General features: G+C 48.0%; 9 protein-coding genes and 1 pseudogene across 14 annotated transcripts in view; 4 read left to right on the top strand and 6 right to left on the bottom strand.

Moving 5' to 3' along the window:
• Window positions 1–88, bottom strand: part of LOC120672827 (protein root UVB sensitive 6-like) — a 4,754-nt gene extending 4,666 nt beyond the window's left edge. Inside the window, exon 1 of the mRNA XM_039953430.1 lies at window positions 1–88. This exon is cut by the window's left edge and continues 416 nt beyond it. The gene's annotated coding sequence lies outside the window, so the exon portion shown is untranslated.
• A 6,558-nt stretch (window positions 89–6,646) lies between these two features.
• LOC120676788 lies at window positions 6,647–11,312 on the bottom strand (annotated as a pseudogene).
• A 5,603-nt stretch (window positions 11,313–16,915) lies between these two features.
• LOC120673975 (CLP protease regulatory subunit CLPX1, mitochondrial-like) lies at window positions 16,916–22,453 on the top strand. 2 transcript variants are annotated; one of them, XM_039955034.1, is made up of 15 exons: window positions 16,916–17,664; window positions 18,772–18,833; window positions 19,023–19,123; window positions 19,259–19,338; window positions 19,693–19,743; window positions 19,881–19,955; window positions 20,021–20,098; window positions 20,261–20,317; window positions 20,660–20,730; window positions 20,813–20,912; window positions 21,021–21,125; window positions 21,355–21,417; window positions 21,502–21,624; window positions 21,695–21,850; window positions 22,046–22,453. In XM_039955034.1, the coding sequence occupies exons 1-15, from the start codon at window positions 17,008–17,010 to the stop codon at window positions 22,112–22,114; spliced, it is 1,848 nt and encodes a 615-aa protein (XP_039810968.1). In that variant the 5' UTR covers window positions 16,916–17,007; the 3' UTR covers window positions 22,115–22,453. The 2 variants fall into 2 exon arrangements, with proteins under 2 accessions (XP_039810968.1, XP_039810969.1); XM_039955035.1 differs by having other exon boundaries at window positions 17,591–17,671.
• Window positions 22,454–34,619: 12,166 nt separating this feature from the next.
• Window positions 34,620–39,146, top strand: LOC120673977 (keratin-associated protein 21-1-like). The gene is made up of 3 exons (XM_039955038.1): window positions 34,620–34,814; window positions 38,086–38,260; window positions 38,661–39,146. The coding sequence occupies exons 1-3, from the start codon at window positions 34,682–34,684 to the stop codon at window positions 38,755–38,757; spliced, it is 405 nt and encodes a 134-aa protein (XP_039810972.1). The 5' UTR covers window positions 34,620–34,681; the 3' UTR covers window positions 38,758–39,146.
• Window positions 39,147–40,158: 1,012 nt separating this feature from the next.
• LOC120673976 (KH domain-containing protein At1g09660/At1g09670-like) lies at window positions 40,159–44,835 on the bottom strand. The gene is made up of 7 exons (XM_039955036.1): window positions 44,231–44,835; window positions 43,596–43,681; window positions 42,748–42,893; window positions 42,111–42,227; window positions 41,913–42,029; window positions 40,870–41,013; window positions 40,159–40,785 (listed from the first exon to the last, which is right to left on the bottom strand). Exons 1-7 carry the CDS (start codon window positions 44,338–44,340, stop codon window positions 40,633–40,635), a joined length of 873 nt encoding a protein of 290 aa, XP_039810970.1. The 5' UTR covers window positions 44,341–44,835; the 3' UTR covers window positions 40,159–40,632.
• A 20,358-nt stretch (window positions 44,836–65,193) lies between these two features.
• On the bottom strand, window positions 65,194–68,820 carry LOC120674005 (MADS-box transcription factor 21-like). The gene is made up of 7 exons (XM_039955065.1): window positions 68,639–68,820; window positions 66,388–66,469; window positions 66,218–66,282; window positions 66,009–66,108; window positions 65,864–65,905; window positions 65,645–65,686; window positions 65,194–65,518 (listed from the first exon to the last, which is right to left on the bottom strand). Exons 1-7 carry the CDS (start codon window positions 68,818–68,820, stop codon window positions 65,237–65,239), a joined length of 795 nt encoding a protein of 264 aa, XP_039810999.1. The 3' UTR covers window positions 65,194–65,236.
• A 5,203-nt stretch (window positions 68,821–74,023) lies between these two features.
• Window positions 74,024–77,059, top strand: LOC120673466 (UPF0301 protein Cpar_0662-like). The gene is made up of 3 exons (XM_039954310.1): window positions 74,024–74,344; window positions 75,060–75,208; window positions 76,129–77,059. The coding sequence occupies exons 1-3, from the start codon at window positions 74,107–74,109 to the stop codon at window positions 76,804–76,806; spliced, it is 1,065 nt and encodes a 354-aa protein (XP_039810244.1). The 5' UTR covers window positions 74,024–74,106; the 3' UTR covers window positions 76,807–77,059.
• Window positions 77,060–78,213: 1,154 nt separating this feature from the next.
• On the bottom strand, window positions 78,214–79,073 carry LOC120671871 (ethylene-responsive transcription factor ERF020-like). Its single transcript, XM_039952132.1, has one exon. The coding sequence runs from the start codon at window positions 78,886–78,888 to the stop codon at window positions 78,319–78,321; it is 570 nt and encodes a 189-aa protein (XP_039808066.1). The 5' UTR covers window positions 78,889–79,073; the 3' UTR covers window positions 78,214–78,318.
• A 13,273-nt stretch (window positions 79,074–92,346) lies between these two features.
• LOC120673821 (abhydrolase domain-containing protein C22H12.03-like) lies at window positions 92,347–98,413 on the bottom strand. Of its 3 annotated transcripts, none has more exons than XM_039954839.1 (13): window positions 98,132–98,413; window positions 95,012–95,158; window positions 94,908–94,934; window positions 94,701–94,791; window positions 94,499–94,542; window positions 94,313–94,411; window positions 93,819–93,876; window positions 93,673–93,725; window positions 93,463–93,564; window positions 93,303–93,368; window positions 93,068–93,192; window positions 92,820–92,991; window positions 92,347–92,742 (listed from the first exon to the last, which is right to left on the bottom strand). In XM_039954839.1, the coding sequence occupies exons 1-13, from the start codon at window positions 98,162–98,164 to the stop codon at window positions 92,656–92,658; spliced, it is 1,104 nt and encodes a 367-aa protein (XP_039810773.1). In that variant the 5' UTR covers window positions 98,165–98,413; the 3' UTR covers window positions 92,347–92,655. The 3 variants fall into 3 exon arrangements, with proteins under 3 accessions (XP_039810773.1, XP_039810772.1, XP_039810771.1); XM_039954838.1 differs by having other exon boundaries at window positions 98,271–98,411; XM_039954837.1 differs by lacking the exon at window positions 98,132–98,413 and adding an exon at window positions 96,112–96,309.
• Window positions 98,414–105,730: 7,317 nt separating this feature from the next.
• Window positions 105,731–112,958, top strand: LOC120672656 (protein WVD2-like 7). 3 transcript variants are annotated; one of them, XM_039953180.1, is made up of 10 exons: window positions 105,731–106,113; window positions 109,063–109,186; window positions 109,357–110,055; window positions 110,303–110,797; window positions 111,019–111,080; window positions 111,346–111,441; window positions 111,543–111,630; window positions 112,152–112,241; window positions 112,365–112,456; window positions 112,578–112,958. In XM_039953180.1, the coding sequence occupies exons 2-10, from the start codon at window positions 109,115–109,117 to the stop codon at window positions 112,600–112,602; spliced, it is 1,719 nt and encodes a 572-aa protein (XP_039809114.1). In that variant the 5' UTR covers window positions 105,731–106,113; window positions 109,063–109,114; the 3' UTR covers window positions 112,603–112,958. The 3 variants fall into 3 exon arrangements, with proteins under 3 accessions (XP_039809114.1, XP_039809116.1, XP_039809115.1); XM_039953182.1 differs by lacking the exon at window positions 105,731–106,113 and adding an exon at window positions 107,042–107,280; XM_039953181.1 differs by lacking the exon at window positions 105,731–106,113 and adding an exon at window positions 107,331–107,552.
• The last annotated feature ends 28,496 nt before the right edge of the window (window positions 112,959–141,454 follow it).

Below are 141,454 nucleotides of genomic sequence, written 5' to 3'. Positions count from 1 at the left end.
AGGCGAGGTGGCTAGCAGTGGTTAGAGAGAGAGAGAGCCAGAGAGGCGAGGGTTATAAAAGGCTGGCGGGCGAAGCGAGCAACGCCAAGATGCAGAGAGGCGAGCCGCGACCGCGAGGGCTAGAGACTAGAGCGAATATTTATATAGTCGTAAAGTATATACGGAATCGATAATACGAGAGCTATAATTTCCCTCGTTTGGTGTCTACTACGTGCACCAAACAATGTACACGGTTTATTCCCATCTTTTATGACAGGTCAGTGAGGGCCCACCCGTCATCCGTAATCCAGCAGGAGGGTGGGGTGGTCCAGCTTGGCGTCGGGCACCAGACAGCAGGGTTTACATTTTCATTAATAAGCACTTTATCGGTCACCACCGGTAACGATAATCGATTGATAATCACTGATAAATCGTCAATACCAGCTGATAAGGACGTCCGAATTCAAAAAAAATTATCGATTATTTATCAATGATTATCGACAAAAACTGACGATAAATCAGTGATGTGTGCTGATAAACATGTTTTTCGGAGGAAAATAAGAAAACTAGATATTAATATTTTGCACTTAGGGTCCATACAAATATGAGTACATTAATTAAGCGGATACATGATACTCCATGCAAAGTTTCTTACATATCCATACAAATTAATAAAATAAGAGTTCATATAAATATGAGTACATTAATTAAGCGGATACATGATACTCCATGCAAAATTTCCTACATATCCATACAAATTCATGAAGTTTGAACACATTGCAATTTTTATTCTTCATCCTCTGCCTCATGGTGTTCATAATATTGTTCCTACATTTATTAGATGGAGTGAATATGAGAAGTGAACAAAAAATTGCGCACTTGGTAACCAAAAAGGTAAGATGAATAGGTTGTTGCGGTTGCGGTGGCAATCTTCCCCTATATGGTGGGGGGAGTTGCAGATGTGGTGCGTACTTTGGAGTAAATCTAGCTCGTCTACCGCTTCTCGTTTGTCGTTGTGAGGTGGGTGTACCATGATCTTGATCCTGTGTGGCATGGGTGAAATTTGTCTCCCCAGTAAACTGAAGGGGTGACACCTGACCACGACTCCCTCCAGCACCACCACTCCCTCTAACCCAACCACTCCCTCCAGCATCACCATCATCACTCCATCCAGTGTCGTCCTCATCATCGTCATCGCCGTCGAAGCCGCGGCCTCCATCATCACCGTTAGGCTCAGGTGTTGTGTCGTCGCTCCTAAATTCTTTCTCTTCACGATCTAGGAACATGTAATTTGTACCAAACCATGTTGCATTCCACTTCACTAATTCACCCCAATAGCTTTTTTCATCATATGGTGCAAAGAGTTGGAGTTGTATAACCAATTGCAGATCCTCTTTGGACTCTCAATACATGCTTTGTGATCTGGACACTCTCCAATGTCCTTGAGCATAAGATTAATACATGCTTTGTGATCTGTCACTATTTGGACAACATTCTCGGCGCTGACATCTTTGATGATTTTTTCGATGAGCTGCATTTATGTAAAAATCCATTAGCATGCTCCAAGTAATGGAATACAAAATTCGACCTTGCACAACTTTGACATACCTTGACAATAAAATTAGCATCCTGTGAGTGATCAATTACATCAAATGACTTCCAAAAGTACATTGCACCTTGACAATATTTTTTGACTAATTAATTGGAGGCTATTTTCATGGAGTGATACCATTCTAGGCCATGGAGAAGCTCTAGTTTTTTATAGAATTTTTTCCTTCACTTTTATAATTTTTTTTAAAATTTTGAATTTTGGACTGATTTTTTTTAACTCAACTGAAAACCGATTTCAATTGTGTCGGTAACGATAAAAATGACTGATAATCGTAAATATCGACTGATTTTTAAAACCCTGCCAGACAGACGAAACGCAACAGTTTCAACCTACCCGGTAAAGATGGCAGTGGATCGGGTTCGGGGCGGGTATCCGCGGGTTTCGGGTTTGCGGGTTTCGGGTTCGGGTTCTGATTTTCATCCGCGGATTTGCGGTTTCGGGTACCCAAAATATTTCGGGTTTGGGGCGGATTTCAAAATTGACCCGCGGAGCTCCATTGGAGGCCCGAAAAGATTCAGCCCAATAGAAGCCCACTTAAAACCCTAGATATATAATAACACACCTCTCAGTCCAACCCACCTCCCGCCCCCGTCCCCGCCCCCGCAGCCCGCAGACTCGCAGTCCTGCTCCCACACCGCGCCGCACGGGCGCTGGGTGCACGCCGCATCGCCGCCCAGCCGCCCCCCCGCGCCCCCGCCTCGTCAAGCCAGGTGCCCGCCCAGGGCCCAGCCGCCGCCGCACGGGCGCATCCGCACGGGCGCTGGGCGCACGCCACATCGCCGCCCTGCCGCACCCCGCCCCCCGCCTCGTCAAGCCAGGCGCCCGCCCAAGGCCCAGCCGCCGCCGCACGGGCGCATCGACGGATCCTCGGCGGCTCGACTCGGCGCCCCCGCGCAGGGACCTCGCCCCTCGGCGGCGCCTCGGCGGACGGCAGATCCTCAGCCGGCTCCTCAGCGGCTCGATGCGGCGCCCCCGCGCAGGGCCCCACCCGCCCGGCGGCCGCCCCACGCGGACGGTGGCCCGTGGCCGCACCGCGCAGGAGCAGGACCCCACCCGCCGCACGGACGGAGGCTGCGCTGCCGCGGCCGCAGTCAGGCGCGGAGGCCGGAGGAGCCCCGCACGCCGACCACCCTCCACTCGCGAGCCACGACCTCGGTCCCTCCTATTCGGGTTTCGGATTATCTGTCGGGTTTCGGGTATCCGCGAGTTTCGGTTTTGGGTATGAATTTGTACCCGAAACGGAGTTCGGGTCGGGTTCGGGTTTTAAGTTCGGGTTTCGGTTTTGGGTGCCCATACACTCCACCCGAACCGAACCCGACCCGTTGCCATCCTTACTACCCGGCTACCCGTCCCGATGGCTCGGGGGCAGGGTGGCTTCTATGTCCCACCTGTCATGGAGCGTGTCGCGGGAGGCAGAGAGGAAGCAAGTTGTGGGACGACGGGGCTGGTGGGCGAGCGGCAGGTGGACCGTGGTCCGTGGGTGGAAGTGGAAGCACGACGGGAGGCGGAGAGGGCGGCGGGTCGTCGGCTCGTCGCTGTCGGGCGGGGTCCATGGCCCATGGACCGTGATATTTTGGGGGCGCTTCGCTCTGCCAGGCCAAGGTAATTCAGCGCCCGTGGCTGCCTGCGGCCTGCCTCGGCGTTATGTACGAGGTGAGAACCACCAGTCCCACCTCTGGTGTGCCTGTGCTGCGCAGGTGAGCAGACACCCTCACCTAGTCACCTCACCTCGCGAACGCGGGTGCAGAGCCGAGCAAGCGGACGGTCGCGGGGCGGTCTAGGTGGCGGGCTGGCACGCAGCGCCGCTGTTTTCCCCGGGCGGGCAGGTGGCCTCGTGGCGGGGCGGGCGCTGCCGGCTCCCCGTCGCGACGCGCCCATGTGGCGCCGCTGCTGCCTCTTGTGGGCGCCAGAGTTCTTTTCCCCCTTCCCGTCCCGTCAGCACGCCGCCGTGGTGCGGGCTGGTCCGACGGCCGACGGCCGTCGTTCTCGGCCTCGCCCCGTCGTGGTTGGCAGTTGGGTGCTGCTCATCGGCCTCTCTCCCCGCGTGCCGCCCGTCCAAAGCTCGGCCGGCGCCGCGTGGCTTCCCATTCTCTGCCGCGTCGTGCTCGTGCTCGCCAGGTTGCTCGAGTCTCACTTGCCTTGTTCGAGCCTTGCACTGCATTGACCTAACGACACGCACGAGAAGTGGTCGATAATTAAGCAGGTGGAGTTTGGTGGTGGATTACTAGCTGTCCCTGCCGCCGTGGAACCAACTTTGGACGAATAAACTTGTGCTGCTTTGGACCTCGAATACCGTCTCGCGTATTTGGCTGGGGCTCACCTCTGTTGGTGTACCGCACGGTTTCGGCGCACGCAGAGCCGTGGAGGGATGGTCAAAGCCTCTCTCCCAGGTTCAACGGCTGGCACGTTTGGCGTGCCCCTCTCTGGCTCTCGCGGCTCGCACACTTTCTGCGGTGCTAACAACTTGCGGTCCACTTGATCGGGATGGAGGGTGAGCACCTTGTGTTGTCGTCCGTCACTTGTTTAGTGGCGTTTGTATCTGTCTTAATAGTCTCTACCTATTAAATTTTGTAATGATTGTATTATTTTTCTCTTAATAAAATACGTGCTCAATCACGTTTGCAAAAATGGAGGGTGAGCACAGAACACTACCTAATTCTGTTTGCTGTGGCCTGTGGCTGTGGGTGATGGCTGACGACACGTCACGTTGTACTCGAGCAATCAGAAGTTCAGAACAAAGCCCCTGTTCGTTTTCCGCGGAGAACCTCGCTCTCTTTTTTGTCCACCGTCTTGGACGGATCACAGAGGGGGAGACTGCTACCTCGTTGCACACCCAAGAAACCTGGAAAGAATACTCCTCGTTTTGGACTCGACCTACACTGGAAAATGCTTATTTTGCATTGATGAGAACTTCGATTAGGCATCTCGAACAAAAGAAAAAAGGGGGTCTCTGTTTCTTCCACCGCCACGCCCTCGCCCAATGCTCCTTGAGCTAAGCGATGAACGCGATGCCAAGGACAAACAAGAGCCTCCCTTCACTATGGTCATATCTTAGTTCCGCTCCTGTCATTTAAGCAACGCTCAGCGATTGACCCGAAACGCAATGTGAACACGCCCATCACCATCCATCCTGCCGTCAACCGAAGTGGTGTGGTAGTAATCATCAGTCGTGTCGACCGGAGAGCAACAGGAGGGATCGGAGTCCAACATGTCGCACACGAACCCTAGTTCTTTTCACTCCCAACAGAGCATGTAAGGGCACTACTACTCAAATTTTGACCAACGAATAGCATCTGCTCCAGCCCTAGTTACTCTACAACCATGGTCAATCGGATTCCGCGGGCGAATATATCGAAGCAAAAGTGGGAGTAAAAATCAAAGAAAGGAGTCGATGAAGCCAGCCGGCCCGGCCCGAAAACGGCATGGCCGGCGGGCGTGGCCGCCCGTATCTGAACGGAAACTCTGAAACAGTCGCGCAATCTCGCCGCGCCGCGTGCGTTCGTTCGCGCGAACTCGATCAACACCGAAGAACACACCTCCGCGTAAGCGCCCGTGTCGCACGCAGCGTTTGACACCTCGCGCCATTCCAGAGCCCACCGCGGCATCCCTCGTGCTGCTGCAGACGGAGGAAGACTTTCTTTTTTTTTTCTTGCAGGAACAGGAAATTATTAAGGACTCGGATGGGTATCAGCAGCAGAAGCAGTGAAGAGCACGGCATGGCCGCCCATCAGATTCCTGGAGTAGCTGACCGAACGCGGGCCAACAGGTGCACCGTGCACATTATCCTCGCATGGGCGAACGTGTAACACGGGCGAGCGCACGTATGTTAGGACGCGTTTGGGAAGGCTCCGCGCGGGGCCGGATGGTCTTAATATCGATATCTTTCTTTAATCTTTGGAAGGTCAAACCATTGAACCTATTTCTTTGACCTTGGGACTGATAGGATCGTAGGAAGGAGCAGGCGAGCTGTTTTTTTTTTCTTTTGGCTCCACCGGCTCCATCTGTTTGCCGCTGCAACGGCTTCCGGCACTCCCAACTGACGTGGCAGAAGCGCTCCACCGGCGCGCGCTTGATGCAGCTCCTGAAGAAGCTGCCAGCCGACCGCTGCGGTAGCCCTACAAAACGGGCTCTTAATCGTGACGCGCCCGTGCGGCATGGTGCGTTGGCCCATTCTCCCGAGTTCTAAATATTGGTGGTGAAGGACGCCGAGAGGATTTCGCAAGACGTCGAAGCTTTTCGCGTCAAAAAGACCCCGCGCACTGGAAACACAACACGGGAACTCTGATCTGTTCTATCGGGGGCTTCAGTTTTGAACCCCTTCCCCCTTTGGTCGAAAGATGCGTAGACGAGCCTCGAGTCCTCCATGGCATCGCTGCGCAATTGAGAAGAAAGAATCTCAATTCATTTTCCGCCAAGTGTAGGGAAGGTGCAAAGAATGAGGCCACGAGCAGCGCTGTCACAAAATATCCTCTCCTGCCCACACGCTCGTCGCTGTCGACCGAGGTGCTCCCGTGCTCCGCTAAAGTGGATAGATGATGCATTGATTAAGATTAGTACAGAATTTGGGGTCGAACAAAATTTAGTTCCATGAGAAAAAGGACAATAGGCAGCGTAGGCTTTGTTTTCCTGTAGTCTGCACGACGGGCCCTGGTGGACCAAGGCATGAAGCAAAAAAACACAAATGGGCCTTCAAGAAATTTCCTTCCTCACAAACCTAGCGTGTTTGGTCCGCATGTTCCCCCTAACCAAGATCAATCACACATTCGGCCTCCCTGGATATGTGCGCCTACCGCGCGTGTGCCATCCTCTTTCGTGCGCGCGCTCTTCCTCTCTATCTAAAAACATGGTCGCTCTCTAACCAAATTCATTGCGCATACATAGTAAAATGTTCGCAACACGCTATTGGACCCAGAGGATCGAGGTCCAGTCCTAGCGTCATGTGCGTGCACGTGGTGTAAAAAACACAAGCCGCTTAACAAAAAAAAATATAAAGAGAAAAAAATGAATATACCGGTCAGACATCATCTCAATCTAATTGATGGCTCAGCTAGCTCGGATATGCTTCTTGGTTCCTAGTACTACTTATTGCACAATTTTCCTTGTCATTTTTTAGTTGCTTCCGCAACTTACACCACCTAACTTCTAGGCCACATGGCCCAGCTAACAGAGTAATTTTATTTTTTTTTCTAACTTTGCCTAACGCTAGGTGGTCAATTTTCATTGCTACAAAAGCGTGGCAAGACTAACCTTAATAGCCTTATACATGAGTACAAGAAAACATAGAACCTTGGGAAAATATGATAAGAGGGAAGAGCTTGCACTATTACCAGAAACCGTGAGGCTAAGAGGTGTCATATGAGCCCATCCACTCAATGTCTTCGTCCTGATGTTAATGTATTTTTGTGAAAATTCTTGTGCCAAAGAAGGTGCAGTACTTTAAAAAAAAAAGTGTGCTTTTTTGTGGAAGTTTGCATAAAATAAATCGTGTTTTGTAATACTTACAAAAAATAGGTTAAGGACATACCCGCTCAGATTTATCATAGTATCTGACAGGGACTGTGACATATCTTTCCACACCGCTTTTGAGATCAAAAACTCTAAGCTGATACAAAAGAATAAGTGTTAGTATTTTTCTTCCTATTTTTCAGTTACAGATGCCAAACTTTGACTCACAAGTATTACTAATGTTTAGACAGAGTAATGGATCCAAAGGGATGTCCTATATTGGAATCCTCATTTTGGGCATACCTTGAATTGTTTCATGCAAGTTGATTTGTCCATCAAATAGTGCCAGCCAAGTGATAGAAGATAACCTTCCAGCTGCAAAAAAATGCATTTAGCCGAATTTGCATCAAATCTGAAATTATCTATCAAGATCATCTGGTTTTTGTTTTCACCTCAGGTAAGCTCATAGCATCCAGCCCATTTATCGAAACAATCACATTACCAGATGTAATCCCAAGTTCCTCAGCCACAGGGTTATAAACCTAATGACACACAAAAAAAAAAGGATTAGAATAGCATCAACAATGCATATACAGACTGAACAAAAACCTTACCTCATCTACAATGAAACCACCTTTGATGCCAAAGTCAGAGATATCCTCCTGAAGTTGGACGTTCAGCAGCGCTATTGATCTGATGTCAATACCAAGAATGGGAAGAGCAACCCGGCTGAAATAATTTGACTTCAGTCCTTGTACAATAAAAAATGTACTGCAAACATTTTTTTTCATGCCAAGCCAAAGGCTGGACCGCCTTACAAGACCATATCATTGTCTTAAATGGCACATTGACTAGATATGTTACGTTATTCTAAGATTCTAGCATTGTTTCAAGTCATGTCATTTTGAATACGGATTCAATTCTAATACAAATTGCTCCACATGTTAGATTTCATTACATGAAGGCACCAGCCCCAAGAGAACTTACATCTCAAAAAACACTTATTCTTACACTAAACTCAACATTTACCAGAAGTTAGCACATCATACTAGGTTCATACACCTAATTCTGAAACCTACCCAAGCTAGCATGAAAGGGATGGCAGCAAACCTGCCATCGAGTGCACACCAATTCTAGAAATCACTAAGCATAAAGAGATCAACTAAAATCTAACAAGAGGATAATAGATGGATGACATACTTGAAGCGCATAAACATGTCAATGCATTTTTCAATAATAGAAATTGATATTACAGCAGGATATGGGCTCGAATGTACTGCCATCCCTCTGAATCAAAGAAATACCACAGAATTAAATACCACAGAAATACAGCAGGACACCATTCCTCCATTGCCACCCTGCATCAAAGAAATACCACAGAATTAAATAATCATAACAACAATAAAATACAAGAATACAACAACAACATAGCTTTTTTTCCCAAGCAAGTTGGGGTAGGCTAGAGATGAAACCCAAAAGAAATAAGTTCAAGGTTCAGGCACATTAATAGCTAGTCTCCAAGCGCTCCTATCCAAAGCTATCTCTTTAGAGATATTCCAATCCTTAAGGTCTCTCTTAACCGACTCATCCCACATCAGTTTAGGTCTACCTCTACCTCTTTTTACATTATCGACCCGCTCAAGAACACCATTACGCACCGGCGCCTTAGGAGGCCTTCGTTGGACATGTCCAAACCATCTCAGCCGATGCTGGGTAAGTTTCTCCTCAATTGGTGCCACCCCGACCCTATCCAGAATAACTTCGTTGCGGACTCTATCCCTCCTTGTGTGCCCGCAAAACCACCGCAACATCCGCATCTCTGCTACACTCAGTTGCTGGACATGTCGCCTTTTGTAGGCCAACATTCAGCACCGTATAATATTGCCGGACGAATTGCTGTCCTATAGAATTTGCCTTTTAGCTTTTGTGGCACCCTCTTGTAACAATAAAATACAAGAATAAATATAATTATTACCTCAGGGATGGCAGAACTGAGAAACATGTAGTGGTCACGCCCTAAAAAACCTGATTCTTCTAACCATTTGATATTTCCACACCTAACCCTCAAGGATGCACCACCGTCTCTGGCAAGCACAAAAACCTCTTCACCATACTGTGGATGAAATCCAATAGATGGGAGCTCCAAGGTAAAGTCTAAATAGATATCTAATAGGGCAATATTATAACGATCATTGAGGTAGATAAGCTCTGCATCCAAGACAGTCTTCTTGCCCGGCAAGGTAACAGATAGCTGAAAAGATGGGTGTTGATCATATAGTTAAATTGCATGGCCACACACCTCGTTCAGAATCAAGGAAGAAAATAACAGTTGGCCATAAAAACACCACAAAACTAACAGGGACTCCAGATAGACAAATAAGAGCATGTGAGCTAATGATGTTGTAATGTGGCAAATGCAACAATACCTGATACTGTTGAAATATCACAATACGGCCATAAAAAAGAGTTTAAGAGCACGATAGGAGGTTATCATCATGATAAATGAGGTGCAAATAATTGCTTAAGGTAAAAGAAAAGGTAAAAAGAAAGATCCAGGCACCTTCAAACAGTAGCGCAACAATAAAATATTTGGATCGAAGCACACTTGCACAATGAAGGCCACACAAACAGATGTCACATGTCTTCATAGTATAAAATATCCAAGGAAAACATTTTGCCCAAAATGCAGCATGCTCTAGGTGTGGCTGGGCTACTTATAATAGGCACAACTGAATGGAAAACTACATACAGCCTCCGAGCACTGAAAGGAAAAGTTTGTACCTTGGATAAGGGATCACGTTTTCGACCACTTGTGCAGACAACTCCACAATAGGTCACAACGCCCAGAACCATCAGACAATTGTTTAATGATGATGCCACTACATTGTGGTTTCCTGCGTCCGTCTGAAAACACAGATATGATGATGTTATTATATTCAGATAGGAGGAACAGATTGGGTGAAGCTTGCAAAGGTTTTTATTTGATCATACCATCCATGATGTGGGACACAATGACAATGCTGCGTGCGGCACGCAGAACCACTGCCTTGTCTCTTGAGCTCTGTACGGCTTTGGTGGTTAATGGGTCCTTGGGCTTGCTCATGGTAATCAATGTCTGGAAAAAAAAAGACGTGTATGAAAACCTTATGGGTCCGTTCTATAATAATTATCTTTACCCAAATACAAATCCAAAGGCACACGCATCTGCATTACACCAATGATACTTCATACACATGCGCACAAGTTAGCAGAACCATTGATTTTCCTTGCTACCTTGCTTCAACCTGACATTGTGGGCGCCGGCACATGTACTCCGCACCACCAAAACCGTAAATCCCTAACCTAAATTCCTAACCCTAACCTCTAATAGCTGAAGTGACTGACCGATTTGCAAAACCTTAAACGATTGATGAGTAGCAATTAATATATATATATATATATATATTTATTTTTTTTGGCATCGCGAAATTCAGAAGGAAACCTTTATCGAGTATCTCGCTGATCCTCTCGCACTCTTTGTACCACTTTTGCATATCCTTATGCTTGCAAGTAGTCGGGCATGGCGGGTATCGAAGACGGGGTGCAGCAGCTGAGGCCCTGGAACCCTGACCTACTATTGCAGCCGACGCCTTTCCCGGCTGATTCTTCTGCACTGCTTCTGCTTCCTCTTGTTCTGTCGGACTCGGGGCAATCTGCCCCCTTTCTTCCATCTTCCTCTTCCCCGGCCTATGTTCTTCAGATCCATGAGGTCCATGATGAGCGGCATCTCCTTCGCTCCTCACGGATTCGGAAGCTGGGGATCCACGAGAAGCGCCCTCCCCTTCATTCGTTTCGGCTCCGGTGTCCGGAAGCAAGGAATCAGAGGTTCGGCTTCGAGACATGGTTCTGTACTCAGCAAACTTGCAACTCTTTTTTTTTTACGCGAGCGGCATTGGTGATTTGGCAGGAGGTTGGGGGCGGCCGGCGAGCAGGAAGTTGGAGGCGGCCGGGGCTCCACAGCGCCGGGCTCGAGGGGCGCCGCGTTTGTGCTGCTGTGCCGCGGCGGCGCGAGCGAGGAGGGGCAGGGGCGTCGGCGCCGTGGAGGAGAGGCAGGGGGGCGGAGGTCCGCGGCTGCCGCTTCCTCTACTATCTGGGCCTCGGCCCAAGAACAAATCCGTCGGGCCTTTTTGGCGCGAGTCGCAGCAGCGCCGCAGCAGGTGATCGGCTTTTCCGCGAGAGCGAGGATGAGGCCATCAGCTCCTGGCCTGCTGCTTGAGGCCGCGTTTAGTTCGCGAAAAGTTGGGTGAAAAGTCATTGCAGTACGTTTCGTTATTATTTGATAAATAATGTCTAATTATGAACTAATTAGGCTTAAAAGATTCATCTCGTACTAATCAGTTAGACTGTGTAATTAGTTATCTTTTTCAACTATATTTAGTGCTTCATGCATGCATCGAAAGATTCGATGTGACGGGTACTGTAGGAAAAAATTTGAGAACTAAACGGGGCCTGAGTTGTGTCGCTACGAACATGCTTGCGGGGTGTGGAAACCGTCTCTCCATGTGTCTTCGGACACTGCAATAGTACAAAATATTTATTCTAGTATTTTTTATCTATAGAAGAAATATTTGAACCATGTATGGCCATCAATATATTCTCTTATACATTGACGGTAATATTTCAAATCAGTACACCGATTTTCTAAACCATACATAGCATCAATACATTCTCTCAATTGTTTTCTGAACCTTTTATTTTGTACGGGCAATCACAGATAATTTCTAGTAGCATGGATTTTTTTTTTGTCATCGATGTGCAATCTAAATGTCTTTTGTGAGTTTAATTTGTATGACTTTCTCTTGCAATCCAAATATCTTTTGCTACGATATATGTATGTTCATGAAATGAACTCTTTTCCAAACAAGACATGATCGATCATTATGCAACAATGGGTACATCCAGTCATTTTGGCAATTCAAAGATCACATTCTCAAATTTTTAGTTAGATTATCACTTTACAATCTCAATCTTATCTAACAGCTCTGTTCTAAAATTACCAACAACTCTGCTATTTTACATCACTGTCTGAACAGCTGAACATCCTGACATGAAGAACTGCAGAATCATGAATGTCCTTCCCCTTGGAATCCTAAAGCACATGGAGAAGGATGGAGCGTTGGTGGTGGTGCATCAGTTGCGGCCACGCTGCATGGAGGGGCACTATCTACTGGATCGTGTACCTCCACGCGAAGCAGTCGGAAGGGAAGAATGGCGCGGACCAGAGAGAACTGCACTTGGCCATGGGCGGCGGTGCGGACAATGGAAACGAGCACTCAGCAACGAGCGGCAGCACGGCGCATGGAGGCTAGCAGTGGTGTGGCACAAGGAAGTTAGCAGCTGGCAGCAGCGCAGGCGCACTGTTGCTGGCGGCACTTAACTGCTCAGGGGCTGCGAGTTGTGGAAAGCATGGGCTATAGTTGGGCTGGACTAGCAGGCCATGAGTGCATGAATTATTGGCCAATGATGTCAGGTGTTCGATCTTCAGCCGACGGTAAAAATAGTGTGACTGCGTCGTGCAGTCGTTTCAGGTGAAGCCAGACGATCTTTTTCCAGGGAGGAGAGGCAGGGGCATGGGCGTGTGCGAGGGGAGGGAGGGGGCCAGGGGCGACTGGGGCTATCGGACCCACACATTGGTCTCCTAGATTGATCACAACACAACCAAAGCAAAAAATAATACTAAAACAACTACTTGCTTGGATGCAATGCAAGAGCAAGAACATGTGCTAATTGAATTGAAATATGCAGAAATGCCAATTTAAAAGATAGAGATGATCATACATTGCTCTTCTTCCTCCTTCGAGGAACACAGTGGTGGTCTCCGTGGTAATGACATAATGAATCGGTCAAACCAGAGACGACTTGATCAACTTCACAGGACCACAAACTAATTCGGTCAGAACATTTTCACTGGCATCGAATTAGTCAGTCTGCAATGTAGCCAACTGCAGAGGATCTCAATCCGTGGATGAGAGGGTGAGGAAACCTAACAGATGTGGAGCCGCTCTGCGGGTTTACGGTTGAGTTTATATCGATTTTCATATCCATAAATAAATTTCTCCATCTCGACAACTAATCTCTATCTCTTTTCTACAACTGAAAAATGAAGAAAGCGATCGTACATTGCCTGCATTACCACGCCCCCACGCCATTCACTCAATGTGGAGTTAAAATTAATTTACATGGGAAATCTGACGAAGAAAGTTACTATTGAAGTAAAAAAGTTTCATGTGGTATTTCAAACTAGTCATGATTCGTTCCTTATCTTATAATAAAAAGATCCTTACGTTCAATAATTGTTTTTTTTTGCAAAAAAGTTTCAGTTATTACATAATATATATGCATACACTCATATTTGGGCTAGACAGTGTTTTTTGAGCCCAGAGAAATGAAAAGCCCAGTCCATTCCCCACACATTCGTCCTCCCTGGAAAGCGCAATATGACCCAGGGATATCTGGATTTTGGCGGCTACTTCCTCCGTTCCAAATTGTAAGTTATTCTAAAAATTTTGGAGGGTCAAACCATTTCAAAGTTTGATCAAAATTATAGTGAGAAATATAAAGATTTATAACATCAAATAGGTATATTATAAAAATATAACTAATAAAGAATCTAATGATACTTAATTGGTATCGTAAATGTTATTATTTTGTTGTATAAATTTGGTCAAACTTAAAAAATTTTGACTCTCCAAAATTCTTAGAATGATTATAATTTGGAACGGAGGGATTACCACTCCTCTCTTCCCCTCTCTCTCTCTGCAAAACAAACAAACAAACAAAAACGGTCATGCATGTCAATTGTCATGTGGTCCCACCGCTATTGTGTTCCTCACTTCCTCTCAAGGCACTCTCTAACCAAATTCACTGCGCAGACGTAGCGTAGTAAAATGCTCGCAGCATGCGATTGGACCCAGAGGATCCAGATCCCGTCCTCACGTCACGTGCGTGCACGTGGTGTAAAAAACACACAAGCCGCTTGTAACAGAAAGGAAAAAGTCTAATTTTGACCCCTCAACTATTGGGTTTGTTCAACTTTAACCCCCAACTACAAAACCGGACACAATGCACACCCAAACTTTCAAAACCAGATCAATTTATACCCTGGGACTGATTTGGGTGGTATTGAGCTGACGTGGCGGTGGTTTTGACTGCGTTGACCATGACGTGGACAAAATTGGTCACGTGGACGCGCTACTTCCTTCTTCCCGACACCAGCGACGACCACGACGAGGGCGCGGTGTCGCAACTTCCTCCGCCGGCCCTAGCCGGAGCTCTCCTCGGCCTCGGCAGCGGCGGCGGTCGCAGCGCGCGCGAGCTCGGCACATCTCAGGCGGCGGCGACCGGGGGGCTCGACCGCGCAAGGAGGGCAGCGGCCCGCATGGGTATATCTACCACCGCACACGCGTCCCTCGGCTCAGCGCCCCTCCACCTCTCCCCTCCCCCCCCCCCCCCCCGCATTTCAGCCTCGGTGGCCACGGTCATGGCCTCTTCGGTGGCCGCCATGCCCCATGAGCCCGCGCAGTGAAGGGACCCCTCCCGCCCCACCCTGTCCAGGGGATTCTTCAACTCCTCATCCCGCCGCCGCAGCCCGCGTCCTCCTTCTCCTCCTCCTCCGCCCCGGATGCCGGTGCCAGTGCTTCCTCCTCCGCGAGCGAGCCCACGCCCAGGCGACGCCGCCAGATCCTCGAGCGCCCGCCCCCGCCGAGCAGCGCCAGGGAGGCCGAGCTCTCCGAGCTGGCGTCCGCCACGCACCCCATCGCCGCGCGCGCGGTCGTGTTCCGCGAGCCGTCCCCGGCGCCCTCCGACACCTCCTCGTCCTCCGCCGGCGCGCCCATTTAGCTCCCGCCGTTGGGGCCCATCATCGCTTGACGAGCCCGATCCACTCCTGCAGGGCACCGGCGGGGCGGCCTTTTCCGTCCGGAGCGGCCTTGCCCCCATCACCGCTTGACGTCCCGGTCTTCGCCTTTCTCGCCACGCCGCGCTGTGCGTGCCCCACCTGCGCCGTGCATGCATTCACGCGCGTCACGCCCGCGGCAGAGCGCGCCGCCGTCCGCCGATCCCAAAACAGGGGAGCTCTGGTGCCGACCAAATTCGCGAGGCACAGCCCATCGCGGGGAGCACCCCCACCACCACAGCGACCTCCCCAGCCCGTTGTCCCATCTCGCTGCGCGCCACCGCGTCCTCCCGCTGGCGAGCTGCGCCGCCCTCAGGCCATCGTCCGCCGTGCCGGTGAGCTTGTCCTTCCGCGCCTTCTCGTTTCGATTCGAGGCCATAAATGGAGTCTCCTAGGTCCCCCTGTCATGATGCTTCCGCTAACTTTTGGCGTTCTCAGCTTGGTCGCCGGGGATGCAGAGTGTCGCCGCCGCCGAGGACCCCGCGCTCGGCGAGGATGGCACGCGGGAGGCCGACCTCCGCGACCTGCTCCTCTTCCTCTACATCCAGTTCTACAAGGGGAAGTGGAAGGGGAGGAGGAGTAGACGCTCGTTCCCATCCCCGGCGCACTGCTCCTCCACGACAGCGGCGCCGCCGTCGCCGCAGCGCCGGGCAGCCGTGCGTGCACATGGTCACCGGATGAACTGTCGGCGGCGCGACGGCGGCGGCTGTGGCCTAGCTCCTTGCCCCCCGCGCGCATGGCCGCTTCACACAGGGTGACTGGCTTCTCGCCCGCGCGCACCGTGGCAGCCCCGGCCCGCACGCCCGCGCCACCGCCGTCGATGCGGAGGCTCTGTTCGGCTCCCTTTCTCTCTCTCTGAGTCTCTCTCCCCCTCACTATGGCACGTGGGCCTCGGGCCCCACCTAACGGCCACCTCAGCGCCACGTGTCCAAAACCGCCGCCACGTCATCGTGAAATCCCAAAAACCGGCCTGAGGGTATAAATTGACCGGTTTGTAGAGTTGAGGTACCTAAATTAGACGGTTTTGAAGTTGGGTGTCAAAATTAGACTTCTCGAAGAGTTGAGAGCTAAAAGTAGACTTTTTTCTAACAAAAATAAAAGAGAAAAATAAATATTCCGGTCAGACATCGTCTCTATTCAATGATGGCTCAGCTAGCTCGGATATACTCCTTGGTTCCTACTCCTACTCATTCCATCGGAAAGCGAAAACCAACCTCGCACTACTGCTTTAATTTCGACGTTGACACTTGCACATGAATGAAGATCAGAGGGTTAGTTAGCCATTAATCACACTCTCTCACTTCCGGTCCCAGATAGACTGCGTGGCACTCACCACTTTCCTTTTTCTGATCTTCTAATTCTTAGCCAGCTGAAAGAATCGAGCTGGCTTTTCCTTGCTTGTGGCGCCGGTAACTTGTCGGTTGCACGCCACATGCGCGCTAACATGATGAAAAGGACTCGGGCAAACAATGGGCGGCGGCATCGCGGGCGCTTCTGAAAGGAGACGTGAAGGCTCAAGCCACAGGTCCACAGCCGAGGGCATGTAAAGAGCATGGATCTTCTTCTTCCTACCGGCACGGCACCCGCGCACCCCGCCGGGGCGGGGGTGGGCGATCCCGGCGATAAAACGAGGGGGCGCATGCTCCCATCCCATCCCTGGCCGATAAGGCTCGTCCGCAGCTGGCCCCACGTGCCCCACATGGCAGCGGATCTTCTCCCGTGAGCCGGTGGCCCCACGCGTCGGCCTCCACGCCCCGCCCGCGACTCTCGCGCACCCCGACCCCGGCCGTTAACCGCTCCGGGCCGCAGGACGGTTAGCTCCGGAGCCGACGCGCCCGGATTCCTCCACGTCACCCCATCCGACGGCCGGAGATTCCCCAATCAAATCCCACTCTCCCACTTCCTCCGCCCGTATAAGAACGGGGAGGGAACCTTCACCCACTTCCCACTTCCTCCCCCCTATCTCCTCCATCCTCCACCTCCGTCCGCATCGCGCCCCCCTCCTCCCTCCCCCGGCTCCGCCCCCACGCACATCGCCATGTTCCGGACCTTCACGAAGCTCCGGGATGCAGCGGCGCCGCTCGCGGCGTCGGCGGTGCGGCGGTGCTCCGGCGGCAGCCGGATCCGGGCCGACGCCAATTGCCCGCGGTGCGACGCCCACATGTCGGTCCAATTCTCCCTCCAGCACCTCCCGGCGCCCCCGCCGGCCGCCGCGGGGGTCGTGGATGCCGCCCAGAGCCACAAACATGACGGGGCGGGCGTGTGCCCGGCGTGCCGAGCGGCGTTCCTGTTCCGCGCCCACCGGATCGACCCGCTGCGGGGCGCGTTCCTCGAGATCCCCGGAGGCATCGGGGGCGACGAAGAGGACGCGGATAAGGCAGGCTTCGCCGATCGGATCAAGAGGATGTTGTCGGAGCGCCCGCCGGATGAGTTCCCCCCGTTGCCGCAATCGCCCCCGATGCCGATGCCGCACTATCCGCGACGGAAACAGAACAGGAGGAGACAGAGGGAGGAAGGAGGTGGAGGTGGCGGCGGAGGTAACGGCGGGGACTCACCGTCGGGAGGGGAGGGTACGAGCGCCTCGCCTAAGAGGGAGTGGTGGGGTGGAGCCAGCCTGGGCGATGAGCTGCCGACGCCTCGGGAGATGTGCCGGAGGCTTGACGAGTTCGTCATCGGGCAGGCCAAGGCAAAAAAGGTGCCCCGTATGTTCCCAATTCTGCCTTCGTTTTTCACAATTCGTGCGAATTTCGGGTTAAAGTGACTTTGTGCTGTTGTGCCTCAAACAATGCTGTAGGCTTCTGTAGAGCTGTGGCTTAAGTCTGAGTTGGCAAATTCGGGATGTTAGGTGAGAATCAGTAGGGACTCCTGAAATTATGAAGAAAGAACTGAAGCAATGCAGAATTGCCCTCGCTTTAGCTTAAATGGCACGGCTTCTTTCTGTGTTTGCCACCTCAATGGATCTCGATGGGCTTCTAATATTTTATTAGTTTCTGGTTCTCGCGAAGATAGTACAGATGGTTGTTGCAGTCGAATGATAACTCACCATGGAGGGCATCACATTTCCTGCTTCGTTGGCTTTAAACTTGGGAATTATTTCATTGTCATGCAAATAGACCAGGGAATGTGCCTCTTTTGAACTCATGGAACTCACAGTGTGAACTAGATCTCTGATGGGGATCGCTGAATTGATGAACTAATGATGATTGAATTTTGCAAATGTGTCACTATCACAGTGTCACCCAACTCAACCACCACAGTTTCTTCATCCCATGCTAGTATCGGCATTGTGCCCTTTCTAGTTTTCGGTGTTAAAGTCACATAATAGCTTCACATTTTTGATTGATGGATTTTGGTGGGTGGTGGTTTGGTACTGATTGCAGGATTTCCTAAACTTGTTGTGTGAATTTAACATGAAGACTAGCTGGATTTATTGATACATTAATTGCTCGAAAATTATTATCAATGCAGCTGCGCAGAATAATGACCGAACTATGCAGTTGGATTGCATGACTTGTGTGTGAGAATTTCTGTGTATATATACATAAGTCGCGAACTAAATTAACAGGAGGTAGCAGTGTTTTACTTCTATTTGATTTGAAACAACCTAAACACGTCTGGTATGCTAGTGTAGTTGAAAGAATGTAATTGGTGATACATCTTGTTAAAAGCAGGGTTGCTGACTATGCATCCTTTTCACTCATGGAAAGGAGTTAAATGCATGAGTGTTCAGGCACCATGACCCTTTTCTAAGTGCAAAGTATAGTTTGTCTACATACTTATCACAAATACCTTTTCCTCGCAGGTGCTATCTGTAGCTGTATACAACCATTACAAGAGAATATATAATGCAAATGTACAGAAAGAGTTAGTCTCTGCTCTTTAACTTACCTGCTTTAGTTTTTTTTTAAACATCTCTACAATATCAGCGATAAGTTACTAAGCTTTATTACACATTTGTAATGTATGGCTCATGTGGTTGTATGTAAATGCAAGTTGCTAGTTGCTATGTCATGTCTTTTTTTCCTGACATGTATGTGTTGCTGTTGTATCCAGATCTGCTCCCAATTGTGAGTTTCCAGATGCTGCACATGATGATCAAAATATTGTAGAAATAGATAAAAGCAATGTACTCCTAATGGGCCCAACTGGCTCAGGTTAATATTCTTTTTTCTTAAAAGACAATCTTCCATACCTTCCATACCTCCAAGGACGCCTTGCACATGTGTAACTAGAGTTACTATATAAGTTGGAGCTGACAGTTAAATCTTTTTCATCTTATCTGCTGACAGGAAAAACATTGCTTGCAAAAACATTAGCACGTATTGTAAATGTGCCATTTGTTATAGCTGACGCGACATCATTAACACAGGCAAGTTCATTACTGTTTTAAGCACAATAGTCTTTAGAGTGGCTAGGAAAGTGCCCTGCTTAAATGCATTAAACTGATTTATGAATTCTCAATACATGTCATAGCTCATAGCTGCTAACTTTATTTGTGCTCTTTCACTATTTTGGATTTTTGTTCGATAAAAAAACTATTTTGGATTTCATTTTACACAATTCTTCAGTATCGTATTTATGGTTTCCATCTATTCTTTCTCGTTTATCATGTCCATCTGTTATGTACATGTGGAGATTCATGATTGCATTGAAGTCTATATGGAGTAGTTGTGAATGTGAGTTCAAATTTAGAACCAAAACTAAACTTTGATGCATTATGCAGGCTGGATATGTAGGGGAGGATGTAGAGTCGATACTGCAGAAGTTACTAGTGGTACGTGTGGCAGGACATTACATTCCTTTCCTTTGGTTGTTAAATCATTTTTTTTCTGTTTATGTAGATCCACAAATAGAGAAAATAAGAAAATCAGATTATTCCAGAATCCTGATGGCATTCTAAATTTTGTTCAGGCTGCTGAGTATAATGTTCAAGCTGCCCAGCAAGGGATAGTGTACATAGACGAAATAGATAAAATAACAAAGAAGGTACTGGTTCATTTTTTTTTACGTAGCTTATTTAACTTGAGGTTTATAACAGTACCATGTTTCAGGCTGAGAGCGCAAATGTCAGTAGAGATGTATCTGGAGAAGGTGTTCAACAAGCATTGTTGAAAATCCTAGAAGGAACTGTAAGTGAAGGCACATGTTACTGACCTTTTTATTTGATGGCTTCAGAATTAGGATCGGAGTTTATAACTATCATTGACTAACTTTGAACTGCCTGTCAAGTGTCAAGAGACTTCAGTAATGAACCCGTGTATGTTGAGTACTTATGTGTGTTTCTACTTCAGGTTGTCAGTATTCCTGAGAAAGGATCGCGCAAGAATTCTCGCAGTGAAAGCATACAGGTTTCATACTCTAGTACTCTACATAGTCCTTGATGAATACATTTGCTGTATATCATATGGTCGAATTTGGATTCAGTTGAATGAAAACAGTTCTTTAGATGGTTGTTTTCTGTCAAAAGGATACTGTATACATATTTAACTAAAGAAGTATTGATATTTCAAATGCATTTCCTGACAACCAAATAACAGCAACCCAGTGGCTGTGCTAAAAGTGTGTAAGGCATAAATATTCTGCATTTTGTTACTATTTGGATAGGTATCATGGACATCATAAATCCATCTTCGTTCTTAACTGTTTTCAGTATCACATGCCTGTAACAAAATCTCATGATAATGATGCAGATAGACACGACAGATATTCTTTTTATATGTGGTGGTGCTTTTGTAGACTTGGAAAAGACTATTTCTGAAAGGTATTGCAAATTTCATGTGTAGATTTGTTATTCCGAAGAATCTGCATACAGAAATTGAACCCTATCTTCTGACATGAATTAGGCGCCAAGATTCATCTATAGGGTTTGGGGCACCCATTCGTACAAATATGAGAAGTTCTGGAGCTAGCAGTCCAATGGTTACTTCGTCTTTGTTAGAATCTGTAAGAGTACTCTCATTTGTTCCAATCAATACCACAGAACAGTCTTTTGTGTCTCAAAAGTTGTTCCTCACATACTCGTTAACTGGATAATCCACTTTGCATTGACAGGTTGAGAGTGGTGACCTTGTGAGATATGGTCTAATTCCAGAGTTCATTGGTCGTTTGCCCATTCTAGTAAGTTTGGCAGCTCTCAATGAAGGTCAGCTCGTTCAGGTAGCTCCGGGAAATGCAGAATTTTCGCTACTTCTTTATTCAATGCTGTTGACGCTGTAGACATTTGTACTCAGATAAAAGTATAAGTAGCATGCTGCTGGTATTTGCATTGGTGCTGGCCTGTTATGATGACGATGATATCTAATTACTCCAGTAGAGGGCTCTTACATGATTGTCACAAATTCTCTTGCATGGTGAAGCTCATTAAAATGATTTTATCTGCTTTCAGGTTCTGACAGAACCGAAGAATTCACTTTCCAGACAATACAGGAAAATGTTTAACCTGAACAAAGTGAGGCCACCAAATCCTATCATCATAAGATATCTTCATGTATGGATCATTACTAATCTTGTATTGCGATTTTTGGTTCATCAGGTTAAGCTGCACTTAACTGATGGAGCACTGAGATTGATAGCTAAGAAGGCGATAGCTAAAAATACTGGGGCTCGTGGTTTAAGAGCCATCTTGGAAACCATTCTATTGGAGGCCATGTATGAGGTAGGACTCTTGACCCTTTCTGCAACACGATGCAATTTTTTATCCATAAATTCTATCTCCTTTTAAGCAGATCCCAGATGAGAAAACAGGAAACGAGCGAGTAGATGCGGTTGTGGTAGATGAGGAGGCAATTGGTTCTGTTGATAGGCAGGGCTGTGGGGCTAAAATTCTCCGAGGAGATGGTGCATTGGATCAGTACATAAGAACTAATGTGATGAATTTGCGGGTAGGTAGCTGTCAAGCAAGAAACAGTAATACTGTAAATTTTCTTCCTTACATGGCAGGTCAAAAGCATATAATTCCACTCATGTTCATCTTTGTTTTGCCGTGGTATTATGTTATATCCTTGTAGTGAAAAGTAGCACTGAAATGGAAAATAGACCTCTTCACTTGCTCTGATAACGTCTGTTTTCACGTGCAGGAAAGTAACGATGGTTTGGCCGGGGAGCTTGAGGAAGCGTACATGCTGTCGAGAATTGTTAGCTTGTAACTAAAAAAAAGGCGGGAGGAAGCGTACATGCTGAGTTCTGACCAACTTCGTACATCATGTAACATGTCTACCCAACCCAACACTCACACTAGCTCTGTCTTGCTCACCAAATCGCCTGTAATTTGATTCCACTCTTGAGGAGCAGATAGATCCAGAGCGCCATTTGTTGTAATCCATGTAAACAGGAGTTGCCGTTTGATTGAGCAACCGTCCTGCCAAGTAAATTGTTCCCCATTTTTTCCTGCTGCCCCGTTGGGGGCAGCCCAATTGTTGCTGGCAAAATTGTAAAGATCATCATTTTACTGATATGATAAAAAAAGGCGCATTTTCACAAGTAAATAGAAAATAATACCCAGTTCCTGGCCCTAGCAGCACAAGTTGCCTCTAGCGACGGCATCGCGGCTCCGGCGCACCGGAACAGCGGCGCAAAACGGCGGCCGGCCGGCGCGCCGCGGCGCCGCCGCCAGAACCCGATAACGATTGCAGGACTGGTAGTGGCGGAGGGAGGAGGATAAGGCAGCGGAGATTCGCGCGGGGAAGGGGCAGAGATTGGGAGGAGATACGGCAGGGGAGCCTTGTTTGATTTAGTGAAATTCCAATATGTTCATTAGAAAATGTGAGCATTTTGTGATTACTTATTACTAAGAGTTTTACCCATTTTATCAAGAGTGAAAAGGAAAAGAAATTTATTTTTGACCATCCAACTATTAACTCAGTTTAGTTTTGACCATTGAATTGCAAAGCTACACATCTTTGACCATCCAACTCTTAAAACCAATAATTTTAATGGACGCCTTTGCTGACATGAACGCCACGCGGTGATGAAGCCTACTTGCCAACCCCCCATCTCATCCCTCCTCTCTCTTACTTCTCTCTTCTCTCCTCCAGCAGCCGCCGGCCACCCCTGCACTGCACAGGCGTCCCACTGCGTCGGTCGCCCCCGTGCCTCCACGGCCTGCCCCTCCCCCACACCGGCCTCCCGTGTCCCGTCATCTTCAATCTCGAGCCCAGGACTTTGGTTGAGCTGCACAAACTGGAGGGCGTGCAATGGATATATAATTCACCAGGTGGAAATGGATCTGAAACCTCACCATGATCACACAGCTGTCTACGTTTGTATATATTTCTTTCGGCCAGTATGTTCGATCGAAAGGGTATTGTCCAACAAAATAGTAAGGTTATGTACTTTTGGCATATTGGTGATGCATTTATCCTGCGGAAAATATACTAGAAGATAGTAGTAAAGGATATCACGACGCCATTGAATGAAGTAGAAGGCGCCCAGTAGAACATCAGAATGGATGAGAAGTATAGCATTACATACTCCTGCTATCTCTGCTATTGATAGATTTCAGAGTCTTTCCTATTAATCTTGGTGCATTTCCTGCACCGAAAAAATGGTCACATCACCTCAAATTCCCCGACCATTGGCTCGACCGATCCGACGACTAGGAACTAGGAAGTAATTTTTACAAAAAAAATCCTTAAACTTTGGTGAAATCAACCCGCAGTCTATGGATGAAAATTTCGTGAAAGAGTCACCGGACTTTGTGAATGTCAATTTTACAAAAACCCCTTGAATTTTAATGAAATCGACATGCACTCTATAGATGGCAATTTTATGAAAAAATCCTGGACTTTGGTAAAAACCAACCCCTAATGTGTATCAATGACGGGTTGAATCGTCTCGCATATTTACACACTGTATATATCACAACATTGACATCTATTTTAATTGTCACATATATACTTTATAGACATATTTTAATAGTTTAACAACCCAAATCAATTTTGACAAGCCCGCAATAAAACTTTATAAGCACGAATATATACATCTTTAATGGGCATCTTTGGAGGCGCCAAAGACGCAGCATTTTTCTAGTCAATCTTCGTATTTGTATGACAGTTTGGGTTTGACATAGAAATACCTGCACTGCAAATTCCAGCAGCTACGCTCTTCGAGGCTCAGGCTCACGCAGGTGACCACTGGGCCCATTACTGGGCCTGTCGTCTCCCTTCCCCGGCTCCCGCCGTTGGTTTCGTGCGCCGAGGGCCTAGAAGCCCGGGACGCGCTGGTACTGCGACGAACTTTTATCATTTTTATATTTTTTAAAAATTAAAATTTCAAAAATATATGTCCATTTTGAAATATTTCAAAAATACCCCCGGTCGCCCCACATAGGGCGACAGGCCTTAAGTGAATTTTTTTTTTCAAATTCGCAATAAGGTCCCTGGAAATAAAAAAAACCTGTCGCCCGTTGGGGGGGCGACAGGGGCCTGTTGCCCAGCCCACGGGCGACCGCCGCTGGGCCCAGCCCACGGGCGCAGCAGGGGGCCTGTCGCCCCCCCCCCCCGCGGGCGACCGGGGGTACCCCCTATATAAGCTCAAGCCCTCCCCTTCTCTCCTCATTTGAGCCCGAAAATTCCACCAAAAATTCAGAAAAAAAGAGAGGAGTGAGGAGAAGGAAAGCGGCGAAGCCCTGCCGGATTCAGCACTTGTGATCTGCAGGTTAGTACATTTAGTTTAAATATTGTTATATTTAAGTACTACGTATTTTAATATGAGTAATTTGATTTAATTAGTGCTATAGTAGAACCATTTTAGTAGGAGTTCAATGATACTTTAGTTTGTAGTTACGTAGTAGTAAATTAGTTTAGAAAATTAGTAGAACCATTTATGCGGTATAGAATTTGAGTGTCATCACGTAGTTATGAATACTTATACGTTGTAATTGAATTTCATACTTAGTTTTTACGGATTATTGAATAAGGTAGTGAAGTAAAGAGTATAACTCGATAAGTATTATGTGATATACAGATATGTCGAGCAAGATGCAGTTTCAAGTATTTTATGGTGAATACAATGTTATGTATGGGCCAAATGGAGTAGATCTTTCTGCCTTTAAGCGCAAATCTAGCGGCATAGATAAACCTCTGGAAATGAGTTTTGGTTCCATATGTAAGTGGCTGCAGCGTGGGTTCCATGTTGATCCGTTGACACATGTGATCACTGTCCAGTCTCTTGTTAATTGGGAGGTAGAAAGTGAATTATGGGAATTAATGATGATACACAGCACTGATGACTGGCAGAAGTACATGCAAGCAGCTCTAGAGCGTGGGTGGCCTCTGGCCATTCTTGTTCAAATCCGGGAGAAGACACAAAATGAAATCCAACATTGTGCAGATCAAGGAACTCCGAGTATTCGAAGAGAGACCAATTATGTTGAGCAAGATGAGTCAGAAGAGACAGAGAACCAAAACATGGGACCACAGGGCCTTGCTGATGAGGGAGAGAGGATACATATCATTCTGGACGAGATGGAGGCAGAAGACCAAACCGCAATAGAGATGGAAGAATATGAGGACTCATCTGATGACGAGCAGTACTCATTGCCAAAAGAGTGGAAAGAGCATGGTTTTGGCAGTCATGTCGCAGAAGATGTACGAAATCAGGAGTGGGAGTACAGAGGGAATGAGGTAGTGCAAGGTGCAACATATCCAAACATTGAAGCCGTAAAAGATGTTGTGAGACTATGGGCAATCTCATTGAAACGAGAATTCAGAGTCGTAAAGTCTGGCAGTAAAGAATATGAGGTGAAGTGTGTGAATGCTGGATGTCCATGGCGAGTCCATGCATTCAAGGGAAAATGGAAGTCAAACTGGAAATGTTCCATTGTCACAGAGCACACTTGTTTGCTGTCAGAAGTTCTTCCCTCGCATCGCAATATATCATGCGACTTTGTTGCAAAGCAAATGTATGGGTTTATTATGGACAACCTAAATTATGAGCCAAAAATGATTGTTCGACACATTGAGAAGACTTACCAGTACACCATCAGTTATTTGAAGGCATGGCGGGCTAAACAAAAGGTGTTCGAGATGCGGTTCGGCACATACGAGGCATCATATGATAACCTACCTCGTATGTTATCCCAGGTTGCTGCTAGAAATCCTGGAAGCTTTTATGATACATACCTTTTACCAGCCGTGACTAGGGGACAAAGAATTATGTAAGGAGCCTTCTTTTGCATAGGTGCTTCTGTTAGAGCATATCAGTTTTGTCTTCCGGTGATCTGCATTGATGGCACATTTTTGACTGGAAGGTATAAAGGTCAGATACTCACCGCAATCGGTGTAGATTGCAACAACCAAATTGTTCCGCTCGCATTTGCATTTGTTGAGAATGAGAACATAGACAGTTGGTATTGGTTCCTTGAACGAGTGAAGAATCATGTTGTTGCTGCACGTCCAGATGTGTGCCTTATTAGTGATAGGCATGCAAGTATCCTGCAATCAATACTGAAATTGCAACGTGGAACTGCGACAACGCCTCCATTATGGCCTGATGTCCAAAACAGGTGGTGCATTAGGTATATGGGTGCAAATTTTTATGAACATTTCAAGAACAAGGATCTTAAGAACCTGTTTAAGAGATTGTGCACCCAAAATCAACAGAGAAAATTCAATGCATTATGGCAGATGCTTGATCAGTTGACTGCAGAGCTAGTGAAGGTAAGGGCATCAGGAGCAGGCACGAGTCAGACTGCAGAGGCTAGGGATTCAATTGAGAAGCCATTTTCACACTGGATTCGAGGTGCACCTAAGGAGAAATGGTCATTCCTTTATGATACCAACGGAATACGGTATGGTATTCAGACAACGAACCATGCAGAGTGTTTCAATATGGTTATGCGTTCTTGTCGTGCCTTTCCACTTGTGGGAATTGTTGAGTTCATCATGTATGGGTGCATGAAGTATTTCAGAGAGCGTTACACGGCTGCAAGCATAAACATCAGCAACCCCCAAATTCAGTTTTGCAAAAGAGTGACACAATATATGCAAGAGAAGATTGAAAAGGCCAAACTGCACTGCGTCATATCCACAGGTACAATGGAATATAGATTTGAGGTTCTATGTAAGGATAGAAGTGGTCGTGGTATCCGTAGAGATAGAGTGGTACAGGAGAGTTTGATTACAGTTGATGGCAAAGCATTCTGCTCCTGCATGAAGCCTAAGTTATTGCATATGCCATGCTCCCATCTCATTGCGGCATGTGCAGAGTCTGCGTTACAGCCAGGACTATTTGTTTCACCGTACTTCAGCAAGGAAGCAGCTGTATCCACATGGGGACATAAGGTATATGGGATTGGAATTGTGGGGCCTTTCACTTAGGATAATGAGAATAAGATGTTTATTCCTGATCCAGCCACTAAGAAAGGCAAAGGCCGCCGTCAGACACGTCGTATTCGGAATGGTATGGACGAGTCGGAAGCAAGCAAGGCACAAAAGCGTTGCAGCCAATGTGGATCATTGAGTCACAACTACAAGAAGTGTCCTCAGAATGCACTTCACGATGCTGCTGACGTCGGTCCTTCCGGAAATTCCAGAGATGGAGCACCTTCTACGTTCAGACGAGCATCGGCGAGAATTGCTCGTGGAAGGCATTCGGTGTCATGATCCACAATTGTATTTCATTATTTGTAATATGTAGTAATGAAATATGGCAGGTATGTAATGAAGTATTATTGTATTTATGTGTCCAGTTTGTATGAAATATATATTTACCTATGTGTTCTCATATAATTTTGAATGCAGGTATGGAGATGGACTCCTTGCTAGACCCAGTGATCGACTCGAGCCACAGGTCTTACTTTGCAGCTGTTGAGCACCGAGCCCTAGAGGTGCTACGTCCTTGTCCACCCGGCGAGGCGATCTCTATACACCACGATTGGTGTGACCGGTATGTAATGAAATATTATTGTTTATCACTTTTGTATTCGCCGGTATTCCTTTGTTTCGACATTTTTTGTTTTTTTGCAGGTTACGTGAGGCCGGCCTACTGACTCTGAGCCGTCTTGTCGAGGTTGGGCCTATTCAGCTCGACCGATCCCTCCTGACGGCGCTCGTTGACAGATGGAGGCCGGAGACACACACGTTCCACCTCCCGTGTGGGGAGATGACTCCTACGCTGCAGGACGTGGCCTACCTCCTCGGCCTCCCTATCGTCGGGGAGGCTGTAGGTCCGCGTGTGGTGGCGGCCTCGTGGAAGGATGAGCTGGAGGCCTGTTTTGCCCTGGTTGACCGCGTGGACGAATGTAGCAGCACCGTCCAAATTAAACCGGCTTAAATGCACTAACCATCATCTTAATACTTAATCAAGTTACTGTGCACTTAAAACGGTGTAACCTGACAGGCTGTCGGGTAAAATCCCGATTAAACTACTGTACTCCAGGATCACAATTGCACTTAGACCCGTACGAAGACGAGCACAGGTGTTACCAGCATACAGAAATCTTCAAATTAATTTACAACACCAGTTTTACATAAAAGTCTTAAATACAAACAACAGAATTCAAACGCACAGCGGAAGTTTAAAACTGAGTTCGAAATACAATACGATAGCTACGACGACGATAAAAGGTGAGCTCCACATCCTGCCCACCGATGTGACGCCAACCTGCCCAATCTTCACGGGGAAGACGGGGCCCACTCGACGGTCCAACCTGGAGGAAGTGGCTGTCCAATCCAGGACGCACAGATCTCCTCGAAGTCCGCAGGGACACAACCTGCTCAGAAGGGTTACAACAACAACCCTGAGTATACTAATACTCAGCAAGGCTTACCCGACTCTGGGTATACTTAGCCCATTACCTAGACATGCAAGGCTTTTTGGTTCTGGAGCTCTTTTGCTGAAAGGCTGCTAGAAGTGAATCCTTACTTTCAATATTTTAGCTCCGTTTAGTATCTCAAGTATTAACTAAGTTTGCCTAATCATCTAGAGCACACATGGTAGATTAGATTAAATCTTTAGAACAACAGGTAAAGCATTCCATCGCTACCTTTCAATACTTATTCCACTTCTTACTACGATGTGACGCAGTGACCAAGGTTCTCTTAACCGAGAGAGACGGCGAATCGATCCGATTTAACCTTGCAAGGTGGACCTAACTCACACGACACATGTAAGCCCCGCCGGGCCATGCGCGTCAACTGTTCCCACATTACCACGGCATCTGAACTACGCCTGCTAAAACCCAGGTGATGGGCCCCTCGCGGTGAACTCCCGGAGAACCCGGAGGCGGCATCCTATCCAACACCCGCCAACTCCCACGCCCAGCGTAGCATGGCGGAATTCAAATCACCGCTGTAATGTGGTACACAGCTTACCGGTTTCGACTACCTCCTACTTCCGGTATGTGGTTAGTACTGTTCAAACTCGGTCATCAGGGCCAACAACGGTACGGTCCTCAATCGACACAGGCGGGAGTCCATTTTCTCACATAAACCAACTCATTCCCGCCCGGTCTCCAATTACTTTTCCTCCACAACGTATTCCCAAGCCAAGCTAAGGGATCAAGATCCTAAACTCGCGAGTGACAGCAATCACTCGACTTCTACCGAAATCCTATTTAGCAAAGCATTTCTATCGACACCTGCATACTAGTATAGGCCCACGGTACCTAGGGAAACATGCATACTATGGTTCCATTCAACTCCTAGAACATAAATGCACAATATTTAAATAAACACTGAGTAATTTTAAATTATGGTTATGCTCCGGGGCTTGCCTTGCAGGTCAGCAGGGTTAGTGGTTTCTCCGGGAGCTTGATTAACGACTTCTCCTGGCTGCGGTTTTCCTGCGAAAGGCTCCTGGACCGGCCCGGCAACCAGCTTGTAGACGACGTCGGTTTCAGCGTCTACACGAATAAAATATGCCATGCATGAAACTCATGAAATGATGCAACGCAATGCAGTAAACATACAAGAAAGCATGGATAAAACACAGCCCTAACTATGGTTCAAAAGAGATGGTTCAGTGCTGAGACGGGTTCCTGGTTCAAATGTCTTTTAGCCTGAAGTGTTTCCTATCAAGCAAAAGTTACTAAACTCGCTTCGACAGATTTAAATACCACCCTAGAACAACATGGATCAACTTAACTAGGGATTTGTTTTGTTGCAAAACACATGCATGCATGAAAGAATTAAATACAACAATTATAAAGAAAAGAGCCTAGCTAGGATCAAATTAAAAGCAAGACTAACCTGCAGGTATGATCAAGCCACAAGGATTATCAGAATAACAATGATTTTGGTAAAGCATGCCACATAAAATCTCCAACATTTATCGACGATGGGAAGCATTTACTTTAACCCTAGCCAGTTAAACTAAACACAATTAAACTTACACAAAAGTGCACAGCACCCACACCTGAAATTTTTATAGAGGATTACACATACAAATATTAGGCCACTGCATAAATTTCATGATTTTTAGACAAACAAAACAACCGATAGCAAATAAACTAGTTTAAACACAAAACACAATTTAAGCAGGGGCAAAGGTGACATTTCACCTGCACAAATATTTTTCATCAGAAGACCTTGATTTTAGAAACCTAACAAACTTTAGTTTGTATTTTTAGGATTTTTTCTGCATTTTTCTACGATTTTTGGAAGATTTCTGCAGAAATCAACAAAAATAAATAAAACTACCCCTAATAACCTGACCCGTGGGCCCTACTTGGCGGTGGAACAGAGAGAGGGGGCGGCTCCCCTGCTCTGCTCCCGACCACGCGCGGCGGCGCGCCCGCGCGAGCGCGGCGGCCAAGGGCCGGCCGGCCGGCGGGGTAGCGCTAGCGGGGCAGGGCCCACGCGCAGGGGCCAGCACGCCCGCGGCCGGTGCAGGGGCGCGCGCGGGGCGGCCTAGGGCGGAGCCGGCGGCGGCATCAGCGCGGCGGCGGCAGCTCGCGGCGGCGTGGGGTGGCGGCACCATTCCAGCCGCGGCGGGGCAAGGCGGCCGCGGGGAGGGGCGGCGCGGCACTCCGGGAGGCCAAGCGGCCCAGGGGCGCACGGCGGCGCTGCGGGAGCCCGCGCGGAGGCGGCTCGCGACGGCACAGCGGCGGCGCTCGGCCATTCACGGCGGCGCGGCGGTGGTCCAACGCCGGCGGCCGCGGAATCGAGCGGGGATAGGGTTGGGAAGGGAGAGTGGAACGCGAGGAAGCTCACCGGCGACTCGATTTGAGCGGAAGGAGGCCGGAGAGGGGAGTTCGACGGCGAGGGCGAAGTTCGGCGGGCTCGGTGATGGCGGCCGGGGTTCCGGAGGTCGATTCGGCCGGGGAATGGCGAAATCGAACTTGTGGATGGATGGAGAAGGTGGAGGACGAGGTTACTCAGCTTGGGGCGCGAGGAAATCGAGCGGAGCGGCGAGGAACGGCCGGGGCGGTCGCCGGCGGCGGCTCAGGTCAGTGCTCGGCTCAGCTCGACCCACGCGCGAGGAAGGAGAAAGAAAGGGGAAAACGGACACGGCTTTGGGAGAGAGGATAAGGACGGGCACGCGAGCGCGGCGGGCGAGGTTCGCCGACGTCCGACGCGTGGCGACGCCAACGTCGATGGCCGACGGTGAACTGAGCAAAAACAGAGGAGTCACCGTTGACCGAGATTGAGTGGTTTTCAGCTAACTTTGACCATCCAAAACTCCAAATTTTACATTGGAATGTGAAATTTGGCCAAAATAGAAGTTGTAGAGAATGATAAGAGCTACAACTTTTGTTTTGGGCGAAAGTTGATTTGAAGCTCGGATCAGTGACAAAAACGAGATCGAACATCGCTAAGCAGATGTTTACTATGCGAACGCGATTAGCGCTAATGACGCAGTTGGAACACGATTAGCGATTAAACACGTGGTTAGCGAGTACGATTAACACAGGGTGTTACAACGAAGCAGGTCCGATCAACCCGCACCCGCGAGCAGCAGGTCCTTCGAAGACCTGGTTCCTACAGTTTACAGTACGTATTCATTGCATATATAAATTTAATTGTTACAATTCACATGTTCCATTGCCAGTTGAAACCATTAATCTTAATTGTTTATGCAGCCTGCCTTCTTGGCTGCGGATGCCGATGAGTACAGTGTGACCAGATCGCTGGAGGCGTATCTACTTTGGTTGTTTGGTTACATCATGTTCAACAACACTCATGGCAACTCGGTCGATAGAATTCTCCTTCCGTATGCACGGGAGATTGCGGATGGGGACGAGGACGTACCGCCCTACAGCTGGGGTGAGGCAGTACTTGCAGCCACTTACCGTGGACTCTGCGATGGGTGCATGAAGACACAGGAGAACGCTATCCTGTCAGGGTGCCCACTACTGCTATAGCTTTGGTCGTACAAGAGGCTAGCCGTTGGTCGCCCCTTGGTCAGCCACGAGCCTTACCACGGGGGCATGTACGGCGACGACGAGGACGAGAGGCCCACTATGGGAACTATCTGGATCTGGCGTCAGGTATGTTCGCAACAAACCTAATTTTGTTATTCATTGTTACATGATGTATTAGCGCACTTTTAATTTTACTTATTCGGAATGCAGAGGTCCTGGGCACATGCGCGGGTTAAACGCGCATATCCTGAGTTTGTTTCGGAGCTCGACATGCTGACGCCCGAGGACGTTGTCTGGGAGCCTTACAGCCCAGAGGCTGTGGCTACCCGTGCACCAGCAGGCCTGTCTTCGCACTGCTCCGCGAATGCGGGCCTGTGGCTTACTTCCGCCGTCCTGGTTTATGACATCGCGGTTGAGGCATATTGCCCCTGGAGAGTCAGGAGACAGTTTGGGCAGCGCCAGGAGTTTCCGGTGCCCACCGCGTTGGAGCGTGTCAGTCGCCAGGACCACAGGTAATTATGAATGAACTTGGCTCATACATTCGTGTCGAATCTAACGATTCTTCGTGGTCCACTTTGTAGGTTGTCAAGGAGTGGCTTGCCGTGCTCTGATGATTGGCTCACCAAGATCCAGCCGTGGGTGGACCAATGGGAACAGGCAGACGAGCACTTGGTCCATCCAACAGGACCACACACAGATAGCTCATTTAGGGCTTACCTCACCTGGTACTTACCCCGGACTCGGGCTCGTCTGGTTTTTGTTGACGTACCCGCAGCCACACCAGGCGAGGCCTCAGGATGGCTATGCCCGGCACCACGTGGAGGCACTAGCTGGCGCGGTGAGTCTCTTGATCATATTTGCATATATATATATAATCATATTCATAAGATAATTCATGTGTTTGTAACTTTACTGAATTGATGCAGCTTCGACTTTGCAACATGATGGAGACGGACTGCCCGACTTACCTGACGAGGGTACGTGCCGGATCCCCAATGACCCAGTTTGAGCAGACAGAGGCATGGTCGAGGCAGCGTGATCAGTTGCGTCAGGTAGCGCACAACTTCGGAAGCCGTGTGCAGTACGAAGACAGCCACGGGTCGTCTCAGGCCTCGTCGTCGTTCCCGTGTCCGTCGACCATGCACGGGCCGACGTCGCAGTTCTTCCCAAGTGCAGGTAACGTACATATCTCTTTAAAATTACATCAAGTGTTCCTACATATTTACTAATATCACATACAAGATACGATCCAGCTACTGCGTTCGGCCATACTGGAATGTTTAGAGGGACAGCACCAGTTGGCGGACCGTATCCAGGGATGGTACCGGGGCCACAGATACCGGCATACACAGGTTAATTTATGTTTCGTATTTCGGTTTCTACATGTCATTACGAAATATACGAGCGTACGCTAACATCCACATTTTTTGCGTAGGATTCTACCCCGATGCGGGCGCCAGACTTTCTTCTTCCTCCTTTCGACCAGATAACGAGACATTCACCTTAGACGACTTCGACAGCTTGAGTCCAGAAGAGCCTGCCGCGCAAGGTGACCCCGATGTCTTGGGCTATTCACTGCTAGGAGGAGCACCACTTGGGATCTCTCAGCAGCAGACACCGCAGCCCCTTGCGCGTCCTGAGCGACAGGTGAGGTCTCCGGATGTTCTCACCTACTCCGAGGGACATGTCCGTGCCCAGCAGAGGGCTAAGAGGGTCCGACGCCCTAGGGGTGGTTAGATGTATATGATGTTTATTTGTAATGAGATAGCTGTGGACCGTTTATTTGTATCCGATGTTTATGATTGTGGTAAGTTACTTGTCATTTGTTTCTATAGATATTATTGATGTGAACTTATTATGTTTGTGGGTTCCATAATACTCGTGAAATAAGGGAAGTTCTTGCGATTTTTTCCCGTGATTTAATGAAGGACAAGTTACGTGCGGTAGGAGTTAGCAGCCGAGATCTTGCCGACGATGATGACGAATACACGTTCGAATAACTCAAAATAGGTCCCTGGAAAAATAAAAGTCCCTGGAAAAAAAGGGGGCTCTGTCGAAAAAAGGGGGGACCTGTCGCCCCCCCCACGGGCGACAGGGGCCTGTCGCCCGAGGGGTGGGCGACAGGCCCCTGTCGCCCGTTGGGGGGGCGACAGGTCCCTTTTTTTTCTCCAGGGACTTCGTTGCAAATTGGAAGAAAAAAAATTACACTTTGGGCCTGTCGCCCTATGGGAGGGCGACCGGGGTATATTTTTGAAATATTTGAAAACGGACATATATTTTTGAAATTTTAATTTTTAAAAAATATAAAAATGAAAAAAAGTTCTACTGCGACTCCTCTCGAGAGGGCCGAGGGTGGGGGGCGTGCGCACCGAGCGAGAGGGCGAAGGAGCGAGGTGGGGACTGGGGAGAGATGCCTGGCGGCAGGAGGAGGGGCCCCCTGTGGAGCCTCCCGGTGGCGAGGTCGGATGCGCTCGGCAAGCTGGGCCCCGCCTTCGGCATCGGCGCCGGCTGCGGCGTGGGCGTCGGCTTCGGCCTCCTCGGAGGTGCGTGACCCTTCCTCCGACGTTTATTCCTCGTCCTGCTTCGTGTGTCGCCGCTATAGACGCGTTCACGCCTGACGGAGCACCGTACCAGTTACCAGTTACCAGGCCGGCGAACTGGATGCGCTTGAGGGAGGGTTTTAACTATGAACGGTCGAGCTAGGCACGTTTATCTCCCGCGGTTCGATTGTTTAATCCGAGACCATTATTTTTTGTTCGCTGTTAGGGGTTTAATCATTGTGAATTTGGAATTGTTGGGACATACTTACTCGATCATTTTTTCCCCCGTGCCGTCGGTGGATACGGATGGGGATTCAGGAGGTAGTCGTTGACAAACGGCGAACTCGTCGGGCTCACAGAGCGTCAAAATTCAAGCTTATTCTTTTTTATTAATGAATGAATTCCACAGTTATAGGTTCATATCATAGGATTAGGTGGCATGGTGGCCGCAATGGAAATCAAATCCCTGCTATTTTGCTGCATCTTTTTCTGTACATCATACTGAAGGGTGAAATCACGTAGGGTAGGACAGTTTGCAATTGATCATGGCTTCAGCAGTAGCAGCGTTCTTCAATCTGCTAGAAAGATTTAAATGCTATAATCCTTGTGTTTCCACGACTAGAGCTGCAGTGCAGCCCTGCCCCATGCTGCAGCCATGGCCATCTGTTATAGTGTCCTCTTCCATATATAGAAGTGGTAGGTTTCTCTGCTGACCACCTATGGTCACGTCTTCTACACTGGTTCTGGTGGTTATCCTCGATCACCAAACAAGAATCATCTGGCTTCTTGTGTGGAGCCTGCTGCCGCAGGTGCAGAGGCTTGTAGAAACAAGCAAGAGCCAATGGCATCTCTAGTGGCATGAAGAACAGAATAGATAGTCAGGTGCAGTGGACCTTAGGAAGTACATCGAGGAGAAAAAAAATAGGGGCTGTTCCGTCTGCTGGTGCAGATGGATACTGAACTGCTGTTTTGAGGATAAGGAACAACTGCCTCATTTCCTCCAATAATACAAAGCTAAAAAATAGGCCCCACAAAGCCCAGCTCCCATGAATTAAGAGATTTCCAGGAAGGGCAGGGCCCGAATTTCATTACCAAGCAGCAACAAAATTACAGAGTCTCCAAAGTATCCAACGTAGAGAACAAAAGAGAGTCTTTGAGAAATAAACCATTGGAGCTACCGCGCTCAGAGAGCAAACAAGTTTTTAAGCTACCGCGCTCATAGAGCAGAACAAGTTTCTAGAGACCGACACGGCCAAAAGGCACCGCCAAAAGAACTAGACTAAACACTTGCTAACTAGAGGGCTTCGCCGAGCCACACAGAACAACTGAAAGCCGCCTAGGGGTCTTCGTCATCGAAGTAGCACCAATCCTGCATCATCACCGTAAGCTTGTGCATGGAAGTGCAGCGCCGTCTTGAGAAGAGTTGCTGCACCACGTTCGAGCTCCTCCTTGCTCTGTCCTGCTTGTAGACCTGCCCAATAATTCAAAAAGGAGCTAGCTAAGCAAACAATCTCCGTTGGGGAGCTGATTAGTTTTTTTTCAAAGCAGCTATTATTCCGTGATTTCCAGATCGCCCAGCAAAAGGCTGCCAATCCGATCATATGGAATTGCTTCCTTTGTGGTAATAGAGTCGAAATCCAGAGCCAGAATTGCCCAAAAGAGGTAGGCCTATGATTAGCTCCGAGCACAAAGGCCACCAGGCTCCAAATATATTTCGCAGTATCACATTCAAAGAAAAGATGGTCAATCGATTCAGGTTTTGAGCAGAAAGTGCACATCATATTTCCTGACCAGTTCCTCTTTAGCAGGTTGTCTTTGGTGAGTATGGTGTTATGTTCAATCAGCCACAACCAAATCCCATGAATTAAGAGATAACATGATCATCTTGGGTTTTATAGTGTGTTTAGTTATGTATTTGCTGTTAGAATGGGGCAGCCGCAGCCTGTGTAGCTACCGTTTTATGTTACGAACTCAATTCCAGAGATTACTGGAGCTACGTGATAATCATAATTGATGTATATTCTGTTATTTTAAAGTCTCAACTCTTTTCCAGAGGTTACTGGAGCTACCTGATTATCATAATTGATGTCTGTACTCTGTGCTCTGTTTTTTTTTCCCCCAAACTGGGCCTTGCCCAAATTTCATTACCGCAAGAGCAACGAAATTACAGAGTTTCAGTATGGTTCCACTAAAGTAACTGACCAGCAAGATAAAAACAAAGTTCCAACGATAGAGAGTAATAAAGCATCCAGCTAGGAAGCGCTAAAGAGGACAAAAACGAAAATCGAAAAGAGAAGTTGCTAACTCTCCCCAAGGCCAGGCTGAACCGAAACAGGGACAAAACCCACAGCCAGAAAAGCATGATCCTTAAGCGAAGCAGTCTTATTCACGCCGCAGCATCAGTGCAGTAGGACCAAGCCGGTATCATCAGCACGTGCTTCTTTTGGGTGAAAGCTCAAAGCCGCCATCTTGAGCGCTGCACCGCCATCCTCCAGTACCTTGTCTTCCTCCGCTTGTAGTTCTGCCCAAAAGGAAATGAAAGAAGAAGCTAAGCAAATGATCTCAGTAGGAGATCTGATCATCTTTTTATCAAAGCAAATACTATTTCTCGTTTTCCAAATAGCCCAGCAAATTGCTGCAAGGCCTACAAAGTGAAACTTCCCCACCATGGGCATATAACGATTTGACCATTCCCAGAACTGCTGGAAGGAGCAGGGTCTACAGTCCGCGCCTATCACCAGCGCCACCAAACTCCAGACATAGCGGGCCATGGAGCAGTCGAAAAAGAGATGATTTACACTTTCAGGCTCCAAGCAAAATGTACATCTCGTATCCCCCTGCCATCTTCTCTTGGTCAGATTGTCTCTAGTGAGAATAGAACTGCTCTGGTTTTACATTGTGGTTTTGTTCACTGTGTACAATATCAGTAAGTTATTACTCAATTTTTCTGTGCATCTTCTTTGGTCTTTGCCCTTTTTCTATTGTGTGCACGATGTAGGTCTCCTTCAGAGGCTGAACTTCACATAGAATAGGTACCGTTTCCAAGAACACGTTGTGCACTCTGTGATTGGGAACAGCAGAACTCGTCTTAGTTTAGATGGCGTGATGGCTGATGTGACCGAATCTGCAATATCTTGTGTTGTTTCTCACTTTTTTTGAGCGGTTCCTTCTCACTTTTAGAACAGTGGAAGCCATGTTGGTTTGGATTGTCTGATGATTGATATAATTGAATCGCTTGATCTGTTCCTTCTCACTTTTACATTTCTCTGAACAGGTGCAGGGATTGGAGCTGGATTCCCTGGTTTACAATTGGGATTTGGAGCTGGTGCCGGATGTGGAATAGGAATAGGTTTTGGTTATGGTTTTGGAAAAGGCGTTGCATATGATGAAAGCGGGAGATATTCAAACATCAGGAGACCACTCCAGAACTCCAGAAGCCTTGCTTACGAGTAAGTGACAGATCTGATATTCTGCTCCATGCTAATGCCAAGCGACTGCATGTCCTGTTATTTTTTATATGCATTTTTCGGCACTGAAGTGGTTTTAAGTAAGTTAAAGATCAACATGGGTTGCCTATTTTTATTCGGGTTTGATGAATTTGTAGAATACTATCAATGGAGGACGTGTTATCAGGGGCGGAGCTATGTTCAGTGTTAGTCAACAAATTTCACCATGTAAATGAAAGGACAAGCAGCAAATTCATGGACAGTGCACCCCCCTCCATTCAGCTCTAGCTTCGCCCCTGCGTGTTATGCTTGTGCTTAGTGGATTTTTATTTCATGTATGCACCAGGAATTTACAACAGTCAGCACCCCTACTCTAACAAGAACCTGTCAAATATTTTTGCAGCGAGCAGTTTGACATCATGTTCGATGAACTGATGGAGAGCACCAGGAAGCTGATCAAAGCAACATCGAAGGAGATCGACAAGTGGAGGCGGATGTAGGGCAAGCAGCATACTACATAGGAACTGCATATATATTCAGAACCAAAAGTCCTCGGAGGCGCACCGCACGTGCCCCTGTGGGAACTGAACTGACCTTTTTTGCTCGCTCGCTGTTAGCAGCGAATATTTTCAGCGATTCATGAGATACGCTGCCCGATACTCTCGGCCTGTTTGATGCTCAGAACGGATTACTTTTTCAGCCATGTGCTGGGATGCGAACACCATGTGATGGCGACGGCCGCCTGGGATTTGAAATATCACCCACGACGTCGCCGTCGACGCCCTTGTGCGCTTCTGGAGAGCGCTATTTTTTGTATCGAAATATATCAAATATCTGGCCGGGCCTGTATTTTTTTTAATCTGCGCCCATGTGTTGACTGGAGCAGGCACTGGTTTTCCATCTTGTCATCTCGACCATGCTGTTACTTGTCTCTAATATAATCTTGCTGCCTTGCTGAAGGAGATCCTGGTTTCCCGGCGTCACTGTTCGAGACGGTCGCCGTTCCTCCACGGTGAAGGTCCAAGCGATTCCGACGTCAGGTGACAGCGAAGTGATGCTGGTGTTTGGAATTTGTAATCGATGCTTCCTGCTCCGTGGGAGAGGCTGCAATTGAATAGTGTCATGTTAACGCACGCGTCCTTTTCAGCTTGTCGCATAAGATGACGGGGCAATCTTCTTCTTCTTCCATGCTACTCGAGGTGAATAGACTGGGAGAGTTATCCTTGGAGTTGCAGTCCATTCGTCAGGCATCTGAAATTTCGTTCCCCGTTTGTCCCCTCCTCCCCTGCTGCTGCTCAAGCACTAAACCAACAAGCTCTCCATAAACCCCAAAAGGCATGTCGATTTCAATACCAGCACGATCGGAATCATCACCAGAGTGACCAGAGCACAGCTCTGCACCGGCCGAATCCGCAGCGAATTCGACAATATTTTGGCCTATGAAAGGAGCGGAAACTGAGGAGAATTTGCAAAATGAAACCAAAATGGGACCACAGGGCAAAGGTGGCAGGACAAGTAATCCAGCGAAAGATTCATGACGTTTTAGTTTTTACGCCGCAGCCGAGCTGCTGGCTGCTGCCCTGGCAAGATCTTGAAAACGCCCGTGCAAATGATTGAGAGGAGAGCGCCTTTCTGCAATTCTGCTGCACTGGCCGATGCCAGGTCGGCTCGGCGCCCCACTAGCAGGCCTCGTAGCCTTGGTCTGCCGGCGCTTTAATTGCCTCAAACTGCCACTGCACATGAGATCTTGGCCACAACCTGCCCATGGAACATGGAAACAAAAAGCTTGCGGCTAAGCAAATTGCCCATCACCATCATGAGAGAGAATAAAACATGGACGCTGCCCTGCCCATAGAGACGATTTACACGGGTTTAATTTCAGGTAGATGAGATGAACCATGTACAAGGCATAAAGACATCGACTATATGTGAATGCAAATAATCATTGTCTCAACTATGGCTGTCTGGTTGTCTTGTACTAGCACCACACAAACGCATCAGCACTTGACATATTACAACTACTTCTGGTACACCAACGAGACCTTATTATTGTCCGACACATTGAACCCCAGCTTCTAGAGTGACTGGCCAACCGGGCCTTGTTAACTTACCCAAACCAATAATGTTAATACTTAGGCAGTCAGGTGCACAAAGAATAAATAATAATAGAGTCAAACACAAGCCCACAGAGACCATTAGTCCAAGGACAGAGATGTTGTATGTCGATAAAGCGCATAGATCATATCAGGCATAGGCCAGCAGCACTGATGATCCCAGCATATGCATCACCAATCATCTCCAGCGGTGCAGCAGCAACTTGCAATGGGACATTGAACTATGATTGATTTTGGAGGGCGAAGCTTACGGAATCAGGATTACCGCCCTGTTTTCGCACGCTTCATCCCAGTGGAGTTGAAGGGGGACACACTAGGGCTGAGGTGTGGACTTGGGCTTTCCTCCCTCAGTGTGCCATTTAGAATTGCCAATTCCCTCAGCTGTTGCTTCTTGTAGTAGTCCATGGACTCGTCCTAACAACAGCTCCAGTTAGCTGACAGTACATATCAAAATTACTATATAGTAGAATGTTTGCAAAGAGGAATGAGGGTACATACAATTGGTTTCAGAAGATCCTCTAGGATGGACACAGCTTGATTCAGACGCCCATCAACAATATCTGCTGGAAACTCTGCTTCCACAAGCACATGCAGTGGTTCATTGAGGTGTTCATACCCAGGTTTATCCCTCAGCTTGTCTTCCTGTGAATGAAATCATATTTTTTTTCAGGACATTTGCATCAGGAGTGGGCATGTAAAGTAGAAGTATTAAAAAGTAATGAACCCAATAATTACTTTGGATCCGGTATTTCTTACACTGAGCCACAGATTAGATGTAACAAGAAAGCAATGATCACAATCTTAGCTGCCACAGAGACTTAAAAAAACTAAAAAAGAGTTCAAGGGTCCTTGAAGCTCATTAATGCAACTATGGATTTCTGAGATAAATTATTATAAAATTCAGGAACTGCATAGGGTGAAATTTTATGTGTCGACAGAGAATACAATCATTAAACGCATCTAAACAGCACCATATAAATGCTGACTAATTACATCTAAACTAGAATAGCATTTGTACTTGACTTACTGGTAAACTTAGAAACTTCAAATCCAATATATCATCAAAATTGGAAACTAAACTCTGTATACTTTAAATGCTACATCATTTCACAGCTCCCAGACTTGACCTAAATAGAAACTGCATGCTTACAGAGCCCCAGATTGCAGTTTATATATACTATAAATAGCTCAAGCAGTTGACACTACAAATGAAACAGAAACTTTTAACCTTCATTAGCATTTTTCACAATACATCTAGTGTAACTATCATAGCATGGAGAGTCACAATATAAGCATTATGTAATGCATCTGAGTAAAATAATTAACTAAGTAATATTTGCATATCAGTAAGGGCCACATGTGTTCCATGATATCAATGATGCAATATCTCTGCTATCTAACCATGTGAAAATATACTTAATTTTTCAAAAGCCACATAATGAGTACCAGAAATACACATGGTACATTCAAAAATGCCAAGCAATCCTAATTTATATCAGCGATATATTAAGGAGAAATGTAAAAAGGAAACATGTAGTTACCTTAACAGAATCCTTAACTGAACCACGTCCTCGAATATAAACTCTACATTGTGTTGAAGCTTCAACTCTTTTCAGGGAGTTACCTCGGGGGCCCAACAAGCGACCAACAAAGTTGTACTAATCACATCCAAAGAGTCAAACATTCAAGATATGGCATAGCCACGTTAAAAGGAATGAATTTACAAAAGCTACACATACATTAGGATACTTGTCCACTGGAACATCCAGCCTCACAACTTTCTTGACAATAGGAGTGCCCACAAGTGCAGGAGCACCATTCCAGCCCATTGATGATGCTTGTAGAACTCCCATTTGCTGAGAGGATTGAACAATTCCCCATATTAAGAGAAGCTAACAATATAAGCTAAGGAAGAAAGAATATAAAGAATTTAGGTCCTCAATGAGAACATTTCAAACAATCATTCTCTCCATAAACAGCAACAGAATGTTTCATGTTTGTCAGCAATATAATCAGACATCAAAAAATAATCTTAATTTTTAAATGCTCTTGTTAAAGTTTACAAGTCAAGTTATTTAATCCCATGGTCCAAGTGTCCAAACTATCTGACATGACAACATAATTTTCAATTTTTTAATGCTCTCCTTATTGATTTACAAGTCATGCTATTTAAACCCTGTCCAAGTGTCTAAAAAAACTTCTATTGGTAGATTAGATTACACATAATTAGTGGCAGCTCCAAAGTAAGATGCACAGTATGCTCAAATAGAATATGCAACATCCACTACCAATTTGCGTTTTTCAAGTTTCAATGGAATGACCAAACAAGCATGTAATAATACCAAAAAGAATAAAAACAGTTGCCTGAATATGCACCTCTGTTTGCATCCCTGACCAGCCCTCCAGATCCATTGGCTGACCATTCACAGGGTGGCCAGGTAACCTTAATGGGCTACCATGCTCGATTCTCTCAGGATCAACAAAATTATTGTTAGGCCCCATAGTAGATGCCCGCAAAATCTCTGCATTAAATAGAACGTTAACTCAATTAGACTGATATATATTAGTTGGAAATAATGATGATATTAATACTTTGCATGCACTCTAAACTGGGACAAAGGCGACCTGTGTGGAATTTCAAAATTTTGTACAATCACATGAACATTAAGCACTGTGTCAATGAGAGTAAATACTAAACACTCCACTTTGCTAAAAATAGGCATAAGCTGCACAAGGACCATTCTTAAGATAACCACAAGTTGTACAGTGACCATTACTAGGATAAAAATCTGTGGTTGACAAAACAACAGCCATTTTCTACAATATGAAGTCAACTGCATGAACAGAAGATATTGTTTAGGGCCAGAACACAATGGAATATTACCATGTTATATAATCGGATACATAAAGCAATATGCAATAGGATATTGGGATATTTGAGAAATGAATCAACAAAATCCAGTCAAAACAATCCTCTGATCAACAAGAAACCGGCTATACCAGACATGATGATTCTATACCCAAGAAGAAGAAAGTGCAGAGACAATCATCAAAACTTCACAGGAATACATGATTAACAGCCCTAAAATAATAGACTTCAAGAAAACTAAACATAAGAACAACTGATAGTGAATGTCTCACGCCATTAACAAACAAAATAGTTGAAGTAACAAAAAATTATATAACTAGCAACACTAAAAATGCCTGGAGGCAAAGAAACAAACCTTGGTTCAAGAGCCTGGTACAGAAAGGAAGAACTTGCACGAATGGGGCCAATTTTTGCCTCTCTGCAAGCAACTCAGCCAGATATCTGCCAAACAAGCATGTTGTTAGTATCATAGTAGCCACTGCTGAGTTTATTATCGCCGGATACATAAAAGAATAATTTGAAGGATCTAAAATAACTATAAGCCCACAGAATGAAATGTAACAGCAAGAACTTTGATATGATTTATACAGCACGATCCATTAGATCAAAATTTACATGTGGCTATCGCCAATGAGCGATTCATTACACATAAATTTTACACCCATTAACTGCCAGTCAAACACACAGCTCCTGTTTACGCCTAGTAGCCGTCGTCGGGGAACAGCGTAACAAATCTATAGCGAGCGATCACCAAAAATCCCTTTTTTACAGATCACTCCATCACAAGCGGCAGCATTGATCAAGGCTTATCACATCCGGTTTAGAATTAAGCGGAAATCTCCACCAGCGGCATCAAATCTCGTGCTCCTCAGAAAGATTCCGAATGGGCAGGATCAAAAACTAAAACAAAACTTGGCCAGAAACAATAGGGAGAACAATCGCTGAGAACATTAAAAAAATCAAGAGCAAAATAGCGAAGCGGACACGCACCTTTCTCTTTCAGAGGAAGAATACCTCAGAGAATTGAGGGGATGGGGGGAAGAATGAACAGGAGACGGCGAGTATTGCAAGGGGGACGGCGGTGGAATCCTCTCATCCATGGTCCCCAAACAGCAAAACAACAAACTTCTCCACAAGATTTTGCAAGATTAGGGAAAGATACAAGAGACCTAAAAACCCAAAAATCGAAGAACTACGAAACCAAGAAAACAAGAACAGCAGCTACTCGGCAAGCTTAGGTGCAGAGGCCTATCTTGAGGCCTGGGAAATCTAGAAGAGAAGAGAGTTCACAGAGAACCGAGAAGATAGATATATAAGGGATAGATGGGTGATTCTAAATCACAAAAGAGGAAGGTAATAGGTGGGCAATCAGTGATGACCGCCCAGGCTGTGCAGGGGTTGGCAGCAGCTCTTGCTGGTGTTGGTTCTTGCTCCCCTTCCTTTCTCCTCTGCACAGCGAGAGAGAGGGGGTGGGTAGGAGAAGGGAGGAGAGAGAGAGGAAGAGACAAACCAAAGGAGGGCTTTGGATTCTCTCTCCCTCCAGTATATGTCGCAGAAATCCAGATGATTGAGGTCTCTCTGCTTCTGGAGTTTCCTCCGTAATTTTCCTCCTCTCAGTTCGTCGATTTTTTTTTATATTACGTTTGTGGTTCTTTTACTCGTTTTGCTACGTGCACAGATCGCGGTTTCAGCGAGGCTGATGGTCAAGCACATCTAAGGAAAGGGTCAAAAAAATTTAGACAAAAATATTTTGGCAATGTTTGCAACACTAATTAGAAATATTAAATATAGATTAATTATAAAATCAATTACACGGATGGATGAGAAATCCCGAGATGAATCTATTAAGCCTAATTAATTCATCATTAGAGTTTGTTTACTGTAGCACAACATTATCTTATCATTGTATAATTAGGTTCATCAGATTCGTCTCGCGATTTCACCCGAGGATTATGAAATGTGTTTTGTTAGTTATCCACATTTAATACTTCTAATTAGTGGTCAAATGTTCAAAGTTACTGTAGCACATAAAAATTTTGGGAACTAAACAAGGCCAAAATCTCTAAAAAGTTTAGATCCTTCTATTAGATATGCCATGAATTATAGGTCTATACTAATGAGTACAATGAATGAGTGCATAGTCTACTGTTTATGAAATGAAATGGATCTTGTTTTCATTCCAATAATATTGTTCTATAGAGTGTTACTAATTACCTCATTTCATATTGCACAAGTAGCAATAATACTAACTTGTCTCCCTTTCATCCAAACTTCTTCTTTGTTCAATAATTTCTTTTCCAGAAACTTAATTCAAATTTATCTTATATTAATCATGTATACTACTATATGTTATAATTTATAAAAAAATTATACCAACAGGGTTAACAAACCGAAATATCTTTGTTACTTGGAGCCGTAAAATCAATGAACACCACACGAACTAGGAATCTAGGTGTCCGTTTGAGGGGCGTTGACTCCTCCTGCTGGCCACGCACAACCGCACCCCATAAGCCAGCTCGTCCCCATCTGGGCCGTTCATCACGCGCCTAAGCTTAATCACCTCGCCACAGAGCATACAGAGCCGTCGACATTTCAGCAGGCAATTTTGGCCGCGTTTTCAATCATTGGAAACACACCGTGCGGCCGCCGCTTCCTCGGAATCAGGCCTAGAAAATCGCTGAACTTGGCACACGTTATTTGAGACATTTTTGTGATGTTTTTCCTTCTCTTTTTTTTTTTTGCTGCTAGAGTTTGTAATCTACTACCACTTTGCAGTACCAAACCGATCAAGAGCTGGCCTGGTCATCATTTGACTGGACAAATATATAAATATATAAATAAATGGAGGTTTAATTTCATGTACAGGTATGCACTGGAGACAATCAGACAGACAGGCTGACCTGACAATGAAGCGCCTGCTTTAGAATATTTGGCACACTCGTAACGTGTTAGGGCAGCGGCCACAACGGAACACGAGTTGCAGTCAGGCACCTGGAGACAGTTCGGGCTCATCTTCGTATATTCAACAGCCTAGCTAGCTATGGGCTGCATGGATCATGACTAATCATGGCTGTGGAGCTAGCTAGCTAGCTTGGTTACACAAGGCTAATCAAATTTATTATAAGATAATCAAGCACAGCTCAAACCTGAACGAACATGCCATTCCCATCGATGTGAATCAGAAGAAGCGTCATGTAGTGAGGATAGTAAGCTTTCGCTGGATGACGGAGACGTGCGTGCTACTGCAGAACGGGGGAAGGAACAAGAGGAGATTACATTTTTTTTACAATATATTTTCTGTATAAATTTATATATTGACTGCTATGCTATGTTCTTCGGATTATTACCAAAATTACCAGCTCATATACGTTTCATATATGTTGTCTCGTTAAGAGATGACCTGTACAATCTTTTCAAAAAAACAAAGAAAGAAGTGACCTGTACGTTTGCCATTTTTCTACCACATCCGTTACTTTCTGAGTTGTTTGTCCAGCTGTGTTCCATGGACAAAGCGGCATCAGGCGCTTTAATTTGGGTTTTATCCTTTTGCGAAGTAAACTGTCGCCATTATTAGCTGTATAATTCCAGTGCGAATCCGATTTATTCCTGTTCAGGATTGCCTGGCGGACCTGTACTACTGTACCGTGCATGCATGTGCAGCTACGGTCCTTCTCAAAGCATTAACCTTGCTTCGTTTACTGACAGCTACGTACGGCCGTTCCTGTTTAGTTCCAGTACAGCGTTTACCATGCGTGCAGTACAAAGATGAACACATGATTTGTCACTACTCCATCTCCATGGACAGTACATTCCGTTGATGGCTGTGTTTAGATCCGTAAAATGGTGGTAAAAATGGTCACATCGGACACTGTAGCATATTGTAGCACTTTTCGTTTATTTATGGTAATTGTTGTCCTACCATGACCTAACTAGACTCAAAAGATTCGTTTCATCGTGTACCATCAAAACTATGCAATTAGTTTTTTTATTTACCTACATTTAATGCTCCATGCATGAGCCAAAAAATTTGATGTGATAAGTGAATAGTGAAATTTGGAGAGAGAAATTTTGGAACTAAACACAGCCGATGTGGCAATGTTCAAACGAAAGGAACGGCTCCTACTGTACTTTTCTTTTGAAAAACAAGGGATGGTTTTGGCAATGTTCAACGAAAATAAAGAAACATCATGGTTTCCTTTTTCTAAAAAAAAAGAAACGTGAGAATTACATGAATATGTGAAGCAATTCAACCTATGGCTAGTCAGCGATATAGCATCTGTCTCTACTTTCTGAAACTTGAACCCGTCTATTTCAGATCAGTGTCAACATGCCATAACCGGCGATACGCTCCTCATCACAAACAGGGAAACAGAAGAAGAAACGGAACGGTTCTTTTTCAGAATACGTGTAGGAATGATTTGGGGAAACCAAACCTAACCGAAGCAATAGCTAGCTCTTGGCAGAACGGCAGCTAGCTGTTGGCCGGTTTGATTTGTGGGCTGGCCGGAGCCTGACGCGGCTCCTAATGATCGAGCCTGCATGGGACCCTGTTTTTGGTTCCTAAAGAGTAAAGAACAACAACACGATGCCAATCATCAGTTGAGCCGTCGTCTATGTTTATCTTGATCCTAGATTAAAGTCAGCGGCGGATGCACAGGGGGGCTGGGGGCTCCAGCCCCCCTAAAGCAAATAATTACACTCAAAATACTGTAGCAAAACATTAATTTACTATTAAAAATTGAAGCGTCCCCTCATAAGAGAAGACTTAAATGTGATACAAAGCACCAGTCCCAGGAGGCTGATGCCACATTTATTACATCAGATGGTTCAAAACCTTACAAACCTTGGCGGACACTCGATACAGATGATAATAATAATTAACCAGGCTCCTCATTCGAGCTTCCCAAACTGGAGTCCTGATGGCTGGTGGGAAGAACCTCATTGGTGTGGGGGTGAGGTGTCCTTCGAAAATCCGGCACAGATAACGAAGTGCTTTCCTGACGGCTAGGGGATAGGTGTCCTGGTGCCTAAACCCTGTAGCAGTCACCCGCCATGACAGGATGTCGGGGTAACGGTCGCTTCTGGCGACGACTAGGATCACCCTGCAGCGGAGAGTGCCATGATGCTCGTACTCTCTGCTGTAGTACCTTGGGCGTTCTGCGACGCCAAGGCTCTCCAGGGCGTTGATCAAGAGGCTGGGGAAGCCAGGTGCAGCTTGGCAGTCGCCCTGGGTCCATCCTTCCTCAGCCATCTGAAAACAAAGATATGGTGAAAAACTTGCACAATTATTTGAGGTACACAAAGGGGTAGATGATTTTTATTTATGGCGTCATGGGGGTACAACTCCATGGGTACATGATTATTATTAGAGCAAAGGTTTTAGCTTGGAGACAACTCCTATCATGGAGACTCTTCCTCGATCCTAAGAGGGCGTTTCTTCAGTGGGAGATACTGATCCATCATGTCATCCTCGGTCTGAGTTCCTTTATCCCAGTGGGTCTCTTCAGGTTCTTCTTCTTCTTCAGTTTGAGTTCCAACATCCCAATGGGTTTCCATGGGCTCTTCTTCTTCGTCTTCCTCTATCCATCCTCCTATTCCCCAGCGAGCCTCGTACCTCCGCATCCGAGCTTGGAGAGCGGCTAGCGAGTCCTCGGCGCGTGTGGCTCTTGCTCGCTGTTCTTCCAGTTCTTCCTCTTTTTCATCCATTTGGACTTGGAGGGCGGCTAGGGAATACTCGGCATGGAAAGTCCTCGACCGTTGTTCCTCCATCTCCTGGGTTGCCTTTTCTGCTCTGTGGACCTGCTGTTTCAGTTGTGCTGCTCGCTCGCGATAGAGCTCATCCAGGCCGGTGAGATAGATGGATAGGTGAGAGACCGTGTCTTCTAGGTCTTCTTCTTCTCTTCCAAGTCCTCTCATCCTGGCAATCCATGTGCGTCCTCTTCCTTCAGTCGGCGGGAAAAATCCCATAGGAGTCCGCTGGAGGTTATGCCTGTAGATCACACGCAGACGTCGTAGGGCTTTGCGGGCGGCTTTCCGATAGGTATCCGGGAAACGGAATCCAGTGGTGGAGATGAACCAAGGGTCCACATCAGGGTAGTGGGTGCTTCTTGCTATGAAGATCATCAGGTCACACCGAAGAGTGCCCTTGGAGTCATACTCCCGGTAAAGAAACTCTGGCGGATCCTCAACTCCAATGCGTTCCAGGCTGAGTATCAACAACTTAGGAAGGCCGGGCTCTGCGAAACAGATTCCGCCGATCCATCCATTGTCAGCCATCTGGAACAGGGCAAGAACCCAAGGTAAGTATTTGTGTGAGAAAAGGATTAAGGATAGAAGAGTCCTAAGGCGAAGGGTCCTGAAAACGGGTTTCGCTCCTAGGGTCACGTCCTACGGCCAACCTACGGCTCTGATACCACCTGAAGCGTCCCCTCATAAGAGAAGACTTAAATGTGATACAAAGCACCAGTCTCAGGAGGCTGATGCCACATTTATTACATCAGATGGTTCAAAACCTTACAAACCTTGGCGGACACTCGATACAGATGATAATAATAATTAACCAGGCTACGACATAACACCAGACCGCGAACCACATAGGGTCTATTACGGGCTCAGAGTACTGCGACAGCGGAGGCATCTCAACAGGGCCGGTTCCACAGGTAAGGTTGGGTGTAGAACGATAACCCTACTCGGCGTCGTCTGGTACGAAGTCCGGGTCTTCTTCTGTAAAAAGTAAGAGTGGGGTGAGTACAAACGTACTCAGCAAGTCCAACCACACCCACGGAGGGGGTTATAACAGAATAATATGCATAGGTAAATCAAGGATAAGGTTACAGTTTAATTTGCCGAAAAGCGATACTTTATGCAGGGGTTTATTTTATAGAAAACCATTTAGAAATCAGTTTTTGGCATTAACACAGAGTTCAGGTTTTAAAACTGCTACCGGACTCCCCGTCCGACGTAGCACACGGCACAACTGCCGGGACCAATTCCAAAACAACTCACACCAGCCCATCCCAGAGAAACACTAGTTATGTGACCACACCGTAACTCGCCCAATACCGTGGGCACGGACTATTCGAATAGATTCTTAACTCTGCAGAGGTGTGCAACTCTACCCACAAGTAGGATACCACAACTCGAACACCGTCGTGTCGGTGTAGATCCCAACATAGCCATTACCCACCATAGCTAAGCCTGACTAGCCATCACGGGACGCACCAAGGGGTCATTGACCGTTCACTTAGGTATAACCGGGCATAAGTCACTCGGGGCTTATCCCTTTTCCTTAGTCACCCGTTGCTCTCAGCTCTCCTGATGGCTACCACACCAACTAGTGGGATTTATGCTACGCCGTTGCCCATTCAACGGTCGAGTGGTTTGCACGATAATGGAGTTAGGTGAGATGACACACCAACTCGGTCCTTAGACACGACAAGATGGATATCTCCCTCCTTGCTCTGCCACACAGGCACAAGCACACCAATCGGCAAATCACACAGAAATGCCGTCCATCTCGTCCATACTCATCTTTCGAAATCCACATTTTATCCCTTCCCACACGCACACATTTTCTTTATCAAATAAATCATATTATGAGTAAAGTCCTGAGCGTTCTAATATCGATTAACGTCCAAGCAAAATCAGACATTAATCTAGGTGGTCAAGGAATGGTCATCACAAGTCAAGGGGTGGCTATCCAACCGTGTTTTCATGCAAGCAAAACATATGCAATTTATAAAACAGGCCATTGGGTGGTGTTTATAAAAACTAGGACAGAAACATGCATCAAAGGATGGGATTGAACTTGCCGTCTTCAAAGCCCTCGGGGAAGTCCTGTCCTTCGGGCTCGGGGTCGCGGAACGGGTCCTCGTTCTCCTGCTCACAGAACTGCTCGACAACGGGCTCCCCTTCGGTCACTCCGTGGTCTACAGCGCACACAAACAAACACACAATCAAAACAAAGATTTGTCGTCGAGCTCGAAACGGGAACACATGGAATATAGAGCATAGAGTATTATTTTTGGATGGTTTCTGAATGGTATGGCCAAAGCTGAGTTAGGAGAGGCGGGGTAAAATTTTAGGTTAAGCCGGGGTCGTTAGGCACATAAAAGGATAGGTCAGGGAAGCGTTTAGGCCCTAAACAGGGGTCTAGGGACCTAGTTGTAATTAGGATTAAGTAAGCAGGGGCTTTGTTTAAATTTTAAAAGTTTCTTGGGTTAATCTAAAAGAGTCAGGGTTTTATTTGTAATTATGTTTATATAGTGGGGTTTATTTTGGGAATATAATAAAAGAAGGGGTTTTAAATGAAAAAGGGCCTAAAGCGGTGGGGTTTCTTTAATGAATAGAGGAAAGTGGAGGGGGTTCTTGGCAAAAATGCCAGTCCTCTTCCTCCCCCGCGCTGGGAAACAGGGGAGGGAGGCCGGCGCTCGTCGGAGCTCACGGGCCCGCGGCCTGGGGGCACGGCGGCAGCCCGGAGTAGGGGGAAAAGGGCCAGGGAGGCGTGCGGGGTTGATTCCCGGCCGCGGCTCAGCCCGTGGCGGCCTGGGGTGGCTCGGCCACGGCGGCCGGCGGCGGCGGGTGGTGGCGGCCCTGGATCGGTAATCCAGAGGGGCGGCGGCGGTCAAGAGGAGGGGGAGGAGCACCATTGGGCCTCAGAGGTGCCCAAACCTACCTCGATTCGGGTCGAGGGGCAGTGGGGAGGGGGCTCCGCGGTGGCCGGCGGTGGCAAGGCAAGCGGCGGCGCTGCAGGCTGAAGAGAGGAGGCGTGGGACGCTGGGGCTCGGGAAAAACCGTGCGGCGGTGGCGGTGGAGCTCGGGGAGGGCTCTGCGGGGTCTTTTATAGGCGGCCAAGTCGGTGGCGGTGGGAGCGGGGCCGGCGAGCGGGATGGGACGCGACGGCGGGTCGCCGATGGCCCTGTGCGGGGGTCGTCGATGGGCGGACCGCGTGGCGGTGCCTTGGGCAAGCGGTGACCGCGCGCAGGCGGCGCTGTGCCGCAGTCGCCGGCGCTGTGCGCTCGGCTCGACACGGCACCGTGTCGCCTTGGCGCGGCTCAGCTCAGGCGGGCGCGCGCGTGTGCGGTGGTGGCGCGGGCGGCAGGTGGGGCACGGCCAGGGGGCGCGCGGGGAGGAGGACCGGCCGGGCCGGGCGTGCTGCGCGACCGGAGCTGGGCCCAAGGGCGGCGTGCCCGGGTGGAGAGCGCGGCCGGGTGAGCAGGGGGCGAGGGGAGGGCGCGGGCCAGGCGCGCGGCAGAGGAGAAGGAAAGAAAGAGAGGAGAGGGAAAAGAAAAGGAAAGAAAGGAGAAAAGAAAATGGAAAAAAAAAGAAAAGAAAAGGAAAAAGGAAGGGGAAAGAAAAGGGAAAAAGGAGAGAGGGAGAGAGGGATCCGCGCCGGGATCACGGCGCCGATCGCGGAGCCTGTCGGCCACGCTTGGCGTCCGGGCGCGCGAGAACGCGACGCACGGGTCGAGGAGAAATAGGGTGCTGGATACGGGTGTCGGGTCCTTGGGGAATCGGGAGATCTGGCAGAACTGGGGTTAGGGTTTCAAGGAGGGATCTCGAGCTTAACGACGAAGCAAAATTTTAGCGCACGATTTATTTAGGTAATTTTCGGGATGTTACAAACCTACCCCACTTAAAATGAATCTCGTCCTCGAGATTCGACTGGTTCCTAAACAGGTGGGGAAATTCCTTCTTCAGGGCATCTTCGCGTTCCCACGTAGCTTCTTTTACTCCGTGTCTGCTCCACTGAACTCTGCAAATTCGTACTTCGGAGTTTCTGGTTCTCCTGGTGATGGTGTCTAGAATCTTGACCGGTACTTCCTGATATCGCAGGTCTGGCTGTAGATCTATCATTTCTGCTGGCACATGCTCTACCTCGGGTACTCTCAGACATCTTCTTAGCTGCGAGACGTGAAATACCGGATGTATATCTGACATTTCTTCTGGTAATTCCAATCGGTATGCTACTGCTCCAACTTTCTTCGAAACTCGGTATGGTCCAATGTACCTAGGGGCCAATTTTCCTTGTACCTGGAATCTCCGAGTTCCTCGAATGGGTGATACCTTGAGATACACGAAATCTCCTGGGTTGAAACTTATTTCCCGTCTTTTCTTGTCCGCATAGCTCTTTTGTCGGGACTGGGCTGCTTTTAGCTTTTCTCGAATCTCGGCGACTCTTTCTTCGGCTTCTTTTATGAGTGCGGGGCCGACTAGGGCACGTTCTCCAACTTCTGACCACATCAGAGGGGTTCTGCATTTTCTTCCATAGAGAGCTTCAAACGGTGACATGCCCAAGCTTGCTTGGTACCCGTTGTTGTATGAGAACTCGGCGTAGGGTAGACTCTGCTCCCAATCCTTGCCATAAGTGAGGACACACGCTCTCAGCATATCTTCCATAATCTGATTCACCCTTTCCGTCTGACCATCCGTCTGCGGATGATAAGCGGAACTAAAGTCTAGCTTGGTGCCCATGGCTTTATGCAAACTCTTCCAAAATCTCGAGGTGAACTGGGTCCCTCTATCTGAAACGATTCGGCTGGGCACACCATGCAATTTCACTATGTTCTCTATGTAGAGCTTAGCTAGCTTCTCCCCGTCATAGTTGGTCCGTACGGGTATGAAGTGAGCTGATTTAGTAAGGCGATCCACTATTACCCATATGGAGTCATGTCCTCTCTGGGTTCTGGGCAAGCCCACCACAAAGTCCATTCCTACTTCATCCCATTTCCACACCGGAATGGGTAGGGGTTGCAGTAATCCTGCTGGCTTCTGGTGTTCAGCTTTGATTCTCTGGCAAGTATCACAACGGGCGACAAATCGTGCAATATCTGCCTTCATCCCATTCCACCAATACTTCTGTTTTATGTCCATATACATTTTGGTGGATCCTGGGTGAATTGAGTAGGCCGAGTTATGGGCTTCATCCATGATCAACTGCCTGAAATCTCCTTTCTGGGGCACACAAATTCTGTCTTTATACCACAACGTTCCCTTATTATCAACTCGAAAATCTGGGGCCTTATTTTCTCCGGTTTGCCTCCGGATTTCCATCAGTCCCTTGTCCGACTTTTGGGCTTTCCTGATTCTTTCTTCCAGAGTGGATTGAACGTTCAGCACTTGGCTGGAACCTCGAGGGACAATGTGCACATTTAATCGTGCCATTTCTTCTTGTAAATGGTCATTCTTAGGCCCATAAGACTTCCGACTTAGAGCATCGGCTACTACATTTGCTTTCCCTGGGTGATAATGAATTTCCAAATTATAATCTTTGACTAATTCTAGCCATCTTCTTTGCCTCAAGTTCAAGTCCGGCTGGGTGAAGATATACTTCAGACTTTTATGATCGGTAAAGATTTCGCACTTATTTCCAATCAAATAATGCCTCCAGATCTTAAGTGCGTGCACTACGGCTGCAAATTCTAGGTCATGGGTTGGGTAATTTCGCTCATGAGTCCTGAGCTGACGGGAAGCATATGCAACGACTTTCCCATCTTGCATCAGTACACAACCCAATCCTTGTCGGGACGCATCACAATAGATGACGAAATCCCGATGAATATCCGGCAGGGTTAGCACTGGGGCTGTCGTCAATCTTCGCTTCAACTCCTGGAAGCTCCTTTCGCACGACTCCGTCCAGGTGAACTTCTTTTCTTTCTTGAGCAGCTCTGTCATGGGCCGGGCTATCTTAGAGAATCCCTCAATAAATCTCCGATAGTACCCAGCTAATCCGAGGAAACTCCTGATCTCACTCACATTGGTCGGCGGCTGCCAGTTGGATACTGCTTCGACCTTCTCGGGGTCTACTGCCACTCCTTCTGCGGTCAAAATATGACCAAGGAAGGCTACTTTCTCCAGCCAAAATTCACACTTGCTGAATTTGGCGTATAGCCTATGCACTCTCAGTTTTTCCAAAACTACCCTCAGGTGCTGCTCGTGCTCCTGAATGCTCTTCGAGTAAATAAGTATGTCGTCAATGAAGACTACGACAAACTTATCTAGCTCGTCCATAAAAACTTTATTCATGAGGTTCATGAAATAGGCCGGTGCATTTGTCAGTCCGAAAGACATCACTGTGAACTCAAACTGTCCGTATCGGGTGACAAAGGCTGTCTTCGGGATGTCGCTTTCCCTAATCTTGAGCTGAAAATATCCGGACCTTAGGTCAATCTTGGAAAAGTACTTGGCTCCTTTTAACTGATCAAAGAGATCATCGATCCTGGGAAGGGGGTACTTATTTTTGATAGTGACTTCGTTTAGTGCCCGGTAGTCTACACACAACCTCATACTTCCGTCCTTCTTCTTGACGAATAGAACCGGGGCTCCCCAAGGTGACGAACTTGGCCTGATAAAGCCAATCCGTTGTAGATCCTCTAGTTGTTTCTTTAATTCTGCCAACTCGGAGGCTGCCATCCTATATGGTCTCTTGGCTATGGGGGCGGTTCCAGGAACAAGATCAATGATAAATTCTATGTCCCTATCTGGTGGCATACCGGGAAGTTCTTCGGGAAAGACATCGGGGTATTCATTCACTACTGGGACTTCCTCCAAGGACTTGGCTTCCATGCTAAACACCATCGGGTTTGCTCCACTTTCCCGGGTATGACAGGTCACTCGGACTCCCTCTGAGTTTGTTAGATGTACTACCTTATCCGTGCAACCTATGAGGCCATTGTGTTTGCTCAGCCAATCCATTCCAAGGATCACATCTATCCCTTCTGACTTAAGTACTACTAGGTCTGCTAGAAACTCTACCCCACTTAAATTGATCCTTACCCGTAGACAACCCAGTTGACACCTGATGTCTCCTCCGGGCGTCCGGGTTATTAGGGGTGTTTTTAGTAGTACTGTAGGTATTTTATGTTTCTCCACAAAACTCGAGGATATGAATGAGTGTGATGCTCCAGAATCAAACAGTACTGTTGCAAGAGTTGAGCTGACTAGGTACTCACCGAGTACTACGCCCTGGGCTCCTTGAGCTTCCTGTGCGTCGATGTGGTTGACACGGGCTCGTCCAAAAGACTGCTGGGATTGCCTCTGCTGGTTGTTGTTGTTGTTGCTGTTGCCACGGAGGGGCACTCGGTTGGCACCGGTCAGAACTGGCTTGGGTCCGTTCACTGTGTTGGAGAAAGCCGAAGTAGCAGGCTTGTTCTTGGCATAGGGGCAGTCGGCGATGAAGTGACCCGTCTCACGGCAGTTGAAGCAGGCTCTCACGTTGCTGTTGTTGTTGGTGACCTGGCTCGCATTATTCTGTGAGGCCCTCATGGTGTTCTGGCTTCTGGGCTGTGTGTTAGGGGCCCGTGGTCCTGTCACTTGAGACTGAGTTTTGTACTGCATTGGGGCTTGGGACCTTGGTGCGTTGTAGCTGAGACTTCTGGTCTTCTGAAAACGATCCTGCTGGCGAGACTTACTCTCCAGAAACTTGCGTTTGTTCTCTTTCCTTTCATCAATCTTAGCCTTCTCGGTGAGGATTGCCTTGTTCATCAAGGTGTTAAAATCAGGATAGATCTGAGGGGTGAGCAGGGTCCTGAGTTCTGGGTTTAGTCCCTTCTTGAACATGTCCTGCTTCTTCTCGTCGTCGTTCACTTCATCTGGCGCATATCGAGACAGCTCCATAAACTGGTGAGTATATTCTTCCACCGACATACTCCCCTGCTGAAGTGCGCGGAACTCATCTGCCTTGCGCTTCATGGTGGCCGAGGGGATGTGATAACGGCGGAATTCCCTCACGAATTCATTCCAGGTGATGGTGGAGGCATCTCTGGCGGCAGCGCAGTAATTCTCCCACCAGGCTAAGGCAGTCCCGGTGAGTTGATGTGCAGCCAGAAGAACTTTATCTCGATCCTGGCACCCAAATGGCTCGAGCTTCCTCTGGATCACGCGGAGCCAGTCATCTGCATCCAAGGGGTTGCTGGATCCGGCAAAAGTGGGTGGCTTGGCCCTCAGAAAAGCTGTCAGCTTGTCATTAAAGGTCTGCTCTCGTGGCTGCCTGTTCACTAGAGCATTGGCCAGTGTCTCCAGTATGAGAGTCTGGTTATGGATTACTTGTGCCAGGTCCACGAAAGGTGGTGGTGGTGGTGGCAGCTGTGCACCATGATTTTCTCCTCTGCCCTGACTCACTTCTTGTTCTTCCTGAGGATGGTTTTGCCCGTCAGGGTGTACTCCTGCATCAGCGGCTGCAGGGTCCCTGACTCGGGAGGCCCTTGTGATGCTCCGGGAAACCATCTGCAGAACGAGTGGATTGGGACTAAGATTAGGTGATGTTTAAGTCGATTAAGTCGTATTTTTTTTTTGAAAAGGCAGTATCTATTTACTGCCGGCAAGCACACAATCAACAAGCAATCATCACAAACAACAAGCACAAGCAGCTTTATTACAGCAAGGGTGGTACAGCCAGGGGCAAGGTCAAACGCGTACTACACGACCGGGTACACAACTACAAAAGAAAAGGGGCACTGATCTTCTTCGGACCACACGGCTTCATCCCTTGACGATCGCTAACACTTTAGGCTGACTCATCGGCTTGAGTGGGTTCCTCCCTCGGAAAGGTACCCACGACCTCCGGGGAAAAGAGTGGTCCCGGTACGCCATCCTCTAGACCTCCGTTTTCCCGGGGTTGCGTTGCGGCTTCTCTTGCGGCGGCGGCCGTAGACCTTCCAGGATTCTCGGGTGGGGCTAGTGGGTTTCCAACGAGTGGTCCCCATCCAAAGACGGGCGTCCCGAGCAGAACATGGTCTTCTCCTATTGCCGGGACTGGGGTTCCACTACTAGCCCATTCTTGCATACGCCGGTCTCGGGCTTGCCTGAGGCTCTCCTGAGCAACTGCTTCACTGCTGACCGCTGCTGCGGCTCTTGCCTCAGCTTGGACTGCTCGGATCTGTTGCAGTCTTAGTGCGAGCTCTGCTTGCTCGGCTCGATGGGTCTGTTCCCTCAGCAAGTTGGCTTGCTCGTCAAAGAGCTGATCCAAGGAGGCTAGGTAGGTAGCTACTTGATATAGGAGGACTTCTTCATGGCGGCGTTGTTCCAGGCTCCTCATTCGAGCTTCCCAAACTGGAGTCCTGATGGCTGGTGGGAAGAACCTCATTGGTGTGGGGGTGAGGTGTCCTTCGAAAATCCGGCACAGATAACGAAGTGCTTTCCTGACGGCTAGGGGATAGGTGTCCTGGTGCCTAAACCCTGTAGCAGTCACCCGCCATGACAGGATGTCGGGGTAACGGTCGCTTCTGGCGACGACTAGGATCACCCTGCAGCGGAGAGTGCCATGATGCTCGTACTCTCTGCTGTAGTACCTTGGGCGTTCTGCGACGCCAAGGCTCTCCAGGGCGTTGATCAAGAGGCTGGGGAAGCCAGGTGCAGCTTGGCAGTCGCCCTGGGTCCATCCTTCCTCAGCCATCTGAAAACAAAGATATGGTGAAAAACTTGCACAATTATTTGAGGTACACAAAGGGGTAGATGATTTTTATTTATGGCGTCATGGGGGTACAACTCCATGGGTACATGATTATTATTAGAGCAAAGGTTTTAGCTTGGAGACAACTCCTATCATGGAGACTCTTCCTCGATCCTAAGAGGGCGTTTCTTCAGTGGGAGATACTGATCCATCATGTCATCCTCGGTCTGAGTTCCTTTATCCCAGTGGGTCTCTTCAGGTTCTTCTTCTTCTTCAGTTTGAGTTCCAACATCCCAATGGGTTTCCATGGGCTCTTCTTCTTCGTCTTCCTCTATCCATCCTCCTATTCCCCAGCGAGCCTCGTACCTCCGCATCCGAGCTTGGAGAGCGGCTAGCGAGTCCTCGGCGCGTGTGGCTCTTGCTCGCTGTTCTTCCAGTTCTTCCTCTTTTTCATCCATTTGGACTTGGAGGGCGGCTAGGGAATACTCGGCATGGAAAGTCCTCGACCGTTGTTCCTCCATCTCCTGGGTTGCCTTTTCTGCTCTGTGGACCTGCTGTTTCAGTTGTGCTGCTCGCTCGCGATAGAGCTCATCCAGGCCGGTGAGATAGATGGATAGGTGAGAGACCGTGTCTTCTAGGTCTTCTTCTTCTCTTCCAAGTCCTCTCATCCTGGCAATCCATGTGCGTCCTCTTCCTTCAGTCGGCGGGAAAAATCCCATAGGAGTCCGCTGGAGGTTATGCCTGTAGATCACACGCAGACGTCGTAGGGCTTTGCGGGCGGCTTTCCGATAGGTATCCGGGAAACGGAATCCAGTGGTGGAGATGAACCAAGGGTCCACATCAGGGTAGTGGGTGCTTCTTGCTATGAAGATCATCAGGTCACACCGAAGAGTGCCCTTGGAGTCATACTCCCGGTAAAGAAACTCTGGCGGATCCTCAACTCCAATGCGTTCCAGGCTGAGTATCAACAACTTAGGAAGGCCGGGCTCTGCGAAACAGATTCCGCCGATCCATCCATTGTCAGCCATCTGGAACAGGGCAAGAACCCAAGGTAAGTATTTGTGTGAGAAAAGGATTAAGGATAGAAGAGTCCTAAGGCGAAGGGTCCTGAAAACGGGTTTCGCTCCTAGGGTCACGTCCTACGGCCAACCTACGGCTCTGATACCACCTGAAGCGTCCCCTCATAAGAGAAGACTTAAATGTGATACAAAGCACCAGTCTCAGGAGGCTGATGCCACATTTATTACATCAGATGGTTCAAAACCTTACAAACCTTGGCGGACACTCGATACAGATGATAATAATAATTAACCAGGCTACGACATAACACCAGACCGCGAACCACATAGGGTCTATTACGGGCTCAGAGTACTGCGACAGCGGAGGCATCTCAACAGGGCCGGTTCCACAGGTAAGGTTGGGTGTAGAACGATAACCCTACTCGGCGTCGTCTGGTACGAAGTCCGGGTCTTCTTCTGTAAAAAGTAAGAGTGGGGTGAGTACAAACGTACTCAGCAAGTCCAACCACACCCACGGAGGGGGTTATAACAGAATAATATGCATAGGTAAATCAAGGATAAGGTTACAGTTTAATTTGCCGAAAAGCGATACTTTATGCAGGGGTTTATTTTATAGAAAACCATTTAGAAATCAGTTTTTGGCATTAACACAGAGTTCAGGTTTTAAAACTGCTACCGGACTCCCCGTCCGACGTAGCACACGGCACAACTGCCGGGACCAATTCCAAAACAACTCACACCAGCCCATCCCAGAGAAACACTAGTTATGTGACCACACCGTAACTCGCCCAATACCGTGGGCACGGACTATTCGAATAGATTCTTAACTCTGCAGAGGTGTGCAACTCTACCCACAAGTAGGATACCACAACTCGAACACCGTCGTGTCGGTGTAGATCCCAACATAGCCATTACCCACCATAGCTAAGCCTGACTAGCCATCACGGGACGCACCAAGGGGTCATTGACCGTTCACTTAGGTATAACCGGGCATAAGTCACTCGGGGCTTATCCCTTTTCCTTAGTCACCCGTTGCTCTCAGCTCTCCTGATGGCTACCACACCAACTAGTGGGATTTATGCTACGCCGTTGCCCATTCAACGGTCGAGTGGTTTGCACGATAATGGAGTTAGGTGAGATGACACACCAACTCGGTCCTTAGACACGACAAGATGGATATCTCCCTCCTTGCTCTGCCACACAGGCACAAGCACACCAATCGGCAAATCACACAGAAATGCCGTCCATCTCGTCCATACTCATCTTTCGAAATCCACATTTTATCCCTTCCCACACGCACACATTTTCTTTATCAAATAAATCATATTATGAGTAAAGTCCTGAGCGTTCTAATATCGATTAACGTCCAAGCAAAATCAGACATTAATCTAGGTGGTCAAGGAATGGTCATCACAAGTCAAGGGGTGGCTATCCAACCGTGTTTTCATGCAAGCAAAACATATGCAATTTATAAAACAGGCCATTGGGTGGTGTTTATAAAAACTAGGACAGAAACATGCATCAAAGGATGGGATTGAACTTGCCGTCTTCAAAGCCCTCGGGGAAGTCCTGTCCTTCGGGCTCGGGGTCGCGGAACGGGTCCTCGTTCTCCTGCTCACAGAACTGCTCGACAACGGGCTCCCCTTCGGTCACTCCGTGGTCTACAGCGCACACAAACAAACACACAATCAAAACAAAGATTTGTCGTCGAGCTCGAAACGGGAACACATGGAATATAGAGCATAGAGTATTATTTTTGGATGGTTTCTGAATGGTATGGCCAAAGCTGAGTTAGGAGAGGCGGGGTAAAATTTTAGGTTAAGCCGGGGTCGTTAGGCACATAAAAGGATAGGTCAGGGAAGCGTTTAGGCCCTAAACAGGGGTCTAGGGACCTAGTTGTAATTAGGATTAAGTAAGCAGGGGCTTTGTTTAAATTTTAAAAGTTTCTTGGGTTAATCTAAAAGAGTCAGGGTTTTATTTGTAATTATGTTTATATAGTGGGGTTTATTTTGGGAATATAATAAAAGAAGGGGTTTTAAATGAAAAAGGGCCTAAAGCGGTGGGGTTTCTTTAATGAATAGAGGAAAGTGGAGGGGGTTCTTGGCAAAAATGCCAGTCCTCTTCCTCCCCCGCGCTGGGAAACAGGGGAGGGAGGCCGGCGCTCGTCGGAGCTCACGGGCCCGCGGCCTGGGGGCACGGCGGCAGCCCGGAGTAGGGGGAAAAGGGCCAGGGAGGCGTGCGGGGTTGATTCCCGGCCGCGGCTCAGCCCGTGGCGGCCTGGGGTGGCTCGGCCACGGCGGCCGGCGGCGGCGGGTGGTGGCGGCCCTGGATCGGTAATCCAGAGGGGCGGCGGCGGTCAAGAGGAGGGGGAGGAGCACCATTGGGCCTCAGAGGTGCCCAAACCTACCTCGATTCGGGTCGAGGGGCAGTGGGGAGGGGGCTCCGCGGTGGCCGGCGGTGGCAAGGCAAGCGGCGGCGCTGCAGGCTGAAGAGAGGAGGCGTGGGACGCTGGGGCTCGGGAAAAACCGTGCGGCGGTGGCGGTGGAGCTCGGGGAGGGCTCTGCGGGGTCTTTTATAGGCGGCCAAGTCGGTGGCGGTGGGAGCGGGGCCGGCGAGCGGGATGGGACGCGACGGCGGGTCGCCGATGGCCCTGTGCGGGGGTCGTCGATGGGCGGACCGCGTGGCGGTGCCTTGGGCAAGCGGTGACCGCGCGCAGGCGGCGCTGTGCCGCAGTCGCCGGCGCTGTGCGCTCGGCTCGACACGGCACCGTGTCGCCTTGGCGCGGCTCAGCTCAGGCGGGCGCGCGCGTGTGCGGTGGTGGCGCGGGCGGCAGGTGGGGCACGGCCAGGGGGCGCGCGGGGAGGAGGACCGGCCGGGCCGGGCGTGCTGCGCGACCGGAGCTGGGCCCAAGGGCGGCGTGCCCGGGTGGAGAGCGCGGCCGGGTGAGCAGGGGGCGAGGGGAGGGCGCGGGCCAGGCGCGCGGCAGAGGAGAAGGAAAGAAAGAGAGGAGAGGGAAGGAGAGGGAAAAGAAAAGGAAAGAAAGGAGAAAAGAAAATGGAAAAAAAAGAAAAGAAAAGGAAAAAGGAGGGGGAAAGAAAAGGGAAAAAGGAGAGAGGGAGAGAGGGATCCGCGCCGGGATCACGGCGCCGATCGCGGAGCCTGTCGGCCACGCTTGGCGTCCGGGCGCGCGAGAACGCGACGCACGGGTCGAGGAGAAATAGGGTGCTGGATACGGGTGTCGGGTCCTTGGGGAATCGGGAGATCTGGCAGAACTGGGGTTAGGGTTTCAAGGAGGGATCTCGAGCTTAACGACGAAGCAAAATTTTAGCGCACGATTTATTTAGGTAATTTTCGGGATGTTACAAAAATCCATCTCAATCCCTAACTCCATTGATTCAGCCCCCCTAATCCCCAATTCTACCTCCGCCACTGATTAAAGTTGGTTTATTTAGGCCGCGATGATTCGGCAAATATAAACTGCTTTCGAAAAGATATTGCATACATATATGCTATTGGTGACCAGATTCAGCAACAGTGTGGATTTGTTTTGTTTTTTTTTGGCGAGGAACAGTGTGGAAAATTTGCCCCGATCCGTCAGGCCCAGTCGGCTCACTAACCCAATAGATTCTCTACATGGGCTAGATCCCAGAAGGCCCCATCCACACGCACGCACTCGCACACGGCGGCACAAACACAGTTCTGCAAAGGATGCAGAGTTGCAGAATCTCTACCTACGATTCGCGGCCAATTCCGCGAGCAGGGAAGCAGGCCACATTGCCAGCTTCTCGGCCGTCGGATCGGCCGAGCGGACGGCCCAGATCGTGCTTTCCTCGGCCATTTTGCAAAAAAGCCCTCAAATTTAAGAGAAATCAACCCGCGGTCCAAGTTCATCTCTTAAATTTTTTTGCAAAAAAGCCCTCAACTTTTTTCAAAATCAACTCGCGGTCCAACAGTGCTGGTTGAAGGAAATTTACAAATAAAACCTTGAGTTTTAATAAAATCAACCCGCCGTCCTTATCCTCTCTCAGGTTTTTTCCAAAAAAACCCTCAAATTTTAATTGAATCAAACCACAACTTGTTTCATCCATTACTTCCACACGAGCAACATTATACGTACAATTTAAACACCAAAACATGTTGGAATCAAAAGTTGCTCAACATAAAATTTAATCAAGAATTCAAAAACTGCATTGCAATATAGTACCTCCATAATAAAATTCTATAGCTTCTCATGCTACCTCCATAATAACATGTCAAATTTAGTACAACCACCGCTCCCTTATAAAAAATGCGCTACTAATTGCAATATAATTTCGCAAATACATTAAGTACATGACTAATTGTGCTCCAACCTCCTTAATAAATTATCTAACCCTTCTTTAACCACAATTATTTCCATAATCCATTCAACATACATATTATATTGTTAAAAAAAATATTGTACTACCGTTTTTGACGGTTCCTCATGCAATCTCCATAATAACATGATATATTTTAATATATCTACAACTTTCTTAAAAACATCACATCTATTAATTATCACATGATTTCACAAACTACATTAAGTATCCGACTAATTGTGCTCCGCGCCACCACCCTCCGTAATAAATTATTTTTCTCTTTCTTTCACCATAATAAATACAGCAACAAATGTCATACCTCCATTTCGATACCCAAAATATTATATTACTTAAATATTAACGTCACGACAATTGAATCGTGTGATTACTTAAATATCAACTACCATACTACAACGAGGGATACAGGTCCATGCGGCAAGGCCGTGTCATTACTAATACAATAGCAATACTATACGTACAATTCGATTACCATTCTTCTATGGCTTCTCATGCTACCTCCACAATAACGCATCATATTTAAATGTAACCACTACTTCCTTAAAAAATGACACCTCTAATCATCGCAACATGTTTTCGCAAATACATTAAGTATCGGACTAATTGTGCTCCGTCCTCCCTAATAAACTATCTTATCCCTTCTTTCACCAAAAAAAAATATTTCGATACCCAAAATAATATTCAAAGTTTCATACAATACAAATAAAAATTAAAAATCAGGTCATTCCCAAATAGTTCCCAATAATTACATAGTCTTTTAAATTTGCAAAACATAGCTTGCACTAATACTATCACACGGCATCCACTGGACAACTCAAACTGGCGCACCAACGATGCGCCCCAGTTTCTAGTTCAATCGATCTTCCCTCGGATCCTGAGTGAGAATTAACATATGCGTGGAGATGCAGAGAGTTTCAGTAGTTACGTGTAGATGTAGCCTGTATGCATTTAATACACCCAATAATAGTGTCCAGACCGCCTGATGATCGAGCTGGAGGCTTAGAGTTAGAGCAAAGCACACAATCCTGTAGGCTGTAGCTTCAGTGATCCATCCACACACCTTGACACCTGTAGCTAGTAGTTCTCCACACACAACTAGCGCACGACTTGAGATCGATGCGTTATTCTCTCTCTCTCTCTCTCTCTCTCTCTCTCTCTCTCTCTCTAGATAGCACTAGCAGCAGCTAACTGACACAAGATAGATGATGATCACCGGCCATGCGTGCAGCACCTAGAGGAAGCCTTTGCTGGCGGCGGCGGTGTCGACCTTGATGTGGTACCCGAGGTGCAGGGCAGTCTGCAGGTGGTGCTCCTGCTGATGCTGCGACGACGACGACGACGCAGTAGACGCGGCGGCCAGCATGCTCGCCTGCGCCTGCAGGTAGTAGCCGCGCGGGTCCAACGACGGCGGCAGCGCTTGCAGCTCCGTCGTCACCTCCGCTCCATCCGGCGGCGGCGCCACCGCCATCTGGTCTTCTGCCGCCTCCTGCTGGGCTCGCTCGGCCTCTGCAACCTGTTGCAAGTTGCAGCATTGTTATTACTAACCATTCAAATACCTGTTCGTTCGAGATCAGGATATACTGCTGCCACTGAGTTCTCTTCCTGAATGTGACTGTTGCAGTGATCAGTAAATCAATACCTTGGCCCTCAGGAACATGTTCTCACTCTGCAGCTCTGCTTCCTGTACATGTAGATAAGATAAGAGCAGTTTAAAGATGACCAAAATGCTCGTGGAATTTCCACGTTCGTGTTTCGTAAATAATACAGGACGAATATCGATAGCAATAACATAAAATTAAATTCTGACTTCAATTCATTCTTGTGACGACAGCGCCGGGTGTCTGAAGAATGAACTTACCCTTTTCTGCATATATTCGATTTCTGCCAGCAGCATCTCATGCTGGAAAAAAAATCCCCACTGTTACTCCTACGACCGCGTTAAAATCTTCAATAATGGAACAAAATTATCTGCTGGCGGGATTGTTGATCATATCCATGTTTACCTTCTTGGACCGGATTCGACCAATGCCTCTTTCGAGCCTGCTTTCAATGCTCTTGAGCTCCTTTGCAGTCATATTGCCAATTGATTCACCCATCAGGTGCCTGACAACAAGTAGAATTGACCAAAGGAATTGAATAATAAATACGTTAGTATCTATGGACACGAAAGAAGTGAGAACAGTTAACTGAAACTAGTACTTCGGTGGCTTACTTGTTTGAATTCTGCAAGGTTTGTATCTGCTGATGCAGTTTTGCCGCTTCTTGCTGAAAGTATAGCTGTGAAAATTCCAGTGAACAGAAAATAAAATGAATCATTCAAAATTTCACAAAAACAATGTTAATGTTCAAAAAAATCGAGAGAACAATTGAGACAATTCTTACATGAGAGTTGACATCTATCACCGGAGCTGTCCCCGAAGTGCTGGCAGAGGCTTTCTTGTACCTCTCAATTGTCGACCTTACGCTGATACAAATGATATATTTATTGTCAAATAAATTCAAGCTCTGGCTAATCTCCCAGTTTCATCTTTGCGCGCGTATTTCAAAATTGTGTGTGGCCTGGTTTGAATTTAACATGCTAAAACGGAAAAGTTCAAATTTCCAAAACCCACTGAAAATAAATATATTACTACAGCTACTTTACACTGATTGTAAAGTATCAATAGGTACTTTCAGGTATTTTTATCTTGAACTTTTTTCTAGCCGTTGATCTAAAGAAAGTTTTTGTAAAAATTAAATTAAATTTGTATTTGGTCTCACTTTTTGGTACTCGGTCCCATATTTTAGAAGCACCAGGTACTTTATTCTAGGTACTTCCTACCTTCACCACCGTAGAATTTTATCAGATGGACGACTCCTATTTTTACTCCTACCTAGTTTGAGGTACCATTTTTTATTTGATTTATGCGTGTATTTGTTAACAAAAACAATAAATAAATTGTATTCCCAACTAATTGCATTTATCCTGATTAATTCTGTTTTTAAAATAAATGATTTAGTCTCATTGAACAGTCCACTGGATATTGTGTCTTGTGAAATGAACTACATAATAAACTTATTAACAAGTTAAGGCAGGGTACTAGTTAGAATATACCAGTAATATGTGTCTTTTCGTTGAAATCCTATAATATCAATAGCAAGGAGAAAATTAAAAGAAGTCCTTGTCCCACCCAATGACCCAAATACTACACCAATATAGCATAAAAGAATGCAGGGGTATAATTTGCAAGTGTGTGTGCATTGTGTGTGTGTGTGTGTGTGTGTGTGTGTGTGTGTGTGTGTGTGTGTGTGTGTGTGTGTGTGTGTGTGTGTGTGTGTGTGTGTTTATATATACTATGTCTTTTCCATCTTGGGACAAAACATTCTTCCGGGTCAGGCTTACAAAATACTATACGTTGCACATAGAAAAGATGTAAATAAAAGTCCAAAAATATACTTTGGTAGATAATTAATGTATATTTTTTTTATTGTGGTCGAGTCCAGAGAGGTTCTCGATCGGTGCAAAAACACACACGCAGTCAAGCGTTCTTTAACTCGTTAGCACCACCAAGGAAGGGGGGCAGGGACAACCTACAGTTCCATCTCCATGATATAGTGCACTCGAGAGAGACGTCTGTGCAGTGTGCACATGAAATGAAAGAACCTTTTCAGGGAGGCCCATATGCATGCATGTGATGATTATTCATGAGTGCATGCATGGCAAGGCATGGTATAGATGGAGTTCCCAAGGACTAAAACTTGCAACGGTGGAGCTTACTACAATATCGCTTTTTTCGTGCATGAATAATGGAAAAGAGGTCGGCCAGTCCCAAACTATCACACAAGCTAGCAGTAGGCTTCTTTAATATCAATTGCACAAACGCAGCAATGCAAGGTACCAAATGCGTATGTATGTATCGCCATACTTATTCTTTCATGCATTATGCTTATCATGACGACAAAATGATGGGCTATCAACTTTAAGTTGTTCTGCATTGACTCATAAATATACAAGTGTGCTAAATAGCCATGCTAATTAACCAGAGAATGGAGTATTTATCGTGAGTCACTTATTATTAGTTTATTGCCGACCGAGTATATATTCAGGTATCGTATCTAAAGTGATTGATCGAAGTTCAAAATGGTGGTTTATATATTATTGCTGATGATCGGCTATTCAGATCATTACTAAAGTATTACTCAAAAATTAGCATAGTGATTTTTATTTATGTTACCAAAAATCCTAGATGGAACTAAATTATAACTAATTAGTGGGGTTCATGAAAATAGTATCGTCGTTTTCTTTCAAAGTAGTCATAACCCGTACCGATAATGCTCATCATACGCGCCTTCCATATGCATGTATAAGTTGATGCAACTTCGTTTCAAAAAAAAAAGGTTGATGCAACTAGGTCCACGCAAATAAGTGAGTAACGTTGTACCAAGGAATGCATGATTTACTTGCATCTTCAAAGCTAGCAGCATATATATATATATATATATATATATATATATATATATATATATATATATATATATATATATATATATATCATCTACATACAGTTTTGTTGAATTAACCAGGAATAATACAGCACAAAATGAATGAGAATTAGCCAATAATAATACATATATACCACTGTAATTTTACTACCTGTTACTGGAATATTCATAAAGGCGGCCTCGGCTAGAGAAGATGACCAAAGCGATCTCAGCGTCGCATAGGATGGAGAGTTCGTACGCCTTCTTCAGCAAGCCGTTCCTGCGCTTGCAGAAAGTCACTTGGCGGCTCGTGGTGTTCTCAATTCTCTTGATCTCAATCTTTCCCCTCCCCATCCTCACGCACACAATCCTACACCAGTTCCTTCTGTAAGAAAATTAAAGGATGGTCATAATAAGAACAATTTGTAGATCATCTACATCAGTAGTACACATTAGAAGGTTTACTTGAAGGGGAAAACGACGTATTGATGGTCGTAATAATGGTCAGTAGTTCATGCGAACTTTTCACTTGATGAAATACGATCAAGCTTGATCTTCAAGTAAACCTTAGAAGTTTCTATATCATGCACATTTCTAATGTGTACTACTGATGTAGATGATCTCATTATGTTGGAAGGATGGTCATAATAATAAGAACAATTTGTAGATCAAGCTTAATATTACATCCTACACCAGTTTACTTAAAGGGGAAAATCTTGGCAGAGAAAAAAGACACAAAGAAACTTCAGCAATTCAAGGTTCGAGGTTCGTAGCTACCTGCTATACTAGTCTTCAGATCAAAGTAAGCATACATATTTCCAAGAAGAAATAAAATAGTGAAGAAGCCTAGATCTGACCGATATAGGTATATAGCTAGCTAACAGAAAGTAACACGAGTGCTATCTCAAGAAGCAGCATCCGGATAAAGAAAGGCTCATGGACATGCAAACAAGCACGAACTAACACATAATTAATCGAGAAGAAAGCAAGAAAAGTTACACTTGAACAAACTAATAAGCATAGGATCGCAAAGAAATGAAAGCACACGTTGCAAGAAACGCTATTAGCCACAAGGGTAACCAGATCTGATCATCTGAGGCAAAAATAGCAAGCGAAATCCAACGAATACACGCAAAAGATCTAGCAACTCATCAGACGCAGCTGTGTGCAAACTCTCGTCGCAGGCTCGCAGTTCTTTACACAGATCCTATTTGCGGCAAAACTGAACCTAACCCCAAGAAATAACAGTAAAAGACATGGAAAATGGCCAGGAAAAGAAACAAGGGCAGATCCATGCATCGATTCACACACCGAGCTAAGAAACGCATCAAGTAGTACTGCGTGTGTTCTTACCGGCGATCGGCCGATCTGATGAAGAGATCGAGATGGGGAGCTGGGGATCAGGGTTTGCTGCGGGACGATGGGACGGGGTGAGGAAAAAGAGATGGCAACTGCATGGAGAAGCCTCGGGCGCAGTGTGGTTTCCTTTTAAAGAACGGGAGTGGTTGTGTGCCGCTGCTGCTCATTCGTGGTAGCTCATGGACTAGATGGCAACGGCTCGGGTAAGATACCGGTAGAGCAAATATCTGTCTGCAATAATACCTGAAACTATAAGGTATATTCGTACTTGGAAAGTTTAGCGAGTAAAATTTTATACCTGTACCCGGGTATATTAATTAATGATAGTATATTAATTAATAAAACGGGTCGGTTTGGGGTACCCATTAGGTATATTAATTAATGATAGTATAAATAACTTATCATTTGGTCGTATAGACTAGCACATTTTGAATTTATCATCCATACAAGTGAACATAAAACATTATTAAAATAGATAACTAAACGGATCATCTTGCACCATTTTTTTTCTAATCTTCAGCATCTATTTTGTAGTTCTATGTAAGTAAATCCGTTCAATTCTAATTAAATATTTCATCTAAAAAATGTAATAATGACCATACACTACAAATAATAAGCAAAAGATCAATATTATTTTAGCATCTATTCAGGTACCTGTTGGGTACCTACGGGTAAAATTTTTTATCTGCGCTCTACCAGCGGGTAACATTCTATACTCATACCTTCACTACTACAAAAACTGATTAACAGCGACCATTTTTTTTTGGAGCTCTGAGGCGAGCACAAAAGACAACATAGGCGGTCATTTCTTATTAACTGAAGCGGTTATAGAAACCACCTCGCAAAATCTATTAACAGAGGTAGTCAGCGTAAAAGTGACTGTCTATGTTAATACTCCTATTTTCAGAGGCGGACACGTTATAACTGTCCACCTCAGTTAATGGACCAGCCCAATCGAAACCCAATTGAGCCCGGTTGTTGAGAGGAGTATATAATAAACCATAACCCTAACAGTTCCATCCTCTCTCCCTCCGCAGTCCCCCCTCTCTCTCCCTCTCCTTTCTTTCTCCCTCCCTCTCTCTCGCGCGCTTCTCTCTCCCTTCTCCCTCTCCCTCTCCTCCGCCGCCGCCCCTCTCTCCCTTCTCCCTCTCCCTCTCCTCCGCCGCCGCCCCTCTCTCCCTTCTCCCTCCCTTCGCGGCGGCCCTCTCTCTCGCTCGGCGGCGGCGGCAGCTTGGATCCGCCGAGCATGGGCCAAATCTGGCGAGCTCCCCGGCAGCGGTGGCTTGGATCTCATGCTCGGGCGGCCGGCGGCGGCGGCGGCACCCGATGGGCTCGGCGGGCCCAATAGTTTTTTTTTGTTTTTTACTCTATTAACAGAGGCGGGCGGAAAACCGCATCTGAAAATGCATCATTAACAGTGACATTTTCTCAGAGGCGGTTGGTTCTGCCCGCCTCTAAAAATAAAAAACAACATCTTCTGAAAAGATTTCTGTAGTAGTGTCGTACCCACGGGTAAAAATTTCATACCCATACCCTCACCCGTCGGGTCGGGTGCCCGTGGGTAAAATTGTCATCCCTCATGGGGTGTGCTTACATATGCATTTTAGCCCCTTCAATCTCCTCTTTATTTTCAGAAAAGCAGCATGACAAAATACCAATTAGTACTCCCTGCCCATGGCGTGCGTACGCGTACACATGCAATTTTGTGGTGAGCAAATTGACCATATATATTCCACAAGCTTTTCCTAAATAAAGCATTGAGTTTAGGGCACATTGTATTATAGTGTGAAGAAACCGTGGGGCGCGCAAAACTGCGATCACTTTATATTCAACCTCTAGGTATTAAACAGTGGCAGAACCCAGCACCAGGGGCTCCTTCCTCTTCCTCCCTCTTCTTTTTCCTCCTTTCCCCTCTCTCCTCCTCCTCCTCCTCCTTCCCCTTTAATTTGCCTCCAATGGAGTTCCTGGGTAAGGGGACTTCAGCCTCCCTGCCCCACGCTGGCTCCGCCCTAGTATTAAACACGTGATGATCCTTTCATCAAGTACTAAACGCACCACTTTTCTGAATTTTCTGTATGTTCGTAGTCAAAAACGTGCAGAAGCCTGCATGCGCACAAAAAGCAGCCCGGGACTGAAGCTTTTCGCATGATAACGATCGAGCAGCTTATTATTAGCCGTGCGTATCCATATACCTGTGATCAGTACAAACAGCTAGCAACTAACACTGCTACTGTCCTGTGGCCAGTACGTGTGCAGCACAAGCAGTACACTCTCTGAACCTCTCCATTGATCTTTTCCTAGAGGACTCCTTAGATTCACACTTGCCATTTCGCCACAAAGCTACAAGCACATCACCCCCGGACTGTTTCGAGCAGCTTGCTCGTGTTGCAAGGCTCGCTGCAACTTTAGAACCTTTGTCTATTTTGAGACGGCACATCAGGCATTCAGGCCGGCCGGGACCAAAGATATACTGTGCATAGCTGCAACCTCCGATCCAGAAATGCAGAGGTGGCACATGCATTCTGCATTCATGTTCAGCCCACCAGTTCCATGACCACCATATGACATGGTAATCAACATGACTACATGAGTCGTTCCAAACACTTGGTTTCGACAGAAGATGCGTGCTCCACCAGCAGTTTCATCATGCAGTTACAAACACTTTTCTTTCTTGCAAGAAAACAAATCATCATGCATGTCTATAACAGCTAACAGTAATTCACAACTTCTCGAGCATGGACAGGTGGTAGGAAATCTGAACCGTAGCTAGGGTCGGATCATATTGGACGAGCCAGATCGCCGCCCTCCGCTACTGCCTTCCATTCAGATGGTTCCACATCAGGACGACACGTCAACACACACACACACACACACACACACACACACACACACACACACACACACACACACACACACACACACACACACACACACACACACACACACACACCATGATTTTACCTCCTGACACAGTTGCCTTGCATTTGACATCCTTACCCAGGCCAGGAGATGGACCACATGAATATAATGGGAGACCAATTGCATCCACCCACTCGCCACCCCTCCCTGATTCTTGCACAAGTTTCATCTGTTGCTCAGCAAAGAGCCCGTTGCTATGAATGGGAACCTAATGTGTTAAGAAATGGACCTTTATTTGTGCTTGGAGATAGAGAAAGACCCCTCCACCTACAGCCCTACCAAATTTATGGGCGCATGTGGGCCATCTGATGCAGTATGCTCTGTCTAAATTAGCAGCCCATCATCATCAGGCAAGTAAAGTTTAGAAGTAGACCTATGTTATCTGTCCACACGCAATTAAGGTGTTAAGGTGCATTAGCAATACTAAAGATTAAGAGATGGGGAATTATCTGCATGACTACAGGTTTCCATGCCCTTCCATCAGGACAGCAGCTGCAGTTATACAAGCCAAGTAAAAAAAAAAAAACAAGTCAAATTTTGTTTACAGAAACACGAATGAACCAGAAGAACTTGCAGGTTGGAAGTGCAACATCTGCACATACTAACTTAAAATTCCTCGCAAAAAAAAAGACTTAAAATGAAATTAATTAGCCATATATGTACTCTATCCGGATGGACATTTTGCTTTCAGATTGTCATTGTCAAGGGATGGGAACAACTCCATGAATGCTTCCTCTCAACAGGTGTGAGACTGCCCAAAATTCCTGAGCATGTTTTGGTTATAGACACTATCTAATCGCAACACTCAAGACGAAATCAGCAGGTCCACGGTTATAGCGTTCTTCTTATGAGCCGAAAGTCGCGGGTTCGAGCTCCGCCGGGACCAGCAGACCATATCAGCTTACGTCATTTCATTTTAACATTTTTTCGTGTGTTTTTTCCGAGCACAACATTAGGTTTTTAATATCTTACTTTGTTTCCCTTTTTGCAGAGCTGATGGTGTATTTGTATTTTTTTTCCTAAGCAGAGTGAGCATTTGGTATTCAATTATCTTATTTTATTTTCTTTTGCGAAACAGTTTTCGGCTAGCACGTCAATGGACATCCAATATTTGTGTTGTCTGAGTACTTGGCTACTATATTACAAAATTATTGTAGTACATTTTATTTTTTTTGCACTTCTTTTTCAACCCAAAAAAATCAAAATTTCGATTTTAACTAACATCTCAGTACAACCGGAGTGTTTCAAATTGGGCAAGAGGAAGCAGGGCCCAGACCCCAGCGACCTGTAACTCTCCCTGCTCCCGATCTCTCCCTGTATCCACGCCAACCGGAAGGCCGAGCCACCAGTCCCCTCGCGGCAATGGACATGTGGGCCCTCAACCTCAAGGCCGGTGGGCCGTGCCTCACGGCGAGGCCCCAGCCGGCGACGCCGTCTCCTCTTGCCGCGGCCGGCGAGATCGGCTCGCTGGCTGTGGGGCTGACGAGGTGGAGGCGGCAGCCGGCGCGGTGGCCGAGGCTGGTGGTGAGCGCATCGGGGAGGAGGAGCAAGAGCAGCCGAGAGGACGGCGACGAGTCCAAGGACAAGGCTTCCTCTTCTGGTAGGTCCTATTGCCCGTCCTCTGATGCTGTGTCAATCGGCGCGATTGGCGAGGGATCTAGGCGATTTGCACGAGGGAAGTGGTCAAACGTCTGTAGATCGGGTGCGGATTGAAATTATTGACGCAAGGGGATGAATTTGCCGGTTGAATTATGTGATCTTTGCATCGAGGTTGGTATTGGTTACTGTATGATTTCTGATGCAAAGGTGTACCTGGCTATGGAATTCTAGTTGCTATGGTTCAGTATAAGGTAATTTGGTATAGCCGTGGACGGTCTACGTGGTCAATTTGGGAGTCTGGGGCACTTTTGGTGCAATTTCTGATTGAAATTACTTCATTGCCATAACTGCACTGATCTCAAATTCTGGATGTATAAATTATGGAGTTCAGATTGCTGCATTTCAGTTTTCCAGCCTCTGTTTTATTCAGATGTGCATTGCTTAATCGGCATAACAAAACGAGTTTGATCTCTTTTGACTTCTAGTTGTATACAACATTTCAGTTGAAAGTGCATCACCAACGAACTGCAAAATTGGTAACTTTTGGGTCATGCAGTGTTGGAATTTTTCATGTTTCTTTCACTCTATGTCAGATAAATACATTATTGTAGCATTCTAGTTCTTTGTCGATGTGATCATCTCGAAATGTTTGGTACAAAGGCTGTTCATTGCCTGTATTGAGCTGGTGAATTCTGATATCTCATCTCTGCATGCAGGAAAAAGTGATGCATCTACTCCCAGTGGGGATGCTTCCAACCGGACAAGCCAAAATCAGGGTGAACCAAAATCAAATGACATGATGTTTATACCTAGCAACTTGTCATATTGGCGAGATGTGAGAGCGAGCTTTGTTATTCCAAAGTTGGTAAGACAAAACGTTTTGTACTAAGCTTTTCCGACTGTGGCTCCATTATCTTGCTGATGAGGCCAAAATATATAGATTTAGTTGATCTGGTCTTTGCTATTTCATTCATGATAGAATGTGTGCCAAAATATTTTGACAGGCATCAGCTCATTTAGTGAATATATAAGGATGACCTTAGAATCTTAAATGAAATTTCATTAACTCTGACTACCATTTTACCTCACCTACATTCATTTGTGCTATCTAAAAGAAAGCAAACAAAGGATCAATTTCTGAATATTTTACTTGCACTGTACAATCACGTAACACTGTACCTAAATGTTACTGCTTCTGAAATGGACACATGGGACTCTGAAAACTCAACAGCACCATCGCACAAAATGTATTTTATTCCATATTCCTTTTTTCCTTCTTAGTCAATATTATTTTTCTCTGATTTTCCCCCTTTTTCATAGGAAGTTTTCAGTTTTTAGACTTTAGACTGACCTCAGTTGACTATAACATTTTCCTTACTATCACATATGTTCGGGATTTATTATGGTCCTCACTGCAACTATTTCATTTTCCAGTTCCTGTTAAACTTCCTAGCTAGCAATGTTGATAGACAAAAATGGGACTTCTTTTAACCTTAAACAGCATCATACTGCTAGCCAGTTCCCATTACGTAGTGTCACAAGATTTTCAGTGCGGTAATGCTAATATGTCCAAGTGTCTTATTGGTTGTCCCAAATACTTTTCATTTTGTCCTGTATATTCACTTGATGACTGATGTACTTATCAGACCCATTTATTTTTCTCCTCGTTTAGCAAAGCAATAGGCTGTGTCTACCTGAAGCTAACTGTTGTTTTGGTTAAGAAATCTCTTACTGACTTGGTCCTATTTCTTTGTTTAATCTGTTCTTATCCTGTATTCAAACCAGGAACAAGCAGTAGATGCAAATAGTCCACCACAGACAGCTAAGGATGGACAAGTATATCATCTTCCCCGGAAGTGGGCTCATTCTATTCCTATGCCAGAGTCTGGATGCGTGTTGGTCGCCACTGAAGAGCTTGATGGCAATGGTACCTTTGAGAGGACAGTTATCCTTCTCCTAAGTCTGGGTTCAAGAGATGCCTATGATGGCCCGTTTGGTATCATCCTGAACCGTCCACTGTACACAAAGATGAAACATGTGAACCCATCCTTCGGCGAGAAAGCAACCCCTTTTGGCGATTGCTCTCTGCTGTTTGGAGGCCCTGTCGACATGAGCCTGTTCCTGATGAGGACTACCGAGGGAAAACCAATCAAGGGGTTCGAAGAGGTGGTACCAGGCGTCTGCTTTGGTTTCAGGACTGACCTGGAGAAGGCCGGTGCTCTGATGAATAATGGTACGGTGAAGCCTGAAGACCTGAAGTTCTATGTGGGGTACTCTGCATGGGATCATGACCAACTGCTGAGTGAGATTGACGCAGGATACTGGGTTGTCACTTCTTGCAGCTCAGGCCTGATAACGGATGCCTTGACGACGGACCCTTCCTGCTTGTGGACTGAGATTCTTCAGCTGATGGGAGGCCAATACTCGGAGCTGAGCCAAAAGCCAAAGCAAGATGGGGCGTAAACTTTGCTCATTTGCAGCGTAATTTGCCACAACCTTTGTGGTCAATTTGTACATAATCTCAAGCAATCTCAGCTGGCTCGTAGCCAGTGTGATTGCTCTGCTCTACGTAATTGCATTTGTGGACTGTTTTGCTTTGTTCTACTTAGTAAAAGAACGATTAGCAGTGGTACATGAGCATGTGTAGCCGAAATTTCTTCTGTAGCCTGAATATAACTGAAGAAATTTGCCATGGGATGTGTCATATCATATCTAATTGAGCTTTCTTGTGGTCCAGAAACAGACATCTCAAGCATGCTTAGTGGCGAACTGCCGACTGATGCAACTGTGAGATAAAGGTATGATATGATCTGACCGTCCGTGTGCTCTCCAAAAGGGATTTGCCTTTTTTTTTCCTGCCAACCATGAGAGCACTGGGAGCCCAAAGATTTGGCAAAAACGCGTAAGGCCCAGAGTTCGGGACATCCGCGATATCGGCAGGAAGGCATGACGGTGTGCTCTGCTTGCCGGTGTACCCGCGTGCAAGTCCTCGTCTGCCTTTTCCTTCGGCATCGGCAAACACACTTCTCTTCTGCTATCTTATCTATCTCATCTGTTTGACCAAAGCCTTCGTCAACCATGTGGCAAAAAAAAACAAGAAGGTTACCCGGCTAATAACAGGCGTTTATTCGTGGCAAGGACGGAATGATCTACAGCATGGAGGGTTATTTCCTTTTGCAGTAATTGCCAAGTTTTTTTTCTCTTCGATAAGGAAGACTGTCAAGTGGGAGCTCGAGTGGTCAGGCTTAAGCTGTTCAGTTCAACGCAAGCTAGACGACTAGACTTGCACTAGTATGTTCGTGATGACTGTTCCTGCATCTAGCCCAGGTTGATGCAGGATTACTACAGCAGTCAGGACCCCAACCGTCAACTCTGACTGCGTTCTCCAGAACCTGCAGCAACCTCTCTAGCTTCTAGTAGACTCCCGACCAAGTCGAGGAGCGAAACCACGGCAGCGTCGTGGTCGACTTCACCTCAACATCCCCCCAGTTGTAGTCGAGGAGCAGTAACAATACGATCGTATCTATGCTTTTCACGCCCACATCAACAAGCCAGGTCAAAATTTAACGGTCCTCGGTAGGTTGCGTCTAAACCCGTTTTTACCTGCCAAAGATGACGCTCGCTATATCGGTTTTACCTGCCATTGGATTTGACTCATTGACTGGATGGGTTCGCTTCGAGTCACCATCTTCAACTGCCCGGCGCTCGGTCGGTTGGTTTGGATCATTGGATGCCAGGCAACGGTGGTGGCCGTTCAGACCAGCTCAGGAAACAAAGACCAAGAAGCTTTTGCGTTATGAGTTCTGACTGATGAAGCAGCCTCAGCTTGCTTGACATTGAAAATTTGAAATGTGTTTTTCTCCTTTTCATCATCTGGTTTATTCATGCATTTGGATTCGGCAATGGCACTGTACGTGCCAAAAAAGTTATTCATTGCGCAGTTAATTTCAGTTCTATCTTTATTTTGACTAGTTATTACACCAGAATCTCTATGTCATCCACGCTAATCTCCCCGGAGACAGGCTGCTGCTCCCTGCTCGCGCCCGCACTGTTCCTGGTAGCACGCGCTTGGCTCGTGTACGCGCCAGCGTCCTGATAGCGCGGTCGCGCGCTCGCGCCGCCGCCTTGCGCGCTGGCAATGCCGGTGCGACGATCCGCGTGCCTGTGCGCTGGCGCGCTGTCCCGCGCCGCCACGAGCTGCGCGTCGGCGGCCATGCCGGCGTCAGACGCCACGCGCTGCACGGACCGCGGCGACAGCCGGCCCGCGCCGTACGCGGCCGCCGCGCGCTCGGGAAAGTTGAGCGCCGCGACGTCGCCGGCGGCGGCGGCGGCGCCCGCGCCGGTCCCGCCGCGGAGGAGGTAGACGGCGGTGCCGTGCGCGACGACGGCGGCCTCGGGCGTGGCGTAGGAGCCGAGCCACAGGCGCTCCCGCGTGCCGGGCACCCGGATCTCCGACACCCACTTGCCCCAGCGCCGCCGCCGCACGCCCTTGTACCCGCGCCGCCGCTCCGACTCCGGCTCGTCGCCCCGCTCCGCGAGCTTCATGGCGCGCGCTGTCCCCGGCGATCTTCTGCCGAGCCTCCTGGACGTAGCCTCGTCCTCCCTCCTGAGATGGCTCCAAAGCTCGCGACTTGCGTTCTCGAGGTGGCACCGGCACGGCCTGCTGACCTTGGATCTGCACGGACTGCTTGTATTTATACTCCCTCTGTTCTTTTTTATATGACATCATTGACTTTTTTTTCCAACTTTGACTAATATTATTTAATTAATCAGTTAGTTAAATGAAGTAAAATGAGTACATTTACATCTATTATCAAGAGTACTCTAAATCTAACTTGAAGATTTGGCTATTTGTATAAATATTTGTAGAAAAAAAAATAATCAAATAAAGAAAAAAAGTCAATAGTATCATATATTTAAGAACGGAGGGAGTATGTATGTGAGAGGTCAACCCCTGAGATGAGTTGACCTTTGCTGGTTTGAATAAAAAGAAGCAGCTGCAGAGTTGACGTCGCGGTGACATTTCTGGCGGGCAGGTCGGTAGGGGAGCAACGCTCGCTCGCAGCTGGGTCAAAATTTTCAAATGGGGCCAGGGCAGTCAAACTTTGTGCTTCACGGCCACCTGACCGACCGAACGTCAGCTCTCGGTGCTCCAGCCTCCAGGTAGGCTCGCCGTCATTTGCGGTCCTGAGGGCAATTCCGGCTAGGCGCAGGGCCACCGAAAATTGCTGGACGAGAAACAGTATCCCAGGCCACCATACATTTTCCTGGAACCGATTGATTATCCCCCGTCCATAACAATTTTCTCAGCAGCGACTCCGTCCAGCTCTTTAATGGACCAGTCAGGCAACTTGTTGGCCATCATCGCAACCATCTGGTCTTTTAGAGAGTTGGACAGAGCTTACCTAACATTCAGTAACATCCTTTTTGCAGGGATTAAAATTCAGTAATCACAGAGATTCAGAATCCACATGTTAATGAATTCAGAAAGGCAGCCTGACCACGTTCTGATTCTTGCATCCAAGAACAGAGCACTGTCTCACAACCTGCACCAGCTTTTGTTGCACAGTTTCGTGCACATGTAACGTCAATGCCTTTGGGTTTTGACGAAAAGTTTCCCTTGAAGACCGCTGAGAGTGCATCTTTGATCGTGTCTCTTTCACTTTCAGCGACGCGACAAAAGGGATGCAGCAAGCGCACTACTACGCCTATCCACCCCAATGACACGTTCATTTCATTTAGGCAGGCGTCATATCTGAAGCATGTGGCAGTATCAACTTTAGTTCTTGCACGACAAACATGAAATCTGTGCCGAGTTAAAGCCGAGTCGGGTCAAATCCGAGCTAAAATCCTCTCCGAAAAGGAAACGGAACAAAGGCGGTCAGTCCCTTCCCTTTCCCTCTCGGCCAGGCAACGACACAGAGCTCTGCGTATCATTCATCGGTATGAACACGACGGTTTCTGGTTCATCTCGTCCACACTTAATCTTTGAAGTGCAAATCTGTGCCGTCCAAATTAGGCCCTACAGCAAGCTCCTTTCTTTCACCAACTCGCAGATGTGCTTCATGAAACCGATGGCCGATTCTTCGCGGTTTGTTGGCTATGTTGCCACGCGAGAGAGCGTGGAAGAGCAAAGAAGATACCAAACTGCAGCTGGCACGTGTTGAGCTGACCACACGTCCACACGCCTTGGAAGAAAGTTTCTTGCTGACTTCGGCCGGACCTTCTGGTTTCTGTGGCGTTGGGCGTCGTTGCTACCTGCACTGCGTGGTTACCAACGGCCTGCAACCGGCCTCAGGTCGGCCACTTCTCGGCTGGATACCAGTGACTTTTAATTTTTAAAGTGTCCCGTGTAAATTTTCACGAAATATTTTACATGGTATTCTTCTCGTTCTAAATTGTTGTTGATTTTTAGCTCTGTCCAAATCAAACCTGCCCACCTTTAACAGAAATTTATAAATAGAATGTCCTGATATTTACAACATCACTAAATATGTATTGATTGTATATTATTTAGTATATGTATTGGAGAAATTAACATGACTTGTGCTCCGACACTTGAAGATGGACTCTCATACGAAGATGAAGATGGACACGTAACATAAGACTTGCAATCGGCACTGGCACTTGTGCTTTGCAAGAATGCAACCCGGGCCTTGATGATACCCCACGGCCCACCATCTTCTCTTCGCCTACAACTGCCGTGCTCGTTCTCCATTTGCACGGGTCATGTTGTGATTATGCGAGATATTGATGGTCTGGAATTCATTTGGGATTCATTATCCGGGTTTCGACTATGATTCTGATTGATTTGTTCAGGTTCTAATTAGAATTTAGATTGACAAAAGTCTAGTTCAACTTGCATATGGGAGGGACTAAGACACATGTTAATAACATAAGATGAACCAAATCAAAATTTTAGGTGGAAATCTTACTCGCTTTAGTAATAGACTAGTATAATGCCCGTGCGTTACTACGGGTAATATAATAAATCTACGTAATATCATCAAGAAAATAATATAATTAACTTTCTACGTAATATCATCAAGAAAATAATATAATTAACTTTGTGCTTGTTCTTCATGTACAGACCATGTTGTGATCATGCGAGACATTTACTGTCTGGGATCCGATTGGAATTTTGATTGTTTTATCCGGGTCCGATTATGATTCTAATTGATTAGTCCAGATTCCAATTAGGATTCCGATTGACGAAAGATTAGTCCGACTCGCATATGGGATGGACTGAGACTCACATGTCAAGGACGGACCAAATCAAAAATTTAGGTGGAAATCTTACTGGCTTTAGTAATAGGCATATAGATATAGATATAGAAGAGGGACCTTGGCACAAAACAAAGAGTTATCTTTTTATTAGAGAATTTCTAAATATTCTAGCAATTTATAATTTTGGGGTGTTTAGTTCCCAAAAAAGTTTGCGCAGTACCCGTCATATCAAATTTTCGGACACATGCATAGAGCATTAAATGCAGTTGAAAAAAAAACTAATTACATAATCTAACTTATTCACAAGAGATGAATCTAATAATGCTAATTAATTCAAAATTGGATATTAATTGTCAAATAACAATGAAATGTGTTACAGTATCCAAACCCAAACTTTTTCACCAACTAAACACTCCCTTTATTTATTACTAACTATAGAGTGCTTCATGAAAAATATCTCCTTACATGGAGAAGAATAATATAGAAGATTGATTCTCTTTTTAACAGGAGCGTTTAGTTTTTTCGAAGGCAAAAAGGGATCATCACCCGCGCAACGAGTCGAGACGGACACGGGTGCAGCTCTCTTATTGCACAGCGGCGCATACGACATGGAGTCGGATTATTGCATCTACAAATATCGAGCGCGGCGGGGCGGGGCATCTTCCAATCCAAACAGGTCTGCGCAGATTGACCTTAGAGCATCTCCAAGAGCTTTTATATTTTGAGTAAATTGGTTTAAAAAAAAGAATAAAAAAACTCCATCCAACAACTCTTGTATCTACCTCGTCTTTTATCCCTGTTTTGTATCCAGAGGCGTCGCTGGACAAAAATGCAGTCCATCAGCTCTTGTATCCCGCCAGCATGGCCCCACCCCACTTCCCGCCCCACACCCATCAGAGCGCCGCCGCCCCTCACCTAGGCTCCGATCAAGCGCCGCAGATCTCGCACGCCTCCAGCATCCCACGCGGCCGAGCCGCCGCTGCCGCCGGCCGTTGCCGTCACCCCTCGCCGAGCCCCCGCTCGCTGTTGTACCGCTCCAAGGCCTGAAGCGTGAGGAGGACAGGCAGCTCAGTAATGACTATGGCAACGTGGAAGCCGTGCCTAAGGAAGACCTTGGCGAGCTGCACTATGGGGACCGCGTGGCCAACGCCAGGGGCTGGGGTATAGCATGACGGCCTGCTGGGGCATGGGCATCCATGGAGGGCAGCTGGACGACGGGGAAAGAGATGGACCACGGACGGTGGTGGTGCCGTGGAGTCAGATTCTGGTCTTTCACTAGCGGGCCGGCTCCAAGAACAGAGGAATCGCAGGGCAACGAAAGGAGATGAGGTGGGGAAAAAGATAAAAATAAGTATGACATGTGGGGTCCACTAGCAAAATAACAAATGAAGAGTGCAGATTTAAAGAGTCTGTTGGTTTACCCATACTATAGGAGGTTTTGTATTTTTTTATAAAACTTGTAAAACTTTAAATTTAGATAAAATTGTACAAAAGCTCTTAAAGATGCTCTTAGTCCTTAGGTCTCTCGAGTAAGCACGTTCCCAGCGAATCGATCGATCAACCGTCAATGCCTCTCATGGAGATGACGAGCACCGTCGCCGGCGCGTCGGTCCAGGGCGGTGACAGCCGTCCGCCGTTCGGCTTCACGCTGCTGCTGGTGTACGACCACGGGATGCCCCCCAACAATCGGCAGCAGACGGCGTTCAGCCTCGCCGACTGGCGCCTGTTCACCCACGCCGTGCCGGAGCTGACGGAGAACAGCTTCCACGTCACCTCTGACGGCCGGGTGTTCCTCCACGACTCCGGGTCGCTGCGCACCCGGCTCTGGGACCCCCGATCCGGCCGGAGCCTCGCCCTGCCGGACACGGAGCACGCGCTGCCCGCGAGCTGGAAGTGCTACATGTCCGACGCGCCCACCACGGCGTCCTGCATCGCGTCCTGCATCGTCCTCGTGTTGTACATGGCCGAGCCCAAGTTCCTGTACTGCATGTTAGGATCTTTGGATCTCCTAGTGACAGATCGAGTGGGTTTTTCTATATTGTGAGACATATCTTTCACAGTTATTGCCGTCCACGACTTTGGCACGACCTCATTCATCGATAGAGGCAGCGCACCGGCAGCGACGGGCGGTGTAGATGTGTTGTGGTGGCGGTGGCGGCGTGGCGCAGGGGCGACGGGCTCGCGGTGGCGCTGGTGACGGCTTCCTGTCGCTTCAGCGCCTCCCTCTCGATCGGACTAGGATTATAACAGTGGGACACTGTGGTGGCGACGAACCTCGTGACCAGTGCCGCAGTCCCCACCTCCTCTATATATGGCACTGCGCGACGGGGACCCACCAGCCGTCCATTGGGCTGGGCGTCCCCCGATCAGGACGCGAGTCAAGGGCACAGTTCGCCGTTGGACCAACTGGTGAAGATCAATACTAACATTCTCCCCATTGATCTCACCTTACACTTTTAAACTTCTCAACTTGAACTTAACTCTTTACTTTTCTTTACTTGCTTTGCTTTCGGTCCTCATCTCATTGCAGATCGGTACGTAGAGCGTACTTCGTCATGACAGTTATCACTTATCATCAGATTAACAGCCACAATGCACCTTTCTGTATTGAAACAAAACCTTAACCTTTCTTTGGGTCATTTAGTAATCCAGAAATCATAGGCCTCCCGTAAAACCCATGTCAACTTGGGCGGTAGGCCTTTTGGTAAGCAGATCCGCAAACACTTGCTTGATACTTTGGTGCTCCATGATTTTATATGATTCTGTATTTTCTCCTTTGCAACATATAAGCCATTGTCAATGTGTTTGGCAGCAACACTTAACATATTGCCATAGGAGTAAAAACATTCGAATGATATATTGCTGTTGTCTACCATTATCAATTCCGGGTAATGGTTTTTTTAACTATTTTGCCAGTCCTGTAGCCTCATATAATGCCAAACTTTGGGTACACAACCCAACTTTGGGTACACAACCTATGAATCACAACTATTTTGCTATGGATTTTTTTCACAATAAAACTCCAGTGTTAGCTACTACTGTGGGCTTCACTAAATATCTCGTCAAAACTTAATTCTTTTTACTCACAATCTTTTGAGAGTACATGTTCCTTTCTTACTTAGCATGAGGCTGACAATATCTCCATTCCAGTGATCTATTGCTGGACTGGACTTCTGTCAAAATGTCCCAGATACTTGCGCTAAGTCAGGATAAATTCTTTTGAGCACTAATTTTGCTTCCAACAGCTGAGGCACATGGAACCTTTTCCTTTTGATCATTCATATAACAGTTCCTGAAATCCTGAAAATTCCAAAACTATTACCCTTGACAATAGGACAAGCGTAGGCTTACTCACATACATACTATATATCTTTAGAACTCTTTTTTAAGTATGCTCTCTGCGAAATTCCTAATACCCTTTTTCTTTTATCCCAGTGAATTCCCATTCCTGGACCGAATGGATCTTCACCGAGATTTCTCTTATCAAAACTAGAGGTCATAATAACCTTCTTTGAACTTTGCGGGAAAAGGATTTCCCATCTTTGAACTTTGCATATTTACAATTTGTTATCTTGATTTTTTGACCTTTACTTAAAACCCAAAACTTTTCTTTGTTCTCATAAAACTTTAGATGCTACTATTCTATGATCTGATATCATCAAGTGGTATCGTAATATTCTTTTCTTTCCACAACAAAACCATTTGATTATGTCATGTATATACTTTCTCGTACAAATTTTTGTTGGGAGATGTTGTTCCAACATCCATCTGATGCAATTCTCAAATTAGTATGCACCAACGTCATCATGATTCTAAAAGAATCCTTTCATGAGACTGAATAAAATATCTCATTATAACTTATTCTTTTCTTTGCACAAAACTTTTTGCCATAAGTCGTGCTTAGCAACTTTTCATGTTCCCTCCGGAGTCACGTTTCAATCTTATAGACCCATTATAGCCTACTGTCTTGGCTCCATTAAGAACTCACTCTATGTTTCAAAACAAGTTTGAAACTTCTAGGTCTCTGGTCCCATGACATCTTCCATAGCTTATTGCCACTTTGATGAAGTATTTGTTTGGGTTTAGTCTTTACAAGCCCTATATGGTGCTTTAAGCACCACCTTTTTTTGGTTGATTTGAGGCTCAACTATCTTTTCTTCCTATTTGGAGCTGAAAAACCTCAAGAATTTCACTTATTTTTGTGATTGGGGTATCAATGTTATGACCGTTGTACTCCCTTTTCGGTCATATTCTTATTTGATAGATCATTCTTGCTTTAAAAATGCTACGCATTTAACTTTGCGCATCGCATTTAACTTTGCAGAGAAAATCTCTCTAAATTTTAATCTTTCTTTACTTTCTAATCTTTTTCCCCCTCGAAATATGGCACAAACTTTGCTGCCATAATTTCGAAACTATTTTTAACCCTTGTGAACGAGGAGCCTTTTCATTACTTGAACATTATTCATATGATCAAATCATGCAAAATAATAGGAGTACCATTTCCTCATTCCTTTTCAAGAGCTCCTCAGAGTTCTTCATTTGTTACACTTCCAAGAACTCATCAAGTTCTTCATTTTGCTATACTTTTGCAAGTCATGATTGCAATCTTGATTCGCATACAATTTTCTTTTTGTCCTTCAATTCTTTTCAAGTCACTATCCAACATGCCACTATAGTAATACATGAGAATTGCTGGGATAACTTTAAAAGCTCCCACAGACTTCTTTACTTTTATGTGATACTCAAATAGTACATGAGCCATCACAACTTTTCCTTTCAAGCAGGATATAAGTGACACAAGTGCCAAAACTTTTCCGACAGGCGGTATAAAACTTCAAAGTTATTTGCAACGCATGTTTAATTCAACGTTGGTCAAATTGAACGTGCGTCAAACTCATTTCAACCATTATCGTTACTGTTGAAGGGCAAGGTAAAATATAATATAGAGATAAAACTTTGGTCACAATGACTAAAACATGCACACATACTTTCTTTTCTGATTAAATCTTCCCGTTGGTTCCAATTTAATCAAAAAATTTAACGAATTTCAATATTCGCAAAACTTAGTGAGAGAAACCAAAACCTTTTCGAAAACAGTTGCATCTCTTTTTCATATAAACTAAAAGTCAGAATGGAACAAGCATTTTTCTTTCTTAACCTCAACTATACAGCTGAGTAACCTCAAAACTTTATCTGTAGCGTTGATCGGAATCAACTTTTATCTGTTAATTTCTCTCTACTTGGAAAGAATTGTATATCTTAATTTAACGTTGGTCAAAATTAAAACATACAATATTTCTTTACTCTCAATTCTATATCAACGTTGGCCAGAAATAGAACACATCACTAGAATAAAAATTATAATATTGCCATCATCAACTTTGGTCAGAAAATAACAACATCATAATAAACTTTAAATTTCTTTTCTTTTAAGAGCAAACTAACGCTCAACTTGACACTTACAATGGCAAAATAGTGCCAAAACATTCTTTCTTTGACATACAATAGCGGAAGCTTTTCTTAACCTTAAACTTAAAGGCTCCTTTTTCCCACAGGAAAAAACTCATCTGAGTCTATTTTTCTTTATTGCAGCGGAAAACTTTTCTTTCTTTTCAGAAGCAATTCTTTGTCTTTCTCTTTTCTCTGAAAATTGATCACATTGATGCAAAATTTGTCAGAGATTTAACCTTGAACTTTAAACTCATAATAAACTCATAATATTGCTATCATCAATCGTTGGTCAGAAAATAACAATACCATAATTTAACTTTAAAGCAACATCTTTCTACTCCTCTATTTAAATTGTCCCGTTGGTTCTAATTTAAATAGAGGATGAAACTTTTACTTTGCAGCGGAAACATGACAAAAAAACTTATTCATTAGCAATAGTACTGTAAACTTTAATATTTTTTAAAACAAATTATCCCGTTGGTCCAAATTTGTATAGAGATAGAAACTATGCAAAAAAATTCAAAGGAGTGCTTCTGAAATCGAGAAACTTGAAATTTTCTTTTCTGTTGAAGCAGCCCGCTTGCGATTTTGGCCCGCGACCTGCTCGCGACGCCCGCCTGAGCCTTTGGCCCGACAGCAGACGACGGGCCGCCTAACCAGCCCGGCACAGCTCGTCCCCCTTTCCCTCACGGGCCGTATCCCGGCCCAATAGGATCCGGCCGCTCCCGGGCCGTCGGATCGAATCCGACAGCCGGCCTTGCTTTTCGCGGATCAAAACCGCGGCAGCCCGCTCACGCGTAACCCTAGCTCCATTCTCCCTCCTCCTCTCTCTTAGCTCGTGTCTAGCGGCGCCGGTGGCGGCCACCAACCCCTGCGCCGCCCGGTCCGGCCGCCGCGCCATGGCCGCGGGACCTTGAGCCATTGCCTTCTTTTCGCAGCTTGGCCGCCACGCCATGGCTCACTTGCTTCTTTCCCCTCCTTTCTTTTCGCAGCGCCGAGCGGCGGCGGCCATGGCGGCCGGAGGAGCGCCGCGCCTCCGTGGCCCTCCCCCCTTTCGCCGGCGCCGGTGAGGAGAGGCCCCGCCCGCCCGTGGCCGCGGCCCTCCCCTTTCTATTCTCTCTCAGCGCCACACGAAGGCGGCGTAGGAAGATTGTCGGCGGCGCCACTGTGGCGCCCCTCGCCGGTGCACGCGTGCGGCCCCTCGGTGATGCCCTTTGGGGCCCGTGCGCACGCGCTCAGAGGGGCGCCGAGTGGTGTGCGCGGCATCGGCCTGTTCTTTCCCGCACGGAGGCGGTGGAGCGCCGGCAAGCCGGCGTCTCGGGAGTTCTATCGCGCACGTCTTTGGCCGACGGCGGTGGTGGTGGTATGGAGCCAGGTGTGTCCCTGCTCCTCCCGTCCTTTCTCTTAGGGTTAGGATTTGAGCTATATTCTTTTCCTCTTTCGATCCGAGATCGAAATTTCTTTCTTCCTCTTTCGATTCGTGACCGAATCCTTTCTTTGACTCTTTCCCCATCTCGATCTACTCACTAGATCGGCTCTGGTACCATTGTTAGGATCTTTGGATCTCCTAGTGACAGATCGAGTGGGTTTTTTTATACTGTGAGACATACCTTTCACTGTTATTGCCGTCCACGACTTCGGCACAACCTCGTTCATCGATGGAGGCAGCGCACAGGCAGCGACGGACGGTGTAGATGCGTCGTGGTGGCGGTGCCGGCGTGGCACAGGGGCGACGGGCTCGCGGTGGCGCTGGTGGCGGCTTCCCGTCGCTTCAGCGCCTCCCTCTCGATCGGACTAGGGTTAGGACAGTGGGACACTGTAGCGGCGACGAACCTCGTGACCAGTGCCGCAGTCCCCACCTCCTCTATATATGGCACTGCACGATGGGGAACCACCAGCCATCCATTGGGCTAGGCGTCCCCGATCTGGATGCGAGTCAAGGGCCCAATTCGCCGTTGAGCCAACGGGTGGAGATCAATACTAACACTGCCGCGTCGGGGACACCTGGTGGGCCGTGCACGAGTACGACATCGGCGACGTGGGGCTGCCACCGGAGTACGCGCCGCCCAAGAAGTGAGTCATCTGGGAGGCCGCCGCAGTGGGCGGCAGGTTCTACTTCGCCGAGACGGGGGAACCTTGGCGAGTTCTCGCCGGCGCCGGAGTTCAGCGACCACGAGTACGCGCATGCCGATTTCCCGGACGAGTCCAACTGCTCGAGTCCGTACGTGGTGGCCTCCAGCGGCGAGCTGTTCGATGTGCAGGTCTACCTCAAGGGATTCACCCCCGAGATCCTCACAGTGCGCGTGCGCAGGATGACCTGTCGGGGCCAACGGCGACTCTACGCGAGGTGGATGACCTGGGCGACAAGTTGTTTCTCTTGAGCGATCGGAACGAGCAGCTGTTGTGCTCGGCGAGCAAGTATGGGATCAAGGGGAACCGCATCTACTTCATGCACAATGTGATGGAGGAGCCGGATGGTGGTGTGGGAATAAACCCATCGCCGTTGACACGATCATGGCGACGGAGTGTGCGTGTGTTCAAGCCTGGTGGCATGTGTGCGCGCCAGGGCGTTGTGTGTGTGCGCCAAGCGCGTGGTCTGTGCGCGCAGGCGTTGTGCGTGTGTCCAGTGCGTGTGTGCGCGCTGCGTGTGCGTGCGTCGTGCACGGATGGCTGTGCACGAGCCAGTCCGTGGCGCGCGTGTGATTGCAGGTGAGCGTGTGTGTGCGCGGGAACTGTGGCGGAGCTGATCGTTTGGCGATCGGGCGGCGGCGTGATCGGGAGCCGATCACGTGGATCGTTGAAGACTGGGTCGTGCGGGCGATCAGGACGGAGGAAGATGGCGGCCGTTGGAGCGGGCGCATTGGGCGGGAGCAGTTCCAGCACGCGGCGTGTGCGCGTCAGAGCGTGTCATCCGCGTCGTGGCGAGGCTGGCGGTCCATGCCGGCGTTCTAGGCTAGGTGGTGGATCGTGGGTGCGTCCTTTGGGCTTTATATGCCCGTTGTACTCCGGTGATGAAGCTTGCGAGTTGAATTGGAGAACGGTGTGCGGCACCGTGCGTTAGAGCGCGAATTCCTCTCGTGTCTACTGTTCATCTTCTTCCTCCCGCCGAGTCAAATTCGTTGCGTGCGTGAGTGAATTCGCCTAGCGATCGGTTCGGTGAGATTGAGTGTGAACTGGTGTGTCGATTACGCATCAAGTTCCTGGCCGGGGATCGCCGGAAGGGTGAGTTCACCGTCGACCCCCCGGCGGAGCTCTGTTCGTCTCTGTTCGCCGTCGTCGCGGAGCAAGGCGGAGCTCTAACAAGTGGTATCAGAGCCGGTTAGTTCCGGGGGGCAATGTCGTCCTCACCACGGCACTCGGCGACTCCACCTCGTCAGCGATCGCGTGGTCGTTCTCCACCGAGGAAGCTGCGGACGCGCGAGGTCATCGTTGAGCGGGTGGCGACGTCCGGCTCCGTGAGCTATCCGGTGCTAACGCCGGCAGGCTACACGGCGTGGGCGATTAAGATGGAGGCCATCCTCGACGCGCAGGGCCTCTGGGAGGTCGTGTCTACGTCAAGCGGCGCCGAGGTGGACGCACGGAAGAGCAAGACGGCGCGGGCACATCTCCTGCAAGCGTTACCGGAGGATATCTTGATGCAGGTGTCGACCAAGGCCACGGCGCAGGAGGTGTGGGAGGCGCTGAAGACGCGATTCGTCGGCGCGGATCGTGTGCGAACGGCGCGCCTCGCCACGTTGAGAGGGGAATTCGACTCCCTGATCATGGCGGACGGCGACGCGCTGGACGTCTACGCCGGCAAGATCAGTGGAATGAAGGCGAGCTTCGCGAGTCTCGGATCGACGCTCGATGACGCAGCGCTAGTCAAGAAGCTGCTCGACACCGTGCCTGACCGGTTGTATCCGGCGGTGGCCGGCATCGAGCAGTTTTGCGATGTGGCGTCCATGCCGTTCGAAGAGGCGCTCGGGCGGCTCAAGGCGTTCGACGAACGATCAAGGCGGCGGGCTCAGCTGACGGGCGCACAGGCAAACTCCGGTGATCAAGGCGGCGAACGGCTTCTGCTCACGGAGGAGGAATGGCGGGCACGGCGCAAGGCGAAGTCAAGCATTGGCAAATGTTTCAATTGTGGCGTCCGTGGCCACTTCGCGCGCGACTGCCGCAAGCCGAAGAAGGAGGTCGTCATGGCGGCCACGGCAGATATCGGCGACGAGTCGACCGAAGCAGCTCTTCTCTGAAGAGTCCGGCGTCGGTGGCGCTGGGATCCGGCGTAGGGCGCTGGGTTTAGGGGGTGAATGTGGGAATAAACCCATCGCCGTTGACACGATCATGGCGACGGAGTGTGCGTGTGTTCAAGCCTGGTGGCGTGTGTGCGCGCCAGGGCGTTGTGTGTGTGCGCCAAGCGCGTGGTCTGTGCGCGCGGGCGTTGTGCGTGTGTCCAGTGCGTGTGTGCGCGCTGCGTGTGCGTGCGTCGTGCACGGATGGCTGTGCACGAGCCAGTCCGTGGCGCGCGTGTGATTGCAGGTGAGCGTGTGTGTGCGCGGGAACTGTGGCGGAGCTGATCGTTTGGCGATCGGGCGGCGGCGTGATCGGGAGCCGATCACGTGGATCGTTGAAGACTGGGTCGTGCGGGCGATCAGGACGGAGGAAGATGGCGGCCGTTGGAGCGGGCGCATTGAGCGGGAGCAGTTCCAGCACGCGGCGCGTGCGCGTCAGAGCGTGTCATCCGCGTCGTGGCGAGGCTGGCGGTCCATGCCGGCGTTCTAGGCTTGGTGGTGGATCGTGGGTGCGTCCTTTGGGCTTTATATGCCCGTTGTACTCCGGTGATGAAGCTTGCGAGTTGAATTGGAGAACGGTGTGCGGCACCGTGCGTTAGAGCGTGAATTCCTCTCGTGTCTACTGTTCATCTTCTTCCTCCCGCCGAGTCAAATTCGTTGCGTGCGTGAGTGAATTCGCCTAGCGATCGGTTCGGTGAGATTGAGTGTGAACTGGTGTGTCGATTACGCATCAAGTTCCTGGCCGGGGATCGCCGGAAGGGTGAGTTCACCGTCGACCCCCCGGCGGAGCTCTGTTCGTCTCTGTTCGCCGTCGTCGCGGAGCAAGGCGGAGCTCTAACAGGTGGGTCGCTGGTCGTCTTCGACCTGGACAACCAAAGCGTGGAGACCATGCGCCCGTGCCCAGATATGACGGAGCTCATGTGCGTTCCGTTTTGGATGATGCCCACCGATCATGACAGTGCACAGGAAGCAGAGCACTAGTCGCCCCAATTTCAGCCCCAGATTTGTGTACCAAGAGTTTTAGTTGAACTCTGGACTCTAAAACAAGGAGTTCAATTCAAAATCTCACAACTGAAAAGTTCAATGTCTATTAATGAGACAAGTTGGAAATGTTCCTGATACATTCAGTGTATAACTGATAAAATTTGTAAATTACAGGTTGTTCCTCGAAGAAACAGCACAAGTGTAGATGACTATCATGTTACAGACGCCATACAGGAAAAGAATGAACAAATGAACAACCGCGCCAATGGTAGCAGTTAGCATCATCGCTGATGGTTTCCCCCTCGTTGTAATATACACTTCTATTCATGTCATTGCCTCATCTCATACCATTGCTGGATCAATTAAGGTTTGGTACTTAGTCTTGCATTCCTCTTATAGTAGTCTCGATTCGGAAGGTCGATGAAAGAATCCGAAACAGACCATCTGGGTTGTCAGCATGAACCTGAAAGGAAACATGCAAATAATCAAATCTTTTGGTTTGCAACTTTAGTAAAAAACATAAAGCAGATGTCAAAATACCCAGTGTCCAGCATCTTCAAGCACGTGCATTTCAACTCCTCCACCCTCATCTGCAGCAAATTCTTCTGCAGTATGAATTCTTTGGAGGTCCTCAAGAGCCCATCTATGCAAACTTCGTTCCGCTTTTAGAAAATTAATATGAACACCCCTTGGTACATTCTCTACAATCCTCCTGAATGGTGCAACATTCAATTAGTCAATAAAATAGTTTCAGAGGATTATCTCAACTGGCATCAATGAAGATTTACCACAAGTTAGTATCTTCATAAGACTTGTACATCTCCGAGATGCCATTTAGATCAAAAGTCCATGAAAAGCTTGAAGATGGTTGCTGACCTAATGGACTGCTCCGGCGTAGATTTGTGGCCACCCACTGGAACAAATAACCAATCAAAAGAAATGAAATCCCTGTTGCTTCATCAGAGAGAACAAAATAGAGTAGCCTACAGGGTGTTTTAATGAGCAATTAGTATTCAATCATACCCGTGCAACATCCATAGAAAATTGTTCTTTAACAAGAACATCGACAACCTCCTGCTTTGAAGAAACCTGGATTTCACCAATACATGCAAAAAAATGAATCATAAAACAGTCACCCAGCACGAGTAGTATTAGTTTTCTAAGAGAACTTTTAAAGGCCAACCTGCGTAGGCATTCTCCTGAGGAATTCAATTAGTTCTGCAGGGTGATCTTCGCCATCTCCTCCAGCACGAACTTTGCCAGGAGTAGCATCAAGGACCCATACCTTTTGAGGAACAGAATATTGAGAAAATAACCACAAAAGAGAATAAATAGTATCTGCAACCTCATTTCCACTACACTAACAACATGCTGAACTAGAAGTAAAGCTCACTCTAACAGGACGAGCAAGTGGTTTTGCAGCTTGTTCTACCATACTCAAGGCCACTGCAAAAGACATTTATGAGTATCAAAGACACATTTTAATTACTTCCAATATAAAGCAGTCCATTTCTAAAAGGTAAAAACATAAAAAAAAACCTTTTCCACCAAAGCTGTGACCAACCAAAACCCGAGGGGTTAGCCTGAGCTGCACTAACTGTTGGATTTAGATAAAGCAAAAGATAAGGGAGCTGAAAAGGTGTTAACAACTGAGAATAACATATAGCAGATATAAAATACAAGTTTTAGAACAGGTGTAATGCCAGGCAAAAAAATCGCATTGTAAGTTACTTCATAGTGCTGATTATTAAATCACAGTAACCTCAAACCTGCATTTTGTTTTATGATTCTGATGTGTGTAAGATGACACAGAGTTAGGCCAAGTCACCAAACACTGGGAATCCAGCCTGTCCCCAAATTCATAAAGCTAGATTTGCAATAAAAATGAATTTACAGATATTGTGCAAGCCAATTGGACATATATGCAGTTTATTTTCAAACAAGGTACACATCTTGTTCTATTGACGAAAAATGAAGGTAGAAGACATTAGAAAAAAAGGGGGACAAGGCATAAATTGCAAGAAGCTACAAACCAGCTTTAGAACATCAAGAGCAGTTGCGGCAACAGTGTGTGGGCCGCGCTTCTTAGTTGATGCTGAGTCGCCATGGCATCGCAAATCAACCAAGAGAAACTGCATGAAGAGAACAAATATCAGTCCTTGTTAGTTTCTGCATTGTTGAGCAATTCAGAACATCATCAGAATGATAGATATAATGACCTGCCACATTGGGAATTCCTGAGCCAACCTCTTCGCAAAAGATCCTTTGCAGAAAAAAAAATGTTTGTTAGTAATGTGGTTCGCAAGCAAAACATAATGGTATTAAGGTTTTTGCTCAACTGCAAACACATAACAAAATGTGAAATGCGCCAATGCAGGATGAAGGCGAATTACAGGCACAAGTTGAGCATTGTTCATTTACCCCAGTTTTTCCTGCTCCCAAGGATGCCATGAAGGAGAACAGCTGTTGGTGGATCAGGTATTGATTTGTCCATAAATGAATTCCACTGCACCTGAAGTTAAAGTGTTGAATATGATTTATCTCAAATACTCAATAGAACAGGAAACTTTCAACATTGAGGTAGTGTTACAACTAATGGCAAATCATTGAAGTGAAAGCAAAACTTACAAGGTTTCCTTGGACCAGTTCATAGGCCTGCAGGAGGACAGAAAACATTTGTTAGCAGAAGGGTGGAGGACTTGTCCCATACAAATACTTGAAAGCCCCCATACCAGAACTCCAGCATGCTTGTCAACATCAGGTTGATAAGCAATTATTGTGTCGGCCAAAGCCATTTGAGCACAATTGCATGGCGCGCACACCAATGACCTTGAATTCATATTAGATGACATCAGCAAGCGATGGTTATCGAAATTCTCCTGAAAACAAGAAGCAAATGTACAAAAACAGCAAAAAGTTTCAGATTCTGTTGGTGATAAATAAATTGGACAATTTGGGCAGAAAACAACAATACATGCAGGCAAGCTAATGTTCATGTAATAAAATTCCCTGAGTTCTGAACTCTTCATCACAACCCAGTTTGAGATCCAACATCTACCTCTCATTGCGTCATATGTGTTTTATGGAATAAAAAAACAAGAAATAGTTTTTTTTGAAATAAAAAAAACAAGAAATAGTAATAGTTGAATTAGTATGAATACAAATAGATGTGGCATCTATACTCTTTAGCAATGACCATAGTAAGATTTTTTTTGCAGTTTAGAACCCTACCTTATAATTGCCCACAGAAGACTTATGTTTACCACAGCAAACACTTAAAAAGCTCTAAACTGATCACAGAAGACCTAAGTTTACCACAGCAAACACTTAAAATTGCCACAGAAAAAATTAATGACTTGTCACTACAGCTGTAAGATCAATCACTGGTATACACATGGACATGGTCATTACTCCCAATACCCTAAAATTTATTCCTTCTATTGTCTCCAGGATATATATTAAGTATACTTTAGGACAATCATACGACCACAAAATGGGTCTAACACAGTCCACGCTATGGCTATGAAATCAAAACAATCAAAGCAGCAGCCTGCAAAGCAGATCGGTCAAAATGTAAGAAATGCATCAGAATAACACTTTGTTGCTTCAATAGCAGTGAGATTCTGCGGTGAAGCTGGCCCAGTTAATCTGCATTAGGCCAATCACCAATTCACCACCCAAATTGCACCAAAACCTCCAGTTCAGCTTGAACCCAACAACGCGATGCGGCAGCACCCATGACCCGACCCAGCATTAGCTCCTACAGCCACGACCACGGCGAGCGAACACAGAACTGTTTTGGCCACCCAGACCAAGCGAAAAGAGCCCGTACCTCCCGTGGCCGCGCCGCGCGAACCCTAGCACCCCGTCGCGGCGCGGAGAGGGCCGCGGCGCCGAGCGCGGTCTTCCTCAGCTCCGCGGAGAGCGCGCGCGGCGGTGCACGCGGCGCTGCCGCCATCAGATCACCGGCGAGTGGGTGGTCAGCAGCGGGGGGCGGCGCACCGAGACGAGCCAAATTGGCGTGTGTTTTCGTTGTAATAAAAAAGATGCTCGATTTATTCGCTCGTTTTTTTCGTGGCGGGGAGGCGGGCGGAAAAAGGTGGGGGCGGAGAACCCAAAGCTCTAGAGGCTGGCTCGCGGGACCCTTGGACACGTGGCTGGTCGGCAGAGTGACTGACAGGTGGGGTTGGGTACGGGAAAGGTCTTCGCGGCGGCGTGTCTGGTCGGTGGGCGGGCAGAAATGTTAAAATTTGAATTTTAATTGCAAGTCTTTCAGAATTTAACACTCTAATTCATACGTTAATGATTTAGAATGACTCTACGTGTCATTGTGATAATGAAAATTCTCGCGCCGCTGGGACCCGCGCGAGTCGCGGGTGGTTTTGCGTGGTGGGGGGGGGGGGGCGTGGCGACCCGGACCCAGCCGTGCCGCCGGCTGGGCCGCGCCGCGGGCTGCTCCGGCGCGGCCGCTGTCCCTCTGCCTCCCGAGTTCTCTGCTCTCGTGCTCCGACGAGCGCTTTGGCTCCCGCGCGCACAAAACCATACGCCGAGGGCTGCACGCCACCGTCGTGCCCGGCGGCGTGCACCGTGCTCCGTGCGCAGCAGGCACGGTGGTGGCGGCGCGCCGCTGCTTGTTTCGATGCTCCACGCCAAGACGACTGCACGACGGGCGCCGTGCGTGGGCCGTTTGTCTTCGCGCAACAGTTCGTGAGGGCGTGCTCGACCGCGCGAACCTGCCCAACTCTCGCGCGGGCTTTCCACGCGCGCCGCCGCCTGGCTTTGCTCCAGGCTCTCTAGCCTCTGGAAGGCGGGCACGCGTGCGGCGTGCCGGTGGCGGCGCAGAAGTCTGAGCTTTGCCCTCACAACTGGTTATTGATCGGCTTGCATTCTGACTGAGACGCCAGGGGCACCAAGTGGCCTGTAGCATTTCGCATCAGCATCGCATCGAGTCAGCAGCGAACAGTGGCGGCGGACGACATTAGTTGAACGGCTGAAACCAAGCGCTCGAGCTCATCGATCCTGCAAGCGCCAGACCTTTGTTCATAACGCTTTGTCGAAAGGGAAATTTGCAGGTCCGGCCTTCATGACCAATGGTGGTTGTTGTTGTTGGGGGAAAACGATGAGGGCATGTACAACAGTTTAGACAGCTGCTGTTTATTACATACAGACAGTTAAAGAGATAGCTTGTACAGTGGGTTGTCTGTTTAGCTGTCTACGAGATAGTTAATTAATTTTTTAGCACATATACCATGGTGATCTAGTGTATAATTTAATCTTTATAGTCATTTTGTTGTATGCATAAGGGAATGCACAATATATTCAGAAAATATGTATGACTCTTAAATATAAGCATGTATATAATTGAATAGCAAATAATTAGAAGGATTGTCTAATTGAATAGCAACTACCAAGCACAAAAACGAAGATTAAATCTAAAAAAATGGCATAAAACCATAAAACATTTTGTACCATGACGTACAGGCATAACATGCTCAGAAAATAAGTCTATAGATAAAAATACAAAACAGTAGCATGAGCATTCATATTTTTTAAATGTAAAACATCACAAGACAGATCCAACAAAACAAGTTTAAGCTCATTTAAACTTATATTTATTTTGCTATGGTTTTCAGAAAATCATGAACACACTAGTATTACTAAGCATCCTTTGCTAGCTTCTACTGTTCATCTTCCTCATCCGAAAACACAAAGAATTCCAAACACAAAGCGGAGGGGGGAGGCAGTTCTGCAGGTCGCAAGCATGCTGCCGTGCTGCAATACATGGAGAGGAGAAGGAGCACTAGAACACGCGCAAGAAAGGGGAGTGGAGCACCCATGCCAAGCCGTCTCACCCTCATCAGGAAGGACCGGAGCAGCAGCTGCATGACGAGCGCAGCAACGACAACAAAGGAAACTCGCCGTCGGTGACTTGCACCACGAGTGAGCGTGGAGATGAGGGCCAAAACGGAGCGAGGGGTACAAGGGGCGCACCGGATCCCCGCAGCCGGCGCTGAACTGGAGCAGGATCATACAACGGCGTGCGGAGGCGTCGACTCGCCTGGGAGAACGAGCAAATGCCGTAGACGAACGACGCGACGGCTCTCCTCTCTCTCCGTGTTTAATGCCCTCCGCGAAGACGTATTTTGCAGCAATCGATGTAAATCGACGGCGTTGTCTAGACGTTGTACGTGCCCTGAATCTAATAGAACCAAGCAACAAATTAAAAGAGTCCTCTCTGTCTGTTTCTCTAGTCCTTCGTTTGCATCTGAATGCCGACACGGCGTCTCGCTGTTCTTGGTCTCCTGGGTACGATCGGCCGGCGTTGCTGGTAGCTCGTACGTCACCTTCAGCTCTCTGTCTTCCTACAAAGAGATGCACCTACCACCTAGAGGTATTAATGTGCTCTCTTCTCTGCCTTCTTAAGATAAAGGTGTTGAACAAGCTTTCCCTGCTACCTTAACAGCTGGCCTGCGTCCTGTCAATGTTGATCTTTAATTAGAAACAAATTTTCTGCGATGGCTTGTTGATCTGGACTCTCACAGACAGATGTCCTTCTAAACCTGATGGGCTGTTGTTTTACTTTCATCACCACATTCTCTTGAAAGAAGAAAGGGGAAAAAAGGAGAGCGGGTGTTTTAAAAGAGATGGAGCTTCCTGATTCCATCTCATGGTCTGCAAGTCATCTCTGAACCAAAGGCCAACGAAGGTCGCCCTGGTCCAAGGTGCACGCACCTCACCTGCAAGAGACATTAATTGCCTTGCCTGCTTGAACGTCCAGTGTAACGACCCGGCCCGAGATAACGGCTAAGATCTACTTTACACGTTGAGTAGACTACACCTGGTAATTAACTCTCTTGCGCTTTCGTCCTCGCTTCGCGCAAAAGAATCGATCCGGAGTTACTAACTTCTCGCGACCGGCTATTTAACTTGGTCTGCCTTTGTTCCGTTTCCGTTTCGGTATGGGACTAAATTGGGAAGTACCGTGCCGCTGTTACAGTAATCGCGACGCTACAGTAGCTTTTGCTAAGTATCGCACATTCAGTCTGGCCCAAACGGCCCACGGGCTGTGACATTCAGGTTCAGCGACGATTGCTTGTGTGGTGTACGTTTTCAGGGTATCCTGATCGATCCCCATGTCTGCTGCATTTTCCTCTCCCCTTTTTCAGTCATGGATATTCATTGGATAAGGAATAGACGTCGACCCCCTGCGTGCATGAATGCTTGTCTCCGCGTGAACAGAGATAATCCCAGGAGGAATACCATCATTCCAAGTAGTCTTGCTGTTATCATCGAACAATCCAAATGTTCAGTTGGCAGGCATCTTCCTAGTGTATACACTCTGCGTTGTATTGTCATTACCTGCAAAGCTCTCATGATACTTCAGTACCTGACACCATATCTACAGTGTTACTGCCTTACTGTTAGTGCTGGTACTATCAACCTCACAGACACAGTTAATGCTGTTTAATCCCCACTTGGAACCTGAAATTCTCAGGATTTTGCATCCGAATTTCTGGTGTTCTGCCTTGCCACTCTGCGATTCAGAGTTTCAGACTGTTCATGACCTCTGCACCTAATGCAGAGACAAACTCTTCAGGGCAACCAAATCTGAATAGACGACTTGACCTGCGATTTCAAATGCCTTCTGTCGGTACCCAGGACTGGGGTACCCCCTCTTACTATGTCTGGGCAGGAGCCTTGTGGTTGTCCTTAACTACGTCCAAACAGCTGGATCCCCGCGGTCCGGAGCCCTGTTCACCCAACAACGGTCCCGGACCCGTCCCCCAGCTGGGAAGGGTCTGGGAGCACCACGTGTTTGGGAAAAGCAGGCGCTCAGCCCGAACAGCCGGGAGCTCCGGACCTTCCGTGGAGGTCCGGACCCCCGCGGAGTCCCGGACCCCCTGTATAGTAACCGGACCCCTCACTAAGGGAAGGAATTGACACCCCGCCCCGGGAGGTCCGGAGTTGCCACGTGTCTGCAAGCACATACACGTATATAAGGCCACTTGATCTCCATACTAAAGGTTCACCTTCCACTACATTCATTGCGGTAGGTGGACGTCCGCATTGATATAGCAGAAGCCGAGGCAAGTCTTTGACCAGGAGACACTATTGATCGCGTATTACCAAGACGTGTAGAGGAGCCGCTGGCGCCGCCCACGCCGCGCCTGTCAGTCTGCCATGACAGATGGACACGACGGCTCGGCTTCACCCATTAAGGCACCTGCACGGTAGCCTCGACAGACTACGCCGCAAGCTACATTGCTCCAACGGGCGCCTCGCCGATGGGACAAATAAAGACTCCCCTCGGTCAGAGAGTCTACAGGACGAGGAAGCGTATCCGAGAAGAGATCCCCAACCACTGTAGCACCATTAGTATTTTTTCAGTATAGTATACATCCTTGTTGGGCCCACCTGTCGGTGTCCAACGCCTGTGTACGCGTCCTCCTTTGCTCTATAAAAGTGAGACGCCCGTTAGAGAAGGACTCAGGCTCAGAAGAAGCCCGGCTGGGCAGAGGATAGACTCATTCATACCTAGTGCAATACACCGCACAGTGGACGTAGGGTATTACGCTTCGGCGGCCCGAACCACTCTAAATCCGTGTATTCTTGCGTTCTTGCCCCCAATATGGCTGGGCAGAAAACCCGATACCCGATACCCGAACCCGAAAAACCCGAGCCCGAACCCGAAAAGTCCGAACCCGAAAAACCCGAACCCTAATTCGGGTTCCAACCCACGGTACCGAAATTAATACGGGTAGTTCGGGTATTGGGCCACGGTACCCGAAATACCCGAACAACCCGAAATGATTTGTTTTTTCATCTATGATTTGATTTGTGTGCTTCAAAACTATGTTTATTAATTGTGATATGTGAAGTGTGAACTGTCACGGTTTGGACGTGTGAAGTGTTAGTTAATTTCGTTTGAACTGTCAGTTTGGACGTGTGAACTGGATGTATGGTTGGGTGTATTTGATTTGATTTTATACTGCATATGTGGAGTTCCAGAATTTCGGGTAATTCGGGTAAAACCCGAACCCGAATTTTCGGGTACCCGAATTTTCGGGTTCTTCTTTTTCCCAACTGATTTCGGGTATCATTTTTGGAAACCCGAAATTCCTAAAACCCGAACTACCCGACCCGAAAATTTCGGGTAACCCGAATGCCCGGCCCTGGCCCCCAAGCTAGATCGGCCGAATAGCTTAGCACTTCCCCGAGTACTCTCCCTCGGAGAATAGACGGGTGTGTTCCGCCATCCGGCTATGGGTACCCCAATAAGACCAGACACCTTCTTTTGAATGCAGAGAGATTCGATGCGATCCTCCCGCATGTGTCATGAATGATGACACTCACCTAATCCATACGGCAAAAAGATTTCTTTTCCCTTCCCTGATTTATCTTAAGATAGGCTCGAGCCGTACTGGGGATGGATTCAGACGAACCCAATTTCAAGTACGCAAACATATGGACCCCCATCTTGACCGGTGGAAAGGCATGGCCCAACAACCGATCCCCATCCATGACCATCCTCTTCTTCTGTTCTTCACACGCCCATGTTCTTTTTCATTTTGCCCGGCAAATTTAGCTCCCCGCCCGAATATTCCTAGGCGCTCATAAAGCGGTTCCTGACCATTTGGATAATTGGATTTGCCCCCCTTGAAGTTTAGTTGGAGAAGTTGAATGATCACAGGCTGCAACTTTTACAAGGGACTGGTGTTTCTTCGTAGCCGTAGCTAAAGTTGCGAGCAGAAGTTTCTTCCTCTCCGGCACCCGGATTTCTGGCAAATTCGTAGTCTGTGGTAGCGAGAAAAGGGAGGAGAATCTAGCGAGCGATCATCATCCTCAGCGGCCAATAGGTTAGATTCCCAGGGATGGAGGGTGCCTCGGCCCTGTCACGGGCTCTCCCCTCGCGTCGTGCAGAGGGTTGCGGTTGGCCTCCTGGGCATGGACCAACACCAACCGATCGGAAAAGCTCGGAAAGCTCAGAGCCGGGCCGCCCGGCCGTCCGGAGTTCATCAATGATGAGGCAGGCGCTCGTGCGAAGGAGAGGACGATGGCAGATTGGCAGGCAGGCCCCTTTGTCCTTGCCAAAGCCCTGCACGCCGCCCGGGCCCGGCCGTCCGTTCTCCTCTTGCTTGCTTGCTCGTAGCTTTGCATGATTTGGTGTGGTTGGCATCTACATCTAGATTCTATAGTGGCACTAGAGCGGTTGTGCAGCAGCAGTGCCCTGGAGCCTTGCTGATTGTCTGATTGGTGAGATTATTAGATGGGTTGGTTAGTGAGCAGGTACTTTCACCGGGACTTTTTGGGAGAAGAGGAAACAAAGGAACAGTGGTCTCTGTCCTGGTGAGGGTCAGAAGTGACATTAGGCATCACAGAATCAGTCACCGTACTGTAACAGGCCGCCAGGCCGAACTAATTAGTGATTTGAGCTTGATGATCAGTTGAACGCACGATGAAATTCTGACAGCAATGCTCGATTTATTGGTCGTGGTTGATCGGCCGTAGAAGGCAAAAATACTCTTTATGCTCTCAGGTTGTCAGGCATGTGTTTATTCCGATCCTTGCTGTTCCTGGAGGATCGATCGGGTGGCCGGCGACATGTCTCTAGGATAATGGGTTGATCGGCGAAGATTCCTGATCGATCATCAGGCGCACCTCTCGCGTATGCAAGGCCATGTGGCCTTCATGTGGGGGCTCCTTGGACGTTTCCTTTTTTTTTTTTGAACTTAACCTTGGACGTTTCCTAGCTACTGGCTACTGCATGCGTCCCCTGTTGTCACTTGCAGGTGGCCCCGTCCCCGGCATGTTGACCTTGACCCTAGCCCGGCCAAGGCGAGGCGGCTTCGTTAGTGACCCTGTTGTTACTGAAGAAGAAGAATAAAAGGCGAGGCCAGGCTGCATGTCGGCAGGACATCCCTCCCTCGGTTGTCTTAACACGAGTTTAACGGCGTCCGCAATGGTTAGCTATTTAGCTAATTAGATGTAACGTGACAACAAAAAAAATAGAAGAGAGTAATCACTAGCGATGAGCAAATAGCTAATCTATTTCATGTAGCCCAAAAATATGTGAGAAGAACGTATGAATCCAATAGAATAAAATATTTTTTTCTCTCACTTTCACATCAGCAGACTAAATAGTTAGTACTAACTATTACCATTACCGACGCCCTAACCAGCATGCATCTGTGCTGCTGCTGCCACCTTTGACGAGGGTCTTGTTTAGTTGTGTTGTGTAACATTTTTGAAAGAGCGTCTTCCTACATTTGAAGTACTAAACATAGACTAATCACAAAATAAATTACAGAGCTCGTCTATAAATCGCGAGACGAATCTAATGAGCCTAAGTAATCCTTCATTAGAGGTGTTGGAAAACTGTGCAACTGTGCAATTAGCGTCTAATTACGGTCTAATTAGGTTCATTAGATTCGTCTCGCGATTTACAGTCAAACTGTGCAATACATTTTTTTATTTCATCTAGATTTAATTCTCCATGCAGGTGTTGGAAAAAAATTTGGAATTTTGAACTTTGTAACTAAGGCTCTGTTTAGTTGAAACACAAAATTTTTTTGCAAAAGAATTTTGCTAATTTGAAATACTAAATGAAGTCTATTTATAAATTTTTTTGCACAGATGGGTTGTAAATCGCGAGACGAATCTAATAATGCTAATTAATCCATAATTAGCGGTTGGTTACTGTAGCATCAATGTTACAAATCATGAATTGAGTAGGCTCACTAGATTCGTATCGCGATTTACAGCCCATTTATACAAAAAGTTCTATAAATAAACTTCATTTAGTACTCCATACATATATCATAATATTTGATATGACTAGGGCCTAAACAAGGAGGAGCTTAGAATATCCATGGCACGAAGACAAGAGGAAGAGCTGAGCAGGCTACCGAACCCGAGATGCGAGCAGCGGGCCGCGGCACGCCACGTTACGGCCGCGGAGCATTCCGTGGCAGGGGCCATGTGACCTCGGCCCTCCTCGCTCGTCGCTCCTCGCCACGAGACCACCAGCACGCCGCTGTCACTGTGCTGCTGCAGGACCCCGGGCCGGCCTCCATGATTGGACTCGTCCTCTGCATCCAAGGGGAAAGACAGAAGAAGGAGAACACTGTGCCTGCACGCGCGCGGTGCACGGCGCGAGGCCACCGCTGCAGCCCGCCCGACGCCGCGACGGCGAGTCGTCGGCGGCGACTGACGAGCGGCGGCTGGCGGCTTCGTGGATCCACCGGCGTCGCCGCCCGCCCCCAAAACGGACAAGCGCGCGAGACAAGATCATGGGAGCTCGGAGCTCCCGGCCGGATGCAGGAACGGGGGTAACATGGGCGACAGGGCCTCGTGCCGGAGATCCCATCCATCCATCCGCGCGAGCTGCATGTGGCGTGCTCGGCGATTGCCAATGGCAGCGTGCTCGCGGCTGCCTTGGCCTTGCCTTTCCCCGTTGCTTTCTTCCTGCATTGCTTGCTCCCGAGATCCAGACCCGGGCCCGTGTGCTTTTTCTTATCTCCCCCTTGCCGTCACGGTCGATCAGCGTGCATGAAAAAGCTACTCGAACTCACGCTGCTCATGTGTGTGTGACATAAATCCAATAACTTTTGATGGATCCAACCACGACGACAAAAAAAAAAGGCTCGAGGTTTAGTACTTGGCGTGATGCCGTTGATGACTTGTTTAGCACGAGCAAGGAAGCCGATCGGGTGGAAAAAGTGGTGATTCACTGCTGTGTTGTGCACGAAAAGGCTTCGCCGCCTTGTGCTACCTCCTGATGAAGCGCACTCGAAATTGTAATCCATCTGGGAGAGCCTTCAAGGTTAACCTAGCCATGTCTGGCAGATCTTGATTAGAAGCTCAGAGTGATGTATTACCCTCATGATACAACCTTATCTTGGACGTTAAATCTGACGACGGCCAACGAAACCATCCATGAGCTTCCATTTGGAGAAGTTAGGTAAAAATTGGATGCTTGGGGTTTGATTTGACCCACCACACCCCTGCCTCGTTGCATGCTTGCGCTGCATTAGGCCTAGAAGATGATGATGTACCATTTTACCCTTGATTGAACCCTCCCGTGCCCTTGCAGAAATGAGAACTATTCAACTCAAAGTAGAGAGCCTGTGTAGTACAGTCACATTAACCAAATGCTAGTGGTAGCCTTTAGCAACCGGTCTATTTCACTAGCCATCATTCTCATTCATGTACCAGTCATATTAGAGGGCTTTGGAAATCTAATCTCAATGATTAATTGTCTTACTCAAATTTTGTTTTTCTTCTTTTTTTTTTGAACTTAAAGGCAGGAGCACTGCCACTGCCAGATCATATTATCTTTTTTTTTTTCAAATCACATGTATAGTCTATAGTTAGCATAGAATGATTAACGTAGAAGAAGCCACTCCTACTCCAGTGAAAGGACGCGGCCCCACCAGCGCCGCGCCCAGCGTTACTAGCACGCTCTCCACTCTCTCCTCGCAAGTGAAAGGCAGCAGCAGCCTCGTCCCTCCCTTCCCGTGAGTACGCGACGAATCGCGGTGGTAATTACTCGACCGCGGCGGCCATTAGCGGGCGCTAATCACGCCCGGAATTTAAGAGCCCCCCGCTTCGGCCTCGCACCCGCCTCTCCCTGCGCTGCTGCCCTGCTGGCTGCTGCGTCCTTCCCCTCCCCCATCCAGCTGCGTGGCCGCACTGCACCGCACCGCAGCGGCGGCGGCAGAACTGAACAGCGGCCGAGGGAGCGCGCGGGCTTCCCGTGGCCTTTTGTCTGGTCCGGAGCCGGGGGCGGCGGCGGCGGCAGCTCGCGAAGCCCATGCGGCGGTCTCGGTGTCAGGTAACGGAGAATTTGGCTTGGTGGTCTCTCCCGTTTCGAGTTCTAGGGTGCGTGTGGGTGGTGGAGCGGCGTGGTGGATCCTATGCGGCGGTCTCGGCTACTGGTTTTGCGATGACGAATTGGTGTGTTGGTTAGCGGAGTGGCGGATCTATAGGAGGAGCTTCTTCACTTCATCCTCGACGTCTAGCTTCTCCTTTCAAGCAAAAATGCTAGCAAATTTGGAAGGAGGAGCTCCATGCTTCCAGCAACTGTACGAGGGGCTCGAGCCCCGTCCACCCCGGTGCTAGATCCGCCCCACGGGGTGTGGAATTCTGCAATGCGGAGCAGTTTTGGGGTTTTGACGGATTTTGGTCCTCAGCAATGAGCAATTCTCGGTCTCTTTCCGAGTAGCTTGCGTTGATTGGAGGTGCTCCATTTGGAAGTTTGAGATCCAGTTCAAATTTGAACCCCACATCGTCCGAACGCTTCCATAAGTTTTGCATCAGTTACGCGTAATTTTCTCCTCCTTTTCTTCGCCGTAGGTGTTTGATCTTCTCTTGTTTTGACGCTGCAAAGTGTTAATTTTTACTAGTTCGCCTGACTGTCGATGTCGCGGAGAAGAAGCTGAATTATGCACTGTCGATTTTGGGCCTTCGATTCAGCTTTTGTCTGACAGAATTTCTTTCCGAGCCCTGCTGCGCTTCAAAAGCGCCCTCTTTCCTCAGTTTATTTATTTATGAGTAAACTGCACCATCGGTCTTTAAACTTTCTCCGCTGTGTGATCCCGATCCACAAACTTTCAAAATATGTCATTACTATCCCTAAACTCAGTTCGGGTCTCTAATTCCTCCATAACGGGTCCAGCTAGCCTTATCTTTATGCAAATAACCCCCTGCTCGTTTGTTCCTTGATAGAAAGCACCATCAAGCATCAATAATCAATCTGTTCCTGAGAGATCGATCACTTCACTCGCCGCCACCATCGCTTCGTCTCCTGACCGCGACTCCTCCGCGCGTGAGATCGATCGCTTCGCTCGCTGCCGCCATCACTTCGTCTCCCGCCCAGCGACTCCTCTGCGCGTGAGAAACAAGCGTGCCTGGCCAGAAGCGATCGCGTCTGGCGCATCTGGTGAGAAGTGAGTGCGAGAAGGGAGCGCGTCCGGCGGGTGACCAAGGCTGTGCAGTGCAGGTCGGTGGTGAGCAAGCAACAAGCTTTTGGCTTTCTTTGTTCGTGTGCAGGCAGCTCGGCGTGTCCCACAGGCGGAAGCAACAAGCTGTTTGTTTTCCCTGGAACAGATCGATGGCGTGTCCCACTAGCGGCAGCAGCAAGGTGCTTGTTTCCCCTGGAACAGATCGATGGCGTGTCCCATCGGCGGCAGCAGCAAGCTGCTTGTTTTCCCTAGAACAGATCCATGGCATGTCCCACCGGCGGCAGCAGCAAGCGATGGCTGCGGCGAGCGGGTATCGATCTCTCGGAACAGATCGATTCTTGATGCTTGATGGTGCTTTTTATTAAAAAACAAAAGACCAGGGAGTTATTTGCATAAAGGTTAGGCCAGCTGGACCTAATATGAGGGAATTAGAGACCCGAATTGAGTTTAGTGATAGTAATAACATACTTTGAAAATTCGTGGACCGGAATAACACAGCAGGAAAAGTTTAAGGACCGGTGGTGCACTTTACTTTTTATTTATTTATTTATTATTTATTGTTCTGCAACCTCTCGGGGGCCTCTCTTTCCTTGCCTTTCCCTTTCTTTTCTGTGGTGAGTTTAAAATTCTCACTTTGATGGTGTTTTTTAACGGATCTGACGGCTCTCATGATTACCGTCAGTTTCGCCTTTCTTTCGTTTTTCGGCTTCTCTTTCCTACTATTATTTTCTTCCCTTCCCTTTTCTGCTTCGTTCACTCGTTCAGTGTCACTGATGCAGCGAAGCTTGGTAGAACACGTCTTGCTTGAATTTCGTGCACAGTTGCGTAGACCAGGAGCTACCGAGTTTCCTCTTTTTTCCTCACTCCAAAGCAATCTCTACTTGCGTTTATGGTTTGTGCTGGTAGAGCCGAAAATTGCTGAATTCTGCAGAAACAGTTCTGTGCCAAATCTTGTATGTTTGGAGAACCTCAGTTTCAAGAATAGGCAATAAACATACACTTTTGTTGCTCTAGCTGATTATTAGGATTACAGGAGCTTTTTTTTTTCTTTTTCTGTTTATTTCAGTTTAGTCAGTGCTTTGTTTTACTTGGCCGTACATGTTTTTATCCTTTGGATTGCAACCGCTTTGAGTTGTTGGCATGTTAACTAAGGGTGTGTTTAGTTGGTGAAAAAGTTTGGGTTTTGACACTGTAGCACATTTCGGTGTTACTTGACAAATAATGTCCAATTATAGACTAATTAGGCTTCAAAGATTCATCTCATGGTAATCAGTTAAACTGTGTAATTAGTTATTTTGTTCAACTGCATTTAATGTTTCATGCATGTGTCCGAAGATTCGATGTGACAGGTATTGTGTGAATTTGTTTGGAAACTAAACGGGGCCTAATAGCGGCATGAATGAATGATATGGGTTGTTGAGAAGAAGACCATGTTCCTAGCTGTATCTGGTTTTGTGCTTAGGGATTCAACTGCAGCTTGGAAGGTTGGAATTTTGTGTCTGAAAACTTGAAACGAAAGGAAAGGATAGGTGCTGAAATAGAGGAATTGACATGATGAATATATCATGCTATTAGCTTCCAGTATTCTTCAAAGTCTTCTAGAATTATGTTCTCCCTAACCTCCTTCTCAACCGTGGTGTTGAGCAAATATTGTAGACTTATTGATGTGTTCCTTAATTTTAAACTGCAATCTTTTACTTGTGGGCAAGGATGCACCGAACAGTGCTTCCTTTTCAGCTGTTAGCATTTTTGGATCAAATTTTAGGTATGCTGTTATTTCCGGATTTTTAAGTATTCTTGGTTCTTGCAAACAATTTCAGGGTTTGCCAGCAAACTTCACCCAACTATGATGAATTAGTCACACCATAAGTGATGGCGACAGAAGTCAATCAAACTTACTTTGCATGGTCACAAGGAGAGTCAACTGAACGGGATGGTCCTGAAGTAAGTTTTCTGATGCATTTTAGGTGACGGGCTTTTGTTCAATTTATTTATACTATGTGCAATTAGCTTATTCAGAAAAAGAAAATTCGGAAATTTTTGTTCTTGGCAACTATAGCTGGTGGTTAGTAGTCTCACCTTCCTTTTCTCTGCATTTGTTTTTTTCTCTCCAGGGAGTATCGGTATCCCAGACACTTGATCATGGCTCCATTTCCTTCGGAAGATTTGAGCTGGAGTCACTATCGTGGGAGAAGTGGTCTGTATTTACTAATGACAGACGCAATGAAGAATTTGGAAAGTTCAATGGTTTAGTCGCTCAGAAGAAGGCTTATTTTGAAGAGTATTACAAGAAGATCAGGGAACTAAAGGCTTCACAACAGCAAAACCAGCAAACTGAACTTACACTGGAGTACAGTGGTGATGGTAGTGACTCTAGCCAGACAGCAGAAGATGAGCGGGGTGCTGATCTTGAAACTCCCACTGGATCAGGAGCACCTGTGGATGATTATGCAGAAGAAGCTCATCATGAAACTATGTTGGAGCATGGACTGCAATACTACGATGACCAAGGAAACAAAAACTTCAATACAGATGTTTCCTCGTCTAATCTTTCTTTGTCGACTGGAATTCTGCAGCAAACCGACCATGATGTTAGAGGAACTGTCCATGGTGATATTTCTGCCAGCAAAATGGACATGGGGCAACAGAATGCGATTTCTGGTCATGATGATACTAGAACAGCATATGAAGCTGTGAGGACTCCTAGAAGAATTATTGAGAAAGATTCCAGGCTCAGACACACACCAAAGATAATACCAAAATCCATCAAAAACCTTTCAAAAAGTGCTGTGGATTACACATTTGCTAGTGAGGTAATAGCACAGATTTGGTTCTGTATTTGTTTATCTTATAGATACCTTAGTTGCTATCTATTACCATGACATTACATACTAGCAACATAAATGCATTGTATTTTGACTTGGCGTACAGTCTCTCAACTTTTCTGTTTCTCTACTCACTGAATTGTATTAAGCTAACCGAGTGCATTTTTGTTTTTGTATGCCCATCAACATGAATTCTTTGGTAAATTCATAACACATTGTACATGAATCATTTCAGAGGACTGGTTCAGTGAAGCCCAGTACAAGTATGGACCAGAAGACTAAGCCGGTGCAAAGGCCAAACGCAGCAGCACCCCAGAAGATTGCTCGCACTCCAGAAAGGAGCAAGCTTACAGGTCTCAGAAGACCTTCCTCAGCAGGTGCACAACGGCCTTCTACTGGAGAGCGGCGCCCCATTGCGAAAACGAATTCAAAGACTCTTGCTGATGCTTCCACCCCGCGACGACCTTCCACTGCTGAGAGACGCCCAGTCACCCGAGATCATGCACAGAAGCAAGCCAATGTCACAACACCACGCCGACCTTCTACTTCTGAAAGACGTCTCATCAAAAGAGAAAGTGCAGCAAAGCATGCTGATACTTCCTCTGTAAGTCGGCCCTCTACAGGAGACCGACGTGCTATTACTAGAGATATTGTTCTGAAAACAGATGTGAAGACGCCTAGCAAAGCAAGACAAACTGTGGCTCATCCAAAGAGTGAAGCAACTACAGCGGTACGTTCTTAATCCCTTTCTTATCATGGCATTTTTGTTCAGCTAGATTATCATGACGGTAACTGAAGCACCTTCTGTAGCAATTTTAGTTGATGACATCTTTTCTTTGAGGAAATCACTAGTTCATAACATCTTCATTTACATTAATGCTTACTTACATGTTCGATTAACGGGGTAAAGTTCTATTGTAGGGAATCTTAACATTTTACTTGTTCATGCAGGACAATCCCAAAAAGGCTGTCACTCCAAGTGCTGCTAGAAGTAGCAAGCTGGAAACCAAAAGGTTATCCCTACAAACATTTTGGCAGATTCTTGAAAACGTTGGTTTTGTGTAGGGGTGTCAATTAGTGACCCTCAGGTGCACCTCCAATCATCTTTAGTTCAAAATTTTGTACTACTTCTCCAAAATCAGATCTCATATTGGAAAATTACCACAAAACTTTGAACTAAAGAGGATTAGAGGTGCACCTAAGGGTTACCAATTTGCACCCCTAGTTTTGTGTGTTGGATTCTGATTGCATTGTTACTTTCCCTGCTTAAATGTGCAGCAATGACGACAGACTGAAGGGGCTTTCAGCATTGGATAACCAGTCTACTAGGTCTAAAAGAATGGACTCGCAAGTGTCTGGCAAACAAAAATCAAGGTTCTAATTCTGAATTAATGTTGGAAAATCTGATGCTTCTAAAATACGATCGTAAAAAAGTAATTTGCCGTATTTCCTGACAACAACTTCTGGTTTTGTAGCTCTGTTAACCTTCCTCCAAGGAAAATTTTCAGTTCCAGTGTTGGAGAACCGGCAGTAAAAAACATTTCTAGGACAAAAAAGAAAGAGGTAATTTTCTCACGACTTTATGTACATTTCTTGCATCTTATTTTATGCGAGTCGTGACGAAACTGGATGTTTCAACGAAATGTTTACCCTAAGACCAGTTGCAACTTTGTGTAATTAGTGTCAGATAATACAGTGCACTATGTTCAAATGCTTTCCATCTAATCAAAATAAAAACATCAATCTAGATGCTAATTTCTGTCATCTGCTGATAAATCCCACCAGTGCAACTGTGAACTTGCAGTACAGTGGCTGACTAGATGCTAATTTCTGTCATCAATCTAGATGCTAATTCAGTAAGTCGACCTGAAACTCTAGCCAACAGTAGTCTAGAGTTTCAGGACTTACTGAATTCCAAGAATTCTTTATCATATTGTAAACTATCACACACCACCAAGTCTTTTGCAAATCGTCACTCTGGAACTGGAAACAGTTATACCTGAAATGAGGTTGTGAATGTAATGTAAGTCTTGCATTCACAGTTAAACTAGACTTTCTAAAAATTGTTGCCAACCTTTTTGTAGGGCATTCAGGCGACAGTGCAATCTCGAGTATCCACTTCAAAGAGGACAGCCACTTTGCAGACTGGGAACTTAAAGACGAGGGCTCCAAATGTATGACTTTGTACATACAGCAGTATTCTTATTATGACTTTCACCAAGAATTCTAAGATATTCATTTGTTTCTGAGGACGTTTTCTTATCAGATTTGACCTTTTGCCATGCCCTTTTCTGCAGCCACCAGCACCACCACCTCCACCACGTCGGCCATCACGAATGACGAGCAAACCAACCGCCAGTACCTCATCGATTGGCGCAAGAAAGCCAAAGTATGTTACCCATCATGAACATCAGAAAGCCATCTTATTACGCCTCACTGAAATCTCCTCAAATACGCGCTTTTCCAGTCTCACGCTCTTACCAATGTCATCTCTCACCCATCCAATGCAGGGCTTCAGCACCACAATGGCACTGATGCAGTGGAGACCAGAAAGCATCCATCCATCTGATCTAGTGGTCTGCAGAACACGGTGGATCTGAGCAGCGTCATTTTCAGCCTTCCTTTTGTACGGTGTATCTGTAAATCTGAGTACCTCCGTTGGCCCTTTCTCTCTCTCCTTTGCAAAGCAGCTCCAAGTGTAGCCTAGTGTACGTAGTCGCGCGTATCATATCCACCGGTGCCTAGCTTAATCGTCCAAGGAACTTAGAAGAGTGTAAATATCTGGAAATAAGTTTGCAGTTTTAGCTAAAGTAAGTTCAGCCCAAATTTGTGAACATCCATGCACTCTGTCATTAGCAATGGAAGTCCTCCCTTCCCAGCTTATGTGGCAACTTTGGTGGATCTCTATTTGCGTTGCCGGGGTTACTTTGCTTGTCCGAGGATGGAGATCTGAAATGAAAGGAGGCACGGTCTGTTGAAATTCCTTGTGATCTCTAGTCCTTGTGAAGAGCCGACACTGCACGATCGACCGCGGCAGGCGACAGACTGACACCGGCCAGTGGGATGTCAGGGGGCTCGGCGAGGATTCCGGGGCGGGGGAGGAGTGGCGAGCGCTTTTCCGGTCAGGAAAGATGCGATGCGAGGCGATCTCCGGCACGCCGCGTGCAGGCGGTACGAGGTTGGGGTCGCCGCCACGCCCAGGACCGCACGGCCGGCAGCGGCAGCTCCGCACCCTGCGACGACGACGCCCCTCGCCGCGTCGACCGCGCGCCAAAGTGACATGAAAGCCAGCCGTACCCATGATTCATCGTGGCTGGCAAGGCTGTGAAAGATGAGAGGAAAGGATGGGCCGTGCATGCACCGCCGGCACGGTGCTTGGCTCGCTTGCGTTGCTTGCCTGTCCGCCGGCCGATGCCCACCCCACACGGCAACACCTCCCCCACCTCCGTCCATCCTCCTGCCGTCCCGACGGCGGTGCGGGCGGGTGCATTGCGTTTGACCTCGCGCCTGGCCGCCTGGGATGAGTGCCCCCATCAACGTGCGAACAGCAGGGGCAGGGCGCACATGAACGTACCAGCAATGCTGAATAATGCTTGGTTACTTCGAACCTGGCCCGGTCCTTGGAAATGTTTGAGTTTGAGTATAGACTCCGTTCGGATTTTGCCCAATCTCGGCCGTGATCAGACACTGTTTGTTTCCATCAGCTTTTTTTCAGCTCATGTCACATCAAAAGGAATCCTATCATTTAGGAATATCAAATAAAATTTATTTATAAAACTTTTTTGACAGATGGGTGCTAATTTGCGAGACGAATCTAATGAGTATAATTAATTCATAATTTAATACAGTGATGCTACAGTAACCATCCGTTAATTATGAATTAATATACCTCATTAGATTCGTCTCGCAATTTAGCCCTAGGGTTCTGCAGTTAGTTTTGTAATCAGATTTTATTTAATATTAATAAATATTAAGATTCTCTTGAATGTGATATAGTTTAAAGTTTAGCCGCCGAAACCAAACCATCTTTTATTGGCGCCCGGGCGCACTGTCAAGCGGCCACGACACCTGTTAAGTACATTGTACCACGCAGCTAACAAGATGTGTCTAGTTTCTCAAAAAAAAAAAGATGTGTACAGGTTGTAAGGAAGGAGTACCGTAAACTGTAGTCTTGTAGAGGACGATGTTTCCACGTATTGCCATGTCTCTATCGTTTTGCTATTACTTCTTTTTAGATGAGGCTTCTTTGCTGTGGGACGAAAACCAATGGTCTAGAACACACCAGTAGCTTACAAGAACATGTAACATAATTTGTCCACTTCTCACTACAATGGTAATGACGACACATCATTCTTTTTCAAGTAGTGTGAACAATAAGCATGCTTGAGTAGGACCCACAAATAACATTTATTTTAAAAGTAGGAGAATATAAAGTGGTGGGGCCTTACGTAGCCTCTACATTCACTTCCACCGTTCCACGTCATCGTTGTGGATTTCCCGCGTCATTGTGTGAATGTAAAATGTTAAGAGCTGCTTTTCCATATTTCCGTATCAAATAGTGTTGTTGGTAGAAATATATTAGACCAGTCTCAGTGAGGGATTATGATAGAGTCATTATAAGAAGAGAGGAGAGGGAGTTTTACGTGATGCAAGAGAAGTTTCATCCACACGACTCTTATCTGGCTCGGTTACCAAGTTCACCGTCTTGGTAAAAAGCGCAATAAAACTATGCACTGATATTTGCTTAGCCAATGTCCATTAAGGTTGAGTCATATAACATGGATGTAGGGACATGACGGGGGTGTAAACTGGGGGCCTCTAATGGGCCTGACTCGTAGAGAAGGAAGCCCAACAAACTCTCTGGGCCGGGCACGACACGGCCCGTCGACCCGCGTGGGTAGCTGCCTTCGCTCATAAGGCAACGCGGTCGGGAGCCCGACCTCCCGGGACATGCGGCAGTCCCCCGACCTGGCGCTTCGGGTCAAAGCCATGCCGGATGACCCGGGTCGTGCGCTCCAAGACAGCCGCCCTCCCTGACAGGCGTGCCGGCCAAGCCAGGACTCTGCGCGGGCTCCATGACGACGGCTCCCCTTATCTTGCGGCACAGACATAGGCTACCGGGCTCCCTGACAAAGGGACAGTGCCGCTCGCACGGGCCCCACGACACTACAGGAGGGGGGTGTTAACGGACGTCCCCTCCCTCGCCGTAATGATGGTTGCCCCTGCGCACCATCCCATTACGCCAGCGAGTGTGACCGGACACCCCCGGCCTAACCTCGATAAGGCGCCCCTCATCAGGCGTGCCGTCCCGCTGGCAGGGGCTACGCAAGGGAGGCACGAGGTGGCCTTGCAGACAAGGGACAAAGGTCCAGGCGGACAAGACCGGAGGTAACCCTCGAGCGACCATCCGAGTGACCAGGCCACCCCGACTGGTCTAGGATGGGACAACACCTGAACAACCCGTTGCCCGAGAAGATCGCCAGGATCCCCACTCCCGACTGACCGAGTGGGCCCCGACGACTGACAGGAACGAATGGCACCCCAACGGTGCTAAGACACAATGCTAGATATATGTAAATGGGGGCCCCACCTTGAACTATAAAAGGGAAAGCCCTCCACGTAGGAAAGGGTTGGACTCCTAGAGATTCGACACTGCTTGACCAGCTTGTAAGCTTCCCTCTGAACTTTGAGCACCCGGGCTCGAGAGCAATAGAGCAAGAATACTACCCCCCATACTGGACGTAGGGCACTTTCGGCCTGAACCAGTCTAAATCCTCGAGTCTTTGCGTGCTAGACCATATCCGATCAAGCGCACAACAAACGAGCAATCGAGTAGTTTAGTAGTCGCCCATTTCCCGCAGCGACAGTTTGGCGCCGTCCGTGGGGAGCGCTTTGTGCGTTCACTGCTTCGGCTCAGGCGGCGAGCCGCGGCGAGACGATCCGCTTCGGCTCTCTGGAGTTCCCCGCGATCCTCCGTGACGGGTCATGGGCACCTCCACCATCCCCGCCTTTCCAGACCTTCCATTTTGGAAGTCTGGAGTTCGTCACCGACCAGCTCGGTGCACTGCGCCTCCATGAGGAGGAAGCCGCTCCGGCAGCCGCAGAGGAGCCCGTTCCTCCTCCCAAGCCTCACAAACTGAGGCATCAGCGATCAGTTCGCTGGCGCATCAGGAAGCACAGGCCATCACAGCCAACCCGTGCGGTGCTCCGCCGCATCGCGCTCATGATGGCTTCCAATCCCAATGTCGAGGATGTCAACCTGGTCCTCTTCTCCCTGGCCAACGTCTCTCGGTAGCTCGCGGGCGGACCTCCGCTCCCAACACCCCGCTCGTTCTCGGAGTGGCTCCCGTTCGGTCTACGCAACTCCGCGAGCGTCTACGCTCGGGAGCTGCACAAGGCCGCCCAAGGGCGCCACCCCGCATCCCAGTTCGTGGGCATGACGGAGAGCTACCACGACTCTGTCCACGACCTCCTGTGCTACGAGGACCCCCTGAGTGATTCCTCTAGCACGGGAGACTACCACCTGGAGGGAACATCTGCTCCGTCGTGCATGTGCGCCATGGCCGACAACGACCCGCCGCCGGAGGTGGTGCCGTCTCAGCAGACGCACACCCCACCGGACCACCGTCCAGCAGGCGGAGAGTTCCTCACTGCACCGCTAGCTTTCCGCTGCCTTGTGTCCCGCCGGCGGCGCGAGCCATCGCGGGCGGGAACCATCCGAGGTACAGCACCCCCCACCAGCGCAGCAGGCTAACGTGGGCGGCGCGCCAGCCTCGGCAGCGGCATCCGCCCCTCTCCCGCCGAGGCCACCGATTCACGACCGTATCGGTCCCAACTAGGACGTGCACAGCGTGATCCAAGGCCGGCAGCAGGCGAGACACCATACCGACGTCGACCGCGCGGCCGCTCGAGCAGAGGACGCGCAGGCATATGCACCCAACCCGGAGCGCTCACCGCTTCAGCGAGGGGGATGCCCCTGCGACCCTGACGTGGATCGCGACAGGAGTCCGAGCCCGGACCCCACCGGACCAAACGCCTTTTCCAGGGAGATTCATGGGGCGCCTTTCCCCCAGCGTTTTCGGCCGCCGGAGAACGTCGTGAAATATACGGGGGATACGAACCCCGGCGTGTGGCTGGAGGACTATCGGCTTGCAAGATGGACCGGAGGAGCAAGCGACGACCGCTTCATCATCTAGTATCTCCCAATATGCTTGGGAGAGAATGTCCGCGCCTAGCTGGAGTTCTTGCCCGCTGACTCCATCGGCTGTTGGGCAGACCTCCGAAAAGTGTTCATCGGCAACTTTCAAGGCACGTACGTGCGTCCTGGCAATTCTTGGGATCTCAAGAACTGCCAGCAGGAGCACGGCGAGTCCTTGCATGACTACATCCGGCGCTTCTCCAAGCAGTGCAACTCACTCCCAGGCGTCGTCGACACCGACGACATCCGCGCGTTCCTCAGCGGGACGCACTGCAAGACCCTGGTCCATAAACTGGTGTGCCAAAAGCCGCGCACCACGCACGAGCTCCTGGAGATCGCCACCAGCCACGCCTCCGGCGAGGAGGCGGTCGTGGCCGTCTTCGAGCGCGACCAGCACGCGGCAAAGGCAAAGCGACATGACCGCGATAGGCCGTCCTCAAGCCGGGAGGATAGGATGAACAAGAAGAATCGCTGACCCCCCGCCACCAGTGAGGTCGCGGTGACCGAGCGCCAAGATAAGCGCCCTCCTAGAAACGACCACTTCAACCAGCTCTTGGAGAAGCCATGCACCAACCATGGCTATCCGGTGAACCACAAGTTCAAGGATTGTGATATGATGAAGCGCCTCCTCTGCAGGACAGCCAAGACAGATGGCGACGGCCGCGACAAGCGGCCCGACGCCGACCAGGACAAGGAGAAGCCGGCGGAAGGAGCGTTACCGGACATGAACCGGTGCTTGGTCATCATCGGCGGCCTGGAGGATGAATTTTCCAGGCGACTGCAGAAGGTGCGGCTCCGCGAGGTATGTGCTGCTGCGAGTTCTATTCCCAGAAAGTTAAAGTGGGCGTCCACTCCCATCATTTTCGATCAGGATGACCATCTGGTCAGTATCCCTCAGCTTGGGAGCTACCCTCTCGTCGTCGACCCCGTCGTCAGCAACATGTGCCTGTCCAAGGTGCTGATGGACGGGGGCAGCAACCTCAACTTCCTCTACATCGACACCCTGGAAGCCATGGGGATCCCGCGAGCCTGCCTGCGGGCCTCTCTCTTCCCCTTCTACGGCATCCTGCCGGGCATGAAGGCGTACCCGGTCGGCAACGTCGACTTGTCGGTCACGTTCGGCAGCAAAGCCAACTTCCGCACCGAGACCCTCACGTTTGAGGTGGTGGACTGAAAGGGGGCGTACCACGCCATTCTCAGGTGCCCCGCCAACGCCAAGTTCATGGCGGTGCCCAACTACACCTACCTCAAACTCAAGCTGCCGGGCCCGAACGGGGTCATCACAGTGAGCGGCTTCTTCGAGCAGGCCTACGTCAGCTGCCGCGAGTACTTCGACCTCGCCACCACCGCGGCGAACTCGACTGAGCTTGGCTAGCTTCGCGCCACCACTCCCGAGTGCCATCCTGACCCTGGCAAGCCCAGCCAGGCACCGGCCTTCGTCTCAACCGATGAGACCAAATCGGTCATGGTCGATGACGCCGATCCAACCAAGACGGTGCGGGTCTGCTCCTAGCTGTCAGCCAAATAGGAACACGCGCTCGTCGACTTCCTCCGCAACAAGGACACTTTTGCCTGGAAGCCGTCCGGCATGCCGGGCATACCAAGGGAGGTCGCCGAGCACGAGCTCCGCATTTTACCGGGATCCAAGCCCGTCCAGCAACGCCTGTGCCGCTTCGACGACGAGAGGCGTAGAGCCATAGGTGAAGAAATTGCTAAACTGTTAGCCGCAGGCTTCATAAAAGAAGTCTATCACTCCGACTGGCTGTCTAACCCAGTCCTTGTAAAAAAGAAAACTGGTCAATGGAGGATGTGTGTCAATTACACCAGCCTGAACAAGGCTTGCCCCAAAGACCCTTTTCCTCTGCCTAGAATAGATCAGGTAATCGACTCCACCTTCGGATGCGAGATCTTATCCTTTCTGGATGCTTACTCGGGCTATCACCAGATAGTGATGAAGGAATCCGACCAGCTCGTGACGTCCTTCATCACGCCGTTTGGCTCGTACTACTACGTGTCGATGCCGTTCGGTCTTAAGAATGCAGGGGCAACATACCAGCGATGCATGCAAGCCTGCTTCTCCGACTAGATTAACCCGCCGATCGACCCCGACCGGCCGGATCCGCCTCGGGCGACGGTCGCGGTCTACATTGATGACATCATCATCAAAACACCGCGCGCGGACGACCTAGTCGCCACCCTGAGCACCACATTCGCAAATCTCAAGAGGTTCCACATCAAATTGAATCCTGAGAAATGCACGTTCGGTGTGCCTAAGGGCAAACTTCTCGGGTACATAGTGTCCGAGCGTGGCATTGAAGCCAACCACGACAAGATCGCGGCTATCACCAATATGGGACCCATCTGCGGCGTCAAGGGCGTCCAGAGGTTAACCGGGTGCCTAGCAACGCTCATTTGGTTCATTGCCCGACTGGGAGAGCCAGGCCTGTGCTGTATAAGCTCCTCAAGAAATCCGACTCCTTTGTCTGGACGGAGGAGGCACAGGCGGCCCTCAACCGCCTCAAGACCCTCTTATCCTCCCCACCGGTGCTCGTGGCACCGGATCCTTGCGAGCCCCTTTTGCTTTACCTGGCGGCCACTAACCATGTGGTCAGCGCCGCCCTGGTAGTTGAAAGGGAAGAACAGGGACACGCCCTTAAGGTCCAACGTCCCGTGTACTTCATCAGCAAAGTACTGATTGACACAAAGTCACGGTATCCGCAGACACAAAAACTCCTCTACGCTGTCATCATGGCGGCCAAGAAGCTGCAACACTACTTCACCGGACACGAGGTGTCGGTCGTCACCTCGTTCCCACTTGGTGAAGTTGTTTGCAACTGCGATGCCATGGGGCGGATTTCTAAATGGGCAGTCGAGCTGATGGGCTATGACATCAAGTTCGTACCGCGCACGGCGATAAAGTCTCAGGACTTGGCCGACTTCATCGCCGAGTGGATGAAAGTTCAAGCTCCGACCCTAGAAATCTCTCACGAGTACTGGACCCTCTACTTCGATGGGTCGGTCCTGGGACCCGGCGCGGGGTCCGGAGTCGTCCTGGTCTCCCCAGAAGGAGGCAAGTTTCAGTACGCAGTCCGCCTCCACTTCCCCGCGTCAAACAACGTCGCCGAGTATGAGGCGCTCATCAGCGGCCTCTGCATAGCCATCGACATCAGGGCAACCCGCCTGTACATCTACGGGTTAAGAGACCCTCCTGGCCCAACCCTAGACACTCTAAGATCCTCCAAACTGGTAATCGATCAGGTGATGAAGAACTCCAACTGCGAGAGCCCTCTCATCGACGCATACTACCAGGAAGTCCGTAAGCTAGAAGGGAGATTCCACGGAAGCAAAACCCCGATGCGGACGCTCTCGCAAAGATGGTCGCCGAGAGCAAGCCGGCGCCCAATGGTGTTTTCGTCAACGACCTGAACGCGCCGTCAGCGCAAGAGAAGCAGCCGGCCGCAGACAGGACAAAAATAGAGGAAACAGGGCATGCAGAAAAAACAGAGCACGCACCCTCCGACCCAGCCCCCGACTAAATACCCAGGGGCCCACTCTGCTTAGCAACGGGCCAACCCGACCCAGGCTAGGCAGATAGTACGGATTGGAGAGCCGATCTATTGGCTTATCTCCTGCACGAAGTCCTCCCAGAGGAACGCAATGCAACCCGCCGGGTAGCCCGACGAGCCAAAACCTTCGCTGTAATTGACAGCGAGCTCTACAAACACAGCGAGCTCTAGATACACGCCGGGATCTGCGGACACCATGCTGCACCATGCTCCCTGGTCGGAAAAGCTTTCCGACAAGGGTTCTATTGGCCAACGGACTATGCGACGTGGAAGAAATCGTCCGTGGATGCAAAGGCTGCCAGTTTTACGCCAAACAAACCCACTTGCCAGCCCAAGCCCTTCAGACCATTCCCATAACATGGCCATTTACCGTGTGGGGCCTAGACATGGTCGGGCCACTGAAGAAGGCACCAGGAGGGTTCACCCATTTACTTGTCACAATTGATAAATTCACAAAATGGATAGAGGCAAAACCAATCACAACAATCGACTCCAAGGAGGCCGTTAAGTTCTTCCTGGACATCGTTTATAGATTCGGCATTCCCAACTCCATCATAACCGACAACGGAACCAACTTCACAGGCCACTACTTCCAAAAGTTCGCGGAAGGATACGGGATCCGGATCGATTGGGCATCGGTCGGACACCCATGCACAAACGGGCAAGTTGAGAGAGCCAACAACCTAATCCTCCAAGGGCTCAAACCACGATTTTTTGACATGTTCAAAAAATTCACGGGCCGCTGTGTGGAGGAGCTGCCGGCAGTACTCTGGAGCTTGCGAACCACACCTAACCGGTCCACAGGGATAACACCTTTCTTCCTAACATACGGCTCCTAAGCCATGCTCCCTTCCGATCTGAACTACGGTGCGCCAAGAGTCAAAGCGTTTGACCCAGAAACAGCAGCCGAAGCCCAGAGGGACGCCATGGAAGCCTTAGAAGAAGAAAGGCTAGCAACGCTACACCGATCGGCCCGCTACCAACAAACTTTACGCAGGTACCACGAGAGGCGCATACGGGAGAGGACGCTGCAGGTCAGAGATATGGTCCTACGACGAGCCATGTCGACGAAGGACAAGCACAAGCTCTCGCCGCCATGGGAAGGACCCTACAGCATCGCAGAGGTGATACGGCCAGGCACCTACAAGCTAAAAGACTCCGACGGTAACATTCTAATCAACTCTTGGAACATAGAACATTTACAACGTTTCTTCCCGTAAAAAGCACTAGCGGCACAGTCCAAGTGCCCCGACCCGGCCACTCCCGGCTCGGCGCACTCGGGGGCCCGACACCTATCAATTTTTTTCCTTAGCACAATGCACTCACACGGCGCCCCGACCCGGCCACTCCCGGCTCGGAATCACTCGGGGGCCAGACACATGCATTTTTTACTTGCCCACAACACACAAGCTCTCTGGTTTCTAGCGCCCCGACCCATCCACTTTTGGCTCGGAGCGCTCGGTGGCCAGACCATGGTCTTCGACCATCCACTTTTTGTGGTGTTTTGCCTCTACAGCCCCTTGCCCTGAGCACTCTCAGGCCAAGGCACTCGGGGGCCTCAATAGAACGGACCGTGCAGTACACGCACACTTTTCTCTCTTGTCACACAACACACAAAAACTCCCATAACCAAATCAAAAGGCAAACGCTAGAACTTTTTCGAAAAAACAAACCCGAGCGAGATGAAAAACGGAGCAAAGACATAAGAAGCAAACACGAAATTAAACATAATTAGGGGCGCCACACACACGGTGAACGCCCCAGATGTTCACCCAAGCCGCATGAACGGCTTGGGGCACATCACTTACATACATTTTATAATTAAACAAAATAAAAAGGTGGCCGCCGGCCAGCCCTGCGCTCCACCGACGTCCCGCCGGGCCCCTACAGGCCGTCCAGCTCTGGGTCTGCGCCGCGTTGCAGGATGTCGTCGATGTCCATCTCCGCTGCGATGACCCGCCCGAACCTGGCGAAGTCCAGCATGGCCTGCCGAAGAACCGCCGTGCTAGAGGTCTCCGGGAAGCCGAGGTCGATTCCCCCGAGGTGCACCTCAGTGCGCAGCTGGACGGAGGCCAATGTAGCGGCGGCGCCACGATGGATCCCCAGCCTCACCGACGAGCGGATGATCTCGGGGAGGGCGTGGAGCTGATCCACCCGCATGGGCGCCTGCAGCTCCACCACACGAAAGATAGCGAGCGCGCCGTACTCTAGGGCCTCGCACTGGTCCTCCACCTCGCCGAGGCTGCGCTGCAAGTCCGTCACCTCATGGCGGACGGCCTCCAACTCCTCCTCCAGCACTGCGGGCAAAAAGTATGAGATGCAGGAAAGACAGGGGACGGAAGGCACGATCAAGAACAGAACTCACCAAAGGCATGGGCCTGGGCGTCTGTGGCAGCATCCCTCGCCGCACGTGCCTCCTCCTTGACCGTGCGGCGAGCCACATCGACCACCCGCAGGCTCTCCCGCAGATGCTCGATCTCGACCGAGGCGGCCGCGAAGCGACCACGCGCCAAATCGCACTCCCGCTGCAGCACCGATATGTCCGGATGGACTTCTGCAGGGTCAGACTCTGAAGACACGTCGGACGGCGTGGGCAAGCCTGGCGCAACAGCGGCGGTGACCGACAGCGCCGCAACGACCGGTGCCAGGGGCGCGACGGAGGACGACGCCGAACCACCGGCAGCAGCAGCAGACATTCTAGCACCGCCCCGCGCCGGGGGCTCGCCAGACGAAGAGGAGCCGGAGGCGACGGGGCCGCCCGGCGGCCCAAAGCCGCCTTGCCCCGCGATCCAGGCTCCAGGACCCGTCGACGGCACCCTTCCATCACACGGTAATTATAAAAAACATAACCATGCAAAATGCGAGGATAGATGAACAAGAACAGCGTTGAAAAAGTACCTTCCCCGGAAGAGCTCGCGAAATACCCGCGGCAGACCACGCGATGGAGCGACGGACTCCTCGTCGCGGGGACGCTTGCCATCAGCCATCAAAGAAGACGATGACGGCAATGAAGGCGGTTAGCACTCTTCCTCCTCCTCTTTTTTCCTTGTGCCTTTGCTCTCTCTCTCTCTCTCTCTCTGTTTTTTCTCCGAGAACTGGCAGGCAACAATGTCGACGGAGACGAGGCGACGAGAGGCAGGGGGTTAAATAGGCGATCATCATCATCACTCCGCGGCGGTTCCCGAGTGAAGCGACGACTCGAGACACGAGCCGGCACAAACGGGCCTTTCCGCGGCAACCGGCGCGACGCACCGGCTCCACGGGTGTGTATTCCACAATTTCAATTAAATCCCCGTCTTCAATCTGTTTCCAATTGCAGGGAAGACGGTGAACCGTTTTGAAGCGCCCCGACCCGAAGATCAAGGCTAAACCATGTATTAATTACCGAATAAGGTCTCCGGCATAATACATGTTACATCAAGTGGAGTCCAGAGTCATACAGAGCTTTATTTAACACGTACATGAGGAGTAAAGTGACAACACAAAGCTACACAGAACAACCATAGGATAACAACTAGCATAGCGACATGCAGGACTAGCTCTTCATCCATCACGGCTCCAATCGATCAGCTTGGGTGCGGACACGATCTACTTGTAGTCTTCTGGCACAAAGTCAGGATCCTCTGGAGAAAAATCAACAGGGGTGAGTACAAAAGTACTCAGCAAGCTCCACCTCACCCTACGGGAGGGGAAATGACATGCACGACACACATTGAGCACCATGCATTAGCAATGCAACTAATGGTAAGCAATTCTTCCCGACACAACCCACAATAGGTAGCTCACTAGTTGTCAGGACCACACCATAGCCTGTCCATACCGTGGACACGGACCATTCGAATGGATTATACACTCTGCAGAGGTCGTACACTGTACCCACATGCTCGGCTGTCCGAACGGACAACCGACATAGCCGACACCCAGCCGTGGTCACGCCCCAGCCCGGCCGCACAAACCCTCGGGCCCTGACCCCAATGGTCTATACCCGTAAACCATCCCTGCGACCGCCAGGCTAACCAGTGGGATTAGGCTAAGTCCGGCCCATACCAGAACCTATGGTCGTACTAAAGTAAGCTAGGTGAGATGTCAAAACAACTCGGTCCTTATGGTTCACCAGGGCAGCAACCATCCCTCAACATATCAACTCGAGCCTACCACCACGGTAGCACTCACCTGCCAGTCTACCACCACGGTAGCGCCGGCTCCAGCATACCCAGCTGCCCTGGTCTCAGCCAGAACCCTTCATATCCTAGTCTCAACTCTGGATATGCATAACTACTCATATGCATGTATGAGCACACTCAATCACTCAAGTACTGGTATATGTAATCGATCCTAGACCCAGGCTACAGCTAAACGTCCTCACATGGATGCAACCGCTCACGTAGGGGTCGATGAAACTTGCCTTCGCTTGCGTACGCGTCGTCGGTGGCGGCTTCCTGCTCGTGGTACGGGTCTTCTGGCTCCTTGGCGGGCTCCTCCTCGGTCACTCCGTGATCTACGGGCGAGAACGGCACAACCGGCAAACAAACACAAGCAAGCAATAAGATCAAATGGAGATGAAAATAGGAGGAAAAAGAGTTACGTGAAAAGGAGTTGATATGAAGGAGATTTTGAGTTTACAGTATTGATTGGTAGAATGATTTGGATTAAGTGCTCACGGCCTGGGGGTGTTTTGGGCCTTTATTAGTGGAGTTAATGGTCGGGGGAGCTGCCTGCCATCTCACCTTGGCGTGGAACAGCTCGAGGAAGAGGATCAATTGTTGGAGCTTCGTCTCGTGAGTGAGCTGGGCTCGGGAAGAGTGGTTTAGCTAGCGGAGCGAAGTGGCTCGGTGCGCTTGGGCTGGTGACGGGGCTCGTCACGGCCTTGCTCCTTTTATAGGCGAGGAGAGCAGGAGCGGTGTTGCGCAAGGACGGCGACGGCGTGGGCTATGGCAGCTCGTCGTCAACGCGAACAGTGGCAGTGCTGAAGGCGCGAGCGCCGAGGCGGCAAAGCCGGCGAGGGCGCTGCAGTGGCGTGGGCGAGGTAGGGACGCCGGAGTGGGCGACAAGGCGTGGTGCCGGCGGCAGTGCGCGGTCCCGTCGTGGGGCCGGCGTGTCGCGTGTGCGCGAGCGAGAGCGAGCGGGTGAGGCGGTTCGGCGGAAAAATCTCGGCCGGCACTGTGCATGGCGATCCCGATTTTTAGCGAGGTGGGTGCTGTCATGATGGGTCTTTTCAAGGTCAATGGTGTGGGTACTCTATGGCTTCCAGGGAATGATGAAGTTATGGCAAAGGAGATGGACGCTGTCATGATTGTCTGGGAATTATGGCATGGTACGGTGACTTGAGAGGCTTTTATGGAAACGAGATGATTTTTGTCGTGGGTGCAAGCATGCGTATGCTGGTTATTGGAGGGAACGAATATACTAACGTAAGGCAAGGGTATAAAATAGTTTACCTAGTAGTTATGTAATACCTCATATAACGTTAGTATATTTTTACGTTACTAGTTTAATTGCAACATAAGTTTTATTTTTGGAAATTGAGGTGGCCCTACTAAGTTGAGGACCTACACCAACTCAATTCAGAGTCGGTCAGCTTCTAGTTACTTAGTGTACCGGGTCCTTTTGACGGTAGAGCCGCCTTTTGCTTCCGGGAGGCAGAGCCTACCAACAGATGAAGCTGGCTTCCGGGTGGCAGAGCCAACCTTCGATGAAGCCCAGACCCTTTTGTGATCCCGGGTGGCAGAGCCAACCTTCGATGGATCACAACTTATACACTAAGTACTTAAATTTAACCGGGAGACTAACACCTATAAAGACGCTTACCTTATTGAAGCAACAAAGGAACACACACCTAGCACACTCTACCTATGCTCACTTCTACCATGCCCTTGGATGTGTGTGGGATGGAGTGGAGTAGTATGGCATGGCAAAGGGTGACACCCTCCTTATATAGGCACCCATACTGTAACATCCCAGTTTTCATCACGATTAAGGGGGAGTATTGAAATTTATAATGCAAACTTCTAGAAGGTTCTATAAAAATAAGGATAAACCATGGCATAATTTTGGTCACCATGACAAGGTTCTAGAATGTTCCACAAAAATCATAAGAAGACAAGAAGCTTGGATATTTTCTTGCCATGGTAAAATTTAGAATTTTCTAGAATTAGATATTTGTAGGGAACTTAGATATTTGTAGGGAACCTCCTAGAGTGTGACATGTGTCACTCATCCAAGAGGGTATGAGTGCCTATATAAGGAGGGTGTCACCCCTTGCCATGCCATACTACTCCACTCCATCCCACACACATCCAAGGGCATGGTAGAAGTGAGCATAGGTAGAGTGTGCTAGGTGTGTGTTCCTTTGTTGCTTCATTAAGGTAAGCGTCTTTATAAGTGTTAGTCTCCCGGTTAAATTTAAGTACTTAGTGTATAAGTTGTGATCCATCGAAGGTTGACTCTGCCACCCGGGATCACAAAAGGGTCTGGGCTTCATCGAAGGTTGGCTCTGCCACCCGGAAGCCAGCTTCATCTGTTGGTAGGCTCTGCCTCCCGGAAGCAAAAGGCGGCTCTGCCGTCAAAAGGACCCGGTACACTAAGTAACTAGAAGCTGACCGACTCTGAATTGAGTTGGTGTAGGTCCTCAACTTAGTAGGGCTGCCTCAATCACTAAAATAAAACTTATATTGCAATTAAACTAGTAACGTAAAATAATACTAACGTTATACGAGGTATTACATAACTACTAGGTAAACTATTTTATACTCTTGCCTTGCGTTAGTACATTCGTTCCCTCCAGTAACCAGCATACGCATGCTTGCACCCATGACAAAAATCATCTCGTCTCTTTCCATAAAAGCCTCTCAAGTCACCGTACCATGCCATAATTCCCAGACAATCATGACAGCGCCTACCTCCTTTGCCATAACTTCATCATTCCCTGGAAGCCATAGAGTACCCACACCATTGACCTTGAAAAGACCCGTCATGGCAGCACCCACCTCGCTAAAAAAAATCGGGGTCGCCACGAACAGTGCCGGCCGAGATCTTTTTTCCGCCGAACCGCCTCACCCGCTCGCCCTCGCTCGCGCACGCGCGACACGCCGGCCCCATGACGGGACCGCGCACTGCCGCCGGCACCATGCCGTGCCGCCCACCCCCACATCCCCACCTCGCCCACGCCGCTGCAGCGCCCTCGCCGGCTTTGCCGCCTCGGCGCTCGCGCCTTCAGTGCTGCCACTGTTCGCGTTGACGACAAGCTGCCGTAGCCCACGCCGTCGCCCATCCTTGCGCAACGCCGCTGCTGCTCTCCTCACCTATAAAAGGAGCAAGGCCGTGACGAGCCCCGTCACCAGCCCAAGCACACTGAGCTGCTTCGCTCCACCAGCTGAACCACTCCTTCCGAGCCCAGCTCACTCACGAAACGAGGCTCCAACAATTGATCCTCTTCCTCGAGCTGTTCCGCGCCAAGGTGAGATGGCAGGCAGCTCCCCCGACCATTAACTCCACTAATAAAGGCCCAAAACTCCCACCAGGCCGTGAGCACTTAATCCAAATCATTCTACCAATCAATACTGTAAACTCAATATCTCCTTCATATCAACTCCTTTTCACGAAACTCTTTTTCCTAAACTCTCCTCAAATCATATATTATCTATTCCTCCTATTTTCATCTCCATTTGAGCTTATTTTATTGCTTGTTTGTGTTGTTTGCCGGTTGTGCCGTTCTCGCCCGTAGATCACGGAGTGACCGAGGAGGAGCCTGCCAAGGAGCCAGAAGACCCGTACCACGAGCAGGAAGCCGCCGACGACGACGCGTACGCAAGCGAAGGCAAGTTTCATCGACCCCTACGTGAGCGGTTGCATCCATGTGAGGACGTTTAGCTGTAGCCTGGGTCTAGGATCGATTACATATACCAGTACTTGAGTGATTGAGTATGCTCATACATGCATATGAGTAGTTATGCATATCCAGAGTTGAGACTAGGATATGAAGGGTTTTGGATGAGGCTAGGGCAGCTGGGTATGCTGGAGCTGGCGCTACCGTGGTGGTAGACTGGCAGGTGAGTGCTACCGTGGTGGTAGGCTCGAGTTGATATGTTGAGGGATGGTTGCTGCCCTGGTGAACCATAAGGACCGAGTTGTTTTGACATCTCACCTAGCTTACTTTCAGTACGACCACATGAGTTTGTATGGGCAAACCTTAGCCTAATCCCACTGGCTAACCTGGTAGTCGTCCGAGGTGGATATGTTTTGGGGAGAGACCTGGAATGGTCCAGACCCGAGGGTTTGGGGGCGACTAGTCGGGGTTGAGCCACGGCTGGGTGTCGGCTATGACGGAGCCGTCTCTGGATGGTGAAGTGCGTGTGGGTAAAGCGTACATCCTCTGCAGAGTGTATAATCCATTCGAATGGTCCGTGTCCACGGTATGGACAGGCTATGGTGTGGTCCTGACAACTAGTGAGCTACCTATTGTGGGTTGTGTCGGGAAGAGTTGCTTACCATTAGTTGCATTGCTAATGCATGGTGCTCAATGTGTGTCGTGCATGTCATTTCCCCTCCCGTAGGGTGAGGTGGAGCTTGCTGAGTACTTTTGTACTCACCCCTGTTGATTTTTCTCCAGAGGATCCTGACTTTGTGCCAGAAGACTACGAGTAGATCGTGTCCGCACCCAAGCTGATCGAGTGGAGCCGTGATGGATGAAGAGCTAGTCCTGCATGTCGCTATGCTACTTGTTATCCTATGGTTATTCTGTGTAGATTTGTGTTGTCACTTTACTCCTCATGTACGTGTTAAATAAAGCTCTGTATGACTCTGGACTCCACTTGATGTAACATGTATTATGCCGGAGACCTTATTCGGTAATTAATACATGGTTTAGCCTTGATCTTCGGGTCGGGGCGCTTCACATACCCTCTTGGATGAGTGACACATGTCACACTCTAGGAGGTTCCCTACAAATATCTAAGTTTCCTACAAATATCTAATTCTAGAAAATTCTAAATTTTACCATGGCAAGAAAATATCCAAGCTTCTTGTCTTCTTATGATTTTTGTGGAACATTCTAGAACCTTGTCATGGTGAACAAAATTACGCCATGGTTTATCCTTATTTTTATAGAACCTTCAAGAAGTTTGCATTATAAATTTCAACACTCCCCCTTAATCGTGATGAAAACTGGGATGTTACACGTTTCCATGCCCCAAACGAATCACAACCGCATGATTCGATTTCAAGGTTCGAAGGCCAGTCCGCTAAGGGCTCCGCGCTGCCTTGACCCAAAGAGCCATGGAAGAAAAACCAAGACGAGCACCAAACGGCCCAAGCCCGACCTGCCCTGGCTGTAGTCGGGTCGTCTCAAATTTTCTTGTCCGATCCGGCCTCTAGCGTTCCACGGAATCCCCTCCAGGGGGGAGGCCAAATAGGCCCCCCGAGCTGGCTGACGGCTCGGGCATCTGACTGGGATGCGGGCTGTAGAGCAGTGGAGTGCTCCCAATGGGTCTCTGTCGACCCGGTCGTCCGCGGCAGGGTCGGACTAAACTTGGATTGTCCTTAAATGGGCGTACCCGCTACCGAGCTCACCGAACCCGCCATTCCGGGCCATCTAGGTCAAGTGGTAGGGTTCACCTCCTCCGATCGCCACAGGTCGCAGTGGAGTCATTCATCATTGAGGCATGAAAATGAAAAACAGTGCGGCAAACTAACAAACAAAAACTCCCAGGGCAAAATTTTATTCCATTAATCATTCCCTTAAAATGATCGGCCAGAGGCCGTTACAACAAACAAAAGCTAGCTGTCTCAATTCAGGGAAACAGCGGATACAATGGATCAAATCCATTTACTCCCACCAGGGGAGCAATAAAAATGGGCTAAGACGGCGGCTGCTACCTGGCAAGCTGGAGGACTTGGCCAATGAATGTCGCAAGACTTCTTGTAGCACCTCGCAAGCCTTCTTCCAGCACCAGCCGCACCAAGAGCCCCTGGCGGAGGTAGATGCAGAAGACGCCGTCGAGGAGGGTTTAATGGAGCTGAGGTTAGCCCGAACCCCTCGCCGGCACCGCTTCTGGGTATCTTCCTTAGGCACTGGAAAATGGGCCATGATCTCTTTGCCCTGGCCACGGCCGCCTTCCAGTCGCACCTCAGAAAACCGCCCGCCTCCGGATAGAGGCGCGGAGACCCATCCTAGCTGCAAGACCACCCTGCCAGACGAGAGAGGAGCCCATGACCGTCCCCCGCTGCCACGAAGCACGACACCAAGCTGTGCCACCTTCCAGCTGTAGCTGGAAGATGAGACAGCGGACCTGCAGCTCCGCGCCAACATCGCGTGATGCACCCACCCGAAGTCTCGGGGGAGCGGCACTCGCAAGAAGGACGCGGAGGGGCGACCGTCGTGGCAGGATAGGTCCACCACCACCAAGTCTCCGAGCCGACGCCGAGGAGAGAGTCCAAGGAGGCCACCAGAAGCCGGGAGCCCCCTTCGCCGATTGGCAAGGGAGGCGACAGACTAGTGGCCTGGCTTGCCAAACTCCAGCAACAAGCCCTCGAACTTCTCGGCGCCGGGCAGAGGTTGGCGGGATGAACTCATTGACGAGTTCATGCCTGAGGAGGATCCCCTGCCGTTCGCAAGCATTCTTCTAGCACCAGAGACATAAGCCATGCCCTGCAGACAAGGGACATAGGCCCAGGCGGACAAGACCGGAGGTAACCCCCGAGCGACCATCCGAGTGACCAGGCCGCCCCGATTGGTCTAGGATGGGACAGCACCTGAACAACCCGTTGCCCGAGAAGATCGCCAGGATCAAGCCTCCCCACTCCCGACCGACCGAGTGGGCCCCGATGACTGACAGGAACGAAGGGCACCCCAACGGTGCCAAGACACAGCGCTAGATATATGTAAATGGGGGCCCCACCTTGGACTATAAAAGGGAAAGCCCCCCACATAGAAAATGGTTGGACTCCTAGAGGTTCGACACTACTTGACCAGCTTGTAAGCTCCCTTCTGAACTTTGAGCACCCGGGCTCGAGAGCAATAGAGCAAGAACACCACCCCCATACTGGACGTAGGGCACTTTCGGTCTGAACCAGTCTAAATCCTTGAGTCTTTGTGTGCTAGACCATATCCGATCAAGTGCACAACAAACGAGTAACCGAGTAGTTTAGTAGTCGCCCATTTCTCGCAGCGACAGGACAAAATAGTAATAAATACACACACAACTTCAATTTTTTTTGTTTGCAATAAAACTAACTACTCTCTCCGTCTTGAAATATAAGGTATTTTATTTTGCTCTAAGTCAAAGTAGTCTAAACTTGACCAAACTTTTAGGGAAGAACATCTAATACATCAAATGAGTAAATTAGAGAAATATATTTCATAATTGATCTGATAATTCTCATTTGGCATTCAAAATATTATTACTCTTTTCTATAAATTTAAGGATGGACGGAGTATATTTTATTTCCAACTAGTCTTATTTAGAGTACGCATTTATTGAAGTTGATATCTGAATATGGTAAGCAAGATCTTTCTTATTTCTACGTTGATACCCTTCTTAGTCTTAAAAGAACAAACTATAAGACATGCGATATTTTTAGTTTGGATATAACTCATTTGAAATTTATAGAACATTTTTAGGGGAATGTAAAATCTTCGAATGAATGTTTTTTTGTAAATCTAGAGATGCACAATAGTGGAAATTTTAATTGGTTGAGTTCATGAAATGTTACTTGCAGTTTATTAAAATTTAAGAGATGACTATTTTTTTTTGGGCGGGCGCGGCTCATTCTTTACAACACCTTATTTCTACTCCTAAGGTATAGATGTTCTTACAATGATTTCTATTAGATCCAACATGCATTATCGTTGAGTCTGCGACATTGCTTCTTAACGAAGTGTCTATTTTAGTTACCTACGATGTTGCATCTAGCATGCCAATTAATCATCATACAACAATAGTTTGAATTCATGGAAAGTTATATGCACTTTACTAATTTTGAGTTGTGACTAATTTATATTTAACGAGAAAAATTACCACCCCATCCGCCTTTACAACACCTTATTTCTCCTCTCAAGGTATAGACGTCCTCACAATGATTTGTTTTGGATCCAGCATGCTTTATATCGAGTCTATGCTATTGTTTCTTAACATAGTGTGTATTCTAATTACCTATGATGTTGCATCTAGCATGCCACTTGCCACTCAATTATTTGTCACTTACTTGTCACATATTTTTTTGCTAAACCATGCTTAAATGTGACTAACGTTTTATTCTCCACACCTTATACAATACAAGATTTGCCAAAACAAATTAGTCAATGACATGTGGGACGCTGAGCTGAAAAGATGTAACTAGTCATAATTGGTAGAGCACCAAGTCTGTGACAGAACCGCCAAATTAAAACTCTAATTAAGCGTAATGGCCGTCATTTGAACACATCGGGCGCATTAGCTTAACGGCTTAATTTGGTGATCCTTTCTCAACCCACGGCCCGATCGAAACAACACCGGTAGTCCCACGCGAAGGTGGGCACAGATGGTACAAGCACGACACAAATACTTGAAATTATACAATGACGCGTGATAGAACTTTAAGTTTAAAAACCGAGTTTCAAATACAAAGTTAATTTACATAGGTTGGAACCCTCACAAATATACAACTGGGGGACTAAAGTTAAAACTTGAAAGAAATTTACACTAAAACAAACTACCCTACACTGTTGCCCACTCTCAGCCTAACAACACCGGTCAGACCGGTTAGGGGAACCGGTCAGACCGACGTGCATGCACCTGTCTAAGGGATACCGGTTAGACCGGTCCACCAGACCGGTCAGACCGGTCCCGACAAAACAGATAGGCTGAACACTCCGCCCTCGAGTGTGCAACCCGACAAGCCCCTAACCTAAGGGTCTCGCTCCACGACCTGCCACCCCTCTGCGTTTCGGCTCTGATAGAACCGCCAAATTAAAACTCTAATTAAGCGTAATGGCCGTCATTTGAACACATCGGGCGCATTAGCTTAACGGCTTAATTTGGTGATCCTTTCTCAACCCACGGCCCGATCGAAACAACACCGGTAGTCCCACGCGAAGGTGGGCACAGATGGTACAAGCACGACACAAATACTTGAAATTATACAATGACGCGTGATAGAACTTTAAGTTTACAAACCGAGTTTCAAATACAAAGTTAATTTACATAAGTTGGAACCCTCACAAATATACAACTGGGGGACTAAAGTTAAAACTTGAAAGAAATTTACACTAAAACAAACTACCCTACACTGCTGCCCACTCTCAGCCTAACAACACCGGTCAGACCGGTTAGGGGAACCGGTCAGACCGACGTGCATGCACCTGTCTAAGGGATACCGGTTAGACCGGTCCCGACAAAACAGATAGGCTGAACACTCCGCCCTCGAGTGTGCAACCCGACAAACCCCTAACATAAGGGTCTCGCTCCACGACCTGCCACCCCTCTGACAGGTGTCACATTCTGACACATATATGGAAATTTCCCGCTTCATTCTAGTCCACCAGAAACGCTGCCTCAGATCTTGATACATTTTATTACTGCCTGGGTGAATGGAGTACCTAGAAAGGTGAGCCTCATCAAGAATCTGCTTCCGTGGCTCCAAATCTTTAGGTACCACCAGGCGATTATTAAACCACAGCACATCATCACTGTCTTGGCGAAAACAAACAGCCTGAGGGTCATTTTCCCTAAGCCTCTGCCTGATCTTCTCCATGCCCACATTATTTTTCTGTGCAGCCACAATCCGATCTCGAAGCGTAGGTGCAAGGGTGATATTGGCAATAGTACCCTCAGATACCATAGTCAAATTCATCTTCTCCATTTCTTGGCACAACGTCTCATGCACCGTTGTGGCTGAGGTGCAACTGCAACTTGCCTTGCGACTCAATGCATCGGCCACCACATTTGCCTTGCTTGGATGGTAATGGATCTCCAGATCATAATCTTTAATCAGATCTAACCACTGTCTCTGGCGCAAGTTTAATTTACTCTGGGTAAAAATATACTTGAGACTCTTGTGGTCTGAGTATATATGCACTGGATTGCCCAGAAGATAATGACGCCAGATCTTCAATGCATGCACCACTGCTGCTAATTCCAGATCATGTGTGGCATAATTCTCTTCATGCCGCTTGAGAGCTCTGGAGGCATAAGCAATTACACGCTGATCCTGCATAAGGACGCAGCCTAGGCCCGTACCTGATGCATTACAACAAGTATTAATGGCCGAATAATATCCGGCGAAAACAAACAGGGATGAGAATGTAGCCAAGATCCGTACCTGATGCATCACAATACATCAACCAGATATTACCCGGCCTTTTGATGTGTATTGTGATGCATCAGGTACGGATCTTGGCTACATTCTCATCCATGTTTGTTTTCGCCGGATATTATTCGGCCATTAATACTTGTTGTAATGCATCAGGTACGGGCCTAGGCTGCGTCCTTATGCAGGATCAGCGTGTAATTGCTTATGCCTCCAGAGCTCTCAAGCGGCATGAAGAGAATTATGCCACACATGATCTGGAATTAGCAGCAGTGGTGCATGCATTGAAGATCTGGCGTCATTATCTTCTGGGCAATCCAGTGCATATATACTCAGACCACAAGAGTCTCAAGTATATTTTTACCCAGAGTGAATTAAACTTGCGCCAGAGACGGTGGTTAGAGCTGATTAAAGATTATGATCTGGAGATCCATTACCATCCAGGCAAGGCAAATGTGGTGGCCGATGCATTGAGTCGCAAGGCAAGTTGCAGTTGCACCTCAGCCACAACGGTGCATGAGACGTTGTGCAAAGAAATGGAGAAGATGAATTTGACTATGGTATCTGAGGGTACTATTGCCAATATCACCCTTGCACCTACGCTTCGAGATCGGATTGTGGCTGCACAGAAAAATAATATGGGCATGGAGAAGATCAGGCAGAGGCTTAGGGAAAATGACCCTCAGGCTGTTTGTTTTCGCCAAGACAGTGATGATGTGCTGTGGTTTAATAATCGCCTGGTGGTACCTAAAGATTTGGAGCCACGGAAGCAGATTCTTGATGAGGCTCACCTTTCTAGGTACTCCATTCACCCAGGCAGTAATAAAATGTATCAAGATCTGAGGCAGCGTTTCTGGTGGACTAGAATGAAGCGGGAAATTTCCATATATGTGTCAGAATGTGACACCTGTCAGAGGGGTGGCAGGTCGTGGAGCGAGACCCTTATGTTAGGGGTTTGTCGGGTTGCACACTCGAGGGCGGAGTGTTCAGCCTATCTGTTTTGTCGGGACCGGTCTAACCGGTATCCCTTAGACAGGTGCATGCACGTCGGTCTGACCGGTTCCCCTAACCGGTCTGACCGGTGTTGTTAGGCTGAGAGTGGGCAGCAGTGTAGGGTAGTTTGTTTTAGTGTAAATTTCTTTCAAGTTTTAACTTTAGTCCCCCAGTTGTATATTTGTGAGGGTTCCAACTTATGTAAATTAACTTCGTATTTGAAACTCGGTTTGTAAACTTAAAGTTCTATCACGCATCGTTGTATAATTTCAAGTATTTGTGTCGTGCTTGTACCATCTGTACCCACCTTCGCGTGGGACTACCAGTGTTGTTTCGATCGGGCCGTGGGTTGAGAAAGGATCACCAAATTAAGCCGTTAAGCTAATGCGCCCGATGTGTTAAAATGACGGCCATTACGCTTAATTAGAGTTTTAATTTGGCGGTTCTGTCACAAAGTCCATCTCCATTTTCCAGCTCCGGTAATATTCACCACCCTCTCCTCCATCACGCATTGAGGCTGGGCTTATCTGTTAGAAAACTAGGCAATTTTCGGTATATTTTAATTCCAAAATTAAATGTATAAACTAGCAATATTTCTATGACTTTAAGGAGTAAAATAAAACATGTGAACATGTTTATACTTATCACACATATAAGCATAAACAATATAAATAACCAAAGTTTCAGGGAGTACCCTAAAGCGGGGCCGTTGCCGGAGGCATTGGCTGCGCTGTTACCAACTGGAGTAGACATCTACTCGGTTGGCCTCAGTCGAAGTAGTCGAACTAAATCGGTGCAGGAAGAAGTTCGCAGTGCAGTCCCACGAGCGGTCACCAAGATGTAGTCGACGTAGTCGTTCGGCCACCAGAATGTAGTCGACGTAGTCATTCGGCTCGTCCACCAGGAAGTAGTCGTACAATCGGGCAAAGCCTTAGTATTTTTGAGCAGTCACGCTAAAGCGTTACCCAAAAACCTGATTGTCCGCCTATCCCGTGCAGGATCTCAAGGCGAGCAAGGTTTCGGAGGCCTGCTCACGCTAATTCTGTGCGCGCAGAAATTAGCGTTGGGGAACTCAGTTGTTGCAACTGGAGAGGGAGAAGAGAGGAGCCGAGTTGCCTCAGTGCTCTGGTGCAGGATGGATGAGGGGAATGGCACTCCTTATATAGTGACTCAGGTGCTCAGGTTCGTTGAACCTGGACACCATCAGAGTCATTTAGGTGATGCGGTTATGGCCATTAATTACAGATTTAATTGCACGTTTAATCGCACGATTAATTGCTGTCAACGGCAAAATAGCCATCACATCACACCGCGCCACGCCGCGCCACGCCGCGCCGCGCCGCGCCGCGCGCGCCTCGCCTCGGCCTCGGCCTCGGCCTCGGCCACGGCCACGGCCACGGCCACGGCCCGGCCCGGCCCGGCCCGGCCCGGCTCGGCGAGGCGAGCGAGCGCGCGCGCGTGTGGTTCACCGTCCTCCTCTTACCGGCTTCACAAGTGGTGTACAAGAAGTCCACCTTTTAAGTCGGTTGAGATCCTCCTCAATTCCCGGTACGGAATTAAACATTGATTCCCTAGCATTAATAGTGGGCTTTAAATTCTTTTAATGCTTTAGAATAAATGGGCCAAGCCCATTACTCCAACAATCCCCACCAAGAAATTCAAGCCACACTAGAAATACCCTCATTCTCTCATTGATATACCAGTATTCGACAGAGACTGTTAAGTTGAACTTCCATCTAGGACAAAGGCTACACTTATTCACAACTGTGCAATGGACTATGCCTTGAATTGCCAGTTTTGTGCAAACAAGTTTGACCAGAGCCCTACACTGGTACTAGGCTGCAAAAGCATCCCCGCGGTTTGGAGCTTATAAGTCATACTCCAGGCCCTTCATGAGTTTCTAGAGAATACCCAATTCTCATAGACCATGACCAGTGGTCAAACTCATATAGGTGTGTTCCTTTCAGATGTTCTGTAGGACAACATCTTTGTTTCAAGAAAACAACTCATTTGTTTAAAAGAAACCACCTGGCACACATTAAGGTATAGACCAACCTGCCATACAGATTAGAAGAGAAATGCACCTTATACACGGAATGAGCCCTTTTCACAAAGGTTCTCTTCTCACAGTCAGACTTTAGTTTGTTTCACCATCCTAATTCACGGGATCTCCGATCACATAGGACAGGTTTCCACTATAGAATGACTCACGTGGGTCTCAAGCCCAATTCCATAGATGCATTGTCTATCACATTTCGTGAAAGACCCTTTGTAAACTGATCTGCCAGATTTTTAGCCGTCTGAACATAGTCCAGGGCTATAACTCCGGAGTTTCTCAATTTTCTGACAGATTTCAACCGCCTTTTCACATGTCTAGATGACTTCATGTTATCCTTTGAACTATTCACCTTGACAATTACCGTTTGATTGTCACAGTTCATTAGGATTGCCGGTAACGGTTTTTCAACTATCGGCAAGTCCATAAGGAGCTCACGAAGCCACTCAGCCTCAACAGTGGCGGTATCTAATGCTGTGAGTTCTGCTTCCATAGTTGACCTCGTTAAGATGGTCTGCTTGCAAGACTTCCAGGAAACAGCTCCACCACCAAGTGTAAACACATATCCACTTGTGGCCTTTATCTCATCAGCATCAGAAATCCAATTTGAATCACTATACCCTTCTAGTACCCTTGGGTACCCGGTGTAGTGAATTCCATAGTTCATTGTCCCCTTCAGATAGCGCATTACTCTTTCAAGACCCTTCCAATGATCATCTCCCGGGTTTGAAACAAACCGGCTCAGTTTGCTTACAGCAAACGAGATATCAGGTCTTGTAGCGCTCGCTAAATACATTAATGAACCAATGATCTGAGAATATCTCAGCTGATCTCGCATTATCCTTTTGTTCTTTCTAAGAATTAAACTGGCATCATATGGTGTTGAGACAGGTTTATAGTCACTATAACCAAAGCGACTTAACACCTTCTCCACATAGTGAGACTGTGTAAGAATCACCCCACCATTGATCTCTTTTACCAGCTTTATATTAAGGATAACATCAGCTTCTCCCAGATCCTTCATCTCAAAATTTTGAGATAAAAACTCTTTGACTTCCTTAATCACATTAAGGCTAGTGCCAAAGATCAGTATGTCATCCACATACAAGCACAAAATCACTCCTTCAGCCCCACCATAGCGATAGTACACACATCTGTCAGCTTCGTTCACAACAAAGCCGGCAGAGGTCAAAGTTCTATCAAACTTTTCATGCCACTGCTTAGGCGCTTGCTTGAGACCATATAAAGATTTTAACAACTTACAAACCATTCCTTCTTGACCCTTTGATACAAACCCATCCGGCTGATCCATATAGATCTCCTCTTCTAACTCTCCATTGAGGAAAGCCGTCTTAACGTCCATCTGATGAACGAGAAGACCATAAGAGGCTGCCAAGGAAAGTAACACTCGAATTGTGGTCAATCGGGCAACTGGTGAATAAGTGTCAAAGAAATCTTCTCCTTCTTTTTGTGTATAACCCTTGGCCACAAGCCTAGCCTTGTACTTTTCAATAGTACCATCTGGCCTAAGCTTTTTCTTGAACACCCACTTGCATCCAACCGGTTTACATCCATAAGGACGTTCAACGACCTCCCAGGTTCCATTAGACATAATAGAATCCATCTCACTCCTTACTGCTTCCTTCCAATAGTCAGCATCAGGAGATGAATATGCCTCTTCAATGGTTCTGGGTGTATCATCTATGAGGTATACAATGAAATCATCACCAAAAGACTTTACAGTCCTTTGTCTCTTGCTCTTTCTCGGAGCATCATTGTTATCCTCCTCAGAATTTTCTACAAGTGTATGTTCATTGTGTTCTATCGGCTCAGCAGAGCCATCATCCTTGATGAACTCTTGCCTAGATGAACTTGTTTCATCTCTCATGGGAAAAATGTTTTCAAAAAATGTAGCATCTCTGGACTCCATTATAGTACCAACATGCATGTCAGGTACTCCAGATTTCACTATTAAAAATCTATATCCAACGCTGTGAATAGCATAACCTAGAAAGATACAATCCACAGTTTTAGGTCCAAGCTTACGTTTCTTGGTTATTGGCACACTCACTTTTGCCAAACAACCCCATGTACGTAAGTATGACAGTGTTGGCCTTTTCTTCTCCCATTCCTCGAAAGGAGTTATCTCTTTATTCTTTGTAGGAACACGGTTTAGGACATGACATGCAGTCAATATAGCCTCACCCCACCATTCCTTGGAAAGTCCCGCTGTATCTAACATGGCGTTAACCAAATCCGTTAGAGTGCGGTTCTTTCTTTCGGCAACCCCATTTGACTGAGGTGAATAGGGAGGCGTCCTCTCATGAATAATACCATGTTCCTCGCAGAATAAAGTAAATAAATTTGAGAAATACTCGCCACCACGATCTGACCTAACTCTTTTGATCTTTCTCTCAAGTTGGTTTTCTACTTCAGCTTTATAGATTTTAAAGTAGTGTAAAGCTTCATCTTTTGACTTCAACAAATAGATGTAACAAAATCTAGTACTATCATCAATCAAAGTCATGAAATATTTTTTACCACCTTTTGTCAACACTCCATTCATTTCGCACAAATCGGAATGAATTAATTCTAAGGGTGCCAAGCTCCTTGCCTCCGCGATCTTATGAGGCTTACGAGTTTGTTTTGATTCAACACATACATGACACTTAGAATTTTTGACAAAAGTGAACTTTGGAATTAAGTTCAAATTAGCTAAGCGCATCATACAACCAAAATTAACGTGACAAAGCCTCGAATGCCAAACATTTGTTTCATCAACGTTAATAACATTGTATGCAATTTTATTACAAACATCTGACAAAGAAAGACGGAACAAACCTCCGCTTTCATAACCTTTTCCAACAAAAGTACCAAACTTAGACAAGATACATTTATTGGACTCAAAGACTAATTTGAAACCATCTCTACACAGTAGAGAGCCGCTGACTAAATTCTTCTTGATGGTGGGGACATGCTGCACGTTCTTCAGCTGCACGGTCTTCCCCGAAGTAAACTTCAGATTTACCGTACCAACACCAAGAACACGCGCATGTGATCCGTTCCCCATCAGCAAGGAGGAAGTCCCGCCGGTCTGGTAAGAAGAGAACAAAGAAGCATCAGCACAAACATGAATATTAGCACCAGTATCAACCCACCACTCGGGTGAACCAAAGACTGAAAGAACAGTAGGTAATAAATTACCGTACCCCGAAGTTCCTCTAGGCTCGCTAATAACCATGTTGGCGGAGTTGTTGCCTTTGCGGTTCGGACACTTTGCAGCAAAGTGAT

This window comes from Panicum virgatum, chromosome 5N, assembly GCF_016808335.1.
Source record: "Panicum virgatum strain AP13 chromosome 5N, P.virgatum_v5, whole genome shotgun sequence".
Lineage (NCBI taxonomy): Eukaryota > Viridiplantae > Streptophyta > Magnoliopsida > Poales > Poaceae > Panicum > Panicum virgatum.
Note: the sequence above shows the minus strand (reverse complement) of the source record. Positions and strands in the feature narration are given on the sequence as shown.

Bases quoted from the DNA above. Each gene is read 5' to 3' on its own strand.
- LOC120673975 (XM_039955034.1), top strand. From the start codon at position 17,008: ATGTTCCGGACCTTCACGAAGCTCCGGGATGCAGCGGCGCCGCTCGCG. The intron at 20,318-20,659 runs GTTTCATACTCT...ATAATGATGCAG, and splicing joins CTCGCAGTGAAAGCATACAG to ATAGACACGACAGATATTCT. The intron at 21,418-21,501 runs GTGAGGCCACCA...TTGGTTCATCAG, and splicing joins AAATGTTTAACCTGAACAAA to GTTAAGCTGCACTTAACTGA.
- LOC120671871 (XM_039952132.1), bottom strand. From the start codon at position 78,888: ATGAAGCTCGCGGAGCGGGGCGACGAGCCGGAGTCGGAGCGGCGGCGC.
- LOC120672656 (XM_039953180.1), top strand. From the start codon at position 109,115: ATGGCGACAGAAGTCAATCAAACTTACTTTGCATGGTCACAAGGAGAG. The intron at 110,798-111,018 runs GTACGTTCTTAA...TTGTTCATGCAG, and splicing joins AGAGTGAAGCAACTACAGCG to GACAATCCCAAAAAGGCTGT. The intron at 112,242-112,364 runs GTATGACTTTGT...CCTTTTCTGCAG, and splicing joins TAAAGACGAGGGCTCCAAAT to CCACCAGCACCACCACCTCC.
- LOC120673976 (XM_039955036.1), bottom strand. From the start codon at position 44,340: ATGGATGAGAGGATTCCACCGCCGTCCCCCTTGCAATACTCGCCGTCT. The intron at 42,030-42,110 runs GTATGTGTAGCT...GGATGTGATTAG, and splicing joins CAGTGGACAAGTATCCTAAT to TACAACTTTGTTGGTCGCTT. The intron at 41,014-41,912 runs GTAACTACATGT...TTTCATTCACAG, and splicing joins CAGTTAAGGATTCTGTTAAG to GAAGACAAGCTGAGGGATAA.
- LOC120673466 (XM_039954310.1), top strand. From the start codon at position 74,107: ATGGACATGTGGGCCCTCAACCTCAAGGCCGGTGGGCCGTGCCTCACG. The intron at 74,345-75,059 runs GTAGGTCCTATT...CTCTGCATGCAG, and splicing joins GGACAAGGCTTCCTCTTCTG to GAAAAAGTGATGCATCTACT. The intron at 75,209-76,128 runs GTAAGACAAAAC...TATTCAAACCAG, and splicing joins GCTTTGTTATTCCAAAGTTG to GAACAAGCAGTAGATGCAAA.
- LOC120673977 (XM_039955038.1), top strand. From the start codon at position 34,682: ATGCCTGGCGGCAGGAGGAGGGGCCCCCTGTGGAGCCTCCCGGTGGCG. The intron at 34,815-38,085 runs GTGCGTGACCCT...TTCTCTGAACAG, and splicing joins CGGCTTCGGCCTCCTCGGAG to GTGCAGGGATTGGAGCTGGA. The intron at 38,261-38,660 runs GTAAGTGACAGA...ATATTTTTGCAG, and splicing joins TCCAGAAGCCTTGCTTACGA to CGAGCAGTTTGACATCATGT.
- LOC120673821 (XM_039954837.1), bottom strand. From the start codon at position 96,237: ATGGCGGCAGCGCCGCGTGCACCGCCGCGCGCGCTCTCCGCGGAGCTG. The intron at 94,412-94,498 runs GTCATTATATCT...CTCTTCATGCAG, and splicing joins AGGAATTCCCAATGTGGCAG to TTTCTCTTGGTTGATTTGCG. The intron at 92,743-92,819 runs GTATTTTGACAT...GTTTCCTTTCAG, and splicing joins TTGAAGATGCTGGACACTGG to GTTCATGCTGACAACCCAGA.
- LOC120674005 (XM_039955065.1), bottom strand. From the start codon at position 68,820: ATGGGGAGGGGAAAGATTGAGATCAAGAGAATTGAGAACACCACGAGC. The intron at 66,470-68,638 runs GTAGTAAAATTA...CATTTGTATCAG, and splicing joins TATGAATATTCCAGTAACAG to CGTAAGGTCGACAATTGAGA. The intron at 65,687-65,863 runs GTAAGTTCATTC...CTACATGTACAG, and splicing joins TCGAATATATGCAGAAAAGG to GAAGCAGAGCTGCAGAGTGA.